Raw genomic sequence first — 144,179 nt, 5'->3', positions numbered from 1 at the left:
GCTGCACCAGATATAGCAGACTGGCCTCATCGTACGCACCAGCACGGGCACACGAGACACACCTTTCGGGGATCACGTTATACACCAGGACGGGCACACCAGACACACCACACATGTACCTCAAAAGCACCGTGGTTTAAGATAAAAAGCACCAGAACCGGTTTGGCGTATATTTCTACTGGGTAGCCAGGCATGTCCGCCCATAGCGGTAACTGAGTTCAGAACAAAACAAGCATGAAGGCCAGCGTACGTGAATCTACAGCTGCGCGATACTAATGAGCTGCAGAGATTCCTGTTGAACGAAATTGCCCTTAAATGTTTAGTGATGTGGCTGGAGCTGGCGTTCTCGGCGCGTGTAACGGAATCCCTATGATCAGTTTTCTTTTTCAACAGCGATTTTCATATTTCATACGAAATAAGTGCAGTTCACTTCACTATCAGTATATCTTTCTTTCATTTTATTTTTAGCACACTTATAATGTTGAGAAACGCAAAAAACTGCCATCATTGCTTGCATTACAATGATTCTGACTGTCGCGGTACTAAAATATGAACATAAAAAGCAATGCCAATGGTCTACGTTCTTGCATTCTTGAATAGGATGTGGCCATTCCAACCGCTCTAATATTCATGGAGCAATTTTTACACCTTACTGCAGCGTGAATTACTAAAAATCAGTGAAGTAAGAATATAAGTTGTGATATACATTTGCCTTAAGACTTAATGAAATCTGAAGAGGTTTTTTCAATATAAATAAAGTGAACGACTACACAAGGAAACGTTAATTAATGAACAGTGAAAAATGTCAAATGCACAAAGAAAGAAATAAACGAAGTAAATATCGACACAGAAGGTAATTCTGACAATGCAGTCACATCAAGAAGCCAATGCAAAAAGCATGTTGCATATATCAAGCAAAACAAATCTGCCTAAATGAAATAAATAAGTAGTCGTTATTCAGTTGTATTACTGTTTGAGAACTTTTTAGAGTCTCCAAACATGAGAATAAATTGATATCCAAAATTTTGCGAAATGTGTTAACAAGGAGCAAACCATTAGTTATAACAGTACATCACAAATATTTATAAAATGCAAGCAGTCCCGTAATCGAGAGTAGATGTAAGTATGAAATGGCTACCCACAAAGCAAATTGGTCGCAGGTGATACCAGCCACAAATACAAATTGGTTGTAGTGCATTTTCCTAAGAGTAGACTCCACCACACCACACCGCAAAACACCATACTGTAAAGGAGTCCTCATGGACGGAATTGTTTCCGGTCAGAGTGACAGGAAACAATTGCGTCCATGTTGCGTCTTTTGCTGCCTGTGGCGCTGCTGCCTTAAGCAGCTTTTTTCATCCAATAGTGCATCGCTTTCAGCGTCTGTCGCTAATTTTTCTTCTTGTCACGTTGAAGTGGGCGGCTGGAAATCTGCGGACTTATGCAGCTAACCATGCTGTTTGGTCATGCAGCATGGCGCCATCTCTCGAGGCAGAGGAAAACCCACACCATGGGACTCACGGGCATTTGGCGTTCAAAAGAACGTGGGCAGCTCCCTGTCTCAAGGGCCAAAAGATGACACTCAAGTGCACGGTGCCCTATTTCTCACTTCTGAACGTCGCTTTTGGAAATTACAAATAAAATTTCAGCGTACCAAAAGTTACAGCTTCAGTTATGTAGTGAAAAAAAAAACGTTAGGAAAGGAATCAGAGGCAATATTTTTCATAACTTGTTTGACGCAGTAATTAGAGCATTTAATGTGGTCCTGTACAAGGGATCGGGGGCCGGAGACCGCATTTTATGTTTTCAATGATTTCGTTTGGTTCTCGCTAAGATGCCAGGATGTTCTAGCTTTGTTCTTGATTTGAGTGCTCGGACAGCGGCCCTAGCCTCTTATTGAAGGTCACTTGAAGGTCACGGACAACCGGAGCTAAACGCATTCCATTTTAAAAACTGCATGAGCCCTTCGTGTGATAGCGAAACAAAAAAGAAACCATTAACGCGTTGCTAAATGTAGCATTAGGATAAAATTCAGTGGAGCCCTCAAACAACATGGTTGCAAAAATAGGGAAAATGAAAATGAACTTTGTCTAAAGTGCAAAGGAAGCGATATGTTCAAACAACGTAGGTTACTTCAACACATAAGGTTTTTATAAAGTATGAACGCCTTCATATTTAGGGAAAAAATTGAAGAAACAAATAAGCAGGAAGCATGGTGACAGTGAATGCATACATACCCTATAAAAAGAGCTCCGTCTCTATAACTTTAGATTAGGACCTAACATATGTTCAGGGGAGGCAATGGCACAAACAACAGTATTTTAAATTGCCCTTGGACGCAAATGCGCGGTCAGTCATGTAACAATGCTCTTTATCCCTTTACAATCATTAAATGCTGCTCAAGAGTGAAGCAAAACACAAAGCCACCAACGACCCGTTTGCCTTTCACAGACGGTTTTCTGTGCACGGTATCTTTCAAATTTTTTTTAAGATGGAGTCACGAAAAAAATTATTTCAATGTTCACAAATTGATTTATGTAGGTCAGTACGTAGTTGTGTAACTTACTGGAACATTTCATTGCCGCGAAGCGCCAAAATACGGCGCTTCTATATAGTTGGGGCAAATGGCTCTTGAGCACGCACATTCGGAAGCAGGCAAATCGGACAGTAGCAAAAGAGCACAGTTGGACAACCACTACTGACCTTGTCAATGGCAATCGAGATTTACAGATGAAATATTATCAAGTGTTCCAGCAACACAATCACGAAAGTTTCTCTTTCATAGGTCTTTGGCCTGCACACGAATGTAGAACCAAAACTTTCCATTATCGCGATAATTACAAAGAAATTGTCTGTCTGCTAATAATAAAATTGGGATTGTTCCTAATATCTGGAACAATCCTAAAGGGAGTGTTCCTAATATAAGGAGTATTGAAAAAATTCAGAGCCATTATACTCTTCGAAGGAATGGTTCTGAAGTCGTCCATCCTAAACTGTGGTTCTTCAGTTTTGCATAGTTTACTAGCAATTAATTCATTAACATTCATGTGGGCAGGAAGAAAAGCAATTGTATCGCGAAAGCTTCTTACCGGTGGATTACAAGGTGTGCATTGAATGCACATAACGTTTTTTTTTTGTGTTTGCAACAGAAAAATAGGCCTTTTAGTGAGTGAGTCCTTCTAATTTTAGTTAATAATTTCTTCATATATGTGAGCATAGGTACGTTTCCGTCAAAGCAGAAAAACTTAAGGACACCTTCCTTGCAATTCAGTCATAAAACATTTCACTTACATGTCGTGATCTGTGAAACTTCGGATGTAAATAGAACAATCAGCATCAGCAGTGCCATATTAATTATCCCTTTGTTTTGTCAATATATTCTGAAGAGACGCAATAACAAAAACGTTCAGTGCATAACCCTGCGGGTGGTGCGAAAAACAAAGCAATTCTTTCATCCTAGTAGAACATTGGAGCGACAACCTTAAAGGGATCTGTTCCATGGTATTCAGTGAAATATTTGTTATAAAAGAAAATGCGATGTCTCGAAAAAACCTAAAACGCAGCTGACCCTTCTTAGTCCTGGAAATGCAAACAGTGAAATGTGCTAGGTATGTTTTAGTTAAAAGCGAAAGCACAGTGGCAATTATTATTCGATTCAATAACGCTGCTTACTGACTTCTTTTATTTCGATGTGAAACTACCATATATGAAAGTAGTTTTTTTCAATAGCGAGCTGTGAGTTGAATGCAGAGCCAAATGTAATTCTTGATTATTATGCTTCTTTTTGTTCGTAGATTGCTTAACCCAACTTGCATCGCATTGACTTTGAAGCACAATTAAGTTAAAACTGGGCGTAACTACCAATTTAGGAAAGAAATATGAACACTCAATGTTTTTGTTTGTATGTTCAATCATGTTTGCGTATTTACTCACACGCAAGAGAACTGATTTTGCAGACTTTTGGCGACAATTACTCTAATATACCGAATCTTTATGTTCAGCCTAATTGCCTATCTATTGCAGGACAAAATTCCCTGCTAGTGACCTCCTCGATTGTGTTTCCCTTCCTTGAGCACATCCTCTGTGAGCAGAGTGGCACACCAGCCATTTGCTCTACAAACTGCATGGCCTGCCCAGCTCCCTTTTTTCCGCAATGTCACATAGAATATCGACTATCCCCATTTGCTGTTTTACCTACGCCCCTCTCTCCTTGTCGCTTAACGCTACACAAAAATTTTTCGGTTCCATCGACATATGCTCGATCATTAACTTGTAACGTTATGATGCGGTTATTGCATATTCATTTTGAACGACCGTGGTAAGGTCTCAGTCAGGATTTGATTACGCCTACCCAATGCACTTAAGCCTAAAGTAATTTTTCTGTCATTTTCCTTCTCAAGGGGAGGGCCGCTTGTGAATAATTGACAATTCACCAAGATAATCACTCCATCAGACACCCTAGAGGCTCACTGGCGAGCACGAATTCCTTCCTTGTCAGTCTACCGAGCACAGCATTTATTTTCTGCATAGTAATTTTCAACTCCACTATTTGTCTTGGCTAACATCCTCAATAATTTGTTGCAATTCATCTTCAGTGGCGCTGAACATGGCAATGTCATTTGCAAAACGACGGGTATATTCGTCGTTGATCCTATCTGCCAAGCCTACCCACTCAGATAGCTCGAATATTTTTTGTAAGCATGCAGTGAATAAGAAAGGGGAGATTGCTCTTCTTGGCTGACCTCTCTCTTGATAATTGTCTACATCTTTTGTGGAGAACCAAGGTAGCTGTCGAGTCGTTGTAGATATTTCCGAAGATATTCACAAGTACATCAATTATCACTTCTTGATACATACAGTTTCTTCTGAATCAAAGACATTTTTTATATTTTAATACAACCATAAAGAGAGTTTTAGTACACTTCGCTGAATTGTAAATTACCTAATTGATAACACGGGCGCCCTCCATTGCAACATATCACTTTCGGAAGCCAGCCTTTTCGCTTAGTTGGACGAAGTTAAGCGTTCTCCTCATTATAATGGTAATTGTTAAATATTTTATACAATACTGAAAGCAACATGATATGCGTATATATTCTTTAATCGTTAACGTCTCCATTCTTATGGATTAGCCTGCTGTATCCTTCCAGCTCTGCGATACACTTGTACTCACAGAAACTGTGTATTAGGGCTATCAAGCTTTTCAAGCTATGGATTCTATCCCTCTTTGAAATAGTGAACTATTATTTTATACTTCCAGCTGCTTTTCACGGGCCATCTCTTGCAATGCCGTTCTGCGTTCTGACTTTACCGTTTCTTGTAGAAGGGATGCCTGTATCCTGTTCATCACTACTTTGCATGAAGTTCACACGAACGCTCTAAGAACTTTACAGGTCAGTATGGTTTTCTTGCTGCTCCTATTTCTTATTTCATAAAAATCGCTGATATTTCTATGCTTACGTTTCACGGAAAAGATTTTACCCTGTCCTAGGTCAAATATTGTGTTCGTTGGTTTCTTGCTGGGGCCATTTATCGTGCTTCTTTATTCCATCCGGCGTTATAATGTCGATTATCGCTTCTTCCTTATAAGCTTTGACATTCTTGCGGATTCCGTCTCATCTGTTGGGTGAGACACCTTCATGCTCTCTCACTTTTTCATGAGGTCATTTCTTACTTGGGAGAACATACCAACTAGGTTGCCCTTGTTCCTTTCGTCCTACTTCAATTTCTGCTTCTGCAATCAGCCTAATTATGCTTTCATTCATGATCTGTAACTTATCGTTGTTTTGATATTCTTACGCTGCGTATTTGTTTGCGAGCCCAAGCCTGGATTTGACTACCCCTTTACTGCGTCTAGTTTAGCCAGCGTGTCCTTCATTAGGTTGTGTTTACGGCGTACGCTGTTATGGGCTCATTGCAATAGCAGTTTCAGTTGGCAATGTTGTCCATAGCCGGTGGCCGGTGAAGCGATCGCCAAGACTAACGCCAGGCCCTATTGGCAATCATCTGTCTACAGAATTTTTCTTCTATGCAACTCGTCAGAATACATTATTACAAACTGGTTTTCTGGCTGAAAGTTAATGCTTTGAACCGCAGCTCTTAGGCGTGCGTTCCTGGGGTTCGCACCGGTGTAACCGAGAGAAAAAGCACAGTGAAGGGTGAAAGAGCGAAGGGAAGTGCGGCGGAAACTGAAAAACGCCGATAGTAAAGCGAGCGGGAGGAGCAAACCGCATCCATGAGAAGGAAAGCGGAGGAGGTGGGTATGGCCAAAGCGTGATTAGGAAAACATGGTGCCAGGCAACATGGGCTCTGCGGCGGCGTCGGTTACGACCTGGCGCCAGAGCAGCACGCCTTTTTCGGTTTTTCTATGGCATGCGGCGAGCGCCTCCACCGATACTACAAATACAAGAAAGCGCTGCATGAGCGGATGTCCGTCTACGGCGCCTACTTTAAATCACGGCCAAATATAACCCACGCGCTGTATCTCCTGATCTCCAGATTAACAAGCCAGCCACGCCACAATCGCCACAATGAAATCAAGTATAAAGCTGCGCTCAACTTTCGAATTTCGGAGTATCGTAATCGTAGGATTGTTTTTACAAATAAACAACCCAGATTTCGTCAACTACAGTTTTGTGAGATGCAGTTGTTGGCCTTTACATATAACTTGATTTCGATTTTAGATGAATCAGCAGAAATTGAAAGGATATTCTGTGATTTCGACAAGGCATACGACACCATATGACACCCAACACAATTATGAAATTAAGTACATTTAGAACTATAAAAACTTACACTAATCTACTGATTCTTCCCTACTGCATAATGGAAAGATCCACTGATTCAAACTCTTTGGTGCAACGACTGGCATCCGTCAGCGGCTCTGTTTCTTCACAAGGACGGTTTGCTAGACGAGTTGCTCAAGTATCTTGTCGCCGGCAGCGCGAAACAACAGAGAAAATACAAAAGAACGTACAGATCCGGCGTAGACTGTGCACTGAGGGCTTCTGCCTCCTGCTTTCCTGGCTATCCCTTGCTGTAATCTGTAAACATTAGGTTTGGCTGCTCTCTGCTACGGAAATTTTGCTCGCATCTGACATTTGTATCCTACAGTGTGACTGTAAAAACGTTTCGCGTCATTCTTCCAACATTCAAAAGCTATCGTGATAAATCAATGTGTAGCATCGGGATAGCAAGGCTAATTAGCAAGGTGTACTCGTTTTCTTTTTAGGATCATCCATCTAGCTGCTGCCATCTCAGTGAAGTTAATACTCAAAACAGTCGGTACCTTAATCTTGACTGCTTTAGCCTAATGAGGTCTCTTATCAGAATCACTTCGAAAGCCGCTACATTTATTTCGCTCATTTGAATTCATTCTCAATGAACGAACAATATATTTAGCAAAGATATGAACTACGGACCTCTATGCTACGCACCGTATTTTCCACATGGCATTCTTCTGTGACGCAGGTACTCAAAAACTGACCTAAGGATTCATTTATATTTTGCGATTTAATGCTTCAGTAAGGACGTAGTGTTGTCGATATTGTACGTAGCACAACACCTCTTGAACTAATCATCTCGTAATTGCCTAATCAAAGCCCCGCACAAGAGTTTCAGATCAAAAGCCAATAGAGTAAATCGTGTTCTGTCAGCACATAATTCTTCTACTCTAAGAGCCAAGGTAATAACTTCGAACCCAGTTGTAACTACTTGATGTATTTAGCTCATGTAAATCACCTTTCCTGATCAAAATTTACTGTTTGGAGAACATCTGTGAAGCACAAAGGGTCCCTCACCAATGTTGTACTGAAACTTTTCGTAATTGCGAACTTAAATAGTATGTGGACGCTGAAAATTATTTTACAAATTTGGTACCATCCATACGTCCGATTATTGTCGATGGCTTCATTGATTTTTAGAAAGAACGCTTTTATATCCTAGAACGTTGAACTATTGATACATTACTACCTTCAAAACCACGGACACAATGATAAACTTGCACCGTAATAATAGCAAATCTTCACCGTTTCAACTTGTCAGACATCGCAGTCTTTTCAAACGCGAGCGTAAAATATTACGTTGCCCTAAAATATTTGAAGTGAATATTATTGTCCCATGAATAATATTTGCGTTTCACCCATTATCCACTAAGTACTAAGGATGTTCGTAGAATTATATATGAAGTGTACTCTCTTGGTACCTCCGTGCACCCTAATGAACCAAGGCTCATATAGTGTCCCACTATATGAGCCTTGGTCCAATAATATTTATTGTTTTAACACTACGTTCATGTAGTGCATTGTTTGAAAAGCTGTGTACATCTGTGTACATGTTTTCCTAAGATATAGATCATATCTAAACTGGTTGCAATAATGTGTAAACTCGTATTGACCAAGCTGTTTTGTCGCCAACTGTTGTAACGTTTGGTGCAATGGGGTACGTTATGTGCGGCCTCTTCATTGACATCAATTCTACCATCTAATAATGTGAGGCATGAAAAGATTGTTTCATTTTATTTTCCTCCACCCAGTGAATTGGAATCCATGACTGGCCAAGGAAACAAAATCTGAGTCGTAGCAATGCAACTTGTAGAACTTCGGATTTAAGAATCAAGCCGAGTGCTGAAATTACCTTCCCGCTTCCATCACCTCCTTCCCTAATAATGGATTCTTCATGGTTCTTATTGAACTTTTGCACGCGAAACGACAGGACGTCAAAGGAAGAAGGGACACACAACATGTAGGCTGTCTCTGACCATTTTCTCGTTACAACATTTATTTATTGACTGTCCTAAATATTGCGGAAGAAAGAAAAATGTAAAGATAGAAAGGAGCTTACACACTCGAAACGCCTATTGGCAAACATTTCTAGCCATTAAACCTTGCGAAACCTTTCGTTCGCTTTTCACATCTGAGGAAGTAGATCTATACGGAAAAAAAAACATGCAGAAAAGGGAAGATGAAAGGTGCACAGAAATCAAGGTGCCGAAACAAGTTTTTAGAGGGGATTCTTCTAGCAGAAGCGCATACGTATACACAAAAAAAAATACACTGAGCCCGTACAGAATAGGTCCCGTTCAATGGTAAAATTTAAGCACGCCAAGCAAACGCCAAACATCCTCCTTCGTAAATCGCTTTGTTGTAATAGTAAAGCCCATTTCTCAGAATATTATGTACCCTACTCAACTAAGACGATGAAAAAAGGCTTCCACTGTACGCACCGACGCTTCTCGTTACTGAAGACGCAGCAGCTTGAGGCACAGTCGAGAGACAGAAGGAATGCCGAGAGAATGTTTACGAGATACGATTGCGCAATCCATCGTCATGTCTGAAACCATGTTGGGGAAAAAACTTGTAGGACGCTTAAGCATCGCGTTTAGGAGTTGAACGCGGTAGCATTAAAAGATCGCTGACTGCTTCGCACGTTTCCCGGCAACCATTGCTTATGTAACCGTAATGTTTCCTGAAAAAAACTGGCGACGACGGCACAAATGCAAACTTTCTGATTCTCTTTTTTCTTTTCTCCCCGCGGCGGGTGCGGCCCGCTCCTGCGGTGCGTGGAGGTGAGCGCCATCTGCATGGTGTTGCAAGGAACCGAGCCGGGCTCGCCGCTCCTATTCGAACATACCTGAAACGGCACTTCGATAAGGGGTTTCGGTTTGATATTGTGTCTAACAGAATGATTTATTTTTCTTATATTAAAATTACAAATAGGCGCTATCTTGTTTGTAGGTTATGTGTATGTTGCTCTTTACGAATTTTCTGGTGTATTTAACTTGGACATATTGTATTGCACCACCTGGAAGACTTGCGTAGTTCTGGATGCGTAGTTTAGGGACGCTATAACGTAAAACTATTCCAAACTTTTCTATTCGAATTCTGCAATCAGCCCTCCGCGATTGGTCCAAAACTTTTTTTGGACCACCCCTACTTCACCTGTATGTCACGCGACGTCACAAAAACCACGATAGCTCCCCATCTGATATGACGTGTACGCACTGATTATGCATTATTTAACCGAGCAAAACAAAAATAGTTATTTGTGATTAGACGCCTCTTTATCATTAGCCCTCGGCTATTGGTCAAAAGTTTTCGTGCTGCACACACTTCACCTGCCGCTCGTGTGACGTCACAAAACCGCAAGAACTTGCCACGTAGAAATGAATCGTACACGCTAAAGATGCATCAATATACCGAACAATATGAATTTTCTTCTGAATAGCCGCAGGTGGCCCCGTTCCGAAAGGAATAAAAGATGGCAGCCATCGATCGCTCCGGCACTGGCTACTCGTCCCTGCCGGTGAGCATGAGCTTATTTGCGTATTATAAAGTTTTTGCGTGGCCGTGTAACGTTTTCTAGAACTTTCGGCACGTTTACGACCTCGGTCTGCCAACTCTTCTATGCTGAGGATCCGTTATAGCGTCATTCTTAAGCTTCCGTTGCATGCCGCCGCAATTGTCGACGAGCCAACACAAGCTAAGTAAGCGAAAGCGGACCAATCGCAGACGCCGGCACCACCCTCTTCCTCCTGTTCTCGATATTCGGTGAAGTGACACGGCTCCATCGAATCCCTTTCCGCTTGAGCATGCTCCTCGCTTCTTGTGAGCCAATTAGAAAAGACAAGCAGCTCAGTGCAGGCAATGTGATTCCTTTTTCAAGCAAACAAAAGTGACCTCCTATGAACGAGGGGAGCATTGATTGGCTTGTTCAGAGAACCCAGCGGGTAAACGCCCGATGATTGCGTCGGTGGTTACGCAAGTTTGACGTCAGGAGATTGGAATACAAACATATTGGAATAGTTTTACGTTATACGGCCCAAGCTTGGTTTTTCTCTAATACACAAATCCGGCATTGCCGACGCTGTATTTTCTGCGACATGGGGCGCTTAACAATATCGCGTCAAAGAAGAGAAAAACAGGCATGTCGTTTTCAGTCCGTTCTAAGAAATGCCCCCACAGCGTACGTGGCCATTCTGGCATCGTGGAGGCGTTGAAATGGTAATGCCCATGCTAAGAGTTGTGAGTCAAGGCTTGTGGTTTCTGTCGGGCTTTCAATCAATCCTGCTTTTCGTGCACTGTTACATATGCAAATAACAAAGCCCTTGCCACAGGAATAGCAGGAGCCGCAAAAGAGTGGGATGGCCCGAAAGCGATGCTACAGGAAAAAATACAGCCGCACATCATGTTGTACGCGTCGTTCTGAATGCATGGCGTCGCTTTGTATGCACCTGGTTTTCGCAGTCTTCACCTCCTCATTGACACGTGTGGACTGCCAACCTGGTTACCCATTTGAATGACTACGCGCGCTCCTTGATTATTTCATTTAATCAATGACACATCCGGCCGATGTCACCACACGTAAAGGTGTCCTCACCGTGCGGCTGACCTTTATAGTTTTTTAACCAGTCATGACCTAAATGAAAGTTCGAGGAGCACGTTTTCTCATTGACAATCTGATGGCCTACAGTAAAAACCTTGACTGTAACCAATGTAGAGCGACTTCCTTCGATACTTGAAATATTTTGTATATGTTTTCTTGAGAACGCTACCAATGCTAGCTTACAATAACCAGTGATAATAATAAAACATGCGAAACCTGAAGACGAGCGCCTTTCAGGTTGATAAAAATTACAGAAGAGATATTGGTTGTAAAGTATTAAATTTCCTTTTCCCTGTATTTAGAAAGCATATTCTACAAATTTCAAATATATGTTCCGTATGATACTACATCTGGTTGTATCGTCGAAATAGGTCCTGGCTAAACTGCTTAGAGATTGCAAAGTTGTACTTATTGTAAGCATATGTGTTAACTACTCCTAATGGTTTATTTGTAAGAATTCAACATTTTCATATTTATTGCTCTCAATTTTCAAGGTAATGCGCCTGAATAGAGCTTTCAGTAGAAACAGGGTAACACAATTTACCTGCACCAGTTATTAAGTGAAGAAGGCAACTAATCGCAGCCGCGTTTGCCGCATTTCGATGGAGGGCCAATTTAAAAACTCTCGCGTATTTCAAGGTGTGCACACGTTATTGAATCACATGTGTTCCAAATAAACTCGCACTGCACTACAACGTTACCCATACGAAAATTTTGGCTTTGACACACGAATGGCTTTTAATTTTTCAATGCGAGCTCTTGTGAATAGTGTCATTCTAAGGCCCGTATTACAAAAATAAATCCCGCAACATAACTTCAAATTTACTAGTTTGAGCATACGAGTATTCCAATCTAAATTATCTTTGAACACGCACCATTTCTTTCTATGTATTCTATATTTACGCGGATAAGGTTCTGGTGTGTTCGTAATGAATAATACTATCTGGTATCGATATTAGGCTGTTTGCCCTCAAGTAACAAACTCTTAGAAATGTTCTTGGTCTTGTATCCAAATGGAGCGCAGAACTACTTATGTTACATTTTTCAGCTACGCAAAAATTTACGAATATTTTCAAAGAGAAAACGTAGGCGTTAGCGAAGGCACTGAAAACCACTCAATTTAGTTATCTTCATATGACGAAAATATTGAACAACAGCGGCTAGCTTCTCACGTACTCGCCGAAGGTCATGCGGACTGGCCACATGGCCAAGGATCCTGAGTTCATGCAAGTCGTAGTTGTTAATTCAACTACGACTGTGTCATGAAAGTCATAGTGCAATTATTAGCTAATTATCACTCCAGGCAGGTGTTCGACTTTTCCTAACGTCCTTGAAGATACCCTTATGTCATAAAAGTAGAGATTGTGCATCTGCCACTTCAGTACAGTCCACATGATGCGGCGATATTGAAGTGGAGATTGCTCAAATGGAAAGATTGAAAATGCACAGTTTAACAAATTGCGATCTTGGGCTAGTTATGTGCGGGCAATTTTTCGAATAAAAGATTATTTTATGTGAACGTTAGGAAAGAAAGAAGGAAACGGACATAGATATCATCAAATAAAATAAATGTACGTGACCAAAGCCGTCATTTAAAGCAACTAAACTCGCTCGTAAAAACAAACGGTCTGTATGCTGATACTTAGGTCCACTCTCCTTAATATACCAAATTAACCCTCGTGCCACCGCATCGTGTCACCTTTGAAGAATGCCCTTTCCTGTCCGTTACTCACGCTCTTTCGTAATTATTACGCAACAAAGACGGTCAAGTGGAAACTCTTTGAATTCACATAACCTAAAGCGCAGTCAAAAACACCCTTTCTTTTCATGGTAACTCTTGCTGTCTTCTACATGCTGGTGCTTCCGTTTCAAACATATGGGAGGTCAGTGTGAGCAGCTGCTTTGGAAAACAATACCAGTGAAATCTGTGCCAGCGTAAGGAAACAAACAGTGCTCAGACGAGACTAGAACATCTGGAGTGTCACTTATGACGCAGAGTCCCTAGAGCGCCTTGTACTTTCGGCGCCAACTGTCTGAGAAGCAGTGAGGGCAGGTGATGTAACTAAGGTTGGTGAAATATGCGTGAGAGTATGTTCTTCTTTTGTTTCGATCTGGTGCTCTTTAAACGGCAAGCTACAAGGCTTAAATCATAGTATTGTTGACTGTGTGACATATTCTACGTTGTACGTATGATACAGTAAAGTAGGCTGAACACGTTTTTTACAATTGTTCCTAAATTGCTGTAGGTTGTATATGGCGCCAGAGTGTTCAAGAAATTGAATGTCATGTGGGAACTCCATGCCTGTATTTTACGACACTGTAGACATTCTAATGCGCAGGATCTCGACTACAGTGGTCTAACTTCCACTTGGAAATTTCCCAGTGAATAAAAGTGTCAGCTGGCCTAACGGTGTTCGTTTCAATAACGAATGACATCCTGAGATGCAGACTACAAACCTCGCTTTTTGAGTCTCCTTTGTGACGCTTGCGGCTGCAAATAGCCCATTCAGAGAAAAATGGTTGACTACTTGTATTGTTTTAGACCTGATTCTTATTTACCTAGTGTTAAAAAGACGCGGAACAAGATGTCCTCCAAATTTCTTCCATTCCTATTGGAATCTAACTATCGTGTTAGCATTCCTCGAGATAAGCAAGCAGACAAATTTGCAGGCTGTGACACAAATGCTCAGGGTGGGTACTACTTTTTAAAGAGTACCCTTCACACCAACGCTTTCATCGCTGGTCCATGGATTTGCTTGGAGTATGCTGTTCTTTAGTGACGATCTTGCCAACGTGGGTTTCCCATTGTGTGCCACTGAGTGTGTGGCAGCCAGGTAGCGATTCTCAGCGGTCGCAGGCACCGTAGCGCCACCCTTCTCGTCTCGGAGGCCCCTTACGTACTTCTAGGTCGGGCAACAAGATGCCACAGGACATTCTGAAAAAAAAATCATGAGGAAGGAGTTCGCTTGCTGCCTCACGCGTTTCTCAGCATTAGCACGCGCGAACGCGTCATTTATTTCAGAGGCCACAGGAAATGATGCAGAGCATTTTTATAGAAACGGAAAAGAGGGGTTCTGCTGCAACACACGCGGTACGCATAATTCGTTTCGGCAGTGGCAATACGTTGTGTACCTATATTCACTTATTGCTGACGCAACATTCTGGACGTTATTTTTTCCAAAACATTTTAGCGCTGCGCAATTATCTCTCAAGTCAGCAGTGGGCAGACATGATGTTTATATAGATTTTTATTGTGCTCAGTGCCACAACGTAAGTTGTTAAATGTGTTCTTTGGAATGTTTTGTCCCAACGAAAATGGGTTGTATTGATGTTGGTAATGCTGTCATTTTTTCTATTGTATATTTTCTGTGTTTTGCTGTACATGCCACCTTATGATGTTGATTATGTACCTTTCGGGACACTCTGCGGTTGCCAAAGTGCATCTTCACGCAGGCCGGAGCTACGCAGTGTGCTTTTCACCTATTTCTCCCTGCCTCCCTCATCTTCAAGATTAAAAAAATAATATTAAGTCATGCAAAAAAGTATTAACTCCAACTCAGGATATATATTATGTGGAATTGTTTCCTTGCATTTTTACCACTTTTACTTACTTTGTTATGAATTTTATATCACAGAAAGCACCCTAAATAGGATACGTTGCACGCCGCCCTGGCCTGTTTTGCCTGTTGCCGTTCGCTTGCAGATGTGGCACAGTACTCTCAGTGTGTCGTTTCCACGAGCAGTGTTTACTTGAAAAAGTCAAAATCATTTGAAATCGTATCGATCAAATAGGTACCTAGAAAGTTAGGCACTAGACGCAGATTGCTAATGCAGTAACTATTTGTTACGCGCCACTATGGTATTTGTAGACATGGTGCCCAAGTTCCGCCTTAATATTGTCTTCTTTAATACTAGCCGTACCGTCTAATTACACCCACACGATTAAGCCTTATTTGACTGTGAAGTAATTTATACTGCTGCTGCCTATATAGACGCCCGTATATTACGCTTAGTATACTGCGTTTGGCGTCTTTATGTATTGCATAAAATGACTGCGCTAGAAATTTATTGAGAAAGATGTGTACGATATTCCATTTTACGTGACCAAATCTTACTTCAAAATGTTGTCTTGGCTACTACATTTAGCAGTGGTTGTCTCATTTTTCAATTATGTTCCCTTCATAGGAAAGCATTACATTAGTGCAAATATATTACTTATATATTTTTACTTATGTTCCCTGCTTTGTCGTTATTAATTCTCATGGATGACGTGTGACATATGTTATTAGAGGTGAGCCTAATTATTTCTGACTCATTGTTCTGAAAGATTTTGAAGTCGACCCGAGGTTTATACGTCAACACATATGACGCAGGGACACGGAAAGACGTCAGAGAGGTTTTCGACTGACATTTCCTGAAAATTTTAATGTCAGAGCTGTTCTTGTTCTTCCATGGAAACGCAGTGCAAACTACCCCTGTAAGATGGCTGAATTATACATGAATCCATGAATATTTTATCAGCCAAAGCCTGGAAGTAAGCTAACGCATTGAAAATGATTTATTTGGCATTTGCCATAGTACTAAATATTAGACGACAGCGGTAACCTTCCCACGGTTTGCCGAACGTGCTGGCGACTGACCACATGAACGAGTATCTAGAGTTAATGCAAGTCATAATTGTATTTTTCGGGATTATTGGCTATTTAACACTCGAGACATGTGTTTGACCTTCGGTCACATTCTCAAAAATACCACTATGTAGTAAAAGTAGACGCCGTTCATCTGGCACATCAGATCTGTTCACATGATGAGGCGAAATCTGATGTGGAGAGCAGCTCAAATGGAAAAATGCAATGTTGTGTGAATTTGGTGGCGGATCTTTCTCTCTAAAAACTTGTTTTTATGTGAATATTAGAAAAGGCAGACGAAAACACTGACAGAAATAATCAAACCAAATAAATGTACGTGAAAAAAGACGCCATTTGAAGCACTAATCTCACTCTCGTAAAGAGCAACGTACTGGGTGCTCATACAAAAGTTCCCCTTCTCAGTAGAACAAACTCATATTAGCTATTTTGCCGCAGCATCATGTCTACTTTCAAGAATGCACTTTTTTGTCGGTCACTTCCATTTTTCCGTATATTTTTGAGCAAAAATCATCGATAAATGAAAACGGTTTGAATTGGCATACTTTCAAGCCCAGTCAAAAACACCGTTTCTTTGAATGGTCACTCTTGGTGTCTTCTATACACCTGCATTTCTGTTTGAAATATATGGGAGGCCAGTGTGAGCAGCTACTTTTCACAACAATGGCAGTGCAACCAGTGACGGCGTTACAAAAATACTGCTAAGACGAGACTAGAACATCTGGAGCTGTACTTCATGACGCGGAGTCCCTAGACAGCCTTGTACTTTCGGTGACAACTCTGGGGGAAAAGTGACGACACGTGAAGTAACTACGGTTGGCAAAACCTGAGAAAGGACTTCTTGTGGTGAAATATGTGCCAGACTGTGTTCTTTCTGGTATCAATCTGGTGGTTCTTAAATGGCAAGCTACAAGACTTCAATTTTAATATCATTCATTTTGTTACGTGGGCATGGTTCTGCATATGGTAAAGTACGCTGGGTAGGTTTCCTATAATTTATCCTAAATTGCTGTTGGTTGTATACGGCGCTCGGGCATTATACAAATTTAATTTCATGTTGGACCTCGAAGCCTGCCATTTACGACACTGTAGACATTCACGTGCACAGGATCGCGAATAAAACCATTGTCGCGAACAGAAATATTGTTTCAAAAGGCCACTAAGCAGCGTCTTAGGGCAAAATGATGCAGGAATGGGGAAAAGGACAACCTCTCTTTTCAGGTCAATTTCAATGGTAGCGCAATCGGGTAGATCGCGATCGCAATTTTCCGTTAGACACGTCTAACCTCTTGCTCACTTGCGTTAAGGCGTAGAACCAAACTGCATTAAGTTGGGCAGTTGTATGGACGCTTGTACCTGCTTGAGAGTATACTGTATCCCATATGGCAAGAACTTCTGCTAGAATGCGGAGCTAAACGTTCGAGATAATAGCAGTGGCACACTACGTCTAATCGTTACTTCCTTGCTTGCATGCACGTTTTTATTGTAGTCACAAAAAAGGTTCTTCGCTCTGGCTGCTCTGCTGTATGTGTCCTTCATGCAACTGCTTGCGGAGCAGCAAGACATTTTGCTTCGGATGATGCCTGGCCAGTCAAGGCATTCGTGTCAGTAAGAAAGCTGAAATTTTAAATCAGCTGCGAACAAAAATTGGACGTACAAGAGAAGTGAATGCAATCATCTTTGACTCTATTTTAGAAAGTGTTCATTCGTATGGCCAAAGCAGGGAGTAGACATGCATGAAAATGAGATTGTATTGATACTCATCAGAAACAACGTAACTTATCAGTAGTAATAATCACTTTCTCTTACTCAGTGACTAGTCGCTGTTGCCGTGCTGGAGCTGAGAAGAGGTTTGCTGCCTGAAATGGGTCCATCTCTCCCAAGTTATCGCAGTATTGTTGCTCTCAAAGTGAGTGTTTCTTTTTCTGAACTTTTTTGCTACCCGAATCATGACTATCTACTTAGCTGTGTCTGTTATCACTTTTGTTACGTTGGATGCTGGTGGATAAGCACCTTTTCATTATTGCAAGATATATGTTAGAGTGCATCCGTGGCAGTATGCGAAGGTCTTTATAGGCGAAATTAGGTTCTATGAGTTAATATGTTATTATATTCATGCCATTTGATTGTGATCTAGCAGGAGAAAATGCTAAACAAGGAGAAGTAATCTTAATTTTCCCTTCGCAAGTTGTGGAAGCAAATCAATTAAGCTTTTACACATGAAATGGGAAAATTGTAAATGTGTTCTACAATTCTGCAGACCTGAATGCTTTAGAGTTATGTGATATACCAGTATAATTTCTGCGTAAAGCATGTAGCAAAGTTCAGTGTTTTAGAAGCCTGGCGTCAACAGAGGTCTATTTACTGTGAAGTTCGAATGGGGTGTTCATTATGTGAAATTTATGCTTTAGTTCTAATCTTGTATGATGGTGGCTTTGATGGGAAAATTTATTTCTTTTTAAACAATGGCAGAAATGCAGGGGTAACACTTGTATACACACCTATTGTTTAACCAAGTGGTGCCCCTGCATACTAAAATATACAAGGCTCTGATTCAAGAATGTCATCTTTTGCTGTAACATTAAGGCAACACCTCTTATAATATGACAAAATATTGCCTGCCATCACAGTGTGATTTCTGCACTAAATTTATTTGACTTTATTTATAAAACCCTGCACACTCGTGCACCATGAAAATTTACCATGTGAAACTTGTCATGCAGCTTACCAATTTGCATAAACGTAATGCCAATATTTATTTTCAATAGTATGTGGCCTCACAATGCATTCCACGTTGTATTGTTGTTCAAGTCAAGAATATAATACAGTTTTCTGTCTTTATATTTTCCGACACTTCAAATTGCGTTGAGATAAACCAATGGGCAGAAATACTCCAGTCGCTACCTTGTGTAGAGCCGTTTTTAAACACACACGAGGAAACATCCATGAAGGGCGCCTGATGCAAGGAATGCGGGTGGGCGTGCCGCCAAAGCTGCAACAGCCAGTCCAGGAGGAGACACACCAGGGACACCCAGGTATTGTGCGAAGCAAGGAACTCTCCCGAAGCTACGTATGGTGGTCATCCGTGGATAAAGATCTCGAGAATCAAGTGAGACATGGCATGCCATGCCTGCAGCAGCGCAACATGCCGCTAAAGACACCATTGCGCCCGTGGTCGTGGCCTACGCAACCATGGTCACGTGCACATATTGACTTTGCGGGCCCATTCGGTAATCATATGCTGTTAGTTGTAGACGCGCACTCAAAATGGCCGGAGGTGTACGTCATGACAAGTGTGTCCGGGCAAGCAACCATTGCAAGTTTACGCGAATTGTTCGCACACTACGGCGCGCCGGAGACAATTGTAAGCGATAACGGTACGCAGTTCACATCGTCCGAGCTGAAAGCGTTTATGAAAGAGCATGCCGTCCGGCAAGTTTTCACTTCTGCTTATCACCCGAGCAGCAACGGATTGGTTGAAATATTCGTGCAGACTTTAAAGAAGGCTCTACGCAAAGGCCCTGCGGCAGAAAATCTTGAAAAAACATTGTCCAAGTCCTTGATGGTGTAGCGGAACACGCCACATGCGACGACACTCGAGACACCGTCTTATCTTTTTCTTGGTCGTCAATTGCGCACTCGTTTGGATGCAATGAAGCACGCTTTATCGCATACTATCAGCACAAGTCAGTTGCAGCAAATGATGCGGCGAAATAGCGATCATACTCTGTCTCAAGTGAACGATGATGTTTTCGTGCGCAATTTGAGGAGTGGACCAAAATGGCTCAACTAAACCATCTTGCAGCGGACGGGGCTAGTGTCGTACCCGGTCAAATTGCAGACACCCCACAGACCCTGTACGTGGAGGTGACACATCGACCACTTGCTACGAGCCTCTGCTGCGGCGACGACATCTCCTTTTTGCGGTGCAGGAGGAGGCTGAAATGTGTTATCCAGCCCTTGCAGTTGGTCCTCGGCCATCAGCCTCTGTCTCTGCAACTAGATGTGCACCCATGGTCAGTGAAAACAGCCCTACTAAGCGGTAACTTCAACGAGTCAGGAAGCCACCTGACCGATACCAGCCATCCTGACTCTACAAATTGCGGTGGAGAAAGTGATACGAGCCGCCGCAGTTTTGTTGCCGGCGTGATAAGTGACGCGCCAAGTGACGTCAACCGGGGGCTTTACAAAAAGCGAGCACCTACATGAGTGCAGTCAGCATTCGAGCTGCAGCCCAATAAAGTACTACGCAGCCTTCTTATCGCTTCTTCCTTTCTTGGACGCGCGAACATGACCGTGCAAGTACAGAAAAGTAAGGTGTGAGCTGTTGCCAAGATTCCGACCACAAGCGAAAGCCAGTATAAAAGAGCTCACACTACTGGTCTCTACTACAGGAGGTGAATCGAGCTCCATCGGCTGAAGCCAACCTTGGCCCGGAAGTTTGCGCTTCACTACTTTGCAGCAGCGCTTCCTTTGCATGGTAGTGTGACATTTCTTCCCATGAAATACTTTTCTCTTGTGCCGCAAACGACCTAAGCAGGCCAGAGGATTGTTTCGAGGAGATGTCTAGAATTTTTCCCATTGCAGAGCCCACAGCGTCGATAAAATAAGGGGCACGCACTGGAAACAATGATAAACTTGAAAAGACGTAAAAAACACTATCATATATGGGCTCAGATTGTCGTAAAAGCGCTTACAGTAGGTGTACAGACAACCTCTCCTAAAATGTGGAAAGCACGAAGAAAAATTTTTACGACAGCAATATCATCTGGTCACTTGCACTACTTAGTGCACCATACGCCCTGCTTACAGGGTAAACTGCTGAATGACACTACATTTCTATTGGATTCACCTGCGTGCAGCACTGCGAGTGGCATGCAGAAAAATATATTAGCGAACAGGAGTGCCCCGTGTTCTGTGTCCCCTTTCTCAATGCAAATTGAACACATGATAAACTGTTTCCAAAGCAGAAAAACAGAGGGCAAGGGTTCTAAACACATTGCAGTGTAAAGTGGCTCGTAATGGACAAAGCAAGTACTGTGGCATAGTAGATTTGCACGAGGCAAGCAAGGAGCCAAAAAGTATGCTGATTGCGTGCAAATGGCCAACGTATTGTTAGCATGTTGAAGCTATTTTTTATTTTCATCGCTTGTTTCTGCAATAGAGACAGCTTTCACAACTGCAGAACAAGCCTCGGAAGCATGAAACCCTTCACAAAACCAGCTTCAATTCATTACGTGTCAGCATCACATAATCTCATGTCTTCATGAGTGAGCCCAATGGTTAACACGTACGAGTGTTCATGATGTTTGCCATGCATTGCACACTTTATCAGCAGGCCAACCCTATCTTGAGACTCAAGCTGATGTTACCTTTAGAGAAATTCTGGCAGCGAGCTTGCTTTCTGAGAACCGGCTTTTGAGAAAACAGAATGAGCTCAAAACATTGAACGACAGAAGAAGTTGTTGAGGATATCAGATCAAGAATCTTCCAAGCCCAAATCATTTAGTGGTGATAATATATTACTGAAATTTACTGACATTATTACTGATATTACTGAAAACCGTTACGTTCATATAGTGCCCAAGCATTGCGATAACTTCTTCACTTGCAGTACGCAGCAAGGGTGAATTCCACATAAGCTGGTAGCTTCTTGCTGGATTTGCAAGAGGTGGTTTCTTGTTCAGTAGAGATTCTCAAATTTTGCATTGTTTATTAGGTGTTGTATTCTCTTTTCGTGTTTCAAAGCTTCTTAGTTAAACATCTGAACAGTAAACACAACTTGACCTTTTGCTTGATTTTCTAGATTGCGCGCCCTTCCTGCAAAACAATCTAACTTCAATACTGCTTCTGCCTTATTGAAGGAATCACTTGAAGCATCCATAGCCAAAATTACGCACCTGACAACATTATGAAAATTTCAATATTTGTTTAATCTACAGGGTGTCCCGGCTGCCTTTGCAGTTTCAGTTTTTGCTGAATAATGCGGAGCCTTGTTATTGCTCAATTAATCTATATTCTGCTTCTCTGTTCATTTATGCCTTGTCTCCTAAAAACTTTTTTCATCGTAAATTGTACTTGTCGCCATTGTTGTTTGTATTATTAATTCCAGTGATCGTGCACAGGAGGTCCCATTTGTGTTTCGAACTACGGGATCCCCTTCTGTATATATCTAACATGTAATTATTCCCAATTTTGTCGTGAATAAAACTGATTCTGATCCGTGCCGTGTAGCTAGATAAGTTACTTTTGTTTCCGGTTGCTTCGAGATGCTCAGGTTATTTTTTGCATTCTGTCGAAATACATAACTATTCCTAATTAATAAAGCTCTTAAATAAAAGGTGAAAAAATGTCAACGAGAAATTTGTAGAGCAACATGAAAGCCTCCTGATACAGCTTTCCGTGGCTCACTGTGTGCTACATAAAGTGTTTTTCCAAGACAGAAGCCCGCGAATACATGTAAACTGCCTTGAGTGGCGAGTCACACGGCAATTTTGTCTCGCAAAGTTACGACTATAAATTAAATGGGTTCTTTTAAGAAAAAAAGACTCAGCTCAGAAAATTATACTTTTTTATTCAGCCAGTGGAGACAAGGTTTCTTGGCCATGGCCAGGCCCTCGAAAATGATGCTGAGGCCACAGCGTTGACTACAGAAACTAATATCACAAGCAGTTGCTCCAGTGATCGTGAAAAGGACGCCTGGCGCACAAGTCTAATTCGGCGCCACCACCTTTCTCCTGCAGCTTTTCTACCTACTTAGCTAACCACGTGAGTCATAGAAGAAAGGGGGGGGGGGGAAATGAACAGCTTGAAAAATAGAAATTTTCAAGCTCAATGCAATTTATGTGTGAAATCGTTCTCTTATCGTTTATCAAAAATGGTAAAATAATTAGATGGTATGGTCTTCATATGGACACCTCTTTCCCACAGAGAATCAGCAGTGAAAACAGCAGCTTATGAAGGCTTGAATATTCGCCAGGATTACCGCAGAAATTTAGTCTAGTTGATCCATATGCTGAGATATAGGTACGAGCTCTAAAAAGACTAAAGGAAAAAAAGTTGTACGGAGAGAGCATTAGAGTTTAACTGGCAGGCTTTATTCAGATAAAAAACATGCAAGAAACCACCGTTTTCTCAATCAAATGCGTAGGCGGACGCATCACCAAATGCGCCACATTGGAGAAAACCACATGCACGAAGAAGGCAATAGGTGCCCACAGCAAACCATTATATAGCATTGATCCTATTCATCTCAAGCTACGACTCTTTATCAGTCAGTGCCAGGAATGGTGCACTTACACATTCAACAGGAGCTTTCGAAATCCAATATTCCTGAAATATTTCGCTCACTGCCTGGCGAACAGTCTGAGCACTTGCGTGTTGTGAAAATACGGGGAGCACTTTCGTGTGCATCTACGGTAGTTGTTAGCCAAGTGGCCTGCGCCTGCCAGAACGTTTACAGCATTCATGTGCACCCTAAGCCGGTGATTTAGGCAAGTGCATGTTTGTCTAATACAGCACTTTCCACTGGGAAGTGTAATTTTGTATACCAGCCCCACGTTACAGACAACAAAGTGGGTGACGTAGTCTTTAATACATGTCCCTTGGCTCCACGCGTTGTTTACCCGCCTGCACATTATTACGAGCTTCACTGGCGCTAAAAAAACAGCGCCGACACCCCATTTGTTGATCACCTATTATGGGCACTTGGACACCCCGTATACGTATGGCACGGGCCAAGGGCGCCTCTACGGAGTGCAATATTGCACAGGGCTGCTACCGGGTCACCTTTTACCGCTTTTATGAGACTCTCAGTGATTGACACGGAGGAGCCATCGGGATACCCGACCCTACGTAAACGGCTGGCTTATTGCTGAACGCCACCGGAAGCCTGGTGCACAGATTTTACCAGAGCAGCTTTCAGGCAATTTAGCAGCCCTAAAATTTTTGCTAGCTTGGAACGGCGTAACGGTAGTCAAACAAGGACTCCTTACTTCTAGGGGAGCACATCCAACAAATTGAACAAACATTTATAGTGATACATATATCTAGGAATTTTAGGCGACCATCTACTGGCAACTCGTCTGTGAAATTGACCTACTCCACACTTTTCAAGAACACCGAGAACATTTTTAACAGCATGTCCACTCCAGTTAAGCTTCACACCTTCCCACCTCAGGTGTGAATCATGAGGGGACGGGCCGCGCTGTTAAAAACGTTCTGGGCATGTTTGAAAAGTGTGGAGTAGGTCTTAAGTTCACACACGTGTTGCCAGCAGATGGTCACCTAAAATTCATAGATATCCGTGTCACTAGAAATATTAGTTCCATTTCATGGATCGACTCCCCTAGGATAGAGAAGTCCTTGGTTGACTACCCTTCGGCCCATTCCAGTCTAATAAAAGAGTTATGGCCGCTAACTATCTGAAAACTGCTCTAGTAAAATGTGTGCACCAGGTTTCTTGCGGCGTTCAGCAACAAGCGATTTCTTTTCATAGGACAGTCACTGAGAGCCTCATAAAAGAGGTAAAAGCTCACCCGGCAGCCACTCGGTGTAATAAAAGCGCCCTAGGAGGCGCCATATGACCGTGCCACACGTACACAGCGTATCCCACCACCTAAGGAAGGTGGCGAACAGGCGCGGTGTGGGTGCTGTTTTTTCAGCGCCACTCAAGCTCACAAGAATGTTCAGACTGTTAAAATACGCGAGGTGTTAAGGTACATGCATTAAAGGCCATGTCATCCGCTTTGTTGACAGCAACGTCGCGATTGTCTACAAAGTTCCACTTCCCTGCGGAATGTGCTATATCGGACAAACAGGCACGTGCCTAAATGATTGGCTTAGTGACCACAGGAATGCTGTAAACTTTGTGGCAGGCGCTGGCCACGTGGCTGACCACCGCCGTAGATGAACAAGAAAATGCTCTTCGTGTTTTCACAACACACAAGGGCTCAGACGGTTCACCAGGGAAATGTTTGATGCACATTGCATTTCAAAAGCTTCTGAAGAATGTGTAAACTCTGCATCACTGGCACTCACTGATACAAAAATTGTATCTTTAAAAGAACCTGATCAATGCTTTGTAATGGCTTGCTGTGGGCACCGATTGGCTTCTTTGCGTATGTGGTTTTCTCCTATGCGTCCGTCTTCGAATTTAATGAGCATAAAATGGTTTCTTGCATTATTTTATCTGAATAAAGCCTGCCAGTTTAAGTCTTGCGGTCGGTCCTGTCCCACCCTTCTTCTATTAGTCTTTTTAGCGCAAGTACCTTTGTCTCAGCAAATCCTCCAGGATGATTTCACGTAGATTGGATAAGGTTAATGAACGTATCGGGTGAAAGGAGTGATAGTAGACTGAATAATCAAAGCGTTTAGATATAGATTAGAGGAGAGATTTCATTCCTTGCCAGAATTTCAAATGATCCCAATAATTCTTGTCTTTGATACTCTATCCCTTTCGAGCGACAATGCTTCCTGATTCATTGCTTTTTGATACTGGCTTCTTGCTGGCATCATTTTTATGCTGCATAATTCACCTGTTAAAATTTTCTGCTTCTCCCATACAAAAAAAATACATTCATAAGAAGCCTTCTAGATGATTTCCGGAGACTTGCTGTTCAGATCAGAGGCCGGCATAGACCCCAGGATTAGATATGCATTAAAGAGCTTGGTATCTTGCAAATTTTAGAGATATACACCTGATACGAAAGTTATTGGTATCATCTACAAGGTTTTTTGCGACTACGAATTAGCCTAAATTGGGAAAGCAGTCAATCTAAGACATGTCAAGCGATATCACTGACGATGCATACACATTCCAACTGAAATAAACAAAAAATAGCACCAAATGCAAGAATCATCGGCATGATGCCACTTTTTTCAGTGGAATAAAATCTGTCTTCTGATTTTAATATGGAATGCTTTATTGTCAGAATACTAGGTACCTCGTGAGGGTTGCGATGTGAAATATACATTAATTCCTCCTTTTTTAATATAAGACCCGATGATGCGTAAACAGCAGTGAAAGCACTGAGATCAGAGTACTTAACATTCTATATCGCTCCGGAAATCAGTTTCTATGTCGTCCTCAGCAGCCCACGCTAACAATTTTTGACAGAACATGTGAGACAGAGTGCACATAACACTTAGGGTGATGCTATTCGCTTTGATTGTTTAGCAATGACGACATAGTCTATATGTAATGGGCCTACGTATCGTTACCGTTAACAACAAAAAGAGGAGTATTGCATTTCACGCTAAATGCACTCACTACAGCATTAGGCTATACAGGCACACTAGTTTACAAAGAACACACTCTTCACCTCGCCACGGCCCAGTTGGCCAGTCATCTCCTTCAATGGCGTTTCATTGTTCGGGTTGGCATATAGCGCGTCACGTAATAGCAGTAAATTGCATTTAAATTGTTTCACATGAGAAAACCTAATTAGATTTTTAACTTTCCCTAAATTTATTTGAGCTGTGTATCGGTAAACCGGAAGCGTCTTGCAGAAACCACAACTTGTAGAAGTACGACTCCAACTGACATATTATGCATAAATGCTAGTACACAGGCATCGGCAACAACGATGGTTAGGATGAACTAATATCTTCTATTCTGGAGTATGCATCCTCCACGAGAAAATAGGTTTTTTCCTCCTCCTGCTCTTGCGGATTGGAATGTCAAGTGGGGTGTAATTTGTAAGGTATGCTATTGCGTTGACTTCATAAGCATTTCTCCTTGTCTGGGCCACAGATAATTGCTGCTACGACTGTAAAAGCAGGGTGCCTGTTTACAGCACTCGTAGGGAACTGTCTGTAAATCCTTAACGATCAGTAGACATAATGAATAATTCAATAATTGTTAGTATCTTTATTAAATTTAGCACTTTTCCTTCCACTGTGGTGTTTTTGAAACTCTAAGGTTGGCACGACTGCACAACGTTTGCCTGCAGGATGTTATTTTCCGTGAAAGACTGCATTTGTGCGCATAACACCTCATCAGCACCGTTCTGCTGCACAGAATGTTATAAGCTTTCGTATGCATCGCTCACCACATCAAAAACTGTCTGCTCTTTGGTTGGAATGTAGCAATAATCTAAAGCACATTTCATGTTCTAACAAACAGAATTGTAGCCTCAGATCCCGTAATTCTCCTCACCTAATGCTTAGAGTTATAATAGCAGGATCGACACCATGAGAATCAGTGTGGCTTATAATGTTTGTGTGTATGGTGGGGGTGTACGGTAATTTTTGCAACTTTTCTGGATGACTTGAACAAGTATTGTGGAATGCTGTTTGTTTCTTTCACGCAGTGTTACCAAACTTCATTGGTTGTGGCAACAAGCATAATGTAGTTAGCTTGCGCTCCTGCCATCATATATAATGTGTAGGCGTCTGCGTAAAAAACAGCTAGTAGTTTGCCAGGACCTCAGGTCCATTGAGGCCAGTAAATGTTGAGCTTGCACCTGTGGATATTACTATTGAATGAAGGGCCACCCACAGCAGGACTACCCATAATATTTTCTTCAACTATACTGACTCTGAAGCACGCAGCAGCATTCGAACATAGACTTGTATAAAAATGAACGATTTTCTTCTTCAAGTAAGACAAAGGTTCCGCAGGAAGACAGAAACTGAAACCATCAACACCACCATGAAAATAAACAGCGCTCAATGTTTCGCGGTCTTGCACCTCGTTGTCATATTGCCCATTCCATTTATATCACAGGCTGTTTTTTACTGTTTTGTGGCCTTGTACAGTTCTATTTTGATGTCCTTATTTTTGAATATTTGGTCAATATATTTTTCTTCACTTGTTGAATATACAAAATATGTATTCATCATCTGGCTTCATTTACCATTTCCACTAATCTCAACAAGATGCATCTTGGTACCAAATGTGTTTTACTTAATTCTTCATTGCCTTTCTTCAAATGGTCAAAGAGTTTATCTTAATTCATATTTTTACTTCCGGGAAGACTAGGCCTACTGTAATAATTGTTGCTTACATGTGTACATAATTTTCTGTTTTGGACCCCCCTACACTTTACAAGAACTGACAGCAGTGCTCCACCCAGCTCCATCACGATCAGCACTTCTAAGCACACCCTTGCTACCTTTATTTTAACACTTCGACTTCTTCCTACGTATTATAACCAGCAGCTTCTCCTCCCCCAATGATGGTAGAGGCCAGTGAACTATGCACAAAAAACGCTATCAAAGAAAACCGTTGCTACAGTGTTGACAAGTACCTCTGTTGAAATGTCGGCTATAACAACATCACTAGTTGCAACAATGTTGATCTACGTACATGTTTTTCTAACAAATAAGTTGCAGCTTTCATGTGTTCTGCAAATACCCTTCTTTGCCGATTTCTTTATATGGAAATTCACGAATACTACTTGTTTCTTCTAACAGCAGCAAGTTTATCCTTGCAAGACATTTGGGGTCAAGAACAAGTTTCACCAGTAAACAGTGGAAAACGAGTGATTGAAAAAAATAATTTTGCTTAAGTGATCTGAAGCACTTGAGGACTGAATTTTGCATCTTTTCGTTTATATGCTATGTAGTGCATTTATTTCACAACGCACAAAGTGTTCTATCAATTCAACTGTGTGAGTCTGTTGGCAAATAATTTTTACAATGGTGACCTGCTGCTTCAGCTATGTGCTGCCTTCATGACACATGCATTAAAGCTTATGTACTATCGCGGACAAAAATACCCTGGAGATGTGAGCGTCGACGCAATTGAGTCTCTGCGTTCAAGACCGCTGGAAATAGTGGGTCGCGTATGCACGTTCCGCACGTTCCGCACGTACATGTTAGCGCGGCTGATCCTTGCAGATAGCGCACCAATAAAATTTGCTCGATGCTCACGCCTCCTGGGCAGTTATGTCCCCCATGGGGAACCAGCGCTGGATAGGCGGCGCGTCGAAAAGAGTGCGTTGCACGCCACCCTGGCGACGAAACGTGGCATATTCCAGCCTCCCGACCAGACGACACACACGTGCGCGGTCGTATTATAGTTCATATGTTTCAGTTTTCCCGCCGCTTCAAGCGGACAGTTTTCGTAAAGAAGCTAGCGCCATCAAGTGAAGAAATGTCGAAAGAAGCTTTCTAAGCTTTATCTATTTTTCACAGCATGTCGCAGCGAGCACGTGTGTTTCTTTAACGGTTGCGCCATAAGGTTGCGCCGTGGTTCGTTGCAATGCTTGCGTGGCAGCCTGCCTCGCAAATCTAGCAGCTACGGCTCCGGTCGTACTGCACTATGCTTTCGGAAGTATTAGTTGGCCTGAAGACATTCCATATTTCTCTGGCTAGACATAGAAATTTCTGATGTTACTTCGCCACAGCAGTCAATGGCGAAGAAAGCTTTATCGCATCAGCTGACTCGCGCAAGCAAAGGTTTGAGTGCTCCGCTGCTGGATCCGTAACAACGCTGGCTGCATTTAGAACTAATTAGATAAATTTACCGGATGCATCTGAGCGCCGAGTCCTCATCCGCATGCGCATATTTAAAAACACATAGGCGGCTTCGTCGCACGTGCGCCGGCAGTATGCGCGCACAACTCGTATTACAAGGCAGCTTCCCTACCACATAATTCTTGGCAATGAATGGATAATATTTCCCTTTCGTATCGTTCGTTTTGTGCGGTGGCGTTGGAAGGGTCTTGGCGGTGGTATTGCGAAGGAAAAATGGTTGGTACATATGCCGGATGGTGCATGCTATTTCTCATTTTGTTTCCGACGAAATGCCCACTGCAGATTCTGCTGTTTGGTATTATCTGCCATGGCTGACCGTCTTCACTATCGAATAAACCAAGCACACACGCGAAATTCTATTTAGAAGCCAGCCCGACACCGCTTGACAGGGCGACAAGACGGGAACTTACTCCGCTCGCCTGACTGCTTGGATCCAACGCCGCCTCCGTTCTTGTTCTTAGCGTTCAGATGGAAAGACGCAGAAGGATATATCCTCCCTCATCCCGACGTAGTTGTGGCACCTGTATACGCAACAGTATCGTCGGCGTGCTTTTGTTTTCCTTCGATTTTCGGGGCACGCAACGCCACTATCGCTAGCAATTTTCTTCCGCGGGTGCGGCTGCGTTGTGCACGTTCTGACCGCCAGGGCGGCGCTGCAGGTGTCGACAAAACTCCAGCGCTGGTTCCCCATAGTACATTTCCCAAAAAATAAATATGCTCTAAGGGGCGAAATACGCGAAGCACCTTTATTTCAATGTATATAGTACCGATTTACCATCTAAAGTCTTTCGTTTTCTGGATACGGGAAGAACCTGTACATACTTTACCGGTCATAGTACGTATTCAGTACACGGTGTGTCCGTCTTCTGAATATGAGAAGCATCTGTACTTTAACGGTTATAAAACTCATTCAGCATACGGAGCCTTCCGTTTTGTAGATACGAAAGCGCTCGTATATTGTAATACGGTCTCATTGCAACGGCTGTCCGTTCGACGCAAATGTCCGTTCTTTATTTACGGAAAAGCTTTCGGCCACACATTACCAGCAGACTTACCATAAAATTAGGAATTTTTTTTTGGTCTACGATAACCTCCCTAGCCTAGAAACAACTTGGCCAAGCCTACTAGCCATTTAACAAAACCTAGAATTTCCTCGCAAAACCTACAAACCACTATGTGAAGCTAAGTAAAAGCTAGGTGATCACAAGCTGCGCTGTTGACTCTAGCGTTGCACCACTACTGCAAGCTGCAAACGTATTTTTTCTCATTGTGGCAGATTGATTACTTAATATTTCCATGCCCTTTTTCGTATATTTTTTACGGCAGGTACCAAATTATAACTCAGTACCAGAAAATAAATTTCCTGTTCGACAAAGTGTTTCGTAATACAACAATATTTCTGCTATAGTAAATTTCCTTGTCTCTGGTGTAAATACTGGTTGAAGATTATGTTCTTAGCATCTGCGGTTGCTGATGTGAAGGAAAGAATGCATTAAAAGATTACATTTAGAGATATTTACGTTTAAAGTGAAAAATATGCTTTATTAAAAATGTACAATGAAAGAATAGCAAATTGAACCGTTTCAATAGGCAGCAGTCAGATACTCCTCGCCACAATCACTTTTTCTCTTTGTGGTTACGTATCTTGCCTTCCGAGCCTCTTTTGTCGCCTACTAGACCGTCCTTCCGAGAAGTACTGTTGAAGCAGATCAATTTCGCGTAGCCCCTGCTTCGTAGAGTGCCCTGGTGAAATTCCAAATGAGTTCAGCACCATGGCTTAGACCCTACTGTCATCATTAAATGTGAGCAAAGCATCAAGCGTGGACCTTTTCTGTTCTTGATGTTCAATAAAAACATTTTTGAGCGAATTCGCACACGATACTATTGAAAGACTCTTTGGGGATTGCGTTTTCCCATGGAGGCATTGAGCATGCAGCTTTGACTTACCTAACTACTGATAAATAGGCTTCACTACCTCAGGAATTGCTACTGAAAAGTGTTCCTTATGAACACATGGTTCATGATTGAACTGAGCTTCGTGGAATTTGCCCCAGCTGCCGGCGTCTTTGGAGCAAAGGCAGTGGGATGGGTTGGTATCCCCTGATGCTTCGTGGAAATATGTCGCCCGGACAGCCTTTCCGGCACGTCCGCTAAACTGCCACTATTTATTCTGTGGTCATACCATAGAACTTCTCGAGCTTGTCAATGAAGTCATCGCTCAGACGTCCCCAGCGAGATATCCATTTCCCGTCAGAAAGCTTGATGCCCTTGCTGCCTTTCTTCAGTTTTCGCAGTCTTGTGTCCATTCTTTTCTGAACGTGCCGAATGCACTCCAGCTTGAAAATTCTGACTGTTCCATACGGCTTTGATGCTTGCATTACAGACACATTCCGCAAAGAAGGCTGGGAACGGGGGCGCGGTAGACCACTGTTTAGGTTTGGAAATAAGTCATTTTTTTGGCGAAAGGAAGTAGCACTGAGATAAAGGATTCATTCTTGTTCAGAAAAGGCAGCGGATTTCAGGTTGTGCCAAAAACATAAAATAATATTTGTTTCAATATTTTGCCTACCTTCTTTCCTTAATGTAGAGCACTATTTCGCAAATAGTACTACGCTATCTGCTTGCACTTGCTAAGGTGTTTGCGCCTTGTTGCAGTGTTGCTCAATAAAGGAATTTGATCTCAACAGCACCACACAGGGCGTTCTCATTGGCCCTAGTGTAATTTCAATATAATATTCAACCAACAATCCCTAATTCCACAGGCATTAAGAATTACTTTTAATGTATTTGGGTCGCTTTCTTCGTGTTCTGTTTCATCGTATGTATTTATTCAGTATAGTGGGCTGTCTTCTATTCATTCTGGTTGGTGCGGTTCAGGTCGGAATATGTTCGACAAGCAAGTCGAAATCATAATGCTATCAGTAGGAGTTTGATCATTGGGCAGGTGAATTGAAATCGTTTTACCTAATCCTAGAAGTACTACTGACAAACATATAAGTGTCTAGAATAAGCACCATATGCACTGGAACGCTTCAAAGAAACGCAGGCAAGTATTTATAGCCAAGTATACCTGTGCGTATACCTTCAGCGTATTAGGTAGTCTTTACGCTAAACGAAACAGCCTATGTTGTATCTGCAGAAGTAAAATTTATTGTTGATGCGCCTGCTTGTTTTTATTGTTTTACACTTATACTTCTGTGGTCTCTTAAGCACTATAGTCGTGTGAGAGCTTAATTATTCGAGCAATGAGTTATTTATTTATTTAGAGAATATTGCAGGCCAAGGAGGCCCTTGCAAAATGGGCTACAGTGCAAAAAAATGAAATCCTGCGTTACAGTAATCACACGTATAAACACAAATGTACACGTACAACAATGTCGCTTCAATAATACAAGGACCAAGAATGGAAAAGACAATGGTCTAGTTCCTCGGCGTAATGCGGGTACAAAAGAATGCTTTGGGGAAGAGAATTCCATTCTGATACTGTTCGTCGAACGTGTATCTTCAAAAAATACCATTAATCATCTTCTCAGTTGAGGCAAAAATGCACTTCTTGACTAGACTGCTGTGTTGACATGTTGACAGCAAACAGCCTATTTGCGCAAACTTTCATGAAACATGTCTTTGTCGATATCTTCTGTATATTTTGGGAAATGATTCAGTAAAGTGTATGATGCCATGGGGCCGTGTTCGTTTTCGCGCTATATAATTTCACATAACTTGTGCAGGTCTACAGTGTAACACCACGATGACTGTTATACCCACTTCACTGTAAAACAGTGGCGGCCGATCCATGATCTTGCGATGATTTCCGACTTTACGCCGACTAGAATTTCTTTTTAACATGGATTTGTAACTGGTGATAACAGGTATGTTGTGATATTATGTCATATAGAACATTGTGATTATTGTAGGTCCCTTTCAGTGGCACGCGTTGGTTACTTCTCGTGCGTATTTGCTGTAGGAGAGCGCTGGCGAACGGCTAAGGCGAGGTGGCGAATATTTTTCTTCCAACTCCTGAGTGGTGGTCATGCAGACAGAAGGTTCACCGGACGAGACACTGACATCATGTATGAGGCGTGTGCTGTACAAGGGGCACCTCTTTCGTGCTGTCTTAGTGCACGCCACGTAATCTAGCGGCAACGTGGTAATAGCTGCGCACTGAGGTCGGGCTTTCGTGAAAAGAAACACTAGCTAGGACAATTATTGTGCACTGGTGTGAGATGGACGTAGCAAGTAAGCCAATTTGATTAGACGTGCTACTGCAGGGGCTAATGTTACTATTACTCTGTAGCCTGTTGATCATTGGCCCTAGTGTAATTTCAATATAATATTCAACCAACAATCCCTAATTCCACAGGCTTTAAGAATTACTTTTAATGGTTTTGGGTCGCTTCCTTCGTTTTCTGTTTCATTCTATGTATTTTGTCAGTATAGTGGGCTGTCTTCTATTCATTCTGGTTGGTGCGGTTCAGGTCGGAATATGTTTGACAAGCAAGTCGAAATCATAATGCTATCAGTAGGAGTTTGACCATTGGGCAAACTTTGCACAGTCAGACCGGCCACGGTAAAACAAACTGTCCATAATAAGTACGCCTGAGGCAATAATTTGACCGGCATTGTCGAAGCGCGTTCTACATTGCTGAGATTTTCGTTATTTTCTAATCTTTATACCGGTTCACTCACAGTGTGGCAGGCCGAATGCTTAGTTCAAATGTTGAGTGAACAGCTTTGGGAATATGGGGCGCTATAAGGTAAAACTATGCCAAAATTTTCTATTTCAATTTAGCAATAAGCCCTCCGCGATTGGTGAAAAACTTTTTGGACCACCCCCGCATCACCTGTCTGTACGTGACGTCACAAAAACCGCGATAGCTCCCCATCTGATATGAGGTGTACACACTGATTATTTATGATTTGACCGAACAAAGAAAAAAATAATTATTTCTGATTCGACGCCTTTTCGCCATTAGCCCTCGGCTATTGTACAAATGTTTTCGGGCTGCACCCACTTCACCTGCGTGTCACGCGACGTCTCAAATCCCCAAAAACTCACCGCGTCCAAGGGACGTGTGCACGTTAAATGCGCATTATTATGCCAAAAACTTAATTTTCTTCTGAATAGCCGTAGGCTCCCCCGTTCCGAAAAGAATAAAACGTGGCGGCCGCCCATCGTTCAGGCACTGGCTACTCGCACTCGCCGGAGAGGATCAGTTTATATGCATAAAATAATGCTTTTTGCGTGGCCTTGTAACGTTTTCGCGCACTTTCAGCACGTTTACCACCTCCCTCTTTGCTGAGGATCCGTTTGAGCAGCATCCTTAACCTTCCGTTGCATGCTACCGTGATTTTGGACCAGCCGCCGCAAGCTAAGTAAGGAAAAGCGGACCAATCAAAGACGCCGGCACCAACCTTTTCATCTAGTTAATTATTTTCTGTGCAGTGGCTCGGCCCCATCGAATCCCTCTCCACTTGAGCGAACTCCTCACCTCTTGGGAGCCAATTAGATAAGACAAGCCGCTCCGTGCAGCAAATGTTATTCGTTCTTCAAGCAAACAAAAGTGACCTCCTATGAACGAGGAGAGCATTTGATTGGTGTGTTGAGGCAACCCTGCAGATGACCACCCGATGAGTGTGTTGGCGGCTGCACAAATTTGACGTGGAAATTGAAATAAAAACATTCTGGAATAACTTTACGTTATAGGGCCGATTGTGTCCGTCTTTCCAAACACCTTACTATTAAACGGTATTTTTGAGTTGGTTCTAACGAATTAACGCAGCTGCAATATACGCGCAGATATTTTACCGTTATAAAGAGCTGGGTAGATGTATTTAGAAACACGTTTAGCCATAGTCATACATAAAACAAATCATTCCCGCAACCTATTTTATCATGTTCGCAGTTACATCCTGGGCTGCTTTTGAAACCAAGATATCTATGTACGCAGAGAAAGCAACCGCCTCTTGAAATATTCATCGCGAAAGCACCGTTCATGCTGTAAATCTGATAAAGACTATGCATTATTTTGTGATAAGTTTGCGCATTAATGTACTATTCTGCTTTTTCATGGCGTCCGGCGCTACTCAACTGCCACTCACGGATGCTTTTTGTGTTTGACAAGAGTAAACAATCTCCATTAAATTATTGAAGATATAAACGGAAGCTCTCTTTCGAAAATGAGCTGCCTAATATATGCGTCCATAAAGCTCTGCCGACATCGGAAAGTGTATCTGGGATTAGAGATTTAGGCACTTCTTTAAAAAGCATTTAAAATGGTGCAACTTATTATGAGTCATATAGCAGAAAAAAATATATGTATGAATGTCGAAGAAAATGTCTGGAGAATTCAATCATAAAGCGATGATTATTCTTGTTTTGCACAAAGGCATTTGTCAATAGTTTTCCGTTAAAATCTAACTTATCCTTAGCAAGTTATCAATGAACCAATTACGATGATTGCCACACTGATCGAAAAATATTTGCACTGGCCCTTGCCATACAACAATGAACCAATGTGGCGCTGGTAGCTGGCATTCACCCTACTAAGGCGTTGGATTCTGCCCAAACACAGACCTATTATTTCCGGAGGTGTTTCATCATGCGGAGGTCATACATATACCTGTACCCATAAGCACAGTGACAAAAGAAGAACTAAAAGAACGATGCCGAGAGAAAGGGACTTGCCCGCTATCAATGTCGACCCCAACATTTGAATTTCCGAACTCTACCACGCTGCGATTCTCAAAAATGAAAAGAGAATTCCCTCTTTTTCTTGTCTCAACTTTTTTATATTCACCTTCTTGTCTTTTCGTTCTTTGGCAGCAGGGATCGGAGCTTTCCAGTGCATGCGACACGAAAATCAAAACTCTTTCATCTGTTTCCAATGTGCCACAAAAATCAAAACATCCTTCTGGTGAGTGTTACTGCTGATATATATGCAATAATATTAATAAAGGAACCATGGGAACAATGCGTAATTACAAGGTTAGGTCCAACTCGCGAAGCTTTTATTAACTTCAATGTAAATAACTGTATGTAAACATTTATGGTGACTTGAAGACGGATGCTCGGTAATCAAAACATTTCCTACTAATGCACTGCACGGGCCCTATCCAAACTCGGGCCCGCTCATTAAATTGCCTAAGTCCAGCCTTTGAGCACATGCGAAGGTTATGCCCTGCATGGTCCAAGGCATTCTGTGCCAAGTAGAAATGACTCGTCGTCGTCTTGCATTCGGTGTTGCGATGGCCTCGTCGCCACCGTCGCAGTTGTTGTACTCGTTATGACCGTCCTTGTCTTTCTAGTGTCGTCATTACAGCCTCGTCAGGTAATTGTAGCCATGCTGTCATCACCACACCTTCGTCTTCGTACAGACGTCGTCACGCAATTGTTCTCATTTTAGAGCTGCGTAATACCAATCGTGGGACGTTGCCGTCGTCATGCTGTAGTGGTCATACTTTTATCGCCCCACCATCGTCTTCATAGTTGACGTCACGACAATGGATACATGCTGGCACCGTTTTATCGATGTAACAGCTTCTTCAATTTACGGTGATGAATCTGTGGTCCATTAATCGTGATTGTGTCATCATCCTCTTGCGTTTTCTTCATACAGTCGTCCTCATGAATTCATTTTCACGTCGAGTCCTCGGAGTCGCACCATCGTCCTTTCACTTTCATTGCCCCGTTCTTGTCGTATTGTCATCGCCACGCCATCCTAGCAACCTCATCATCGTGACGGTATAGTCCTCACACAGTCGTCGTCATATATATCATCGCCAAGCCATCTTCGTCATAATCACCCGGCCATCCCATTATCCTCAAGCTAACGACGCCACGCTCTCGTTGTGATACTACCGTCATCAACCTAGAAATGTCCTTTCATTGTCTTCATGTAATCATCGTCATACTGTATTCCTCTGCGAAATTGATTGCTAAGGAATCCTGACAGCGGTCGAGCATCAGAGAGGAACCCAGTATTTGAAGCGAGATCACGTTATAACAGCCTGTACATTGAAATGTCAAGGCAAGAGCGGTACCTTCAGACCGCGTAAAGCGATTCAGCATGCTCAAGATGGGGAGGCAAAACACCTAGCCTTGTAATTCTGGTAACCACTTGTGATCGTTCTGCTATTATTAGCTTAACTGTAATTGAATCAGTATAAGGTAGGGGCCCATCGAACCAGAGCGGGAACCTGAACTGTTTTTCTTTCCGGTTCGCCAGACGTACTTTGACAGCAATCAGAGTTTCTTGATTATTATTCTCCATGCACATAAACACAATGTGTGGCACATCTATGCTCAGCATTATGTCAAGCCGTGATAGCTGCGGAAGCTGCCCATGTAGGGAAGGCATTGAGCTCTTGTGCCACATAAAATTGTTTTCAATCTTGAACACATTTTACAGAATGGCTACTTCATATAGTAAACTTCTGCATATTACCGTCAGGTTATATCCATAACTTAGGTTCGCATACTTGTGCTTCTAGTGTGCGACGTAGTATTCCTTGAAACGTTAGTTCTGTTAATGCGCTGTGGTGGTTGGTTGGTGCAACGGGTCACTCAGCTTCTTTGGGGCTAAAGAAGTTCGGACTTCTGGCACCTTTTATGAAAGTATTTCATGAATATTTTCAACATGAAAGTGCGAGTATCGAAAAGAATTGATAAAATCTGTGCAATATACAACTCATAACCATATCATTCTTTGATCAGTGATGGAGTATTTCTTCTCCAGAATGCAAGCAGTGAGAGAAGTGTACTTACCATTGGCTGCGATACGTTATTTTTAAACGGTATTACAGCTTTAATGTATCATACAACGCCGTGAAGTATTATTCTGCTTGATTGGCCTTTCAATTTTTTTTATAACACCATTTCTTCGAAGAAAAACCAGCTTAGCAGGTTCAACCTTCCATTCATTCCCGCTTTCGCTTAGCGTTGCCCTTCATTTTGGCTGCTTACGCGGCTTCTCTCCCTAGCCAATTTCGCCTGCAATTAAACAGAGTCTTACGTGTTCAGCATTCGTTGTGCAAGCTGATGGTTGAAATACCAGAAGTTACGTGATGACAGGACAAATCGCGTCATATCCGTAGCAGTGAGAGTAGTACTGTGATTGTGCTATACGCAGGCTAGGGGCACACTGACAAGGTTGCTTTATTTTCAAAAATTCGTTGCACATGCGGCTAAAGAGTTGCTGTCTCCTCCTCTGCTTTCTTGTTCAGTCTGTCATCGTCAACATCGAATTGCTGGCACGGACCGTCAGTTTCCGTCATATCGTACATGTCTGCAGGGCAAAACGAGTTCAGGGCCTTATAGCACTCAGTATCTTCGCTAACATTGTTTCTGGATAATCCCCAAAGAAGACACTTTTGGCATCCTGAAAGCAGCAGTAAACGATAGTCAAAAGGATAAGAAACTTCAATGGCCGCTGAGATAGAGAATCAGGCGGAGGACATGAACTGCTGACAAATTTTATCGGGGTTTATATGAAAAGCAATTACAACTTCATTTAATATACAGTGCTTACATCAACGAAGAAATCCGGGACATATAGAAAATTAATTTATGCAACCAAGCCATGTAACGGTGCCTAGTACAATAGTCTCTAATAAAGATTGTGTGTGGCGTAAAATGACAATAGCTTATTAAGAACAGTTCTTTGTTTTTAAAGAAATTTTGCCGTATCCAAGAAAGGGAAATGAAGAACAAATCATGCAATGCGTGAAGCCAAATTACCAAAAACCATTTTGTTTTTGATACGTTGCTACACGGACATTCGGAACATAACAAAAGCTGCTTCAGGTGACAAGCTATTCATGTCGTTACACGGCACATTTTACAAGCGATAACACCATTCTACACTAAAAATCATACGCCCAAGCAACTTCAACGTTGTGATATGGAGCCTAACTCCTGTATTCTGAACTGCATATGAACTTTAATCTCATGTTTGCTACATATAAATGGCGCCAACCTTAAACGCCTTCAAGGAGGTCATTGCGCTTCTTTCGGCGTGTTCTCGACAACCGACATTTAAATCATGTCCGTAGTGGGCTTTACCTTCTGTTGCATTTCAGAATACGAGGCTAAGACTCCATAAACCAGCAATTAGCAGTCTTTGGTAAATACCAAAACGCGGAAAAACCAGCAGCTATACTATACCAACATGGGGCGGCATTGCAGCGTAACACAGTTTTACTGTAGCCATTGCTAGCGGGCAAGGAGCGATATTCTAGTGTCATACCTGATTTTGACGCTAACTGCGCTCCTATTCAATTGTAGTTCAATCTGTAACGTACTCCAGAAGGGACACGATTGTTCAGTGATTGTTTTTTATAGTGGAGGCAATTTAACCAAGTGTCTAGCGATGGAAGCACAGTGATCGCAAAGATAACAGGCATTCCAGTAACTGAGTGTTTATGTGAACGACTTTAATCCCACTGGTATGCTGCGTCTTTGTGCAATTGCTTGGCAATTACTTGTGGTCCTGACTCTGAGAACCATGGGAAGTTGATGCGAATTGAATTTAGGGCAGTACAGATATTCACATCCAGCCCGGAAACGGATCAATTGTTTATTTCTACTAAATTCTGCTTTCTTTCTATTCTCGAATAACGCATTTCTAACACCGCCTAAGATATTGAACGAATGCTGCAGTATTATGTACATTGTCTTCAGTGCATATTAAGTCATGGCAGGAAGTTTGCTCAGCTAGTAGAGATAAGTTGAAAATTATACCTCATATTTGGCACTCGTTTAAGAAATGGGGACTTGCCATTCGACAAAAAACATCGTTACTAGCACTCGACATATACATAAACATCGAGCATTTTATTAAATGTAGACAATGTCAGCGTTGTGCGGATTACAGAATAAGCTTTTATTTTTACGTTTGTCTTACCACTTTAACGTTCTATACATTATATGCTGTTCTGGGCAGCACTTGTCCCACAGGGTGTATAACATATATGAAAATATTACTCCATGACTTGTACACTTTAGACGTAGTTAGAAAGCACATTATATTAGACTTTCTAACCGTACAATGAATATTTTTGTATCCATAAAATATGTCAACGAGATCAATATTATTGTGACTTTAAAAAAGAGCAATTTCTTTCTAGAGAGGGTCATCATTAGAAGCTTCCGCAGAATTTTTCACAAAAACATTCTTTCATTCTTTGTTACAGTCTTGTCATTAGGGTGAATTGTTATTGCAGGGGCGTTGATAATTTTTTTTCAAATTATATTCATGCTCATGGAGTGTGATTTTGCTTATTAGCAATCTTAGAGCACTCCAGATGTGTCAAAATAGCATTTCGCTCATATTTTCGCAGCTAAGATTGCTTTGTGTTCGCGTTACAAAGAACTAGTCAAAGCCTGCGAAGTGTGTCGAGGATTTTGCTGATGATAACAAATGCTTGAAACCAGAGTTGTGACTTACATTGTCAGAATATGGGGGCTAGAGATGGACACGTCGTGAACAAAGTTCTCTTGCAGCGGTCATTTTCAATGCATAACAAGCACTCTCCAACTAGGTACAAGCTACCTTGAAGAAAATTTGTATTATTCTTGCCGTGTAAAATTTTTGATCGCATTAGAAACAGTTTTTATTTTTTTAGTCATCGCGCATCGTTCTTTCTGCGCCTGAAACTGCACTTTCTTGAGTACATGTTTGCATCACAATATCTAGATATCATTAGAGGTATCTACACAGGCAACAATGAAATTCGTTAATGGCGTGAACTGCATCCTCAAAGCAGTGAGGTTTGAGATAACAATAGTGGCGAAAATGATAAACATTGATGCATCCTGGTGCGGCGCATACCCTACAGCATCAGGAGAAAGCGTAGACTGCGCTGCTTACAGAGACAGGCTGGTACATGTGCGTTTAATGCTTGTGCAAAGCTTTCTTTTGTTCGTAACAAATCTTGTGCCAGACGGGGTAAGCCTACCCATCAAACAACCTTAGAAGCACAAAAGCGCACCAGCTGTGATCGTTTTAACTTTGGAGCATGTGTACAACGTACGACGTCGATTACTTGCACGTTGCACACCGTAGATGCATAAGAACTTCCATGACACCCTAATTAAGGACATGAAAGGCTAGTTTAATTTATTGGAACGCTGTAGCGCTTGCAGTCAATGAGGAAATGCGGTGAAGTAATGTATGTTTACCTCAACTCGCGAGATGGCATGCGTGAGTGCTATGTGAACGGTGAAGGGGGGGGGGGTGTCGTTTTAAGACAGCTTCTACTTCCTACATCATTTTGGGTACTGGCTTGCCGCTTTTAGAAATTTGATATTCAGCCCAAGGACTGACTGGAATTTGCCATTACGAACAATTTTAGAGAAAACCCCTTTTTTTGCGAATGCTGCCCCTGACACTGAGAATAGTTTCGATCTGGTGTCATAACAAGTATAACAGTCGTCATCGCTGAAAACAAGCCCGTATGCAGATTCTAGCCGAGTGCTTTGCATATATGTCGAGGGTGAACCATTCTGAAATGCCGGAAATAAACCAAAGCGCAGTAATTCATTCGCGAAACGGAAGAAAAACGCCCGTATTCACGAGAAGTTCTTACATTATAACTGTTCGGGACAACAAATTTCTGCCAAACGTAATGCTGCACGTAATATTAGAAAAGGCGTCCCGCTAATGGCGACGACCACTTGAAAGCTATGAGACTTGAACACCTTGTGTTCTATGGTCTCGTACGCAGTCACCCACAAAAGGTCAGCAGAGTTTCTTACCGACGCTGTCACCACTGTAAATATTATTGAGCAAAGACCAAGTGTATATGATCGTCGCGAAGCGAATACTGTGTTTAATACAAACTTCTATACCACTCAAGAACCACGAAGACGTATTTCCACACGTAATGTTATCTGAACTCCCGAAAGATAGCAGAAGCTGCCTGGCCTGTCAAAGCCTATGGCCAACTCTTTATTCAGCGCAGTCGAGCACGATGCAACATTGTCATGAGAAAATCATCCCAGTGCAAAGACCAAGCGTCCCGAGATAAGATACAGTTTATGAATAATTAATCTGCTCTGCGAAGTTATGTTACTCTGTTATGTTGCCTCTGGCAAAAAGCCAGTCTATGCGAGTCTACATTTTGGCTAGAGGTTAACTGCCTCGCGAGAACAAACCTCCCTGCTCCTCTAACACACCGCAGGAATGAGGAGGTGTAGTCGAAGCTGTGTTTTCACTAAATGAGTATATCAGAATAGCAAGCACTTCCTCCACTTCCTCCCTAAATGCAAATGATGTTCCCGCCTAGATCATAGTTCTGTTCCACGCGAAAAAGACGTCTGGGTAAAGGAAGGAAGGAAATAAGGGTCACGTCTTCCAATAAACACAACGATGGCACTCGTTCCACTAGATGATACACATTTGGGGGGACTTGTGGTCTATTAAAGATTGACTACGACTGTGATTATGCGATGAGCGAGACCCTTGCGAACATTTGATTCGCTTTAAGTGTCAAGTAGACAATCCTGAGCAGCCTTCAACACAACGTAAGTGCGAGAAAACTCTTCTGGTACACTGTCAGCTGGCACAACTAGCAATAAAATGCAAGAAATCTTTGTAAGTGTCCAGAAGTTCTTTCAATTTATTCACCATAAACTATCTGTGTAAACTGTACAGTTGCCGCGCGTATCAATTTACCCGGTTCGCTAATGCGACAGGTCCCTTGTAAGTTGTGAGCTGTAATATACACCCTATTTTAAACCTATGTACCCCGCATTATATGGTAACCTGTCATATTCTATCATTCTTCCATGAGAAGCAATGTTCTGCACAATTTTGGTACCTTATTCGAAAGATGTGTGCAAAAATTTGTTATAATAATAATATAGGGACTGTTAAAATAGAATTACTGTGATTTGGGCAAGCTTGTATGCATTTATTTCAACTAATGTCTGTTATTTTTCTGCTCTTCTCATCGTCCTCTAAGTGCATGAGTTATAATGGCGTAATGGATCGCAAGAACGTCTAATTAGTCTTGCAACACCGTACTTGTACTTCTACTAACTCCGTACTTTTATTGCTGTGAGTTCGTTATGAAGTGGCATATTGCAGAATTAGCGCGCGGCTCGCTAATCTAAAATAGCCGTAAACACTCTGAAGGAACGTTCTAACCACGACAAGACAGAAACATTACGAACTTTCAACATTTTTCAAGTGGTGTGCATACCTTCTATAAAAATAATGCATTTTGGCGAAACTAACAATTGCCTAACACTGCAATTCAGAGTAGTCACGTGTATCGAAGTAAATTTTGCTGGTGGGAAACAATATTTACTTTGCGCCACATGCGATCTCAGATAGGCATTATGTCGATGCCGAATTCTGCGTAGTACGCTTAGTAAATTCTATGACAAACTTTCTCACACCAATAAGGTCAGCATAAATATTTTCCCTATTAGACACATTCCGTAGGTTCCGTTTCGTGTTGCATTGCTGAAAACGTCCGCGGAAGTTCTATTTTCTGAAGCGCTTCAGCAGTGATGTCGTTTCCATTTAAATTTTAGGCACATCAGCAATGTGACGAACCGAAAGCACCAGTTTACAGTAGGGAAAGAAAGAAAATGTTTTTTTACGTAATCATGCTAACAGTGAAGGTAGCGTGCTGCAGAACCGTCTTGAATGTGCGTGCGAAAAAAGTTACGCACAATCAAGTAAAATGCGCCGCATCATTAGAATGGTGAAAAATCCAGCAGCCCTCATTTAATAAATTCGGTCCCTCACGGCGCACACAATCTTCCAGTTGCTTCCGGGCCTGAATGCTGAAACGCTGATTAAAAGCTTGACTTCAAAGTATCATTTAGAGGATCACGGTTCCAAAGAAGGGTCAACCTCACTTAGATTTTTGCCTCGTTCTCCAGCAATATTTTTTACATTCGCTCTACTTCATTTTGACACGCCTTGCATTGCGACTTCAGCTCGATAGCGTATTCTTAAATCTAAGAGTCGTCGCTGGCTACCACCCTCCGCAAAAATTAATAGCTGCCACCTCGAGTTTTCCTCTCAATGCAACATTCTATTTGTGCAAATGTTTGCTTGGAGTCAAGAGTTCTGATACCATCCCTGCGAACCACGAACGTCTCTTCAACATATATAACCGATCCAAACGCCAACGACTTGAAGTCACGTACATGATACGTCTAGCGTACGTTAGAAAAAGCGTGGCTGTTTATAGGACGTACTATCTACAGGATTGTTAGGCTACCAGATAACGTATTGTCGATGTACATAGGATGTCATTCAGGCACTAATTGGTAGGAATAATATATTCGTACCCACCGTTTGAACAGTCTCGTTTAAACTTCGTACACACACACACACACACACACACACACACACATATATATATATATATATATATATATATATATATATATATATATATATATATATATATATATATATATATATATATATATATATATCATCGAAAAATAAGTGTTTTTTGCAACTGGCCAAATATTAGAAGAATTTACTTATGGTATAGGCTGGTCATCGGCCTTCCACAACGTGGAAACACAAATCATATTTAGCTATTATTGATTAGTTATAGTAATAAGTACACATATATAGCAATATTTCTTATCTAAGCCTAAATGACAGCGATATAGCTTATGTGAGTTACGGTAGCCCGTCTGTTTGGATTAACGACGCTCTTCACGCAGAGCTTTCGCCTTATGCATGTTTTCCAACGGAAATGAAAGGCAGGAGGGTAACACGCCTTCCTGAAATGAAACATTCAGAATAACTCTTTGTTTGACGGTTGGACGTATGTCAAGGGCCCCGATACGAACCGCCCGCGAGTCGGTATCAGCTTGCAAAGGGGAACTCAGATGAAACGTTGTCAAGGGGATAGGCTTTTAATTATTATAAGGATATCTTTCTTGAAATTCCTTACCGTGAGCTAAAAGCCGACTAATAAACATATAAATTTCCTGTATTATTAAGACCTCGTATTAACATAAGGTTGTGGTCTTTTACAGCCTCCTGAATTAAAAAGTAAGTTATGAAAAATAAATTGTTGCGGCAATTGTATAACCACATAGGCAAAAATGTCTAAGTCCGTTTCCCAGTATTCACTCAATGAAGATGGAGAACATCCATACTCTCACCCGTTGTAGTGATGTGAAGAACAAAACACTTCCAAAAGAGTGAGTCACGAATATAACTCATTATAAAAGGTGAGCTTGCTCTGGAAAACAAACAAAGCAAAACGATGGCTGCGGGCTTAGTAGTGGTTCCTCTAGATCTGATCTGCGGATCAAGACATCGGTTCATCAGATTTGGATGCCCGCACTTTCAAGAGCAATCTTGGGTCCTCAAATGTGATGGAAAATGTTCGCCAGTATTCGCCTCACGCGCGCAATCTAAGATAACGCTCTTTCGACATTGAATCCGTGACAACATAATGGATATTAGAAAACACGTCCAGGCGCGTCTCGAGCTAACGTATAAATTTGGAACCGTGATTAGACGTTAAAAAAGCTCCCCCCCCCCAAAAAAAAAGAAAGAAGAATACGGAATACAGCTGCTTTCAATATTAGCTCATACATAGTGCTCCTGGTAAATAGGGCCCCCAAGACTGCACAGCGGCGCCGACGGGCACAAAATTGAAGAGCTCTACCCTTTCCAATTACTGACATTTATCAAACCAGCATTTCGTGCTTCAATGTAGCGCTTTCGTCCAGGAGCCAGTTCCACCGCGGGTACTGTGTCGGATTTCATGTTTCATGTCAGCATTATTTGTTCCAAAATTACAGTATTGTTTTTCTTTAGATCTCAACATTAGACAGCCGAAACACATGCGGCGAAACCGTCATCCTAATAATTCAGTACTTTTGGTTCTAACGTACATGTCTGCACTGATCCATATGTTACAAACTACAGAAGGTATTTCGAATGCTTTCCCCCAGGTAGCTGTTTTTATTTCTGATGATGGCACGAAACCGAGCCTGATGTCACCAACGCTCAGAAAGCTAAACTGGAGCGCGCACAATGTTCTCGCATACCCCGTGTGAAGCACCGTAGCGCTGAGAGTAGTCCATTGTAAAGGCAGAAGTTCGTGGTTGGGCACGTGTGCTTAAGAGGAAGCTTTGGCTCGGGTGTTCCCATCTAAATACAGGCAAAAGCACAATTCGTTTTTCTCGGTAACCACTGCGCCAAACATGATGAGGTCTGTTGCATTTAAAAGAAAGAAAAAGTCTAGTGACTGTTGGTTTGAAATTTTTACTGAGGTCTTCAATATATTATTATAAATTGGCAGAAATCGAGAATTTTCAGAAAACGAAGCTATCAAATTTGCAACTCCGTAACGCAGCAATCAAATGTGATATCACAATGTGAATTGTATCATGATCATGTATCATGTGAATTGTATCTAATAGTACATCTAAAATGAACAAAATTGACATGTTACACATAAATCTAAAAAAATTCAGTAGCATGGAAATACAGTTTCTGCAGAACCTTTATACACAACGCAACAAATTAACGTAAGATATAAATTGACATATAGAATGTGTCCGCTTGAATGATGTAATGGATGCTGTTTAGAGAACCTCGATGTCTTTTCTTGATGCAGAGCTATTAATTTATAAACTTCCTGGGTCTCGAAATTTTGAATTTTTAAAAATTGTTTTCAAAATATTCAGACCCTAAATCGAGTTTCCGCTTTCAACAGTCACTAGAATTTAACCTACTCTCTCAAAAGCAATACATTTCATTAAAATGGGTCCAGGGGTTATCTCAGAAAAGCGTTTTTTGCGTTTTACATGTATGTGAATAGGCCGCGCCGAAGTTGGGCCCGAGCTGTAGCTTCCTCTTAAGCTCATGAAGTTAATATGCGCCAAAATAACCTGCCTAAGTTTGCATACTTACTTTATAAGAAGCCTACAGCACCACCAATATGACGGCTGCTTTTAACTGCACCAAACAAAACTAATAAACCAATGCAAGCACTGGTGACATCATTTATCATTCGAGTGTTCAAATTGGTAACCTTTGGATGCGGAGTGAGTTGAGAAATTGTGTTCGAAATTAACAAAGCTTTGTTAATATTCTTTTCAGTAATTGATCTTACATGGCTAAAGAAAATGAGCAGCTTGGAGCCCGTCCTCGAGATTATGCACCCGAGCGAATAAATTTCGACTAAACATGCTTGTGTAAGAGGCATGCGAACAAAAATTTTCCAACGCTCTGGGAAGGCGTAACTGACGCATAAAAAGAACAATGTAAAGCCACAGAACAGCACTTCAAGACGGGACACAAAGGAGGAACCACAGACAAACTGCGCTAGCAACTTAAAACGCTGTTCTTTCTGTGATGATGAACCAACTAGCCCGCCAGTAATTCCTTGCAAGCCTTTAATGTCAACCTGAGTGCACCTAGCTTTTTGTAAAGCTGTCATCAATAGTATGGCCCCGTGAGCATGTTCTTCGTGGCCGGCCAGTCCACTTTTGATATTTATTCAGGCTGTTTTTTCGAAGGCGAGCAGTTTAAATTCTTATTGTCAATATAAGAGCGAACGTGTGCCGCCGAAAACTCGCTTGGTCGCAGAAGCGATGCATGACGCCATGATCGTCCAGATTTTGTGCGTCGCTGGCATCAAAACAATGCGGTGCCGCCGAGGCAAGGAAGATAACAAAAGTTAACAGTTTGGTAGCTGCTCACGGAGACGGTGACGGTGACATCGTGACGAAATCTGGGGTGGCGGTATTGTCGGCTGAGGCGGTTCTTTTTTTCTTTTTCTTCTTTTTTTTATTGCGAAGCCGTTAAGAGGAAGCTTTAACTCGGGCCCAACTCGCACGCGGCACATTCAAATAGATGTAAAACGCCCAAACCCTTTTCTGAGATAACCCCTGAACCAATTTTAGCGAAATTTGCTGGATTCTAGAGGGAAAGGTATATTCTAGTCACTTTTCGAAGGGGAATTTCTATTTAGGGCCTGAATGTTCTAACAAGAATTAAAAAAATTGTAAGTGCGAAAAAGAAACAAGCGTTAAATTTACAAATTAATAGCGCAGCATCAAGAATAGAAATCGCGCTTCTGTAAACAGCATTCATTCGATCGTTCAAAGTGGACAAATTCGTAGCACGTAGGATAAATTTATGTCCCACGTGAATTTTTTACGTTGTGTACAAGGGTCCTGCAAGAACTGTATTTCCGTATTACTAAATTTTCTGAGATTCATGTGTATTATATCAGTTTTGTCCCATTTAGATGTGCTGTCAGATGCAGTGCACAGAATAGGGATATTTTCAATTGCCGAATAACGGAGTTATAAACTTGACGGTTCCGTTTCCTGAAAATTTGCGATTTTTGCAATTTTCTATAAAAATATTATCAACCAAATAAAAGATTAGAAACCAACAGCCACTAGATTTTACATTTATTTTTTAAGTGCTGCAATCATTGTAAAATTTGGTGCAGGGGTTGTCGAGAAAAACGAATTCTATTTTTACATATATTTAGATAAAATCACCTGAGCTAAAACTGCCTCTTAAGGGCTACTTTCTCCACTATCGTGTCCGCGTGTAAAACAAAATGCCGAAGATAGTACAATGCCGGACCGACCCGCGGCGGCGTTGAAGGAGGTGTTAAGCACTCCCCATATGTGGGCCGATCCCAAAGATATTTCAATACCAACCCGACCCGCAGCGGCGGTGAAGCAGGCGTTAAGCACTCCCCATATGTGGGCCAATCCCGAAAATAGTGAAATACCGATCCATGCCGCGACGGCTGTGAAACGGCGTTAAGTACTCCCCATACGTGTTCCGATCGCAAAGATAGTGCAATACCGACTCGACCCGCAACGGCGGTGAAGCAGGCTTTAAGCACTCGGCATACGTGGTCTTATCCCAAATTTAGTGCAATACCGACCCGACCCGCAGAGGAGGTGCAGTTTGCCGTTAATGGGCCCACGTACGCAGCTTCGCTGGTCATCCTTCTTCACAGAGTGGAACGGCACTGAGCTTTTTGCAGTGATTTCGCTTTATAAAGAGATAACACTATAAATGCGATGTAATTCATTGTTGTCTCGTAGATTTAAATATGCGTTCAAATAAACTCTGTATTGCATTCATCCGCAAGGGTAGGTGTAAGCGGGTAAATGCTCGCTAGCTCGCTTGCTTCCTCGCACGCTCGCAAACAGAAATACATACACGAACACTCACACGCGTGCGCCCATGCACGTTCTCGGACTCACACAAACGCACACGCATGTACACACGCACGCACGTTCACACACACTCAGAGAAACGCAGGCACACACAGAAATACGACACGTGCTCGCCCGCATTCAAATTTACAGGCGCCCAGGCATGCACAAACGCACAAAAACGTGCGCACGCGCATGCACATGCACGCACGCGCGTTCGCACACACTTCTACAAACGCACACGCGTTTGTAGAAACGACCGGGCGCACGCGTGTGGGTGTGCATGTGTGTTTGTGAGCGTGCGAGCAAGCAAGCGAGCTAGAGAGCATTTACCCGCTTACACCAACTCTTGCGGATAATTGGAATATAGAGGTGCGGTGCAGGCTCGCCCGTATTAATATTTACACGCACCCACGCACACACACACGCACACACCCACGCACATAGGACTCACACGCACAGAGAAATATGTCTATGCTCGCACACGCATAAACGCACTTGTGCGCACGCATATTCACATACTGAGACATAAACACCCACGCTCACACAAATACAAGTACACACGCACGCACGTTCAAAGTGTGCACACCCATATACACTCCCTCTCCTCCCCTGTTGCTGCACAAGAACGTTTTGCGCTTCTTCTAGTCAATGTGGCTTCTGCTGAGAGGGTGCAAGACCATTTGCTCCTGCCGTGTGACATAACCGGCCATCCCCGACCAAAACACTGCTTTAATGCATCGCCTATGTTCCGACTAAATGCCTTAAATGCATGTGTTGTTAGGAAAGACTACCCTCTTGGTGCAGACAGTTGAAACTTCTTGATACACGACTGTTATATAAAAATAAAATTGTTTAAAGGTTTCCCTATTCAGTTACGCATGTGTATTGCCGTGAAGTTCCACAGGATGGTGAAGGTGCAATGTCCAGAATTCCTTAGTATATGCATGCTCAGGGTGTCTACCAAGTCGACATTTCCGAATTCCCTGAGTTTCCAGGTTTTCCCTGAGTGCCTTCGCAAAATTCCCTTAGTGATGCAGAACTATGTTGTATGTCAAGACGAGCTGAAACCATTAGTTCCCGATACTGTCACTCTCTAGTAAGCATATGAAAAAATTTTTAAAAAAGAACGACTTAATCCAATTTGAATACTAAGGAGTAGTGTTTATGTTCTTCAAAAACAGAATAAAGGGAGGGGTTAGTAAAATGCGCAGCAAGTGAAATGTCTTTAAAAATATGCAAATCGAGTCGGACATTCTCAAATACGAATAAAAAGTAGATACATATAGAAGCAAATATTTTCAATTATGAGCTATTTCTATCAACTGATAGCAAGCTCAGTGGTATGAGGCCCGAACTTTGTCACAATTGGGACTCTCTCTCAACAGCTGGTAAGTCAACCTCAACTGTCCTGACATACTCTCAGCCCGCCCACAACACCTCATTGTTGTGTTTCACTGTTTTAAAGTTTATATCGGTTTAGATAAGGGACACCTGCATCTCGGCATCAGCCAACACTGTTTTTTGAGCTCAAGCTCTTTCAAAACGGCGGCAGCACGCTTCCTTTTCCGTTCATTCCTCAATGCGTAGGTACTTTATGTTCTTGTCTTCCTACCGCCAGTCGTTCGTCCCTCGGACCATGTGAACCTTCTTCCTGGTCAGTTGCACAGTTCACGTCCGATTTTTTGAACTTCTAGGGGCTGCGAATACATCCGAAAAATCGGCCAGTTGGAAAAAATAAATGGTTGTCATTTACTGTCCTAAGGGCTCAAACCGCCACAGGCACATTCGAAAACGCTCTGAAGGCCTGTCGGTACACGCATTAGGCCTATAGGTGCCCGTACTGTGACAGGAAATACCGGGTGCATGCGTGCATAATTAAGGAATACATACTGTGCCCCGTGGCAATAGCCCCTTTCCACGCTTATGCTTCACTGCAATACTTTTGCGTATGCTTCACCAAGTGACATTTCTGTACGGAGGCGAAGGTGACTTTCGGAAACCGGCATTATGCAACGCACCGTGCTTTCCAAGCTTCTGAGCCAATCGCGAGGACCACAACGGCGGAATCCGTGCCATTGCTGACAGTAGCGAATTCTTTCAATAAAGAAAGACGGCACCCAACGGTAAGAAGCTTCATAGCGAACGCCGAAGCAGCTAGGTCTAGCGTTGCCGCAGCGGTGGCTACGGCTGCCAGCGGATCTGCGTGCGAGAGCGCCGGATCGAGGAGGCGAGGTAATCAAAATGGCAGTAGTGATGGCTTTGATTAATGCCGTTTCGCACCTGCTGTCACGGCAAAACTTCCGGAAAATAGTACGGTAAAGAGTTCTTGCGTCCGAAATTTCAGACGTTCTGATACATTGACTCTAAGGGGTACGTGGTGGTGCCGCATGGCCGTCCAAATTATCGGGAATCTGGAAAGTCGGTCGTTGACAGCACACTGTCAAGTCCTCCAGCCGACGACAGGGCGTCAAAGACGATTCATTAGGATTCCTGTCTGTTACTCACGCCAGCATTACCGCGACTTTCGACCATTTCAATAAAATTACAGCTAATTTTCCCTGATAGAGGCACAAATTCCCTGAGTTTTCCCTGAATTTTTCCAGACTACTCAAAATCCCTTAGAATTCCCGGTTTTCCCGATTGGTAGACACCCTGATGTTACGAGGCACAACAGTATTTTTTTAACGCAACACAAAGATATGCGCATGTTTGTTCTAATGTTGTCCAAGGAGTAAAATCTGATAATAAAAGCATTGACTTAACAAATAAGCAACCGATGCCTACGGTTTATGAAGTAAACTTTAAAAATATAATATATGAACAGACCTCCTCAAGAAACCAAAACTGAATCCAAATCCTGAGTTTTGTGTTTCTGCCATCTCGTGGAAGATTGTCGAACTCAGATCTACGCAGCGATAAAATAAAACATCACGGCATTGATTTCGCTGCCGACATGACCGGGAATGATACGTGCGAGCGATTAAACGACTCGGCCACGGCTTCCGACGTTGCCGCCCGTGATACGCTCGGGTTTTTATAGACAACCTCCCCACTGTGTGTCAAAAATTACGATAGATTCCATAGTTTTACCACAGTTTCCTTTTTTGTCTCGAAAATCTAGTACAAATTTTCGTCGCTTTCTTAGGCTTCCATTGTAAAATTTTTAACCGCTCTGGGAACAGAATTCTTGCTTGCCACAACATAATCACGGATAGCTTCCTTTTTTGTATCGAAAATCTAGTACAATTTTCGTCGCTTTCTTAGGCTTCCTTTGCTAAATTTTTAACCGCTCTGGGAACAGAATTCTTGCTTGCCACAACATAATCACGGCATTTGGTTCGTGTAGATTGTCTTCCAGAACATGTCTGTCAGCTGCCTTTTTCAATATTTGACCTGCAGCTTTTGTTATTCGCTATAAACCCGCCCGTTCCATTGCAAACACGATAGCTTTGTGCCCGGGCCGCTTGGAGCGCTAGGTGGTACGTGTTCAGAAAAGCTGGATATGGTTGACAATCCGTGGCGCACCCATGGCAACCAGCTGATCTGATACGCGTATCTGCTTCGCGGTTGGAGTTGACCTTTATGGGCCCCTTCTGAGTGCATGAGTTGGCAACCGCTCGGTGCTAGTGGCGATAGACCATGTCACGTGTTACACGAAAACATCGCCTCTGCCCAAAGCATCTGCGCGGGATGTTGCCTGGTCCCTTTTGCGTAAAGCCATACTTCGCCATGGAGCCCCCAGAGAATGGCTGAGTGAATGAAACCACATTTATTTTCCATTAAAATGCACCGAAGATGCTGCGGTGGAAAGGGACGGGTATAATTGCAAAAGGGGAAGGGTGAGGCTTCCTCCGTTTTAATAACGAACGTCCTCGAGGCAGCTAAGTGGGGGCCGCATCGCGCTTGTTGCTCTCGCGGAGCCGATTACCGACCGGTGGTGCCACCGGGTCCTGGAGGAACAGCAGCAGTGCTCGCCAGAGCTCGGTAACATGGTCTGCAGACGTGGTATCGGGTCTGCTATCTCAGGTGTGGTAACTAGGAGAGGACGAGGAGTAACGGGGGCTCTGGCTAGCGCGGTAGAGAGATGAGCGCGCGCAGTCTATGAGCCCTCTCGTTTCCGCCGATATTGCAGTGCGCAGGGACCCAGCGGATGATAACATCGTGACCGCATTCGCGGAGCAGGCGTGCCTAGTGCCGGATCATCTGCAGTACGGGATCTGCATAATGAACAGTATAGCATGCCCGATGGGCAGCCTGGGAGTCTGTGTACACATGATGGGGAACAGGGTAAGTTTGACACATAGCTGCGAGGGCCCACTCCAAATAATCTAGGATGGTCATTAACTCTGCGCGGGTGCTGTACATTGCTTCTGCTGATAAATGATGGCATTGGTTCTGATTTTCATTTGTCCGTTTGACCATGCAGTGGCATGACAGGTGTTACTACCGCCATCTGCAGGCAGTGCAGCGTCCGTGTATACGATGTGTTCAGTCAAGCCGAGTGAACTCGTAGCTTTAGCATGCCTCTTGGCATATGCAAGGCGCCGCATTCGCTGACTAGGGTCCATATTGAGAAGTGGTCTGCCACCGGTGAGAGCCGTGATTTCTCAAGGCGGCGTTTTGTTGGGAAAAATGGGCATTGTGTGGACGTCATAGCCGAGGCGAATAAGCGTGTGTCGCCCGGCATTTGTGGCGCGTAATATCGTCTCCTGTGTATAGATGTGCAGGTCGACGAGCTCGGACAGGTTGGTGAGTTAGCTACAACTTTAAGGGCTCCGAGGCTTCTGTACCTTGGGAGTCCAGTAGCAATGCGTTTGGCTTCGTTAAGTAACCGGTCGAGCGCGCGTATCTGTGTGCGATTGACTGGAAGTTGCCGAGCGAAAGAGGCCTTGTATTTCTCTCTCATGTTACAGAAGCCCTACTCAAGGAATGCCACGTAATTGGCCGTTCCACTACTGCATACCACCCGCAAACTAATGGGATGACTGAACGCTTTAACCGCAATCTTGGCTACATGTTAGCCATGTACGTCGCATCTGACCAAACTAATTGGGACCGCATTGTACCCTTCCTTGCGTACGTTTATAATCATCATCATCATCATCATCATCAGCCTGGTTACGCCCACTGCAGGGCAAAGGCCTCTCCCATACTTCTCCAACAACCCCGGTCATGTACTAATTGTGGCCATGCCGTCCCTGCAAACTTCTTAATCTCATCCGCCCACCTAACTTTCTGCCGCCCCCTGCTATGCTTCCCTTCCCTTGGGATCCAGTCCGTAACCCTTAATGACCATCGGTTATCTTCCCTCCTCATTACATGTCCTGCCCGTGCCCATTTCTTTTTCTTGATTTCAACTAAGATGTCATTAACTCGCGTTTGTTCCCTCACCCAATCTGCTCTTTTCTTATCCCTTAACGTTACACCTATCATTCTTCTTTCCATAGCTCGTTGTGTCGTCCTCAATTTGAGTAGAACCCTTTTCGTAAGCCTCCAGGTTTCTGCCCCGTAGGTGAGTACTGGTAAGACACAGCTATTACATACTTTTCTCTTCAGGGATAACGGCAACCTGCTGTTCATGATTTGGGAATGCCTGCCAAACGCACTCCAGCCCATTCTTATTGTTCTGATTATTTCCGTCTCATGATCCGAATCCGCCGTCACTACCTGCCCTAAGTAGATGTATTCCCTTACGACTTCCAGTGCCTCGCTGCCTATTGTAAATTGCTGTTCTCTCCCGAGACTGTTAAGCATTACTTTAGTTTTCTGCATATTAATTTTTAGACCCACTCTTCTGCTTTGCCTCTCCAGGTCAGTGAGCATGCATTGCAATTGGTCCCCTGAGTTACTAAGCAAGGCAATATCATCAGCGAATCGCAACTTTCTAAGGTATTCTCCATTAATTTTTATCCCCAATTCTTCCCAATCCAGGTCTCTGAATACTTCCTGTAAACACGCTGTGAATAGCATTGGAGATATCGTATCTCCCTGCCTGACGCCTTTCTTTATTGGGATTTTGTTGCTTGCTTCATGGAGGACTACGGTGGCTGTGGAGCCGCTATAGATATCTTCCAGTATTTTTACATATGGCTCATCTACACCCTGATTCCGTAATGCCTCCATGACTGCTGAGGTTTCGACTGAATCAAACGCTTTCTCGTAATCAATGAAAGCTATATATAAGGGTTGGTTATATTCTGCACATTTCTCTATCACTTGATTGATAGTGTGAATATGGTCTATTGTTGAGTAGCCTTTACGGAATCCTGCCTGGTCCTTTGGTTGACAGAAGTCTAAGGTGTTCCTGATTCTATTTGCAATTACCTTAGTAAATACTTTGTAGGCAACGGACAGTAACCTGATCGGTCTATAATTTTTCAAGTCTTTATAATACGTTTATAATACCGCCACACAGACCACTACATGATTTCCCCCGTTCTTTCTTCGTTACGGATGCGAGCCTGCCTGCGAAATGGATACTATCCTTCCGTATCGCCCTGACTGAACGGAGGCTACTACCCTGCCGAAGCTGCTACACACGCGGAAGAGTTCCGAAAGCTCGCCCGCACATTTACTTCTGAAGAGCAGCGACAGAAGCACCCTCTGGATATTCGCTCCTCTCCGGCACCCTATGCCCCTCACTCACTTGTCTGGCTTTGTGTTCCCGCTACCAGCTTTGGACATTCACCTAAACATCCTAAAGCCGTTCGGCAAGCTGAAAATACGGAGCAAAAATGCCTAGTCTGCTCCGAAAATAACGCCTAATTATCCGTGTTAAACTCTTGTAACCACCCTTTGACCATATTGTTATTAGCTGAAGCGCAGTTAAATCAGTACAATACAGGAACACATCGATCCTGAGCACGACTCAACAGTTTTCTCTCCGGTGCGGCACACTTACTATACTAGTAATCAGAGTTAATTGTTGATTGTGCTGAGCGCAAATAAGCGCTACACACACATATATATATATATATATATATATATATATATGTAGGGGGTTTTCTTCTGGGTTCAGCTCGCAGGACCCGACGTAATATACACAGGTGAGAGACGACGAACTTTTTGGAAGACTTCTTTTACTTCAGGTTTTCGGCTGGTGCACCAGCCTTCGTCAGACTAGAGTGACGAAGGCCTGTATTCTGACGGAGGCTGGTCCACTAGCCGAGAACATTAGGTAAAAAAGTCTTCCACAATGTAAGTCAACTCTTTCCTGCGTATATATATATATATATATATATATATATATATATATATATATCTATATATATATATTTATATATATATATATATATATTTAATATGTATATGTATATACTTAGAATACATTATTATCCTTCTTTTTTCTTTTATTCCCGTTGCACATTTCCCCAGCAAAGGGTAGCGCAGCAGGTACTTACGCTGGCTAACTTTCCTCTTTTTCCTCCCCTTTTGTCTCTCTCTCTTCATACCCTTGACGCTTTCTATGAAACAATTGCATGAACATTTTCACTATAGAAGTGCGAGCATCAAAAAAAAAAACATTGATAGAACCATTGCAATACGCAAGTCATAACCATATATTATTTCATCAGTGACGCAGTATTTCATGTCGGGAATGCAAACAATGAGAGGCGTCTACGCAGAATTAGCTGCGTTACGTGCTATTGAAATCTGATTACAACTTTACCCTCTCTAACACTAACTTACAAAATCATTCCGCCTAACTAATTTTTCAACATTTTTCTTACAGCTTCTCTTCGTAGAATATCGAACGAACTAAGCTTAGTAGGTGTAAGTTTCAGTTCTTTACTGCTTTTGTTTAGCGTGGTCATTCATTCGGTGATTCTTACGCGGCTTGTGTTCAGGATTCGTTCAGGATTCTTTGTGCAAGGTATCGGTTGAAATATCAGAAGTTATACATGACAGGACGAACCGTATCATGTCCGTACCGGCGAAAGCAGTATTGAGATCATGCTATATAGTAAGGCCACGGACACAATGATAGGGTTTTATTTTCAACAATTTGTTCTCCATGGTGCTACTGTGTTCCTTCCTCCTGCTCTGCTTTCTTGTTAAGTCTTTCTTCATCGCGATCGACTTGCAGGCATGGACTGTCAGTTTCCGTGATATCGTATAGGTTTCCAGGGCAATACAACAGGCTGCCCTTATAGCACTCAGTATCTTCGCTAACATTGGTTCCGGATAAACCCCAAAGCAAGCATTTTTGCTGTCCTGAAAGGAGCAATAACCGATACTCAAAAGAATATGAAACGGCAAACTGCAATAACTGCTGAGAGATGGAAACAGACCCATGAAGTAACTGCTGACAAGTTTTTATGAGTTACCTAGATGAAAACCAATTTAGGGCGCTGATTTACTGATACATATGTGGTCTTGTATATCCGCACTTTATTTAAACTGCTTACATTAGCGGATAAATCCGAAACATAGAAAAAGTAAATCTGTGCAGCCAAGAAAAGTAACGATACATCGTACTACATTCTTTTATAAAAGCTGGCACGAAGCGTAAAATGCCGGTGCCTTATACATTGGTGTTTCTTTTTAATTAAGGTTCCTGCTATCGCAGCGGCAAAGGAAAATGAGGAATAAGTCATGCAGTGCATGTAGCCATATATGACAAACCATTCTTGTTTCCGATACATTGCTACACAGAGATTCTGAACGTAGGAGAAGCCGCTGCGGTGAGAAACTATCCAACTCGTTGCACGGTGTATTTTGGCAGCGCTAACACTCTTCTACATTGAAAATAATACGCCGAACCTGCTTGGACTGTTTCGATATGGAGCCTATCTTCCGTATTCTGAAATTCATCTTAACATTAAAGAGGCCCTTGAACACCCCTCAGGCTTGGTGAAATAACATAGACCGCGGGTAGCACACGCTGCGGTTAACATGTCAGCCAAGCTTTGCCGTCGTACGCGGTGCGTGGAGTTCTCAAGCGGATAGCGAAGTCAGATTTCTCCGAAACGTTCTCTTTGAAAAAGAAGGTTGGTCCTGACGCTCCTCTAGATGCACTATTTCGTCATCGGAGGCACTATTTCGACATTCCCTTAGACGGCTGCTATTGGTGGATAGGCGGCATCAAGCTGAGGTGGGCTACATGGCGTGGATACCGCGGCCACCTCGGGGTGCCGCATGAAGTCCACTGTGTAAGCGCGCTGCGACTCGCTGAGGCCAGCTCTGTTTGGATTATGTTTAGAGCAACGTACAGGGATTCACGACGTCTACGTTAAAATACAAATTAAATTTCAACAGTGCGCCACGGTTACATTTAGAAGGAGGAGCGTTGTGGGGGCCCGCCCCACTGCGCCATATAGCTTTCGTAGTGCAAGGCACTGAAGAAGCAACGGGAGCGCAACGCAGGCCGTGCTTGATTGCCAATAACTCCGCTTCTGCTGAAAGCATTCAAATACTTTTTGCGGCCGAGTATTCCTGAAGGAGCCTATGTTCAGTTTCAATGCATTCTTTTACTTAAAAAGTAGTTCAGAGCCCCTTTAAGCTGCTTGCTGGACATTTACCTGGCTCATTCTATGAACCTACCCAAGGAGCTTATTTCGTTTCCTTCGGCGTATTCACGACAAGCGTCAAATAAATAAAGTCAAGCATGGTATTCAATATGAGATGCATTTCAGAATACGACGCTAAATCTCCACAAGCCAGTAATTACCAGTTCGTTCTAAACACAAAAAAGAAGCAGGTATAGTATAACAACATGAGGCAGCATTGCAGGGTCAAATCATTTTACTATAACCACTGTGCATGGGCAAGGTGCAAATTAATAGTGTCACAACTGATTTCAAAGCTACCGAAACTCCTATTTCCCAGGTAGCACACAAAGTCTTGAAAACGTCGTATTAAGGGATTCAACGTCTGAAACGGATTTTTGACCAAAATCGACGCATCAAAGACGTTCCAAACAAGATAGCTTAAAAACGAGGGGTGAATACGTTTTGCAAACGACTCAAAACGCCACCGCCACGCCACGGCGCGTCAGCCTCTTTAGCGGCTTCTACAATATTCAACAACCCATCAACGCGATCCAACCTTGCGCAAGGTGGCGATACCGTCGTCAAATCATGTGGCCAAGGTGGCCACGTGATTCGTGATGCCGGGCAGCCGGGCGAGCCGGGGCATAGTCGCGTCGTCATGGCGTCGTCGCGTCACCGCACTCGCATTGCGCTGTGGTGTGTTTGCGGCTGTTCTGAACGTGCTGCCGCTGCCCTTTGCTATGTAAGTGTTGCAGTGTTTTGCTGTCAAGAAAACGATATTCTGTGATCAGTTTGGGTTATGCGATATGTTTGTGTGGTTTTAATTTGGAAATCAGTAGTGTTTTCAATTGTTATGTGACCAAGGCGGCCACGTTATTCGTGAAGCCGGGCATAGTTACGTTATCGCACTCGCATGACACTATGGTCTGTTTGCGACTGTTCTGAATGTGCTGCCGCGGCCCTTTGTCATGTAAGTGTTGCAGTGCTTTGCGGTCAAGAAAACGACATTCTGTGATTAGTTTGGGTTGTGCGATCTGTTTGAGCCGGGCATAATAACGTTATCGCACTTGCATTGCGCTGTGGTATGATAGCGGCTGTTCTGAATGTGCTGCCGCTGCCCTTTGTCATGTAAGTGTTGCAGGGTTTTGCCGTCAAGAAAACGACGTTCTGTGATTAGTTTGGGTTGTGAGATCTGTTTGTGTAGTTTAATTTGGAAATCAGTAGTGTTTTCAATTGGAGGGCGCGGAGTGGAGGGCACTAATCAGCTCTTCAAGTTCATTGTCATGTTATGTGAGGCGCCTTTTCACTGACGCTGTAATTAAGGCGTTAAGGGCAGTATAAGGACGAAAGTTAGAGGGACGAAATCGTGCCTGTGTGTCCCTAGCGTCGGGGTCGGCCGCTATGCGTGATCCTAACAAGAAAGCATTTTGCAGAATGCGAAGAAAGGCGGCAAAATTTCTGTCTGTGCGCACCTTGCCGATCTCCGCAATAGAGCCATCATCGTGGTATTTTAGTCTCCGGCTTAGCAAGAGTGTTGCAGACAAGGGAACTGGTTCAAACCGGCTTTTTTTTAATGATTCACTACTAGTGCGGTATCCCAAAAGGTGAGGTCAAATGCTCGCCCTATTTTCTTCCCTCGCGCTACAGCGCACTGACAGAATTTTGCGTGCACCATACCGTGCTTTTATCGTTTGCGCTTCAGGTTCTCGATTGTGTTTTCGCCCCCTTTACCCACGTGATGGGTATTTCATGGTATTACCGGGTACCACATGTGTCCATATATTCTGTCCAATATATGAAACGGCCAAATTCGATTTTATTTGACGCCTCAAATGGTAGTAATGTATTGAGTCCCTTGTAGCTTTGTCCTTGTTATCAATTTTACTATTTGGCGAATGGATACAGCATGTACGCTGCATAACTCGCTTGTGCATACTGCATACGTGAGTCGAGTATGCCCTTGGTATAAAATAACTTGTATGCTTTAGGTAGTACGATTCTTTGCAGTTTGGGACATGGGTCGAAATGTACGCTGTGTGCCCTTCGCGCTTTACGGCGGCCTGCCGAGTTCGTGCGGGTGCCATGTGTGCGCATGGAGTTCGCGAAGCGCTCTCGCGGTTTTTTTTAATATATATATACATGCGTTCTGTTCGCGCGCTTCGCACAACAGGGCATGTCGCAGTTCTTTGTCCTTGTGCAACACATTTTCCTAGCGTACGTCTGTGCATTATTTGGTACCGGTTTCACACGGGGCTCTTTTAGCCGCTATCCAGTCCGTTACAAATCGAATTTCTCGGTTGTGATGGCTCCTCTGCGCAAGCTACGAGAGTGAGCCAGTCGCATCGATAATTTCGATCCGGATCGGGCTTGATCGCGATCGAGAGTAGTCGTGTGACACCGGTTTTACACATGGCTCGCACATAGGGAACACTTTAAGTTCAATGCTACTGAGTGAAGAGCAAGTGCATATATATGCCAGTGGTGGTATGTGGGCAAGTCTCTCTGGTGAAGCCAATACTTGTGCATTCAAAACATTTCAATTACCAGCGTAGTGCATCAATGTGCCTACTTCGACAAAATGGAGCACCAGTGCAGATATCTGAACATACCTGTCCAGGGCAGCAAGTGTGTCTATATTGAAACCACTACCAGCATGTGCGGCAGTTGTATTTCCAGCAGCGGGACTGCACAATAATCAGTAGGGTGCTCTCAAGGTGTTTATCTATGAAGCTCTGCCTGGACTGTGTGCCAAATATTTTTGGACGTGAAAGTGGGGGTGAATTGGTAAACATCAGTGGAACTGTGCCTGGACTTTGTGGCAAATGTTTTTGGATGTGAAAGTGTGAGTGAACTGGCAAAGAATTTGCTCTGGGCTACATGTGTTAAACGTTTTTCTCATTCAGAGTGCTTTTTTTTTACTTTAGGAGACTGGAGATGTGCGCAAAGTGTGACATGTCAGTGTGCTAATTAATGTATTTGCTGGTTTGCAAATTATTCGTTGCAACTTTATTTTTGCCAGAGAGGTACAACTTTGCCTCTTGTAAAGGGCTTTTTAGATAAAACACTTACTATTTATTATGACCATTGCTTCCTTTGTTACACAAATGCAGCTTCCAGTGCATTCCATTTTATTTCCATGTTTATGTAAGTTTCTAATATGAGGCTTGCATATTCATTTCTCACGTTCTGGAGTGGCAAGATGCAGCATTACTGTCTCATCGTTCGCTGTACTACAGTAGTGTTCCCTTGTTACACTGAATCTCCCGTTTAAGTATACTGTACTAATTTCACTTTATTACTTTTTTGTTGTATGGTTATTTTTCTCGCCATTACCTTCTTTGATATATCCTAAAGGCAATATTTCTAATTTTGCATTGTTCCCATTTTTTTTATTTCTGTCACAGGATTGTTTTATGATGGTATGCGGTGGTATTTCTTTTTGTGCTCTTTTCAAGCTTCTAGATGATTGGTAACATTGCTTGGAGGCAGTTACCATCCAATTCATACTCTTGCATTTTTCAGTCTACTTCTTCCATTCGCTCCGATGTCACTTCTGCGTAACTCTAGTCCATCTAATAGCACGCGCACTTTAGTATGATAAATTAGACACTTTAGTACACTCCAGGTTTTTCTGTTCATTTTTGTATGTGTACTTGGAAGTTTGTTTATGTGCTAGTGAATGTTCACTTTCGAGTTCATTACGAATCCTTTCTGCGACTTTTGTCATTGTTGATGTACTTTTATTTCTATTTGCATTTCTCACACAGTTTGTTCGAACCTTGCATAAGCATTACATTTTAATAAAGTGTTCTTGCTTTGTCACAATGTTCTCATTTCATGCACTCTTGGCATGAAGGGCTTGGTCTGGCCACCTGCCAAGACGTGGCCATTTGTTCTTTGCAGGAGGTCATTCCCATTGTGGTTGTAAGCATCGTAGCTTACTAAAGGCGGTATTAAGGATTTACTGTTCCTAACAGGCTCATTTTCGTGCGACTTGGTAGACGATGCGCCGGCCATGCGGGGAACAGTGCTTGGCACTGCGCCATGGCTCTTACAGTCAACACCGACGCTTCTACTCATCTGGGGCGCGATTGGAGATCGTTGTTCGAAACGCCCGATCAGTTTCACCTCACGCGATTGGCCTAGGCCGTGCCAACGGGTGCGGCTGACGACGTCTGCGCGGCATAGGCCAGTCGCGTGAGGCGAAACTAAACGCGTGTTTTGAACAAGGATGTCTGATCGCGCCCGTCACCCGCGAAAATTAGCTTCAGATGATCGTAAACCTTTCAAGACCGCTTCTAGACCAGCTTTTTGATAACGTCCTAAAAACTTTTAGAAATTGGTTACGAATAGTTTTGGCAAAGGGATTACTTGTGTCTTTCCCGATCCTATTTCTAGACCAGCTTTTCGAATACGTCTTGCAGACCTGTTCTAGATCGTCTCAAGAAAGTGATTAAGCCGGACATTAGCAGAGATATCCGACGTTTTCCCGCCGAAGTTCTCTCATTCGTGTCTTCTTTAACCCATTTTTATCGTCTTGGATAAACGCTACGAAAACGTTACGTATCTCTTTTGTGCTACCTGGGTTATGTGCCGTCCAACTTTTAACGCATTCTGGAAGGGATAGGTTTCCTCAGTGATTGTTTGTTTTTCTTGTGGAGGCAACTTAACCAAATGCCTAGCGATGTGCACGCAGTGATCGTAAAGATGACAGGCTATCCGGTACCTGAGTTGTAACAATGTTAGGCCGTGTCTTTGAGTAATTACTTGGGTGCTACTGGCGACGCTGACTCTGAGTGTGATGGGAAGTTGATGGGAAGTTGATGAGATTGGAATTCAGGGCAGTGCAGATACTGAAATGTAGCCCAGAAGCAAGAATTGTTTCTTTCGACTCATTTTTTTCTATTCACGAATACCGTACTTCTAAGACGGACTATGACATCGAAAGTACACTATTGTGCACGTTATTGTCAGTGCATCTTATATAAGCATTTTGCTCAGCTAGTAGAGATAAATGTGAAAGTCTACCTAATATGTTGCACTCGAGACGGAAATTGGCAGTTTATATTTGACATGGAACATCTTTAGTAGCATTGAATGTAAACATCAACCTTGCAAGCTTTATAGATTGAAGGGAATGGTCGTATTTTGCGGAGAACAAAATAGACATTTATTTTTTTTTAATTTTTCTTCTACCACTGTGGCATTGTATACATTAAATGTTCTTCTGAGCAATATTTATTCCATGGTAATTATAACACAACTCGCAGTTCAACACAGTGACTTGTGCATTTTAAATTTCTTTAGGAAGTGCAATACTTCTAACAATGTAATGGATCTTAGTCAAGCCATCAACATGTATAAAAATCAATATTAGTCTGTTCTTATAGAAGAGACATTTTTTACAAGGTAGGGTCATCGCTAAAAACTTCCGCAGAGCTTCGTACAAAATCCTTCTGTCGTTCTTTGCGACAGCCTCTTCAGTTAGCGCGAATTCCTCTCGCAGATGTAGCTGATATTGTCACGGGGATGTTGGGAGTACAGGGTATTGTATACAATATATATATACAAAATTATTTAGAATAGTTAAGATGGCTAACCACAAACAACACGCAGCAGCCAGCGTCTCGCGATCTTCTTCTTCCTCACTTCTCCCATCCTTCCGTAACAGGAACAACGGATGGTGAAGCGCCGTCTCGGCGCATGGTAGGCGAAGAATTGCCAGAGAAGTATGGTTTTAGCCGCAAAACGTGCACGACGTCAACAGGCGGCGGACAGGACGATGAATGAAACTGTAACAGCGCGATATCATAATTGACGTTGTTAACTTGACGTAGTATTTCACAAGGGCCCTACGAAGCGAGAGAGAAGCTTCTGGGACAGGCCGACTCGACGACTTGGTGACAAAAGCAGCACCCAAGCACTTGAAGCGAACTGAACATCGTGATAGCACTGGTTGTACCGCTCTTTCTGCAGATGCTGCGAGGCGAATACGCGAGATCAAGCGACTTGACGTGTAATGTGAGTGTGATCGATTTCACGAGTGCACTCAGTAGCAACACGTGGCACAGGAGGGAGGATGGTGCCAAACGGCAATGTGGTGTCGCGACCATACGAAACATAACAGAGTGAATATCCTGCGGTGTCATGTTGGGACGAATTATACGGGACGTCACGAAGGCCAGCGTGGCGTCCCAGTCATGGTGATCGTCGGAGACGTACATCAACTCCATCTCTGTGATTGTTCGGTTGAGACGTTCCGTAAGAGCGTTCGTTTGTGGGTAGTAGGCGGTGGACAGCTTGTGCTCAGTGGCACAAGAGTGGAGGAGATCCTCGATAACTCAAGACAAGAACGAGCGGCCGAGGTCTGTAACTGTCGAGGTGCACCATGGTGCAGAATGTGTTGTGTAAGAGAAAATCCGCGACGTCTTTTGCAGAACTAGTCGACAACGCCTTTGTTATCGTGTAGCGTGTCACGTAATCGGCAGCTACGGCGACACACTTATTCGCTCTAGTAGTCGTCGGGAAAGGGCCAAGCAGGTCAAGACCTATGAAAAAGAATGGTACAGAGGAAACTTCAATTGGATGCAGTCGTCCGACAGGTGGCAGGGGAGATTTGTTCCGGTGCTCACAAAATTCGCAAGTTGGAGCATAACGACGCACTGGGCGGTACAGATCCGGCCAGAAGAACCGCTGTCGTACGCGGTCGTATGTACGCAAAAGTCCTAGATGCCCCACCGTCAGTGCATCGTGAAGTCAACGAGTGCAAGTCAGTGCAACGAGGAAGGACAAGGAGCAACCCAGGGCCATCAGGGTTGCTATTGCAGCGCTAGAGGATGTCGTTGTGGAGCACGAACATGCGGCACGTGGTGTCAGGGCTGGTAGATTGCACTGCGGCGATGATGGACGGTAAGGATTCGTCATGTTGTTGTTGAGCGCGCATGTCGGTCATGTCAGTAAAAGTCAGTCAGTAAAAGATCCTGTGACGCAGGTCACAGGATCATGAGCAGCAGGATCAGGAGGATCCATGGGGTAACAAGAGAGGCAGTAAGCGTCCAGTCTTTTGAGTGACAATAAATAAAAACTTCTGGAGCCGCAAAGCCCATCGACCAAGCCGTCCTGTCGGGTGCCGGAGGGAAGGCAGAGCGTGGTGGTCTGTAACAACCGCAAACGTGCGGCCGCAAAATATGGTGAGAACTTGGCGACAACCGAAACTAGAGCCAAGCACTCCCGCTCGGTGATGGAGTAATTTCTCTTGGCAGGTGACAGTAGGCGGCTGGTGTAAGCTATCACGCTCTCGGGGCTATTTTCTTATTGGGCGAGAACAGCACCGATGCCATGGCCGCTTGCGTCAGTGTGGACTTCGGTCGATGCAGATGGATCAAAGTTGGCAAGTGTGGGAGGGGTGGTCAGAAATCAAGTGAGTGGCGAACGCCTGAGCCTGCTCCGGGCCCCATGAGAATGGCATGTTGATTTTGAGATCTGTCAAAGGCCGAGCAATGGCGGCGAAATTTTTGACGAAACGGCGCAAGTAAGAATACAGACCGACGAAGCAGCCCACGTCAGAAGCAGAATGTGGCACTGGGAAATTGCATAGGGCGCGAACTTTTTTTGGATCTGGTTGGACACCGGATGCGTCATCGAGGCGTCCCATCACGGTAATCTAACGGCACCCGAATCGACACTTCGTGGAGTTGAGTTGGAGGCCGGTTTTTCGGAAGGCCGCAACAATCGCAGTGAGTCGGGTAAGTTGGCTTCCGAGCATGGGAGAAAAACAATAACGTCATCAAGGTAACACAGACAGGTGGTCCACTTGTAGCACCGAATAAGAGAGTCAACATACCTTCATATGTCGCAGTACCATTGCATAGGACAAACGGCACGACTTTGAACTGATATAAGCCATCAGGTGTGATGAAGGCCGTTTTCTCGTGCTCCATTTCATCAACTAAATTCTGCGAGTAGCGGGATCGAAGATTAATTGACGATAAGTATTTAGCTCCATGCCAACAGTCCAAGGCGTTATCGATGCGTTGTAGTGGGTAGACCTTTTTTCGCATGATCTCGTTTAAGTGGCGATGATCGACGCAAAAAACGTCAGGTACTATTTTTCTTCTTCATAAGGACGACAGGCGAAGTCCAAGGGTTGGCTGTATATTCGATGACCCGTTTGCGGAGCATTTTGTTCACTTCTGATAGAATGACTCGACGTTCAGCATGCGATACAAGATAGGGACGCCGATGAATAGGATTCGTGTCTCCCGTGTTTATATGGTGCAGAACAAGAGTTATTTGGCCTAATGGCCTGTCACCGAAATCAAAGATGTCACTGTATGATTCAAACAGGAGACGTACGTCCGTGGCACGTGCAGAAGTGAGGTCAAGTTCAAGCATTTCCCCGAAGTCATCCGTTAAGGAAACAGAGCGGTGAGCTGCAATTGGCGCAATTTTTTTATTTATTTACAATACTGCTACTCTCATATGAGAGCATGGCAGTTGGGCGATACAGTATACATGTATATTAGTACTCATATGTATATCATACGTACGTCAGTGCTAATAAACCGCTCTGGGCATTGATACTCTCAATGTAAAATTTAGAACCACTAGAAACTCTGGCCGCCCAGAATCTTGTCACCCGGAATCACTTGAGGGCACAGGCTGAAATTCAGAAGGAGTAGAACGACGCCGTTATTAGTAAGCGTGACCAGCGTGTGCGTTACAGCAACATCCTGGTTCAAAAGAACGTCAATGATGGAGCGAAGCGCATATTTACCTTCAGGAACCTGTGATTGGTCGGTCAAAGGGACGTAAGCAACTGGCTAGGGTGATAGATACACATCGTAAAGCGAGTACACTTACGGTGGGGCAGTGCATGGAGCATTGTCGAGCTGAGGCAGTTCTAACTAAAGAACGCCGGTCACGCAGTCGATGAGAGCAGAATGAATGGATAAAAATCCAATCCAAGTATAAGGTCGTGAGGGCAGTTGTCGATCACAGCAACGAGAACATTAGTAGGGTGGCCGGCTATGCGTCAACGCGCATTACACTTTCCAAGAACAACCAGCACGCCACCGTGGGCCACACGAAGCCCTCGAGCCGCTGCTGGGCTAAGTATCTTTCTCAAGCGACTGCGTGGGATAGCACTCATTATATATACGTGGGCTCCAGTATCGACAAGTGCTTGGACAGGTACGCTATCTATTTTAACGTCAGTTACACTTCCCCTTCTGGGCACAGACAGAGAATTTGCTGAAGTAGTAGGCTACGCAGCAGCACTTCTGAGGGCTCCATTTCATAATTTTCCGAAAGGGGGTGGCCAAAAGCCACAGGGGTTGCGTCGAACGGGATGATGGGCGATGTGCTTGTGGCGAACGAGCCTGGTGATCGCGCGGCCATGGAGAGCGGCTGCAGCACACGTTCCTAGTGGAGTTATCAGCGCTGTTAGATTCGGCGGTGGGAGAAACATTGTGGGCTTTTGCACAAAACGGCTCAGGTTGGCGTGAGAGGTTGGAAAGGGCCACGAGTTGCGACAGTATCGGGCGACTTAGTCAATGCGGCGACAAGTGAAACATATCGGCTGGTCCTCCGCAGTTCTCCACTCAGTCGGGTTGCGATAACGCGGAGAGAAGCGACGGGGCGGAGCGAAAATTCTATAAGGGTGTTCGTTAGCTCTGGTATTGGCGACAGCCCACACAGAATGTAAACCAATGTTTTCAAGTTCCTGGCGAACGATGGCTTGTACGAGGGGAATTGCAAATGTGGTAGCATGAGGGCTACGTCAACAGAATGGTGCGGGCGCCATTCCGTCTAGTTCAAGTCGAACGATTCACACTACGTACTCTGATGGCGACGCATGCGGTTGTGCGGGTTGATCTTCACACGTCGGCGTTGCGGCAGTATGGGGAAACCTGGCGAATGGTTACAAGACGCGTCGGCTTTTGGCCTGCTCGGATTGTCGGCACTTTTTAATGATTACATCAACTGTAGAGCAGCTTTTGCACATTAGCAGATTAAACGCGTGGTCTGCAATGCCCGTGAGCACGTGCCCGACCTTCTCAGCTTCTGTCATGTCGTGATCGGCTTTACGAGAAAGTGCCAGCACGTCCTGGGTATACGAGACATAGTGCTGCTTGGGGGATTGGGGACGGGAGGTCAGTTCCTGCTTTGCGGGAATTTTACGGCCCGTTGGTTTGCCAAACAAATCTGTAAATTTGTTTTTGCATCCGTCCCAGCAAGTTAGCTCCTCTTCGTGGTTTTCACACCAAAACTTTTCCGTGCCTCTTAGGTCGAACAGCAGCTTAACTAGCATAATCGTAGGGTCCCGTCTGTTCATTCCACTCACGCGTTCGTACATGGCCACCCACTCTTCAACGTCGGCGCCGTCGGTCCCGCAGAAAGTTCAGGGATCCTTGGGTTTCACAACCACAACCAAAGGGGACAGCGACGTAGCGGGCGATTGTGACGTTGGAGGCGGCAACGACGTTGATCCTAAGCGCTCACGGTAGTTCATGATGTGGACGGTGATGCGACGTCCACTGCGGAGCTCCGTTTCCAGGCGTGGTGCCCCGCACCTCTCCTCAATATGTTACTGGGATGTGGGGAGTATAGAAGGTTGTATTTACAATATTGTCACGTGCTAACACAAGAGTAAGTGACAGTACGATCAGCCAGAGACGGAAAATGCCAAGCACTGAGGGACGGTTCTCCAGCTGGCGCGGTGTCTTCGACTTCGTCGTCTTCGCCGTTTTGCTGGGCACGCAATGCTGAATGTTCGCTGGCTCAAAACACCAGGTGGCATTATCCCCCCTCCCTATGAAGCATAGACTCGATGCTCAAACACAAGACGTACACGGAAAGTACGCACATCAGGTAAGACATAAAAAAAGGGGGGGGGGTGGAACGCGCTAGCACACAGACGGGCATGCACACGAGGCAAAAAAATGGGTTCTGTCGTCGGGAACATAAAAAGAAAAAACACTCCACAGTTCTTTGGAGGACGACGCGACGACAGCAAAAAACAAAAGTTTGTTTCACCAGTAGACTCAACATCACCGTGCAAAATACGGCTTGAGGTGGACGACATTTACAGTCTCTGCGCATGGTAAACGGCGCTTGGGCGATGGTAGGTCTCCGTCTGGAACCACTTCATTGTTCACGTCGTTTACACGCCTCAGTACTGTGTATGGTCCGAAGTACTTGCTCAGGAGTTTCTCGCTGAGGCCTCGCCGTCTAATGGGGGTCCAAACCCATACTTGGTCCCCAGGCTCATAGGTAACTTGTCGATGGTGAAGATTGTACCTTATGGCATCTGTACACTGCTGCTGTCGTATGTGGACACGGGCCAGCTGACGTGCTTCCTCGGCACGCTGAATGTACTCCTCGACGTCAGGAGCTAACTGGTCGAGCTGATCGATGTCTTCATATGGAATCATGGCGTCTAGCATAGTTTGAACATCTCTAACATAAACGAGGAGAAACGGCGTAAATCGTGTAGTTTCCTGGGTGGCAGTGTTGTACGCAAACGTTACGTACGGCATGATTTCGTCCCACGTTTTGTGCTGCACATCGACGTACATAGAGAGCATGTCTGCCAGTGTTTTGTTTAGTCTTTCTGCCAAGCCGTTAGTCTGAGGGTGGTATGCAGTGGTCTTTCGATGACTCGTGTAACTCAACTTCAAGATGTCGTCCAGAAGCTTCGCCATAAATGCCGTCCTTCGGTCAGTGATGATTAATGATGGTGCGCCATGCCGAAGCACAATGTGATGCATAAAAAACTGGGCAACTTCAGATGCTGTCCCGCGTGGTAGTGCCTTCGTCTCAGCGTAACGCGTCAAGTAATCAGTTGCGACAATTATCCACTTATTGCCGGAGGAAGACAAGAGAAATGGTCCAAGAAGGTCCATTTCAACTTGATCAAACAGCGTACGCGGAGGGTCGATGGGTCGTAGAAGGCCTGCAGGCTTGAAGGGTGGTGACTTTCGGCGCTGGCATTCACGGCATCCTTTCACGTAGTGTTTGACGCAAGCAGTTAGTCTAGGCCAGTAGTACTGCTGCCGTACCCTGCCCAGAGACCTTGAGTAACCCACGTGAGCAGATGTCGGCTCGTCGTGGCCGGCTAATATGATGTCGTCGCAAAGGGCTTGAGGCACTACTAGAAGATGTGGCTTGTCGCCGGCACCTGTGTTTCTTTTGTATGAGATGCCCTCTCGAAGGTAAAATGGCGACGACCGTCGCGAAAGAGGGCGAGGAATGGGCGCGATGTCGCCTTCTAAGTGATCAATGATGGGCCTTAACTCAGCGTCCGATCGTTGTTTAGCGAGCAGGTCCGGTCGACTGAGGGCTCCCAGGAAGGTGCAATCGTCTTCCTCGTCAGGATTCTGAGATTCAACAGGTGCTCTTGATAACGTGTCAGCATCTTCATGTTTCCTACCGGACTTGTATACGATGGTGATGTCAAATTCCTGGAGTCGCAGACTCCAACGTGCCAATCGTCCAGAAGGGTCTCGGAGGTTGGTCAACCAGCACAAAGCGTGATGATCGGTCAGAACTTTAAATGGCCGCCCGTAGAGATACTGCCTAAACTTTGTAGTAGCCCAAATAACCGCGAGGCACTGCTTCTCTGTGGTGGAATAATTGGACTCTGCCCGTGACAGAGTGCGGCTCGCGTAGGCGATAACTCGTTCAGTTCCGTCTTGCCGTTGTACCAGGATAGCTCCGAGACCGATATTGCTGGCGTCAGTGCGTACTTCTGTGTCAGCATCCTTATCAAAATGACCGAGCACGGGAGGAGAAGACAATCGACGTTGTAGCTCCGCAAAGGCAGTCTGTTGTTCATCAGTCCAGAGGAATGGCGTGTCGTCGCGCGTAAGGCGAAATAGCGGCTCTGAAATCTTCGAAAAATTTTCAATGAAGCGTGGATAATAGGCACACAAGCCCAAAAACCATCGGACACTTTTCTTGTCGGTTGGAGTGGGAAAAGCAGCTACGGCACCCGTCTTCTCAGGATCGGGCCGAACACCTGCCGCGCTCACGACGTGATCAAGGAACTTCAGTTCCTCGTAACCAAAATGGCATTTCTCTGGCTTGAGTGTAAGGTCAGCCGATCGAATGGCTTCGAGTACATTCCGAAGGCGTCGAAGGCGCTCGTCAAAAGTCTCCGAAAAGATAACGACATCGTCGAGATAGACGAGGTAGCTTTTTCATTTGAGGTCAGCGAGAACTGTATCCATCATTCGCTGGAATGTGGCTGGCGCGGAGCAGAGGCCGAAAGGGAGTACTCTAACTTCGTAAAGGCCGTCCGGAGTCACAAACGCAGTTTTCTTGTGGTCCCGGTCATCTACTTCAATTTTCCAGTAGCCACTTTTGAGATCGATAGAGCAGAAATACTTCGCGCGCCTCAGTCTATCCAGAGAATCGTCGACACGAGGCAACGGGTACACGTCTTTCTTTGTGACGTTGTTTAGCTTCTGGTAGTCAACACAAAACCGAAGCGTGCCATCTTTCTTTTTAATGAGAACGACTAGTGAGGACCAGGGACTGCATGAAGGCTGTATTACGCCGTCTTGAAGCATTTCCTTCACCTGCGTTTGAATCGCATGTCGTTCTGTCGGCGAAACACGATAAGGCTGTTGCCGTATGAGGGACAAGTCGTCATAGGCGATGATACGGTGTTTTGTAATCGACGTTTGACGTATTTTCGACGACCGTGCAAAACAAGAGTGGAACTCGAGCAAGAGCTCGCGTAGGTGTTGTTTGTTCTCTTCAGCAAGCGTTGGACTAATGTCGACGTTGCGTACAGATTGTTCAGCATTGTCGATTGCCTCGAAAACAAAACACTCAGTGACATCGGCGATCGGGTCGGCGTAGGCGGTGACAGTACAGGGGAAACGGTGCGGGTGTTCCTAGCTCAAGTTCGTGACAAGTACCTCACAGTGGCCATCATGGAGATCAATAAGGCTTCTTGCTACGCAAACACCTTGACAATGCAGGAGAGAGCGATTGCTTCCTGCGACCGCTTCACCGTGTAAGAGTCTGTCACATGCCACCTGAACCACGACACTTGCACGTGGTGGTAACGTGACAGCGTCGTCGATGACACGAAGAGGTGCTCGAGGGTGGATGGTGCTGGCCGTCGCTGCGGCGCTCTTGGTCGAGAAAGTGACGAGGCGTTGTCGAATGTTGATGATAGCTCCGTGCTCCCTGAGAAAGTCCATGCCGATGATTAGGTTTCGAGAACACTGAGGGAGAATGCGCAAGCTGGCAGCAAACGTAGAGCCGCGAATCTGTATTCTTGCCGTGCACATGCCGATGGGGTGACGATGTGCCCGCCAGCTCTACGAACTGGCGTTTGATTCCAAGGCGTCGTCACTTTCTTTAGAAGGGTGGACAGCTTTTCGCTGATTATAGAATAATCCGCTCCAGTGTCCACTAAAGCAGTCAATTCACGACCATCGAGCAGTACAGGAATGTCCAAGGAAATTCTTTTTCTGTAATCAGCAGGTACTGTCCTCGTCGATGAATCGTCGGTCCGCGCACGCGTCAGTGAGGGTCCTTGAGCACGTCCAGACTGAGCGGCCTCACCCCCGAAGGCCGCTGTGGTTAGTTTTCCCGGCGCGGCCTGGGCGACCGACGCCACACCACGCTCGAATACGTACGGCGAGTCGGAGAAAACTGCCGCGGCGAAGGGGAGCGTGACTGGTGTCGAGTTGATGGGGATCCGCACTGCAGGGCAACGTATTGTTCAATTTCGGGAGGACGCTCGCCGAACCAAGGCCGCGGCGAGTTTGCTGAAAATCCGCGTAGTCCGAGCTCTGGATAGGAGCACTGTCGGTAGACGTGCCCAGCTTCGCCACAGTGAAAGCAAAGGAGACGGCGATCAGATGCCCGCCACACGTCTGATTTCCTTGGGCCTGTCGGTGGTCCTGGTAATACGAGGCCACTTGGACGGGCTGTAGCATGGCCGGGCACACGATGCGAAGCGGGGAGGGAGGTGGGGCAGGTTGCCTCAAAGCTTGCGCATACGACATACGGGAGCTGTCAGTTCTTAGCGGTCGAGCTTCTGTGTTGAAGGGTGGTTCTCTTAGCGCTTGCTGGACTTCATCACGGAGAACGCTGGACAAAGAGTTGAGCGCCGGCTTTGAGGGTACCGACAGCTTCTGGAGTTCTTCGTGGATTACGGAACCAATGATCTCTCGAAAGAAAGCGACGTGGCCCTCGAGAGCTCCGAAGAAGTCCGTAGGTGAGGCAGCGTTCACTTGGCGTTCGTACGATGGTGCCCGCTGCCGAAGCGTCTGTTCCATGGTGACGGCCTCGGAAACTCAGGCGCTTGTCCACGGATCCTACTGCTGGCGCGGTGTACAGGCGTAACCACCGGCATAGGGCTGGAGCTCCTGCTGCTCGGAGGGGTGTGGTGCATAGATTAGATTACCCAGCACCTCCACCTGTTTGTCACGCGCTAACACAAGAGTAAGTGACAGTACGATCAGCCAGACACGAAAAATGCCAAGCAAAGAGCGACGGTGCTCCAGCTGGCGCGGGATCTTCGACTTCGTCGTCTTCTTCGCCGTTTTCCTGGGCACGCAATGCTGAATGTTCGCTGGCTCAAAACACCAGGTGGCAATATATATATATATATATATATATATATATATATATATATATATATATATAATGAGTCGGAGTAGTTAAGATGTGTGAGGACCAACAACACGAAGCAGCCAGCGTCCCGCGACCTTCTTCCTCTCTTCTTTCATCCTTGCGCAACAATGTTTTTTTTTTGCAAATAATACTCATTTTCATGGAGTGTCATTTTGCTGATTATCTCTCTCAAAACACTTGCGCTGTGTCCAAATAGCAGCTAAAGTGCCCGAAAAGAGGACAATTACCTTCCATGCAGAAAAGACCTTAGCGTAAAAGAAGTAGCGAAATATGGGCCACGCCGTCCAATAAACAGTAAGATGGCACTCGATCCGCGAGAAAATGCATTTTCTCGCTCATTTGTGGGCTACAAAACATTCACCTCGGCCGTGCTTGTAGAATGGGCAAAACTCTTACCATTATTTGTCATACCATATGAAACAAGTAGACAATCGTTATCAGCCGTCAACACAAGATAAGTGTAAGGAAACTCCTTAGGTGTATCTTCTGTTGGCTCAACTAGCAATAAAATGCAAAAAAAAAATACTTGTTAGAGTCAAGAGGTGTTTTCAATTTACACAGAATATAACCATCTGTACAGAATGTACAGTTGCGGCACTTTAAAACTTCATTAAGTAGTAGTTCAACAAGTCTCTTGTAAGCTGTATTCGTATTGTGTGATCTAACCGAAACAATATTCAAAAACAACGGATCCATAGCATTATGGGAAACATGTAAAGTTGTTTAACCCTCCTACAAAAAATATTCTGCACATGTTAAGGTGCCATTTGCGAAGGAGGTGCGCAGAAGATTGTTCTGCTTTGAGCCATTGTCTCCTGGTGGAACATGCAGCATAATTGAGCTTTCGCCAAAATACAATGGGTAAAATATAGGACGCACCGTTTTCACTCAGGCTTGAATGGCTGTCTGACTTCCACAAAGGGTGATTCAGGTTTTCGACGACTCTCTCACAAAAGCTTTTTGCTGCTGCATCTGAATTGTGTTTATCGCGGCATGTATCAAATGTATTCAGTGATGAGAAATATTGACCTCTGCTCCCAAAGAGCCGGAACATAATAGCGTAGCGGATGTCTTTATAGAATTACTGAGAGCTGTGAAAGTTTGTACGTATTGACTGTGACTAATCTCGGTTATCTTTGTGCTCGTCTCATCGTCCTCTTCGCGCATTAATTACAATGGCCTAACGAGGTTCGCAGGCAAATGCGTAAGAACGTCTAATTATTCTGGAACTCCATACTTCAGTGTGTTTTGCTGCTCTGAGCTCACCATGAAGTGATAAACTTTACGACCAGCACGTGGTTCGGCAAACAAATAAATAGCAGCGAACACTGAATGCACGTTATAACCACGTCAAATATAAACGATATGAACTTTCACAAATTCCCAAGTGGCATACCTTTGCTATATATAATTCTATGTTTGGCAGAACAAACGATTGCATAACACTGTAATTTGATGAAGTGATCTGCATCAAAGCAAGTGTTGCAGAAGGAAACACTACGCAATTTTTTTGCGGTACATGTCGTCTCAAAAATGTATTACGTTATCCCGAATTCCGCGTATTACGCATAGAAAATTATATTACAAACCTTCTTACACCAATGTCGTCAATATATTGACGACAATGTCAATAATAATGTCAATATATTGCCTGTTAGACAAATTCCCCATGGTCCATTTCGTTTTCCGTTGTTGAAAACATCATTGAAATTTTTTTAACCGCTTTAGCAGTACTGTCGTTTCCTTTTCAATTTTAGGCACATCACCAATGCGACGACCCGAGAGCACCAGTTGACAATTGGGAAAGAAGAAAATGTTTTCGTGATAAAATCAACCTAGTAGCGAAGGTAGCGCGCTGCAGAACAGTGATGAATCAAGTAGAGTGCGCAGAGCCATTCTATTGGCTATATTGGCGTAGAATCCAGCAGCGCTCATTCAATAAATGTGGTCCCACGCTACTCACTGAGTATTTCAGACCCTTGCGGGCCTCAATGTGTAAAACCTGATTAAAAGTTTGATCTAGAGGTTTGATTTTGTTATGCACGATTCTAAAGAACGATTGATTTGCTCTCCCGCAAATTTCTTTACATTTGATCAACTTCATTCTTACAATTCTTCCGTTGCGAATTCAGCTCGATAGCATATTCGTAAATCAGAGCGTCGTCGCTTACTACGACTGTCTGCAGAAATTCGTATCTATACCTTCAAGTTTTCTTCTAAATATAACATTCTCGCAGTTGAAATGTTTGCACAGGAGTCAAGAGTTCACACACCATCACGGCGCAAGCCTTTTGCATTTCAAAAATTTCCGTCACACGGTGTGAGCAGTGGACCTTTTTGAATTAGGCTCTCCTGGAACCATTCTAACACTCATTTGATGGTTTTTGAGAGCAGTACACTGCGCGTGATTGATGTTTTGGCCTACGCATAACAAGGAGAGGGGGTAGGCGCATCCTGATCTTGCACCCACTTTCAGTCTCCTTTTGTGCGTTAGGCTTGCTGCGAGATAGTGAAGCAGACATCGCCCTATTAAATGACTGCCGCAAGCAATATCGCTGATTCAAGTATTGTCAATTGAAATCTTGTTATACTTGGTGGAGATTGTTGAGCTGACGAAAAATTTTGTTGACCAAATTAATAGAACGTGATCACTACAAGAATTTAACTGCATTGAGCGGTACTATTATTATGTATCGCGTTCTGGAATATTGATTTTACAGTTCAGTAAATGATGGATAGTTGTTTATTTGTAAAAGTTAACCTGTTAACGAAAATTTCATGCATATTCTGCGCTAGCCAAGACAACTGCAAATGTCATGCAATTGGCTTCACTGATAAACAAACTCAGAATATTTTTTTTTTAATTTTGCGAAAGCCCACGTAACATATATATTGATGTGATATAAACACTCCGCGGTGCGTTTTAAATCGCATACATGTTTCAACATCATTCTTATTTGGTATTCTTGAAGGAATAAAGTAAAAAGATATTGATATCTTACTGCCGTCTATGGTCTTGATAATAACACTCTTCAGCCCCTTTATGTCACTCACTTGGAAGTCAACCAACTCTTCCCTAAGAAAGAAATCAATGCTTTGAATGATAAACTGCAGCTGCATGAACTTAACTAGGCGCCCCGAAAATAACGCTTCATTCATGGCAATGCATGATTTGCAAATATACCAATCACAAGTAAAGGATAAGATAATGAAGCTTTTTATTTCTGTATTTATTTCAAATACCCGCGGTTACCGAATCTTTAAAGAGGATAATGGGGTTTCTTTCAGAAAATAGTTCTAAATTTCAAAAGAAGAGGCGTCAATATACAGCTCTTTAAAACCAAGAACACATAAGAACACCAATAAGCACAGCAAACAGTAAAACATTACTTCAAATTAAACATCAATAGTGCATATTAAAATACCATAAGTTAATGCAAAAAATTTAAAAACATAGAGCTGCATGAAAGATCCGTGCATACGCCGTTCACGCAGCAAATTTGCACTGTGAGAACAGATGTACATGTATAATAAAAAAGGAAACATATTCAAGGGGCATTGCCATCACGAAAGAAAAAGAAATAAACATTTGTTCAGGAGTACGCCGCTCACGACAGAATTGACGGAAGGCTTCAGGTAGTTTCAGTCGTAATTTGTACGAATCTGAAGGTAAAACAGGACGGTCTTATTGCAACGCGCACGATTCCATGATAATTTCGTTGTTTTGCGGCACATAAACGACACTCCACACATATACGGCAATCAACGTTTTCATAGCTTTGCCCACACGCGCAAAAAAAGAAACAAGGAAATTCAACTGCAGTCTAGAAACGCACAACGCTGCTCACATGCGTGAGCCTACGTGAGCCTATGGTCCTCCAAACCGAGCGGCTACTGCTCCAGTGTGAGCTTGACGGGCAATGCCTCTGTTCTACGTACGGGAAAGGTGCGACTGCATTCCTCGCATTGCCTCGCGCTGACAGTGCATTTGCTTTCGTCTTTTGGGGACAATTGCCAGTCGCATAAAATGGTGGGCTGCCTGTGGGTATACGTGGGGCCAATGACCTATGGAGTCTTTCTGCAATACCAAATCTTGTGTCGGAATCAATTTTCGGGATTGGCCTTTATGTCAACTGTAACCGACTGCTGCCTAGGACTGTCTGTAATTTTGGGCCTAAGTAAAAATTTCTAGGGCGCTGGTCCTGACGTCTCTTGGTGCTCCCAGCATTAAGAACTCTGCTCAAGTTGTTAAGGGTTTCTGATTTGTATTGCTTACTTTGAAAGTTGTGGGGTGCAGCTTCACCGTATTGTGTGAATTTATTGGACTTTATTTTTTTTCCTCCTTGCACCGTTTATTCCCTTGACACTGTTCCCTAGCACAAGGTAGCCAGCAGGTACTTACACTGGCTAAGTTTACTGTATTTTCTTCCGTTTTGTCTCTCTTCGGTCTCGACTCTACAGACAGCTTCGATAAGGTTCCCTTTACTGGACGCCAGTAATAAAGCTCCCGTCAAGTATTTGCTAAAATCGGGATGACTGCGTGAGGGTGCATATTTGTCAGAGCGGAGACTATCAGCGCGGATGTATTCTGTATCATATGCGGACAGCAGCAGAAACAGGTTTGCCATCACCGCTGCGCACAGCTGAAGCTAGACACAGCTTCCTCATCTCGCTCTACATTCTCCCGCAGCACCATGGCACCCGCGCTTGTACTGTCAATCACGTCAACCACAGGGTTACCGCGAATGCTACAGCTCCCGCCAAGTATTTGCGGAAATGGGGCTGACAGTGCAGGCGAGTATATTTTTCATAGCATAGACTATCTTAGCGGCGTGTTCTGCATCGCACGCAGACAACACCGGAAACGCAAGGTTTACCATCACCGCTGTCAAGCGCTGAAGCTAGGCACAGCCTGCCCAGTTGGCACCACGTTTTCTCAGAGATCCATGATACACACCCTTGTACTGTCGACCGCGTCAACCACAGGGACGATGTGACCACACGCTGATCCCTAGCTTTGTAACTTTGGGTGATTAAAAAAAGCCTTCTAGGGAGACGAGTCCAATCAGGCAATCTTGTCGCTCTAATTTTTTAGCTGTCGCCGCTTTGTTTCAATGCTAATAGCGCCATCCAGCAAGGGAGGTTCTTCATCCTTCTACACCGCAAACAATGAATGGTCCGGGTGTGCTGCCAGCCCCTGGTCGACGGCCTACGCTCCTTCTTCCGCACGTCACGTTACCCTGACTAGGTATGTTGTGGTTTTGTGGGGCTTTGCATGCCGAAACCACGATGCCACTAGGTGGCATGGAACAACTTCTCACTTTCGCAAAGCTTTAGACACTTGTCATCTCTTTCCAATAGGCGTCCCTTCAGATGTCCTGCCACTAGTGCCTTACTTAGAACGCTCCTCCACTCAAAATTGCACCTAAACGAACGAACTATGGTGGCAGTGCCAGCCGTCGAATGAAATAGGCAATGCAATTGGTTCACATTGCCGAGATATAGTTGAGAAATGTAGTGTCTTGCTCGGTGAGGGGGCAGAGCTATGCTCTGTTAAGTCAGGTGCAGAAACAGCTTCGAGTAGAGGAGCGTTTGTGAATAAGTTGGTACCATTTCCAGAAGCTCCTTAAAAGTGAACGCCTCTCATGGTTCTCCATATCATTTGAGATAGCTATATAGGTGAATGGCAAATACATTCCCAAGTTAAAGAATTCAGGAGCCATTTCACTCTGTGGGGGTGGCTGACCTGCGAAGCTGCAGTGCCTCACAAATGGTTACACAAGGGCACGTTTGCTTATTTTCATCGGGTAATGCTATTGATGATAGATTTCCATTATTGTGCTGTACATTTATACTCCGGTTACAACCTTAGGCACAATGTTGGCCAAAGTTAAACCGATAAACGACTGTTTTCGAGAAGTTACTTTCCTTGATGCGGCACTTCAAACGAAACTCCTCTAGCTCACATTGAGTGTGCTATTTCTTCTCTGTTCTTGAAATGTGCACATCAAAATTTGCAACATTGATCACAAGGGTAGTGGCATCACCTCTAACCCATGCAAAGTGCGTGGCCATGAGCTTCCCCATATCCCAATAGCGTGGGTCTGTAGATATATATTCAGTGGATCTCGCAACTCCGTCTTTCTTCTGTACGACATAAAAATTCCCAATGTAAGTGGCACTGCCCTCTTGCATGTCAATGGTGTATATTTGTACATACATTTTGACCATTGCGAACATGACAATGCCTGCTGCTCGTCAGTCCATGTGCTATTCACAAACACTTCCAGTATATCCATCGGCTTGAAAGAATGCATCTTGATTTATTAATTTATGCCAGTCATTTTTATTATTTGTCGTTATTAAAAAAGGCACAGGGCTTGCAGGCTACTTCAGCTCCGCCGAGGGCTGGCCCGTTATCTGCGGGATCGACCCACGCTACCCTTTCTAATTGTGGACGCACAAATACGCGAAATACATGGACATTTTATTTAGTTATTGTATTTATTGTATTTACTATTAATAATAAGCATATCTTATCACTGCTTGAACACTGCACCCCCTCCACCGTGGGAAGGCCCAGTATTTCACTACCTCTGGGACCACTCTACATTTTACCAATGGACGTGGCAAATGCATTGGGGGTAGATGTATATAGGCTGGCCGTAAATCGAGCTTTGGTATTCCGATTAGAAAAGTCTTAGCTCCTCGAGGGCGGCTGTTTTTGTCGCCGGATAGTCCCAATGTTGCTCGCACGTGAGAAAGCTTCGATAGATGTGCCACCCATTCGGCAACTACCGCAAGCACAACGGCCTTTAGTATTAGTTTGAAGCCTCTTAAGGAACGAGCGAACAAACAGCTGGCTCGATCCGTAGTGTTGCTTTACCGTCTCATGAAAATTTCATGAATGCTTCACCAAAAACTTTTGTATATTTCCTAACCCTCATGTGACCGCTCTCATGTGTCATTACGCCAATATCAGTTCGCGCACGCGTGGCAGTGCCGTGATTTACGATGGCGATTTCCAGCTGAATCTTCAATGCGTAATAACTCCCTATGGCTAACTGAAGTTCAGTGTATTTGTCCAGCCGGAAAGTTCTTTCAATGCCTCTTTGGCCTTATGCTTTCCTCTATGTCAATATCGGCGAGGTGGTTGTCTGATGAAGAATAGTTATCGCCGCGGCTGTTTCTCCCGCTCCATTCTGGGGGTATCTGTGCTTAGGTGCGCAGATATAGTTCTCATTTAACGAGGTCTACTCAATCGACATTGCGGGCAACTGTACGTGAGAACCGCAGATTTTGCTCGAAGCTTCTTTGATGATCGGATGGTGGCGTCGGAAACGGTACCACACGCTTTCCAGCTTTGTTCATGAAGCATTAAAGTCAGGCTGGAGGACTGATTCCCCGTCTCTGCGTTCCTATTCTCGGAGCCCCAAATAGTCGCGCAACTCTCGGGGGTTCTTCGTGATTTGCTAGGTACCACTGTACCACTCTACCGACCATAGAGCTTTGTCATCCTGCAGCGCAGCACATTGCGATTTCTATGTTGTTTTTGCTGTGGTGATCCTCGCCACTCTGTGCTTCTCTATGAGCAATGCCTTTGCTAGTCATTGTGGCGGATGGACGAATTATGCGTCACTGCACCAGTATATAGCCACACAGGTTTGTTCCGCCGGCTGCTGCTCAGATCAAGTTGTAAATCTTAGTAGCTGTAAGAGCTCACGAGAATGTTCGTTCGGGAAATCAACATTGTTACAAGATTGTCTAGAGCCATAAACCAAACAAACACTTCTTGTGAAAAAGTTACCTTGCTTCGGCGACGTTTCGCCAGGCGTCTGCGGCCACCGCCGGTGCAAAAGTTTTCACCACGTTCAACCCTACGTGACAATTTCTGCGCGGTCGGCTCCACATGCTCCCGTTCCTCTCTTAGTCAATACAAACCTCAAATCGGCAAACGAGTATGGCTGTGGCTCCTATCGGTCAACGCTCTTAGCCAGGGCAAGCCAAGGATGCTGGCTTTTCGAGGTGCATTTCCGCATCGGTTATATTAAGATGTGTGCCCAATCTGTGCAGGTATGCCGCTGATATTTAGTATTTCTACGCAGTCGTCGTTAGTAAAATTTGTCAAGAAAAAATAGGCCAACCTAGACGCAGTTAGGGTAAAAGCAGACCAATTCGGGCTTTCATTACGGAATTTTACAGAAATCGGCCCATGAAGATGTATTTTCGATGCGAATAGCAGTTTGCAGGAAGCTCAGGAGGACTCTCGATAGCTATCAGTCATTGTGTGGGATATTATTCGCTTTAGTGAGGGTAGCACTGGTGAGGCTTACAAACTGCTGAATAATGGTCCCATCCTCTCCAATAGAGGACTTCCAAATAAGAAGCAATCCGGGGTAGATATCCTAATCCATAGGGACATAGCGGGCAACATTTACAAATTCAACACAATTAATTAGAGGGTAGCAGTAGAAGTATTAAATCTATATAGGATATCTACAATAAAGCTAGAAAAAGCCTAGGCCTAAAGCGCTAGTCATGATAATGATGAAATAAAGTAGTTTTATGAAGATATTGAATTAGTGACGAGAGAAGTGCGGACTTAGTATACTGCAGTCATGGTCGACTTCAATGCAAAAATAGGCAAGAAGTGCGTTTATGAACAAGTAGTTGACAAATATGGCATCAATTCTAGGAATACTTGAGGAGAGATGTTGGTAGAAATTGCGGAAAAGAATATGCTCTGAATAACGAACACCCTATTCAGGAAGTAGAGAAAGAGAAAGTGGACCTTGAAAAGCTCTACTGGAGAAGCAAGAAATATATTTCTTACCTCCAGTCGATCACAGCATAGTGCAAGATGTATAAGTGTTAGCGTAACGTGCGGTATCCATGCAACGGTGAAGTCTAGGACTCACCTCAATTCGAAGAGCGAAAGAATAAAATTGGTCAAAAAGAAACACGCCAACCTAGATGCAGTGAGGGTAAAAACAGTACAATCTAGGCTGGTACTTGCAAACAAATATGCTGCCTTGGAACACAGACATGAAGATGACGCATATGTAACGAACGAAACCGTATCTAGGGTGGCTTCAGAGGCAGCAATTGATGGGGGAGGTAAAGAACCAAGGCAGGGAGGAGGTAAGCTCTCCCAAGTAACAAATGGCCTAATAAAGAAACGACAAAGGTTGAAAGTGTCCAACTCAAAAAATGAGACAGAACTCACGTAACTGTCAAAACTGATCAACAAAGAGAAAATGCGGGATGTTAGAATATATAACGTGCAAAAGACTGAGGAAGCAGTAAAATATAGGCGCAGTATGAAATCAGGCAATCGAGAATTCCGCGGAGTACAATCAGCCTCTTTATATGGCTTTTATGGATTACGAAAAGGCATTTGATTCAGTAGAGATACCAGCAGTCATAGAGGCATTACGTAATCAAGGAGTGCAGGTCGCTTATGTATATGTTAGAAAATATCTACAGAGATTCCACAGCTACCTTAATTCTCCACAAGGAAAGTAGCAAGATACCTATAAAGAAGGCGATCAGACATGGAGACCGAATCTCTCCAATGCTATTGACTGCGTGCTTGGAAGTATTCAAGGTATTAAAGTGGAAAGACTTAGGAGTGAGGATCAACGGTTAATACCTCAGTAACTACTGATTTCTACATGAAATTGTACTGTTTAGGAACACTGGGGATGAGTTAGAACAAATGGTTGAGGGCCTTAACAGAGAGAGTGTAAGAGCGGGGTTGAAGATTATTGTGCACAAGACAAAGGTAATCATAATTTGTCAGGCAAGGGAACGACATTTCAGGATCATCAGTCAGCCTCTATAGTCTGTGTAGAAGTACTTTACTTATGTAAATTACTCACAGAGGACCCTGATCATGTGAATAAAATTTACAGAAAAGAAATGTGTTGGAGCGCATATGACAGACAAGGTGAAACTATGATTGGAAGCTTGCAATTATCTTTGAAAAAAGGAGCTGTACAATCAGTGTATTCTACCTGACGTTACATATGGGGCAGAAACTTGCCGACTCAAAAAGAAGCTCAAAAATAAGTTAAGGACCGCGCAAAGAGCTATGGAACGACGAATGTTAGGCGTAACGTTAACACACATAAAGAAAGCGATGTGGAGAAAAACAGCAGGATAAAAAAAATCGGAGCTCTCTAAGTCATGTAATGGGTAGTTTAGATAATTGGTGGACCATAAGGGTTACAGAATGGCTGCCAAGAGAAGGCAAGTGTAGTCGAGTACGCGAAAAGTCCAGGTGAGGTGATGAAATTAGGAAATTCGCGGGCGCTAGTTGGAATGGGTTGGCGCAGGACCGGTAATGGTAGATTTGCAGGGAGAGGCCTTCGTCTTTCAGCGGACATAAAGTAGGGTGACGATGTTGATAGTTATATATAGCAGTTTTGGGTCTCGTCAATAAAAGATTTATTAGATTTTCTCAGCCTTTTTACTTCATGGTTAGCACGGCCACATTCTTCAGTTATATTGTTGAAATTATAGCGTCAACTTTTATATGTACCGCCTATTTTAAAAGGCAATTTCATTGGAGTGAATTACCCGTGCTTTTACGTATCATGCACCTGTGTTTCTAGCGTCTTTCAAGCGCTTTGCCTGAGATAGTGCAGATAAAAATGTGGCACAATGGCAAAGCTCGTGCTCTTTCAACTCCAATGCTCCTACCAATGTCGCCACGCAACGAGTGACGTCAGAGATGGTCATACGCAGAGACGCCGCCTTCATGCCATCGAGGAGCTGTGGACCGCCCTCACGCCGGGGAAACGTCATTACATTGGGAAGCACATTGGAATGTGACTAGCGCCGACAATCACTCGTTCCGCTTCAGGCTGTAATGCAGCGCCTGAAGAAATTGCGAACCGAAGTGATAAATGCCGCATAAAAATCTTGAATGGTGTCTCAACCTCCAGTCGACGTCGATCAGACGTTGAGGGTCCGCCGCGTCTCAGGCAATAATTTATATGCGTCATGCCTCACGTTTTCCCCTCAACTCAATCAGGAAGACGTTTTCATCGATGTAACGTACACGTTGCTTTGCGTTCCAACTGTTTATCTTTCAAGTGGAGAGAGGAAGAATCTTGAAAAAGTAAATACGTTACGTACCCTCTTATCATCCTTTCTTTTTCGATCCTGAAAGATGCAAAATGTGGCCTTTTAATAATTTGTTTTTATGAGCACACCATCAAAAGTTAGGAAGGCAAGAATCCATGCTCTCGTATTTCTGTTCAGAGGGGAATTGTAAGAAATCGAAACAAACATACCGAAACTATATAACAGTCAGCTTTGTGACACAAAGAAGGTGTCAGAAAAATGATAAGTGACATATACGTAGGTGCTATCAAACATGATATCTCAGTGACGGAGCATAGATTGTAGCTCCATTAAAAGCTGGAAAAAGTAGCCCAATATTGCCTCTATTATTCGGAGGAAGATTAGGAAAAAATCGGAGTTAAGAAACGTCTCCACGCCTAAAGGGATTCTCTAAAAGACTTACGCCGATTTCATCTACGCAGTTTAGAGTGTATAGGCTGTCAATTTTTAATCAATCTTGAATCTATACACACGTGGAGGTTTCTGTCCGTTGGAGGTATTTTCCTATTCAGTCCTAGTTCAGCTGTCGGGGATACTAAACAAGGTAACCTAATCACTCCTCAGGTGACACACCATCCGTGCAAGTGCTTCCTAAGAATAAATAGGCGTCATCTGGGAGGTCATATTTGTGCCATTGGACGTAGGATTAATCTTCCGTAGTATGCCAAATAAGGTAACCGGGAATGTCTGCAAGCGTATACTGGAGTTGGATGCAGCTCTAGTTAAGAAATTTCAGGAAGACGAACCAGACCTTGCCAGCCTGTTGTATTCTACTGTGAAATCAATTTCATGAACACCTCAGGGAAATTATCGCCATCTGCGTCAGTGCAACGATGATGGTTTGGATATATCTCAGTAGATACAAATTTCAATAAGTAAACATAATCAAGATTGTTGAACAACGGGATTCGAACAAAGAACGTCTACAACCGAGGTCCGGTACTCGTATTATTAGGAAACGCACTCGCGATTCTTTATTGCATGGTATTTGCATCAGTAATGGGGAGAACTTCTTTAAAATACATTTAGAGAGACACGCGAAAAGCAAATAGAGACTATTCGATGTGGTTCAAAGAAAGTTCAAGATTGAGCCGTAGAACGACGCCTGAATTGTTGTTTTAGTGAGCGATAGGTTTGTAAGCGTCCCTTTTCATGATACCTCTTCAATCTGACTTTGTTGATATTGATTCATGCATATTGCGTGCTTCTTGTGGAGGATGCAAGCGGGAGTGGTGACGAAGACGACGAACGCCCTCTGGCTCTCGAGCTGTCGGCTGAACTGGCCTTAGCTGCAGTTATCCTTTGTAAATATACTCTGCAGTCTCCAGTTCTTAATGCTTCATTCGCGTAACATTTTCGTGGAGTCATTAAAACTTATTTCTTGGGGAGTTGGTGCATACTTCACATAAAAATTCTAACAGCGCCATGCACACATGCATGGACAAAGTGTGTATGTGTTGGCGCTATTTCAATTTTTATGTCAATAATTTTGGTGGAGGGCCCAACGATGGAGCTGCGCAGCGTCCGCACCGTCCTGCTTTCCGCCATGGCTCCCGGTCACGTCACCTTGTCTGCTTCTACTCCTGCAACCCCGCCAACAACCTTCTTCATGCTTACCACTCCCCGCGATTCTGGCATGTTCACCGGCCAAGATAATGTCGACGTTGAGGACTGGCTCAGCCTGTACGAGCGTTTTAGCCGAAACAACCACTGGAGTCCTACCATTAAGCTAGTGAATGTCCTAGTCTTCTTGGGCGGAACACCTCGTGTCTGGTTCCAAACACACGAGGACGAGATCACTAGTTGCGATGCTTTCAAGGAGAAGCTCAGTGACCTCTTTGGAAATCCCACCGGTCGACAGCTGGCTGCTAGAAGAAAGCTTTCTACCCAAGTTCAGTCGTCTACGGAATCGTATGTCTCGTACATACAAGACGCGCTCCCTCCTTGCTGGAAAGTCGGCGAGAAAATGGCTCAGGTTGACAAAGTCCACCATGTACTCAAAGGGATCGCGGAGGACGCGTTAAACTTGTTCGTCTTCAAGAATGTGTCCACCAACAACGTCACTGTCAAGGAATGCCGCCGCTTTGAGCTCGCCAAAAGCCGCTACGTCAAATCACAGTTCTCCCGGCTCCATAACGCGGCTACAACGTCGTCTTGCGCCTACCATACCGTTTACCTGCCCTAAATGACCAGGTCACATGTATTATTTTCCGCGAATTCGAGGCTACAGGTCTTGCGCCGTTCAATCCACGCCCACTTTACCCCACTACTGACCAACCAGACCCTGCGACCTCTCTTTCAGCAGTTGCGCGGCAAGAATTTGGCAACCTAGTTTTTCCTGCTGCCTGCTCCATCTCCCTACTTGACGCCCGACGGTTGCCGAGGGCGACACCTCACAGCGATCTGTATTACCCTCCCAGATACCGCAACCCTACCGAGTGGAGAATTCCGGACGGCAAGCCCATTTGCTTCCGTTGCCTGCACATTGGCCATGTCGCTCGCCACTGCCCCACCTCCTGGACGTTACCGTACTCGAGCTACGTTTCTCCGTCTTCTCACCCATATGTCGACGCGGGCCATTACTCGCATCGCCGTATGCCTCTTACCTATGATGTATGCGTCGATGAGAGTCGTCCTGCTCGCTCGCCGTCACCTCAGCGCCGTCGGTCCCCTTGGCCCCAGCCACGCCGCTATTTGTCGCCGACCATGTAGGGACCTTACCGGACGGAAAACTAGACCATGCAGCTCCTGAGGGTAGTGCTGCATTATCTTCGTCGTATCGGAACCCTCCATTGACCCTCCCAACGAACCACAACTTGCTTGATGTTCACATCGACGGTGTTCTTTTGACGGCATTAATAGATACTGGAGCCCAGGTATCCATAATGAGGCGCAACCTCTGTCGTCGACTGAGGAAGGTTCTCATGCCTCCTTCTACTAGAGCCGTACACGTGGCCGATGGCAGCACTGTTAACGTCAATGGAATGTGTACTTCCCGTATATGTATCGCCGACCGCCACCGTCCGGTTCTTTCTACAGTGCTGACCAATTGTCCCCATGACCTAATGCTCGGACTCGACTTTCTTACGGCGCATTCAGCTTCGATCGGGCGTTCTGCCGGGACCCTATGCCTCGAACTTCCTCTACTCGCGCTTGTCCGTGCCGAACTGCCGAACAACTTTAGTAAGACTGCCTTTGTCCGCTTGCCGCCTAAAGCCTTGACTTTCGTCGATTTCTTGAATTTTTCCTGTGCACGATGGTGATTAAGTTGGTAAATCTGTTCCTCATGTCGTTTTGATGTGCAATATCACTGTGCCCCACTCCGTCGTGACCGTCGGCGATAAGCGCTCATGCCTCCCCGTCGTAATTTTCGGCCTCTCTACCCCAAGGCATGCCACCGCCAAAAAACACCATCGACGCTCCCGGCCGCGTGCTTTCAACTGATCGACATTCCTTCGGAGCCGTTCTTTCGCGTTGGCTTGGACTTACTTGGCCATTTGCCTCTATCCACGTCTGAAAACAAGTAGGTTGCTGTGGCGACAGATTACACCACACGCTGAGTAGCAGTCCCTCATCTGCCCCGTATTCCACTGACGTTGGGCATGCCACGCGCATCAAACTGTATTACTCCCCTGTTATCTGCAATATTTAGACCTACCGGGATGGTGCTTCTGCCGGGGATTATAATCCTCGCATAATCCGTATTTCTTGCGGATGATGCAAGCGGGCGCACCAACGAAGACGACGAACGCTTTCTGGCTCCCGACCTGTCGGCTACGCCATCACCAGAGCACTTCCAACAAGCTGTGCCACAGATATCGCAGATTTTCTTTTACGCAACGTCATTCTGCAGCATGGTGCTACATAGAAACTGCTTTCTTTCTAAATTCATCGCCGACATCCTGCAGTCCTGCTCAACAAACACAAGCGGACTACATCTTACAATCCACAGACCAATGGTCTCACGGAGCACTGAATCGTAGCCTAACAGACATGATTGCAAAGTATGTGTCGTCCGACCATATAGATTGGGAACTTGCCCTACCCTAATTCAGTTTTGCGAATAATTTGCGTCACGTCACTGCCGATTATTCCCCGTTATTTTTGTTGTTCGGCCGAGAACCCACATTGCCACTCGACGCATCCCTCCCATTAGCCGCAGCAGAGACCAGCGAGCATGCACTTGACGCCATCACCAGGGCAGCCCAAGCATGCGTAATTGTCCGCGCTCACCTCTTCACCTACCAAGAGAAGCGTCGGCGTTTGTACGATCGCCAACACATAGGCGTGCACTTTTCGCCTAGATCGTCGGTACTCCTGTGGTCCCCGACTCGTCCCTTTGGCTGGTTAGAAAAACTTCTGTCCCGGTAGACAGGCCCATACCGTGCGCTGCGTGCTGTGACTTCAATTACGTAGGACGTCTACCCAGTGAGTAGCAGTCCTTCATCTGCCCCGTATTCCACTGACGTTTTGCATGTCGCGCGCCTCAAAGCGTATTACTCCCCTGTTATTGGCAATAGTTAGACCTACCGGGATGGTGCTTCTGCTGGCGGGGATAATGACACACGCATATACAGTATTTCTTGTGGACGATGCAAGCGGGCGCCCCGACGAAGACGACGAATGCCTTCTGGCTCCCGAGCTGTCGGCTGAACTGGCCAGCGCTCAATTATTCTTTGCAAATGTATTTTGTAAATGGTCTGGAGTTCTTAATTTTTCGTTCGCGTAACAATATGGCCGTTCTTCTTGCAACTGGCGGGCCCTATTATACCTCCTAAAACGCGCATCTATCTTGTTGGTAGAAGTGTTTGGGACGTGTACCATGATGCATTGGATAGGCGACTCATGACTTTTTTGATTCATCGTTAGCCATAAGATGTGCGCGATTCATTTTTTAAAACTAGATTGTTGCTAGGTTAAGCACGCAAACCTCTTTCTAGTAGTAGCAGTGCCGTGTAGTTAAACTGTCACCTAGCAATATTATTTTGCTTTCCGAGATGTTTCGCATCAAAAGAACAAGCTTCCAAAGCACCTCCCGTGTTCTTAACCTGTAGAAACTTTTTTAACGGCTGTACCGTCACCAATTTCGTACATGACACCTAATGTTCGTTATATTGCGCTCTTGTCTTGTCCTTTTAACTCACTTCCCTCTGACATAGTTCTGCGTATTTTTTATGCACCACCTGATTTTGCATTATCATGTTTTCCTGTCTTTTATTTTTGCATTTCGCAACTGCCGTAGATGAATGCATGTTGCGGCAAAGCCAAATGCAATCATTTTGTTGTCTCAATTCTTTGTAATATTTGTATTTGTTTGCTGGTGGCCAAATGATTGTTTCCTTGAAATAGTTATAAAGTTTGTTTTGCTTGTGGGCGATGTTAGTTGTGTTTATTGCCCAATATCCTGCATTCACATTGATGTTTCATGCGCATTGTGACTTCTTTAATCCAGATTCATTTTCGGAAGTAACTTCTTCTGTTGAGACCAATCCCTGTCTTAGGTGCCAAAAGGCCGGCTTACGCGTTATGTATATAAATAAATAATTCCACTGAGACAGCAAGCGACGCAATGGCGGAGCAGCAAAACCAAAGCAGCAAACGAAACCAATGCAGCAAAAAGGTGAATAAATGGTTAATTTGAAGCATACTAGGGACAATATATATTTTTCATTTCATTACCACCATTTCTTGTCGCAATACAAATATTGTACTGATACATATCGGGGAGGGCTCACAGGTTTGCTTACTAATCAACTCTTTAGTAAACGTTGAATGGCAAAGGCCTCATATTTTTAGAATTTCCAGTCGAACTCATGACAACTCGAGGAAGAATATTATGCTTTATGTGTGAATGACTAACATAAGGACAAGCAAGGTAACATCAAATCTGTGAATAAAACAAGTGTCCTCTTTACAGCTGGATATAGACATCTTGTCGTTCATAGTAAAATAGAATAGCACGGCATTAAGGGTGAGGTAGTATCAAATTTACTTACGGCTCTTTCACTGCATTTGCAGCCTTCCTGAAAAGTAAATAGGAGAGTTTTAGGATTGGTTTCGTTTGACTATAGTAAAACTGTAACGCAAACAACCATGGAATATAGGGTTGAAATAGGGATAGCGATTTACTTTTGACCACTCATAGCATATCATTTGTAACAATCACCCTGCAGCCATTTGTCGAATTTTGCTACAATATAGCAGCCTAAGTTATTGGGCAGTATTTTTAAAAATACCATTCCACAAGGTCTCAAAATTTTCAACAGCCTTTGTTTGTTAACCTTAAATGAGTGTACCCTTGTAATAACTTATGCGCAACTTCCCTTCTAGGGTATAGCAGTGTTTGTATCCGGACCGAAATTCTGCTGCAGTGCTCGAAAGACTTCACAACTAAGTGCCGTAAACACGCCTAGTATAAAAGGGTGCCTTCCCTCAACGTTGGTAGTTAAAAGTTCTTGAAACTTGGGCTGGCTTTTTCATCAGCATGTTGTAAAAACGTAGCCCACTGACCTACTCTGTACCGCTACCATGGTGTTTGGCAGTTAGCCGAAGTTGAAATGCCCAAATTTCTGGGACGTGCAAAAATTTCAGGGCATTCATTTGGTGTGCAATTTCAAAGAGTGAAGAAGAATTAGAATGCAGGTGCCGCAAAGTGATCAAGCTTGCAGGCAAATGACAGTGAAAATATGCCGTATGTATACAATCTTACTTGCACGAAAGAAAGCCGGCGCCTGCAATTTAGTGAAACTAATGTCCCAATGTATTAAATCAAGATAAAACAACGTACGGACATAAACCGGGAAGACATGTACGGATTTGTGTGTGTTCGTGTTCACATTATGTATTCCTGTCGTAAGCATATGGCAAACTTATCAATGTATGAAATTGGCTAAGTACAGGAGGGGTGGGGGAGAAATAAGCATGAGGAACCGGACGTGAAGACGGTGACGAGGTGCAAATAATCCCAGTGGTCCCGAACGTGCCAGAAACAGTGGTTCCGCGTGGTCGGGCAACAGTGGCAGCTTAAGGGAGTGGTGCAGCGATAGGCAGCTATAAAAGGGTAGGTCTTAGTGCGTGGGTGACTGGGATCACCATGTTTGCCACCGGTTAAGTTGCGCGATGGAAAAGAGACTTGACGCGGAACATCTTCGTGGAGAAATTTTTGTATTTGTAGGAATAAAACCGTATGGTCAGTGGCGTCTTCACAAAAGTCCAAGGAGGGAAGGTGTGTGTTATCATGAGCTGCAAGGGATGTTCATGCATCCTCTTTGCACAGCTAACACTTATTCTGGCAAAGTTGAATAAAGCAGACGGTCATCTGGGCGTTGCTAACAGCAACCGCGTAGAACGTATGGTCTGACGTTTCTCTAATTGTGTGCTTTATTTCGCCCGCTTCGACAATTTCTTTTAGTTGACGCGTTGACAAAGACAGAGCAGATTTAGGATATAGTTTGTAAACCTCTCGGAAATGCGTAAAGATTGACTACCCAAATACTATTCCGCGCAAAGCCGGTGTATGGCGTGTCGGCTCAGTACCTGTCATAGTTGAGAGAAAGCCGACCAGTAAATGCGGTCGGCTTCTAGATTCCTGAACGAGAGGTTAGACAGGTCAGTCAGGTGAAATAGGATATCCGTGTGCTTGACGTGGTCGTCCGGCTTGTTATAAGAACTTACTCGGCCATACCCGACCATCCAATCCTTCGCGTACTTGTAGCATGCACTGCTAAATATAAAGGTGTCGCGCTGCCGCGGTACGCCAGTGCAGGTGGTGGTTCGGGGTATGGGAGCGACATGGAGTGAGCTGGTATCTATGATGGGGAGAGCGGACAGTAGCTTTCGAATCTGGAGTTCCAAGATAATGAAAGCCAATCCATCACGTTCACTATGTACAATGGTGTGCTCTAACTCTACAATGCAGAATTGCAGCAGATTACCTTAACGGCGCCAATAGCTACGGAGGAGCGAATGCGCGCTTCCAAGGACCATGTATCGTCGTATCGATCCTTTAGCGGCCAGATGTCGATTGTCTTCAGCACACTGCTCAATAATTAACGCTTTCGTACCGGAGTTTCTTGTCTAAGTTTACCCGTTCTTTGCGGGAGTTTTTAATTGTGGCATAATCGTGGAACTACATTCAAACGAACGCGGCTTTGTTTGTGCCTTCTGTAGACTAATGCCATAAGAATATGCGTAGTTCGCGCCTTCCGTTTTTTACCAAAACAGTGCCTAATTCTTCGGCTGATGTATGTCGTTTATTGGCGGAAGGGACAGCCATGGCCAAAGAGTGCCATAACATATTGAAACGTGTACTTATACTTATCGGGCGACCAGGTTTCGCCGCCAAACAAATCTGATCGCACAGCGCGGGACGCGCCTGCATGTATCCGAAGTTTCTGGAAAGTTATCGATGTTTCTATCCGCTGTCTGTTGTGGCCGAACCTTGTGTTATCTGATTTCATCGCGTGACGCGAATGGTGTAGAATTTTGTGGAAGGCACGCGGGTCCTAACGATTAGTCTGGAACATTCGATGACTGCAGTATAAAAGCCGACGCGCTGGACCCGCTGATCAGATTTTCGACGATCGCCAACCGTGTTCGCCGCTATCGTTGTGCTATAAGTGTAGCCTGCTTTTGTGGGCACAGGTTCGCCCAGTAAAATTTAGTTTTGTCCTTCAGAGTATTGCTACTGTGTTCTTCAACGTCACCACCACGTGATATCTGATGAAGGTGCTTTTTGTTCATGTACCGGATGCCACCGACAAGGCGTGATACAAGCCCGGGCCCCAAAGAGAACACCAACGTAGTCCCGGACCATCGAGCAAGCAGCCGTGTTCAACGGCTAACCCCGGAGCATGGACTTCTACCGGAGAAGACCAAGAAGATTGTGACCAAGGCAACCCCAATGGCATCCCCAGTGTCCCCCATCGTGGTGCAGGAGCCCAGAGAACCTCCGACGTTCCGCGGTTCCACATTTGAGGACACGGAAAGCTGGCAGGGAACGTATGAGAGGGTCGCTACATTTAATAGCTGGGCAACTGACGACAAGCTACGACATGTCTCTTTCGCATTGGAGGACGCCGCCAGGACGTGGTTCGAGAATCGAGAAGCCACCTTGACTGCGTGGGACCTCTTCCGAAGCGGCTTGCTGCAAACATTTGCAAGCGTCGTGCAAAAACAGGGAGCCCAAGCTCTACTGGAGGCCAGAGCGCAGCTGCCGAATGAGGCGATCGCTATGTTCACTGAGGAAATGAGCCATCTGTTCCGCCACGCCGACCCAAAAATGTCCGAGGAGAAGAAAGTCCGCCTACTGATGCGTCGTGTAAAGGAGGAACTTTTCGCCGGAATGGTAAGAAGCCCACCGAAGACCGTCGACGAGTTTCTTCGTGAGGCGACGAGCATCGAGAAGACACTGGAATTGCGGAACCGGCAATTTGACCGATGCATCAAGCCAACAAGCTACGCCGGAATTCAATCACTGGCCAAGCGCGATCTGTGAGAGACCATCAATGCCATTGTGCGCGAAGAACTGCGCAAGGACTTGCCATCGTCGCAGCTTCAAGTGGCTTCGATCGCCGACATCGCGAAAGAAGAGGTGCACCGATCGCTTGTAGTTCCTCAGGTGCAACCACAATTACCGTAGCCCCAGCCTGAAGCGATGATTTACGCCGCCGTCACACGCCGTCCAGGTCCCCCTCCGCGACCGCGCCAAGGCCCTGTAATACCGCAATTCCGTCATCCACCGCTGCCAGCACGACCAGCCCGACCACCGCCCGAACTGATACCACTGCGGCGAAGCCGGCCATGCATACCGCCGATGCCCATACCGCGACCTGAAATTGCGAGGCTTCGCCGTGAACGGACAGCACCCGAGGGAAGGTGAACGCACTCGTGACATCGCCGAATACCTCGCCGCTTCTCAGTGGAGCCCTCGCGACCAGGCTGCTACCTGTCGCCGCAGCGCCGACCATACACTGGCCCAGCCCGGGGCCGGTCCGTCAGCCCATATCCGGAACACTAAAAGCAGCAACCAATGGAGGTGCGGTTGCTGTTCGTCGAACTGACGAAGATCCTCCGCCGACGACGAAGACACCGAAGAGACTATCGCGACGACATAACAACGACGACACACCGCCGTCCCGATGAAATCTGGCAGGAAAGAACACGCTGACGAAAGACCACCTGACGACGCCACATACCAACCACAAGTCAATGCGACGCCGCCGTGATCTGACGCCAAGGCCTAACTGTAACGCAAGACAAGGAACCACCGACATCGACGTGCTTCTCGACGGCCACGCAGTCACCGCCTTAGTAGACACAGGAGTCGATTACTCCGTCATGAGTGGATCCATCGCACCCCAATTGAAGAAAGTTAAGAGTGCATGGGAAAGCCCGTTAATTCCGACCTCTGGAGGACACCTCATCGAGCCGAGTGGAGTCTTCACGGCAAAAATTACCATTCATGACCGGACTTACCCTGCCACCTTCGTTATCCTGCAACAGTGTTCACGAGACGTTATTATCGGCATGGACTTCCTGAACCAACACGGTGCAATAATCGACCTGAAGTCGAAGTCTATGACGCTGTCGGAAGATCAAGCGATACCGCCGCAGAGCCCTCGTAGTCACCACGCCTTGGGTGCGCTCGAAGGTCAATCAGCATTGTTATTTCGGTCGTCAGCGAAGCACCCGCTCACGTAGAAGGAGTCATCGAAGGCGACCATCGTCTACTGCTCGACCTTGAAATTTGCGTCGCAAGAGGGATCGCTCGACTGCACGGAGGAAACACGAAAGTGCTGCTGACAAACTTCAGCCAGGATTTCAAGTACATCAACAAGGGCAGGACGATCGCATACATCGAGGAAATTCAGGAAACCAGCGATGCGCTTGTCATCTCGGAATCTGTCGCATCTGCCCCGACGACCGTGGTTCGCGAACTAGACTTCTACATAAATCGAAATCTCCCCATGATTAAGCAACAACAGCTCAGAAGTTTACTTCGACGATACAAAGACTGCTTTTCGACGTCGTCGAGGATTCGACAAACACCAGTCGCAAAGCATCGCATAATAACCGAAGAGTGCGCTCGACCACTCCGCCAGAGCTTTTACCAAGTTTCGACGCGAGAACGCGAAGCTATAAGACAACAAGTCGACGAAATGCTGCGCGACGACATCATCCAGCCGTCGAAAAGCCCATGGGCGTCTCCAGTTGTTTTAGTGAAAAAAAAAATAACGGAGCCCTACGTTTCTGTGCGGATTATCGTTGACTGGAGAAAATCACCGAAGAAAGACGTATACCCCCTCCCACGGATAGACGACGCATTGTATCGGCTCTGCAATGCTAAATACTTCTCATCGATGGACCTTAAGTCTGGCTACTGGCGAATAGAAGTCGACAAAATGGATCGCGTACAGACCGCTTTCATCACGCCAGACGGCCTCTATGAGTTCAAGGTTATGCCATTGGGACTGCGCTAGGCACCTGCAACGTTCCAGCACGTGATGAACACGGTTTTAGTAGGATTGAAGTGGCAGACCTGTCTTCTTTACTTGGATGATATCGTCGTCTTCCCCAGAAATTGCGACGATCACCTTAAGTGGCTTGCGGCCGTATTAGAAGGCATCAAGTTATCAGGGCTTACTCTGAAGCCGCAAAAGTGTCACTTCGCTTACGATGAGCTTCTATTCCTAGGCCACTTTATCAGCAAATCGTGAGTACGCCCGGACCCGCAGAAGACAGCTGCCATCGTAAAGTTCCCGCAGCCAATCGACAAGAAGGCAGTGTGCATATTCCTTGGCACGTGTGAAGGCGCTTTGTGAAGGACTTTCATGCATCGCGGAGTCGCTAACACATCTAACGAAATGAGATGTCGAGTTCAAGTGGGAAACGCCGCAGGCCGACGCATTTCAAGAACTCAAACGACGCATGCAGTCGCCGCCAATACTTGCACACTTCGACGAGGACGCCGATACTGAAATCCGCACTGACGCCAGTAGCCTAGGCCTCGGTGCCGTCCTAGTCCAGAGGAAAGACGGACTTGAACGGGTGATATCTTATGCTAGCCGGCCGCTGTCAAAAGCGGAAGGCAATCATTCTACGACTGAAAAAGAATGCCTCGCCATCATTGGGGCTACAGCAAAATTCCGCCCTTACCTCTATGGCAGGCCATTCAAAGTCGTCAGCGACCATCACGCGTTGTGTTGGTTAGCTAACTTAAAGGACCCTTCCGGACGGCTGGCGTGGTAGAGCCTCAGACTGCAAGAATATGACGTCACCGTAATATACAAGTACGGAAGAAAACACTCTGACGCCGACTGCTTATCACGTGCCCTCATCGATCCCCCGACGTCGCCTTCCTTGGAATAATAAGCGCGGACGACTTCATTAAACAGCAGCGAGCAGACCGGGAGCTAAAAGGCCTCGTCGAGTACTTGGAAGGCAACACCGATGTTGTCCTAGGGCATTTGAGTGCCGGTTGTCTTCGTTCACGCTACAAAACAACCTGCTCGTGAATAACTTCTCACCAGTCCGTACCCACTACCTTCTTGTTGTACCGTCAGCGCTGCGTCGAGAAGTACTGCACGCCCTACACGACGATCCAACCGCTGGGCACCTCGGATTTTCCCGGGCGCTGTTGAGGATGCAGGAAAGGTATTACTGGCCGCGTCTGACCACCGACGTCGCCCGTTAGGTCAAGACATGCCGAGGTTGTCAGCGACGCAAGACACCACCGACAAGGCAAGCAGGATTACTACAGGCGATACAACCTCCTCGTCGGCCATTCCAGCAGATTGGGATGGATTTGTTAGGACCGTTTCCGACGTCAACATCCGGGAATATGTGGATCGTCGTGGCGATGGACTACCTCACCCACTTCACGGAAACTACCAAAGGCAATACCAAAAGGAAATGCCAAAAGGCAGCGCAGCCGAAGTGGCGAAATGTTTCGACGTGCACATCCTGCTGCGACATGGTTCCCCAGAAGTCCTCATCACCGACAGAGGAACCGCTTTCACAGCAGAGCTCACCCAAGCCATTCTGCAATACAGCCAGACAAGCCACAGGTGGACAACTGCCTACCACCCGCAGACTAATGGTCTCACGGAGCGCCTGAACAAGACCCCTACCGACATGCTAGCAATGTACGTCGACGTCGAACACAAGACCTGGGATGCCGTCCTGCTGTACGTAACATTCGCTTACAACACGGCGGTGCAAGAAACGACACACTCTGTTTCAGCTGGTTTACGGCAGGAACCCGACGACGACGCTCCACGCCATGCTGCCGCACGTTACTGACGAGGAGAATCTTGACGTCGCTACCTATTTCCAGCGCGTCGAAGAAGCCTGACAGTTCGCCCGCCTACGGATCAAGACCCAGCAGCGTACTAACAGCCGACACTACAACCTCCGACGAAGCTTCGTCGAGTACCATCCTGGCGACCTTGTTTGGGTACGGACCCTGATGCGCCATTGAGGACTGATTGAGAAACTATTGCGACGCTATTTCGGACCCTACAAGGTCCTCCGACGTATTGGAGCACTAGACTATGAGTTCGTGCCAGACGGCATTTCGCATTCACAGCGGCGCCGCGCGCGATCTGAATAGGTCCACGTGGTGTGCCTTAAACCCTTTTACGGACGCTGACGAACTTCCTTATTTTTTTTGTTTTCTTTGCTACGAGTGCTTTTCTTTATTACTTTCGTTTGTTTGCAGCATCGGGTCGATGCTTTTTAAAAGGGGGTATTGACAAGTGTACTTATATTTATCGGGCGACCACGTTTCGCCGCCTAACCAATCTTATCGCACAGCGCGGGACGCGCCTGCATGTATCCAAAGTTTCTGGAAAGTTATCGGTGCTTCTATCCGCTGTCTGTTGTCGCCGAACCTTGTGTTATGTGATTTCATCGCGTGACGCGAATGGTGTAGAATTTTGTGGAAGGCACGCGGGTCCTAACGATTAGTCTGGAACATTCGATGACTGCAGTATAAAAGCCGACGCGCTGGACCCGCTGATCAGATTTTCGACGATCGCCGACCGTGTTCGCCGCTATCGTTGTGCTATAAGTGTAGCCTGTTTTGTGTGCACAGGTTGGCCCAATAAAAATTAGTTTTGTCCTTCACAGTAGTGCTACTGTGTTCTGCAACGTCACCACCACGTGACAAGATGGTAATGTATTGTGTAATAGATATGAAGTGGTCAAATTGAGTTGAAAATGTAGTTGGGATGTGGATATTAAGTATTCCTAAAAGCGGTTTGTTGTAAACTGCGGAATATATATAAGGATCAAAATAATTACAACAAATCACGATAAAAAAGGCATAAATGTTTTGCTGTGAAGAAGTGATATGAAAGGATGCATACATGCACTACTGCCTACATAGGGCTCTTTATCTACCGCAAGAGTTAAGACGCGCGGACTGTAAGAACTCATGGCAGTGTCGCTGAAGCCTCAAGGCACGTATATGCTACACATGACCCGGGCAAATAATTTCCAAGAAGCTAAATTCATCTGCACAGCAAAACAAAATGTTTCCATGTTAAAAAGCAGTTCTTTACATAGAAGAAAAAATGCTGGGTGAAGTAGAATACTTTCACGAAACGTAGAATGAAAACACTTTTTACGCTGAATTTTTATTTCCCTGCAGTAGACGAGGACATGGAAAACTCTGAAGCTGTCGCCGCACCTTGGACATGAGGGAGGGTTACTTCCAGTTAGTAGGTAGGTATTTCCTTTTTTTCACGAGTACCTGTTTCTGCTGCTCCTTCTATTATCTCTGTCAGTGACACGACAGCTCACGACGACCAGCGAAACAGCTAATAAAGGGCGCCTGTGCACGCCGTTGACACGCCGCCTGAAACACGGCCGTTGACACATAGCTGACAGACGGCCGTGTCAGTGGCGTTGTGCCCAGCACTCCTTTATCCTCAATTCTACACCCTCGCTTCGTGCCACTCCCACCCATCACAGCCCCTCTCTCTTTTAGAAGAACCCTACCTATATAAGCTGTGTTATGGAAAGCATGTCGCCTTGAAAAAGAAAAGTCCACTTGTCGAAACGTTCCATCCCGCTACCACCTTGTTCTCGGTTTTCTCATCGTCATGGATTCACATCTCCCGCCTTCCCCCATTTTCCAAGAATGGCTATGTCACACACGGTTTATCACATGTCAAACAAGGCAAATTGGAAGTAAAAGGGAATAAGGAAAGGAAGGGTAAGTTCAAAGTGAGAGAGAAAAACTAAGATTTGAAAGGAGGTCAGCAAAGGCAACTACCAAGTTCAATAAAAATAAACAGCAATGAAGCCTTAATGAAAAGTAGAAAGTGTCTCTCATCCCAGAGCTTTAACACTTTAATGAATGTGAACACATTTCGTAGTATGGCTAAAGTATATCATCGCAAATCATAAGCTGATGATGAAGTGCTGATTGTGTGTTATTATTAGTATTAGGGTATATTGGGTATATTAGGGTATATTGTGCGTCCGGATCGCGCACTAAGCAGGGATCCATTATAGAGCAGAAAGTGTCAACGCAATCTGCAGGCGTCGGCTGAATGTGTAAGGGGACAGCGCTGGCCCCTCTGCAATTAAGGGACGTTCAACACACATCTGCAGCAGTGGTATATTTCTGTGGCTCGCAATACAGTTGTATGATTGCATCATTGAAAAAAGAGCCTTTCAAAATTAGTGGTAACTATGCAGCGGTGGCTTAGAGGTAGAACATTTGCCTCGCGTGCAAGACGACCATGGTTCGAATCCCGGTACTGCGCAATTTTCCTACAGATTAAAAAAAATCTGCGCGTTGATAAAATTGCTTAAACCGTCCTGCAATGTGGCCTGATCCCGGTGACCAGAACCGGTAATACACTTCTTAACCAGAGCAGGATTGACCACACTGTTGCAATACTTGGCCATAACCTCCTATAGGAACACAACAACCAAACCCCGGCCCTCAGTCCCCAGCAGCTGTGAAGCAACTGACCATGTTGGCGGTCAGATCTGCGACGCAGCAGAGGGTGCTTAGAATACCTGGGGACCGGACAGGCCGCCATTGGAGGCAAGCCTAGCAGTGCTATTGGATGAACTAGAGGGCAGTTAATGGGATATGATAGGGCTCAGTGAAGTCAGGAGGACAAAAGAAGAAAATAAAGTGCTAAAATCGGGAAGGTCCTGTGCTACCGGGGCTTAGCGGAGAGACGAGAACGAGGAGTCGTATTCCTGATTAATAAGGATATAGCTGGTAACCTACAGGAATCCTATAGCATTACCGAGAGGTTGACAGGTCTTGTTGTGAAACTTAATAGGAGGGCCAAATTGAAGGTCGAACAGGTCTAAGCCCTTACATCCAGTCATGATGACCAGGAAGTCGAAAGCTTCTACGAAGACGTGTAATGGGCGATGGGTAAAGTCAAAACAAAATACACTGTACTGATGGGCGACTTCAATGCCAGGGTAGGCAAGAAGCAGGCTGGAGACAAGTCAGGGCGGGAATATGGCATAGGCTCTAGGAATTACACGGGAAAATTATTAGTAGAGTTTGCAGAACAGAATAATACGCGGATAATGAATATCTTCTTCCGCAAGCGGGATAGCCGAAAATGGACGTGGAGGAGCCCGAATGGCGAGACTAGAGATGAAATAGACCTTATGCTCTGCGCTAACCCTGACACTTATACGGGAAGTACACATTCAGGTGACGGCAACAGTGCTGCCTTCGGCTACGCGTATAGCTCGAGTATTAGGAGGCGTGAAATCCTTCCTCAGTCGACGACAGAGATTACAACTCATTGTGGACACCTGGGCTCCAGTATGTATTAATGCCGTCAAAGGTACACCGTCGACGTGAACCAAGCAAGTTGTGGTTCATTGGGAGGGTCAATGGAGGGTTCCGACACTACGAAGATTATGCAGCACTATCTCCAGGCGCTGCATGGTGTAGTTTTCCGTCCGGGAGGGTTCATATTTGATCGGGAAAGAATAGCGGCGTGGCTGGGGCGACTGGGACTAGCGGCGCTGCGCTGACAGCAAGCGGGCGGGATTACTGACAACGACGGATACGTCAGAGGTAGGAGGCATACGGCGAGGCGAGTAACGGCGCGTCGGCATATGGGCGAGGAGATGGGGAAAAGGAGTTTGAATACGGCGACGTCCGGGAGGGGCGGCAGTGGCGAGCGACGTGACCAATGCAGAGGCAACGGAAGAAAATGTGCTTGTCGTCAGGAGCTCTCCACTCGGTAACGTTACCGTATCTAGGAGCATATTACAGATTGCCGTAAGGCATAGCAGTCGGCATCAGCCGCACGTCAGGTCGGGAGACGGAGCAGGCAGCAGGAAAACCTAGCTTTGCAAATTCTTGCAGCCCAATTCCCCGGAATGAGAGAGATTGCTGGGGCAGGTTGGTCAATGGTGTGGTCAAGGGGGCATTGATGGAATGGCAAAGGACTTGTGGCCTCGAGCTCGCAGCGAGCAACAAGTTTGACGTGTTCATTTAAAGGTGGTGAAGCGGTAAGGTCGACGCAAGACGACGTCGCAGCAGTGTTAGGGAGCCGGGAAAACTGTGGAATGACGCAGTGCCTTTTGGCGAGCTCAACGTGGCGGCATTCCTTGAAAATGACGTCGATGGTGGACAGATTGTTGAAGACCAGCAAGTTTAACTCGGTGTCCGCGATGCCTTCGAGTACGTGGCCAACTTTGTCAACCTCGGCCATTTTCGCGTCGGCCTTTCGGCAAAGTGCGAGCACGGCCTTGGGTGTACGAGAAATACTATTCAGTAGAAGATTGATATCGGGTAGCAAGCTCTTTTAGAGCAGCCAGCTGCCGACCGGTGGCATTTCCAAAGAGGTCGCTGAGCTTCTCCTTCAAACCATCCCTACTAGAGATCTCGTCGTTGTCCGCCCGGAACCAGACACGAGAAGCATAATGATAAGGTCCCCGCGGATGTTTTGCCTAACAGGCTCATACAGGCTGAGCCAATCCTGAACGTCGACATTATCTTCTTGGTCGGAGAATATGCCAGGATCGCGGCGATTGGTAACTGTAATGCAAGTTGTTGTCGGGCACGGAGGAGTTGGAGACGAGGTTGACGATGAGCAGCTGGGTGACTATACGGTCGATAAACTGCATTATGAGGACGAACGGGTTAAGGGGTCAATGTAGTCGCACAGCGGCGCAGCCCATAGTGCGGTCTAAAAGGGGGTTGCTTCTTTATAGAGGTTGTTGTCAACGACGATTTCGCGATAGGGATAGGATAGAGGGGAGGCGCTTATGGACGTGATGGGCGACAGGGTGCGGGCAAACATAAAGTTCGCCTTCATTGGTAGCCGGCAGGTAGCTTCCCAGAGTTGCAGGGGAGACTGCCCGAGGGCAGACATGAGCAACTGGTCGATGATACTGGCGAAAAACTGCATGATCAAGATGAACGGGTTAGCAATCTGTGTAGTCGCCCAGCTGCGCAACCCACAGGGCGCCCTGAAAGGTGGTTGCTTTCTTGTAGGCGGCGAAGATGTTGACAGCCGCGAAAGCACCATAGGGGTAGATTAGAGGGGAGGCGCTGCTGGACGTCATGGGACACAGGGAGGGGGAAAACACAAAGATCGCCTGCATTGCAAAGAGGCAGGTAGCTTCCTGGATTGGCAGGGAAGACTTCCAGAGGGCAGATATGAGCAGTCGGGCGGCAATACGGGCGAAAAATTGCATGATTCGGATGAAAGGGTTGGCGGTCTGTGTAGTGGCACATCCGCGCAGCCCACCGTGCGCGCTGAAAGCTGGTTGTTTCTTTGTAGGCCCCGTAGAGGATGTTAACGGCGACAGGGCACTTGGATATTCCACGACAATCCACATCAGGAGTGGAGGCGCGGCCGGACGTCCTGAGGCATGGCTGACAGGGAGGAGTAAAACACAAAGTTCCCCTTCATTGGTAGTACGCAGGTAGCTTCCTTGTGCTGCAAGCGAGATGCCGGTAGGGCGTACATGAGCCACTAGGGGATGACACGGGCGGAAAACGGCATGATGAAGATCAACGGGTCAGCGATCTGTGTAGCGGCACAGCCGCGCAGCCCACCGTGCGCGCTGAAAGGTGGTTGCTTCTTTATGGTAGGCGTAGAGAATGTAGCCGACGGCTAAAAGGCGGCAGGAATGGGATATAGGCGAGGCGCTGCTGGACGTCATGGGTGACAGGGAGTGGGCAAACATAAACTTCGCCTTCATTTGTAGCGGGCAGGTAGATTCCCGGATTGGCAGGCGAGAGTTTCAGTAGGGCAGACATGAGCAGCTGGGAGATAATACGGGCAAAAAACTACATGATCTGGATGAACCGGTTAGCGGTCTCAGTAGTGGCACAGCCGCGCATCCCAGAGTGCGCGCTGAAAGGTGGTTGCTTCTTTATGGGCAGCGTAGAGTATGTTGTCAACGGCGATAGGGCGATAGTGATAGGCTAGAGGGGAGGCGCTGCAGGATGTCATGGGCGACAGGGTGTGGGCAAACAAAGTTCGCCTTCATTGGTAACCGGCAGGTAGCTTCCCAGAGTGGTAGGCGAAAGTGCCAGTACGGCAGACATGAGCAGCTGGGCAATGATACGGGCGAAAAGCTGCATGATAAGGATGAACGGTTTAGCGATCTGTGCAGGGGCTCAGCCGCGCTGCGTACAGTGTGCGCTGAAAGGTGGTTGCTTCTTAGGCGGCGTAGAGGATGTTGTCAACGGCGATAATGAGATGGGGATAGGATAGAGTGGAGGCGCTTCTGGAAGTCATGGGAAAGAGGGAGCGGGCAAAATAAAGTTCGCCTTCATTGGTAGCAGGCAGATAGCTTGTAGGAGTGACAGGCCAGACTGCCAGTAAGGCAGGCATTAGCACCTGGGTCATGATACGGGCGAAAAACTGCATGATCAGGATGGACGGGTTAGCGGTCTGTGAAGTGGCACAGCCGCGCAGCCCACCTTCCGTCAGTCCTCTTAAACTAATGAGTTCTCTTACACTACCAGGACACACTGTGTGTAGATATGCGGTTAATTAAATATGAGTAATTTAATAGGCTCCAATTTTCTGAGTTCACGCACCACATGCAAGGGGAATATCATATGGATACTGAAATCCTCTGTTCCTTTGTAGTTATCAGTATTTCTCCCCTATTCTCCCCATGGCGATTGAAATGACTAAAGTTATCCATGTGTGACAGATAGGCCCTATTATGGCACAAATTTTATATTTACGGGAAAGGCAGCCATCTTAGAGCGACCCCTATTGAAGAATTACACTGGGGGGCTGAATTGGGGGGGTTCAAAATAATTTTCGAATACCTGTTTTTTTTTATTTACAAGCGGTATACAGGGCTTGTAGTTACTTTTCCTGGTCTGCCCGGAAACTATGCGAGGCACATAGCTAATATTTGCTGAAGTGGGAAGCAAGCTGTGATTGATCAGTTTAGCTTAATCCGAAATTAGCAACACTACCTTTCACAATTAAGTACTTACATACACTTACATACTACACCGCCACTGCGTGGGAATACACTGCTTTTCAAGCTCTGCCCAGAGAGTTTGGGGCCGAAAAATGAGGTGACAATGTACTTACAAGACTGGCACATATTTGTAACAGTATAACTTCCTCTCACATCCACTGGTATGACTCGCTTGGAACGTAGACTTCACACAGTGGCATGGACTGACACTCCAATCATCTTCGTCCATCTTTTGTAAATGAATTTCTTCTTGAATTTGAAGAAACTTTATAAAGAGAAATGGACATTGAAGCGAAATGTAGCTATACATAATAAACCTGGAACAAACTATTCACGCCCACATGTAATTATTCGTGCTTAGATATTTGTGATAATGAAAATCGGAGCCGAAGTGGCGAAAATTATATGCGTACGACGTGTTTAAGATGACAAAACGGGGGGACGAGGTTGAACTCCAAAAAGAAAGTATTGTCCGCGCGTACCGTGAGAATGCCTAAAGATTCCTCTAATATGGGCCGATAAAATGGCCATATACTTTCATCTTCACTATCGCTAACAACACGACCGTCCAAAGCATTACTGGGGACTCGTCCTTTTTCCTTGTCTATGGTCGTCAATCGATAACTATCCTCGACCTTTCTTTCTTCGTTGTCACCGTGCCCTCGTTCACATCAATCTTTGAGCAGTTCGATTCACGCGTTGCCCGGTGTCACCAACGTGCTGGCCTCAACACCGAGGCACTTAACAAGACCGCGAAACTCGCTATGATGAATCCCAACGTGTCGTTTTATTCCACCCTGGAGACGAAGTGTTACTGTGGACTCCAGTTCGGGCTCCTGGCTTATGCGATAAATTTCAGTCCCGTTTTATCGGGCCCTATATATTTAGGGAACAGAATTCGCCAGTTAACTGTCGTGTCACTCCAGCTGTACCGCCTTTGGATGGCCGCTGCCGTGCCGCAGAGTTTGTGCATGTTTAGCGTTGAAAGCCTTTCATACAGCGTTTGCCGCCATAACCAGCGGCCAGGTAGGCCGCTTCGACGCGCGGGGGAAATTGCGTGAGCATTATATAACCCCTTCATCTTCTTCATCTGTATATATTCACTATCATGGCCAGCGTCGTGGTCTTCAGCGCGCAACCTGTTAAATAAGCTGTCGAGCTTCAACAGCTGTCTCGCACTGTATATATATAAATTCTAATGAATAAGAAGAGCACAAGGAGAAGGCCAGCCAGATCGTCTGTTCCGTGCCTGCAGTGCAAACAGTTGGCCAGCTGGATCACCAGTGCTTAGCACGAGGGCGAGCCGTTCAGGCAACCAGCTGTTCCTGCTCTGCGTGACCTGCCTTCTTGACTACGAACAGACGCTACCAACTGAACTGTTCAATACACCCCATTACAATTGGTGGAGGTGCTGGGTATTCAAGAACATCTGCACCCTGGAACTCCAGTCTCGGACTCTGCCTCCCGTAATGCCTGACTCTCCCCAGCCGACGTCGCCGCCATCTTCGTTGCTTGCTCTGGCGCTGTCCCGCAACGCCCTCCAGCGGTTTTCACCGGTACGGATGAGCAGGACGTCAATGACTGGTTGTCTACATACGAACGGGTGAGCTTGCACAATCGATGGGATGTTACCATCAAGGTAAATGCCGTCATCTTCTACCTTGCGGGAGTGGCTCACCTGTGGTTTAAAAATCACGAAGCCGACTTTCAGTCCTGGTCCGCGTTCAAGGCCAGTTTCACTGGTTTTCGGTCGCCCCGCCGTCCACAAGTTGCGCGCCGAGCAGCGGTTACGAAAGCGAGCGCAAAACCCCGAAGAAACATTCACCTGTTATATCGAAGGGGTTCTCGACCTATGCAAACGTGTGGAGGCTTCTATGCCCGAAAATGACAAATTGAAGCAGATTTTGAAGGGCATCGCCGATGACTTTTTCCAAATGCTGATCGCGATGAGTCCGTGCACCGTAGCAGAGCTCATAAACTTGTGTTAAAGGTACGACGAGTTGAGCAGGCAGCGCGATTTGACTAGGCACCCCTCAGCGGCTGACGAGGCCCACTTTTCCATGACAGACTTCTCCGATCGCTCCCCCCAGCTCATCGAAATCCAAGCTTTCGTGCGGGAGGAAGTCGCACGTCAGCTTTTTTGACTACCCTTCGCTGAGCTACCCGAACAGCAGCCGCTGCCGCGACAGCCTCCTACACAGTTCGCCCCTACGCTCCGGCGGGTTATTGAAGACCAAGTAGCTGAGGCTCTACCAATGCAGCATCAGCAGTACCCTGTCGCCGCACCACTTACGCATCCGTCGCCGCGCAGCCTCCTCGTCAAGCACTCGTTGCGCATCATTCATGACCGCTACCACCCTTCTATCATCGCGTTCATCCACATGCTCCTGCGTTTGCTAATCCTTAGCGCACACAAGACAACAGGCCCATATGTTATGCCTGCGGTATTCCCGGCCATGTTTCACGACTATGCCGCCTCCGCATGCTGCACTATGATGGTTTGGTACAGACGCCTCCCTACGCCAACGTGCAACCTTTTCACGACACTTATTTTAGTCGGCAGTCGAACAAGCCACCAGCCGAGCGCCCGGTCCTTACACGTCGTGCACCTTCCCCGCGTCGCCGCTCGTTATCCCCCATGCGTCGGCGCCCTTCACCTATGCAAGAGGAAAACTAAGCGCCGCAGTTCAGGAGGCTGGAACTGCATCGCCATCGATCTGTACAAGTCCTCCATTGTCGCCTTCGAACGTTGTCGACCTTGCTGTTGACGGCGTCCCTACCCTCGCGCTGATGTATACTGGAGCAGCCGTGTCTGTCCTAAACGAACGCCTCTCTAGCAATATTGCCGCGTTCAGACTGCAATCGCATCCGATAAGTTGCGTATTTATTGCAATTTGCGCAACTGCTGGAACGACTGTTTACGAAGCTAGCAACTGCCTTATGTTCACATTGAGCCTATCGATAAGATACGCTTTTACGACTGGCCAATCACCATTCTGGGACAGCCGCGTTTCTAAATTATTCAACATGGCGCGATCAGCAAGCAGCTGTTAGCGCAGGTCGAGGCTCTTCAAGCCCACAGTTTTCAGGCACTGGTCATAGAGTATTGGTCACTGTCGCACTTCTTTAATTAGTAATTCATCGCTGCACAGCGAAGAAGCTTACCCACTTAGCATCATCACTAGGCATGGGCAGTGTGTACAATACAATGAGACCGGAAAACCGCACTGCACTCAAGGACACCGCGCGCGTTCGGCGCGAACCCAGGAAAGCGCAGATGGCGTCGGCAGCAGCAGCAAGGAACAGCGTTGCAACGCCGGATGGCTGGGATGGCGATCAAGCAGAGGTTTCCGAAGCTAGGAGCATCACCAGCCACGAGCATGCACAGCACAATAAGACCGTCAAACAGCATAGAAACGCAAAGAACAACAGTGCTACGTCGGATTGCTGGGATGGCGAGCACCGGATGAAAACGCAGAATCTGGGGAGGCCGGAAGCTCTGTGGGCCGGAAGATGCAAACCGAATCTGCTTCGTGCATTGGTGGCGTCGTAACAGTCGTATCTGTGCCTGTCGTAAAAGTAGCTATGGGTCGTCCAACATCTACGCCCAGGCTGGTTGCGATTGTTGCGTACTTTCCGCTCAATGCAACAGTAGTGTGAACAAACTAGTTGCGCTTTTTGCGTTTACGCTTGCGATCCGTGCGAACAATCCGTACGTAGCGCACGTAGTCCGGACGCGGTATTATGAAAAGTTACGAAGCCAATTTTTGGGTTTCTCCTTCGCACACGAAGCGCCCAGCCAGTTCAGCCTTCAGCAACATGCACAGCTACAGTTGTCATTCAGGGCGTTTTCTATATTGTTGAGTTTGTGGCTCTGCAGTCCTGCTCTCACGACGTGATACTGTGGTGGGACTTTCTTTCACGAAATAACGCCGTCATCAATTGTGCACGTGCTGAAGTCGAATTATCGCCTCTGTGTGACGTTCCTCTCGTCGGCACCCCTTCTCTTCCCTCTAAGCTAGTCCTTCGGGAAGACATCGCCATACCACCGTACTTGTCTGCTGTTGTTCCCGTCTTCTGTGGCGCTGTCTCTGAAGGCACAGTCCTCTTCACTCCTACGGAACTCTTCATAACCTCAAATATGTTCCCCTCCCTCTTGCCACGCTTGACATTTCAGCCGGTATCCGCGCCATCGTTGTCTGCAATCCGCTTCCTACATCTATGACGGCTCTCTGCGGCGAAACACTTGGCCATGTTCAGCCTCTTAATGGCATGTTTATAACCGACCTGCCGAATGCTTCGTATGCAGAGCTCACTGACTTCTGTGCACTTTCCACTTCTGTTCCACCATCACCTGACTTATTCACACGTTTCATTGCCGATGACCTTACTTCCGAGCAGCGCTCCCAGCTTCACCTGCTTGCCCAGTTCTGTTTTTCTTTTGATGTCGCTCAGTCGACTGTGTTTCACGTCAACCATCCGCGACCACATCGACACTGGCTCCGACGCGCCATTGCGGCAGTGCCCGTACTGCGTACCTGCCAAGGAGCGTCAAGTGGTCAGTGAGCACGTGGACGACATACTTCAGTGCGGCGTCATTCGACCTTCCAATAGCCCGTGGACATCACCGATGGTTCTCGTCACAAAAAAGACGGTCCTATTCGGTTTTGCGTCGATTATCGCCGTGTTAATAAGATAACGCGAAAAGACGTTTACCTTCTACCGCGCATTGATGACGCTCTGGACAGCTTGCAGGGCTCTGATTTTTTTTTTCTTCGTTGGATTTGCGCTCAGGCTAGTAACAGGCTCTGATGTCAGCAGTTGATCGCCGTAGAACTGCATTCATCACTGAAGATGGTCTATACGAATTTATTGTGATTTCATTTGGCCTATGCAATGCGCCTGCTACGTTTGAACGAATGATGGACAATATCTTGCGCAGTCTATAATGGAGCACGTGTTTATGCTACATCCACGACATCGTTGTGTTCGCCCCTGATTTCAGCACGCATCTTCTTCGCCTTAGGCAAGTGTTGAAGTGCTTGACCAACGCAGGCCTGCAACTGAATCTGAAAAAGTGCCAGTTCGCCACGCGCAAGCTCATGATTCTAGGTCACGTCGTATCACAACGTGGCATTTGCCCCGATCCCTCAATATCTCGCGCTGCGGCCGAGTTTCCTAAACCTAAGACATTCAAAGAACCCTGCGCCTTCATCGCCCTCTGGTATTACTTCAGACGCTTTGTTCGCAATTTTGCCTGAATTATATAACCTCTGACACAACTCTTAAGTGACGGCAACGACCTATCCTCCTGGTCTCCTGCATGCGACACCGCGTTCGTGACCTTACGCCGTCTGCGGACGTGTCCACCTATACTTCGACACTATGACCCCACCGCCCCAACTGAAGTGCATACCGATGCCAGTGGTATTACCCTTGGCGCAGTCCTTGCGCAGCGCAAGCCTGGCTACTCCGAGTACCTCGTTGCTTACGCCAGTCATGCGCTGACGAAAGCGGAATGAAATTACAGCGTCACAGAAAAAGAATGCTTGGCCATCGTTTGGGCACTAGGGAAGTGTCGTTCTTATTTATATGGCAGGCCTTTCCATGTCGTTACGGACTATCACGCCCTTTGTTGGTTATCCTCTTTAAAAGACACGTCTGGACGCCTTGCCCGCTGGGCTCTGTGCATTGAAGAATACGACATGAACGTCATCTACCGCTCAGGTCGCAAGCACACTGACGCTGATGCTCTGTCCCGCTCTCCGCTGCCAGCCGACACGGCCTCCCTCTCCAACATTGCACTGTTCTGATGCGCAGGTATCGATGTCGACCGAGGATACCGCCTCAAAGAACCTTGGGTGGCCTCTCTTCTGGATCTCCTTTCTGGCTCGCCTGCATCTCCCATCTCCCGCTCCCGGCATCGCCAGGCTGCCCATTTTGCTGTCCGGGATAACCTCTTGTATCGACGCAACTACCAACCCGATGGTCGCAAGTGGCTCTTGGTTATCCCTAAGACTTTGCGTTCCGACATCTAAGCGTATTTCCATACTGACCACTGACTACTGACCCATGTGCACACGCAGGCGTTTTGAAGACGTATGAGCGCCTGCGGCAACGTTACTACTGGAGGAGAATGTTTAGTTTTGTCCAGAAGTTTGTCCGCTCGTACCCGCAATGCAATCGCCGCAAATCTGCGCCTCATCCTGCCCATGATTTATTACAGGCACTTCCGTGCCCTGCTCGTGCCTTCGACCGTGTGGGAATTGATCTCTATCGACCACTACCACAAACACCCGCTGCCAAACGATGGATTATTGTCGCAGTTGATCACCTTACACGCTGTGCTTCAACCGCTGATCTACCTGCAGCAACCGCCAGTGACGTTGCATCCTTTCTGCTTTATACTTTGTCGTGACGCTTTTCAATTTTGGGACATTTTACAAAGAACTATCAAAAAGACTTTCCTCTCACATATCATAGTATCCGGTTCCTTCCTTTCAAAAAGACAGCCAGTAATGCACCATACGATTTGTATATGTTATTAGGACTTTATTCAATATGGAGAAGTCGAATGATCGACAGACATGCCGAGCCACCTCGCTCGACAAGGTCTATCTTCCGAGAAGAGACTGCTCAAGTCCGTAGTGTGGTGGCTACATGTGATCCCGTACCTGAATGAATTTCGCGTCTGGACGCTTGCGTTTGTTTGCGGTAATTTTGACTGTTATTGGTCTGCATACTGCGCGTGATTTGTTTCTCATGTATGTTCATATGTAATGTAACTGCATTGGTTTGACACGACCGATAATTCCATGCAATAAAGAAAAAATAAAGTTCGGCGTGATGCAGTGGTGAGATGCTGAACTCTGAATCCTTAGGTCCTCAGTTCAAATCACCAGCCGGGAAGTGTTTTCATTTTTTTACTATAAAATTTTCTTTTTTGTAGTAACAAATTTACATAGCCTAAAAGAGGTACCTGTCAATTTTTAATTCAATATAGATCAAGAAGTACAGAACTTTCAACTACAGGACGTCACACTCCGAACAACGAAACGACTGAAGCAACGTCCAAAAGCATGACAGGCTGAAATTTCCTGTTGTTTTTCTCAAGTGGGAACTGTCGGCAAGTGACAATTCCAGGCGGTCAATTATGTAACGCAACGATGGGTCATGGCGCTGCTCGTCGGCGACATGGAGCAGTGGAAAAACAGAGAGAACACAGGCGACGGTGTTAGCATGAGACATAGAGCTCGCGTCTTCCAATGGGTAGCGAGAGAGGCAGTCTGCGTCCTGGTGTCGGTGTCCCGACTTGTAAGTCAGTGTGTAGGGATATTCTTGTATTTAGAGGGCCAAATGACCGAGCTAGCCAGTAAGATCCTTGAGCGACGAAAGCCAACAGAGCACATGATTGTGGTTGCAATGAGAAGGGCTAGCCATATGAATATGGGGGAACTTTGAAACCGTCCAGACGAGAGCAAGACATTCGCGTTCGATAATCGAATAGTTGCGCTCTGCAGTTGTCAGAAGCCGGCTAGCGTAGGCTATAACGCAGTCGTGTCCGCGTTGGCGTTGCGATCAGACGACACCAATCCCATATCCACTGGCATCGTTTCCGACCTCTGTAGGTGCGGATGGATCAAACTGGCCCAAGACCAATGAATTAGTGAAAATCGTGATAAGGCGTGAAAATGCGGCGGCCTGAGGGGGACCCCACGTAAACGGCACGCTTTCCTTCAGAAGTTCCGTGAGTTCTGGAGCGATTGCTGCGAAATCTTTCATGAACCGTCTGAAATAATAACAGAGCCCCAGAAAACTCCGGACGTCTTTAACAGACAGAGGTAAAGGAAAAACCTTACTGCTCGAACCTTCTCCGTGTCAGGTTGTACGCCGGAAGCATCGACGAGATGGCCTAGCGCTGTAATCTGTCGGCGCCCGAAGCAGCACTTCGATGAGTTTAATTAGAGTCCAGCCTTGCGGAATACGTCAAGGATAGGTGCGGCGCGCTCAAGGTGCGTCTCAAATGTAGGAGAAAACGCACGGACGTCGTCGAGGTAAGGAAGGCAAGTTGAACGTGTGAAACCTTGAAGCAGAGATTCCATGATCCCTTCGAACGTGGTGGGGGCATTGTATAAACAGAACGGCATAACGTTGGATTGGTATAGGCCATCTGGAGTGACGAAAACAGTCTTTTCTTGGCCTTGCTAATCGATTGAAATCTGACAATAACCAGATCGAAGGTCGATGGACGAAAAGTATTTGACACCGTGAAGACAGTCAATGGTGTCGTCTATTCGTGGCAAAGGGTAAACATCCTTTTTCGTGATTCGGTTTAGGTGGCGGTAATCAACGCAGAAACAGCACGTGCCATCTTCCTTTCGACGAGCCCGACCGGCTACGCCCAATGATTCGACGAAGGCTCAACAATGTCTCTAGTGAACCCCTTGTTTACTTCCTGCTGAATAACTTGTCGGTCTGCTATGGACATGCTTTACGTTCGGTGGTGAATGGGACCAGCATCCCCAGTGTTTACCGATGCTTAACAGTGGACGTCTGACCAAGTGGTCGAATATGAGTGTCAAATACGTCGCGTTAGGAAAGCGAAAGACGATATAGGGTGGCTGCTTGGTCAGGTGCGAGGTCTGCAGCGACCATCGGACGTAATGCGTCGTCGAGGTTCAAGGTATCCTGCGGGTAATCAGGAGAATCTGGAGATGCGTGGGCTGCAAAAGCAGTGACGTGGTCGTCTGTCACTGACCTGAGCGTGGCCACCGCTATGCCTTCAGGTAACACTTGCTTCGCCAAGCCAAAATTGATAACAGGAAGGCATATCCGATTAGTGGCAAGGGTCACGACGGAGTGTGGCACATAGTTGTCGCGCGCCAGGAGGACATCACGCATAGGTGCGACGACATAGTTGCCATCAGGCACTGCTGCCGGTGAGGCCAATTCGACGAAGTTTAGGGCTTTTGGAGGTAAGCGAACAAATGCTGTAGTGCAGAGGGAGTTCGGTTGTTCGGGGCGAACGTCTGAAGGAAGAAGCTCGACACACAGCGTCCCGGTGGAACAGTCGATGAGGGCAGAATGCGTCGTCAGAAAGTCGAGACCGAAGATTAGGTAATGGGGGCAACTGGTCAGCACGGTGAACAGGACTGGAACTTGGCGGCCAGAAATTTCTATGCGAGCAGTGCACATACCACTGACGGCAACGCTGGCATCATTGACAACGCGTACGGCTCGAGTGATGGCAGGAATAAGAACTTTCTTGAGGCGACGACATTGGTTAGCGCTCATTATGGAAAGTTGGGCTCCAGTATCAATTAATGCCGGTAACGGAACACCATCTACGTCTATTTCAATTAGGTTCGTGTGGGTGAGGAGCGTCAGCGGAGGATTTGGACAGGACGAACGTGATGCAGCACTACCTCAAAGAGCTGCGTGGCCTAGTTTTCCCTCCGTCGGTGTGGCGGGGGAAAGCGGCGAGGTTGGGGCGACGAGGAGCGATGGCGTTGAGGCGACGGCGAGGTGAATAACGGCGAGCGTCGGCGTATGGACGAGGAGCAGGGAATTAGCTCCAGTACGACGGCATCCAGGTGGTGCGACAGTGACAGCTACATGACCAACGCGGTGGCAGCGGACGCAGATCGCTTTGTCGTCTGTGTTTCGCCATTCAGCCGGATTGCGTGGTCTGGGAGCGAAATAATGGTCATTGCAGGTTGTGGACATGGGAATGTGTGCCGAATCAGGTCGCGAGACCGAGCAGGCGGTAGGAATGCCAAGGATTGCAATTTCTTGCCACAGAACTGCTTTAATAGGGGAAATAGTGGGGGCCGCTTGGTCGAAGGTACCGTCAAGGGGTCGTGGATGAAGAGGGGCCGGATTCGCCACTTCAATCTCTCGGCGAACGATACACGTGACCTTTTCTTGAAATGGTGGTGAAATGGTAAGAGCGGAACAAGGGGACGTGGCTTGGGTGTTTGGGAGCAGGGAAAATTGTGGGACGACACGGCGGCTTTTGGCTACCTCGAAGCGGCGGCATTCTTTGACGAAGACGTCGACGGTGGAAGCGTCGTTATAGACAAGCAAATTGAAGGCGTCGTCCGCAATGCCTTTTAGGATATGGCCCATCTTGTAAACCTCGGTCATGTGCTCGTCGACTTTCCGGCAAAGCGCGAGCACTTCCTGTACGTAGGAGACATACGATTCGGACGACGACTGGACACGGGTGGTAAGATCTTTTCGCGCAGCCTGTTGGTGACCTAACGGGTTGCAAAATACATCGCGAAGCCTCTCTTTCAAAGTGTCCCAGCTGGAGAGCTCAATCTCATGGGTGTGAAACCAGACACGTGGTCCGCCCAGACGAAAAATCACATTGGCAAGTATGATGGTAGGGTCCCAGTGGTGGATTTGGCTAACGCGCTCATACATGCTGATGCCGTCGTCGACGTCAACGCCATTTTGCGCGAATTTACCAGCATCACGGAGACTAGGAACCGTAAGGTACGTTGTGGTTGGTGCCGCCGGTGTAGGTGTAGACGGGATGGTTCCATCAGAAGCCCTGGCTGAGAAGACGACGGTGCGGCAGCTTCGCAGCTCCTTGGCGAGGACGGGGAACGTTCCACCTGCACCACTACGTTACGCGAAGGACGAGTCAGTAAGACGAGCAACTAATTACAGGTTATATTTACAAAAGCAGTTGCATCGCTGACCGGTTAGATTCACAGTGCGAGCCCAGTTCGTTCTTTCTTCTCTTTTCTCGAGTGATGGCGCCAATGCACCTCGTTCAAACTATCGAATGTCACACGCGTGTAGCAATATTAAATCCTTTCTCTCCAAACCATGTGTTCTTTGTATTGATAAAAATAAACTAATTTAGCGTTGAGAGGTACGGGTAATAGCAGGTGGTGCCATTTGATGAGTACATGTATGAAGTATGCGGCTTACTCCTGAAGACAAACAAGTCATATTGTGAGGTTTATTATACCAGGCAACTTAGTTTTTCTTTTTGTATTTCTCGTGCTTGCAAATGCGGGTATATTCTGAAGAATTCGTCAGAACAGAATAATATTTAAGAATACGTACCCCTAAAACTTTTTCTAAGGATACCGCTGGAATTACTTGATTTCCGTCAGGTTCTGGCGCCGCAGGAGGGTTTCCCTGTACCTGGTCACCAGCTGCAGCCCATTATACCATGCATGAAAGTCATCAGTTCACAGTTAGCTAAGATACACTTTACATAAATTAATAGTTTGAAGCAGCTGGGTTTCATTAGCCAAAGTATTTGTTATAAGCAGAACGATCAGAAGCTCTCGCTCACAATTTAAAGTAGGGTTCTTCTCTAGAATTTAGTTATTATCTTTATCTGGTGGAGTGTTCCGTCAAGAGGGGAAAAATGTGTTACGCAAGCATTTCATCAACGCTTAGGTGCGTAAAATCCCATGAGCCAATGGTACGAATCGGCGGACGTCATCACTCTATATAGGCATTTTCCGGAAGAGACAGCCTTAGGTAGGAAACGGTCGCACTTCCTAAGGGAACGTCAATTTCTTTTTCTGATGTTCCAATAGACCGTGGACATAGTATGCTCGTTCACAGTATACCGCTGTTAAATGAGCTATGATTAGGAGGGGAGCGCTTGATGTTTCATTGCATACAATTGCATCACCTAAAGTAGATGGGCAGTTCTTTTCTTTCTTTCTTTTTCTTTATTTGTTTCCATTGCTAAAATACAATGACGGGGGCTAAGATAAAAGCTGCAATGAGGCAGCTTGAGGTGCCCTTAGCCCCCGTGTTACATGGTGGCAGTGACTAGCGCAATCAGCCGTACGCAAAGAGCATTACATATAAATAATAATTACAATCATCAATCAATTCAAGAGAATTTTCTGTAACGGAACAAACAAAAAAGGAACAAAGAAATGGGATAAGGACAAATAAAAGTAATGCAGATATTATGCACCACCCCATAACATACACTTCGCAATACGTAAATAAAAGTGAAAATCGCGTACACTTGACGATGCATAATTAAAAGTGAAAAGATACGATGGTCGATTAATATTGGAATAATTAAGAGGAAGAAAAGGACGAGCAAAAATTATGTCATTAGAAACATTTAACAAGACACACATGTGAATACAGGTGAAAAAGAAATTACGCTTGATTCATTATTTAGGAGAAGGTTCTGATAAGTAACGACAGTTCTGACCGTGTTATGTTAATGATGTCAATGCCAGCGTCATGTAATGTATTAGGCAGTCTGGGTAATTTATTTTTCGTCATTTGCAAACCGTAGTTGGTTCTTGAAGAAGGTATAGACCAATATTCTCCGTGACGGGTAATATAGGTAGCTGTATTTCTTTGCAGACAAGCAATTTCATTAAATACGCTGTTTTCAGAGTTGGAGTTTGAGTGCCATATACGAAGAAGAGAGCGGTTGTATAGAGAGTAGATTGTAGGTATGTTGTATTGTTTAAAGAGGTGTTCACTGTGACTGTGATATGGCACATTTGCAATGATAAGTAAGATCTTTTTCTGTAGTAAGTGTATTTTCCTGAGGTTAGTTTCAGTTGTTGTGCCCCACACAAGGTGTGTATAATTAATGTGTGATGCAAATAGTGAGTGGTAAATTAATATTTTTACGGATGTTGGTAGGCGATATCTACTCTTGTTCAGCATTCCTGTTATACGGCTAAGCTTTTGTACTACAAAATCTACTCAGTTTAGCGTACTAGAGAAGTATGTACCTAATACTTTAATTTCATTTACTATTTCTATGCTCCCTTTGTTCATCTCTAAAGTGTGGCTTTGTGGAATCTTTGTGCCTTTCGCATGAAAGATTACGGCTTTTGTCTTATTTGAATTTAATTTTAGATAATTTTCTATAGACCATGAGGATATGTTATGGAGAAACCCGTTTGCGCTGTTTATTAAACTAGTATAAGATGCCGATGAAATAAACACACTAGTGTCATCTGCATATATGATAAATTTTGCCTTGGGATAGATCAGAACGATATCGTTTATATATAAGTTAAAGAGTAGCGGTCCAAGAATGCTTCCTTGTGGGACTCCTCTTTTTATTTCTCCAGAAAACAATTTAAAGATATTTATGTGCACATATTGCCGTCTTTTTTCTAAATATGACTTAATTAACTGCAGTGGGAGGCCCCTGATACCATACGTATCAAGCTTTGTTAAAAATAGGTTATAGTTAATATGATCGAATGCCTGAGTAAAGTCTATAAATATACCTATTGTCAGTTGCTTCCTTTCAAAATTTTGCAGTATATGGTCTTTCTGGTGTAGTAGTGCTAACTGTGTTGATTTGTTTTTTTGAAAGCCGTACTGAGCTTTCGTGACAACGCGATATTTTTCACGAAAGGATGTTAACTGGATCAATATTATTTTTTCAAGTCCCTTAGAAAAGTGCGGTAAAATTGATATGGCGCGATAATTTTGAATATTGAGCCTGTCAGCCTTCTTATATATTGGAATGACTTTAGCAACCTTCATTTTTGATGGGAAGATTCCTTCAGCGATAGAGGTATTATAGATATGAACTAGAATGGGGGCTATATCGTGTATGACGTATTTTATGGGTTTTATCTGAAGGTCGTCTGAATCACAACTTTTAAAGTTTTTCATTGCCATAAATACACAGCAGAACTCGTCAACATTAGTTGGATGGAAAAAGATTGTGTTTGACTTTCCGGGTAGGGAGAGAGTGGTTTTCGGGCGTGTATGCGCTTGTGTTTCTCTGTTCAGGAAGTATTCGTTAAAGGCATTCGCCATGTCTGTTTCGGACAGTAAACGACCTTCTAGGCTAATTTTTTCAATAGGTCCTGCGCGTTGTTTCCGCTCCAATATATTATCAAGGTTCCTCCACAGTTTTTCTGAGTTTCCATCACACAATAAAAAGGATTGTATATAATAGTTATCTCTGGTTTTCCTTATTTTCTTGTTTAGACTGATCCTGTAAACTTTAAATTCTTTAAGATCAGCAATTTCACGAGTTTTAATGAATCTGGCGTACAACTTATCGCGTTTTTTATTTTCTTTAGTAGCTCTCTTGTTATCCATGGTTTACGGCACGACTTGGGCTTATATTGTTTAACGGTGAAGTGTTTCTTATAGACAACTAAGAATTTTTCAATGAAGATATTGTAGGCTCTTTCAACATTATATTCCTCAAGTACGTCCTCCCAACTTACTCGTCGTAATTCTGTTTGAAACGCTGCCATTGTACGCTCATTCATGTTCTGAAATATCCTAGTTATATTTTTGTTAACCTTTTTTAACTGGCGCTCGACAAAAATGCATATTGGATTATGATCACCAATTGGGCAGCTTAAAACAGCGCTTTTCACATATGAAGGCTCATAATTTGTAATATATAGATCTAACGTGGTCTCCGAGGACATTGTGATTCTAGTACTCGATTCTATAACATTTATACAACCGTTCGACAAGATTAAATTTAATAAGTCATGCTGTCTAGCACTACATGCACTCATGTCAATGCTATAATAACCGCCAAGGACCACCTTTTGCTTGTTTTCGCATGCATACGCCAACAGATTATCTACAAAAGTGAGGAAGTCCTGCATGATACCGTCTGGTGGACGATAGCACACACCAAATATAACACCATCAGCTTGAATGCACAATGACTCGACATTATGCGTTATTGTTGTAAAGTCTTCCAATATGTCACAGGATATGGAATTTTTCACCAGCAGAGAGACACCACCGCCACGTCGAGTTGTTCTGTTCAAGCAAAATGTTTTCTTTTGCGGTAGTCGAAGAATATTAACATCATTTGAGTACCAGGGTTCACGTAACATAATGACATCACAGAGGTCATTTATGTCATCGAAAAAGGTTTCTAGTTCACCAAGTTTGTTACAAGCAGATTGTACATTCATACGTAAACAGCTCACGCCTTTAACTGCAACACAGGAAGAAAACCATTTTTGTTTATCGATAAGACCGAGCTGCTCCATTGGAATGAGATCAGTAACACCAAAGTAACACCAAAGACGAAGACTCAGGTGCTGATGGCCCGGAGTTCATTCACGTCTTTCACTACCGTCGCTGCACTCGATTTGCGCATCAGCACCTTGTCATTTGAATGCCAAACAAACTGATAGTCTGCATTCTTCGCCCATTCTTTAGTGGCAGGAAGAAGCTTTCTGGTTCTTAAGGTTAGATTTTTATTAATAAAGACCCTGTTTCTCTTTTCTCTCAAAAGCTTTCGCTTGGCAATTCAACCGTCTCTAGTCTCCTGGTGCACGAAGCGCAAGATGATCCCACGCGCTTTCCCTGTCTTAGCCGGCAATCTGTGAATAGCGATTATAGGTTGGGCTGTGATGGGTTGCATTTACAGTTGTGCACCTAGGTTATTAACCTTCTCAAGTAGATTCTCCCCCTCGGTTTCCGCAATCCCATGTATTTCAATGTTTAGTCTTCTACTGCGCCACTCAAGTGCTTCAAGGTCAGACTCAAGTCGACAGAGTTGTTCTGAAGCGCCACTACGCTCAATCTTTTCTACCTGACGTTTCATTTCCTTGATTTCCTTCTCTTGGATATCTTGACGATTTTGAATTTTGTCAAATTGATCAGATAGCATTTGCATCGACTTCTCGATTTCTGTCATTTTGTTTGCAATCACAAGGAGGGAACTGAGCTTACGTCCATTTCTGCGAGTTTTGTAAGAATGTCCGAGTGTGCCCTTGGCGCCGGCGTCCTGCATGCCGCCCGCCCTGCATGCCTCACATTTCCAACTTTTCCTGTACTGCGCCCGTTTACCCTTCAGCGTGTTTTCGCTTACTCCTGAGCATTCACCGCAATGAAAAGAAAACTCGCATTGACCACAAGTTAGAACAGAGTCAATATCGTGCAGTACCTTGCGGCAAGAATAACAACGAGACATCGCCAATACACGGACACTTCGCGACAAACACTGTTCAACCGTTACACAATGCTATACCCGTTGATGGCAGCGGCAGAACGCAGGAAGAAACGGCAGATACATAGTCACCAACCTGAGAAAACAGAAGAGCAAGGTAAGAGCGTTGCGTCCAGCCCGTTCCGCCGCTGCCGCCGAATGTAGGGACACGCCCCCGCCGAACGATATGCCGCGGCTTTTCCCCGTTGTGGCAGCACACTCGTTCTCAGATAACCGGTGGCGCGCGATTCAAAGGATCCGGTCTGCAGTGGAGTGGTCGATTCCGGTCTGCAGTGAACGATGAGAGTTTCCCCTTTAGCACCTCTGTAATGAACAGCGACAGAGTCCAGCGGCAAAAGGAGTCGGGCACCCAATCCGGTGGAGGGAGTACCTGAGAAAACAGAAGAGCAAGGTAAGAGCGTTGCGTCCAGCGCGTTCCGCCGCTGCCACCGAATGTAGGGACACGCCCCCGCCGAACGATATGCCGCGGCTTTTCCCCGTTGTGGCAGCACACTCGTTCTCAGATAACCGGTGGCGCGCGATTCAAAGGATCCAGTCTGCAGTGAAGTGGTCGATTCCGGTCTGAGAAAACAGAATAGCAAGGTAAGAGCGTTGCGTCCAGCGCGTTCCGCCGCTGCCACCGAATTGTGGCAGCGCGTTCCGCCGCTGCCACGATTCTATTCGAGCGAAAGTGGGACCACATTGCGGGCGACGAACATCAGATTTAGAACAGAGGAATCTCGTATAACTAACTGAGCGGCGCTATGCCATAAATACCGCAGACTAAGTTATAACTACAAACAATATTCACCAGCAAATATGTGGTGCATTTATTTGTAGCCCTAGAAATCAGAATTTTTCTCGAGAGATCCTGTCTTTCCGATGCGCACTGCAGATTTATACCAAGAAAGTGCTTGATTATCTTTCGTGCGAAACGCACTGTTCTCACATGGCCGACTAGGATATATCATTTTTGTGAAGGCCTTGTATAAGTGCAATGCGGCACAGCATCCCATTACCTCTTCTACATACGTTATTTCTTCGTTATCGGCTGTCGTAGCATTAGCGACAGTCCTAGAACAAAACTGACTAGAACAAAACACGCAAGGAAGCATAGGCAGAATTAGATTATTTTTCCGACCATGCAAATGGTGGTGAATGAAACTGATACCAGGAGCAACAATATGTAGATTGATTCAGGCATATCGTAATAGTTGGACGAACATATCTAAGGCCATTTTCCCACAGCCTATCCTGTGGAACTGTGAATGGTGAACATTTACACGGTGTGAAAATAACCTCTAGCAAAGCCACAATTGGTTTTCAGCACAACATACTCATATGGACAGGAAGGAACGTCGAGACACACTGGAATAAAACTGAATGTTGCTTATAGATTTCCAACACTTTTTTGTTATTCTGTTTTTCTTTTGTCTTGCCGTTTATCCATCCCCTAGGGTGAAGTGTCGAGTTTACCCAAGTAGTCCTTTTTCCGGTTATTAGTATAGACGGTGTACTGATGCACGATTGCCATTTCTGGTAATGTCCATGGCTTCTCAAACTTTGCGCCTGGCTGATTAGCATGTATGTATTTTTCTAAAACCTTTATGTGAAATTGATGATGCTATGGTGTTGGCGATGATGAAAAGCGAGATGCCCCGCGGAGATTGCTTCAAAAGCTGCTGCATGCTCTCTTGTCCTGTTTTAGGAATGTTTTAGGAAAAGTAAACGCTTACGTAAGCTGACGCGCGAAATTGTAGAAGCTAAGGACTTTGACAGAAGCGGGTAAATCATGCATCACTACACCATCAATACTACTAACTGATAAAAGAATGCGTCACTTGCGCAAAGAAGATAATTTACCTTCAGAGGCGGATAATACACATGACAAAAGAAAAACGCGAATGAAGCATTTCCAGTGTTGTGCTATAATAAGTGTGCAAAATAAAAAAAATCTTAATGCCCTTCCACTCTGTGAAAAAGGATGAGCAGTAAAGCTGTGTATATGGGCCCCTTAATGGCAAATTGCAACTCCCACGCGGGTCGGCCCGGCATTGCACTTTCTTCGGGATCGGCCGACGTATGGGGGGTGCTTAACGCCTGCTTCCCCTGCACCACGGGTCCACCCAGAATCGCACTATCTTCGGGATTGGCTCACATATGGGGTGTGGTTAATGCTTGCTTCACGTCCTCCGCGGGTCGGCCCGGCATTGCGGAAATTTCGGGGTAGGCCCACGTATGGGGAGCTTTTGGCTTCGTACTGCGACAGGATAATTTCCCAAGACGGTAGGCTGTGGTATAAAGTTTGTAAACTGGGATAAGGTGCCTCAGAAAGCCTGGCCAACGTTTCGATAGGAGGACCTATCTGCGACAAATGTCGCCTCGTCATCATCGGCATGTTAGTTTTAAAGGGTTAGTGCAGTGAAGTCACGTGCAGTTTTTGTCGGTGGCGGTTGGTTATAAAGGGGAGACTTGAGAGGTAATGAGCGCTGTCAACTGACGTCTGTGAGCGTGGTTCCCAAGATGAATGAACAAGAGCGGGAGAGTGGGAAGGCGGGGAGAAAATAAAATAAAGAAAAGCAGATAAAACGGGGGGAGGAAACAAAGAGAAAGAGGGAACAAAGAGAAAGAACAAGAAAAAAAGAAGTGGGCAGAGGGCGTTGGGGAAGCGAGTGGTTGGGGAGCATTCAGGGGTGTCGTTGGTGGCATGTTTTGGTGGCGTTAGAAGAGCCGGTCGGGCGGTCAGTGCGCGAGTAAGACAAAAGACCCAAGAAAAACAACATGAGTTGAAAGAGTGACTTTAGTAGCATAGCAGCAATGCGTCGAGTACTCTTGAAGTAGTTAAGATTGCGACAAGGAATCTGGGGTTCAATATATGGGGTAACTGGAAGGCAGCGGCATGGTTTTTCAAGGGACGGTAGCCCCTGTAACTCAACGTAGGTGTCGTTACGGCGGTATACAGAAATGGCAATACTCTGTGTGGCTGAGGCGCCGAAGAAGGTTTACTGACGTCTAGGAATTTGAAATGTGTTGGTGACATCTTGCAAAAAACATACAATAAAAAACAGACAAAGAAAGAAAAGAGAGGGGGAAAAAGAAACCGGAATGACAAATAGGGGGTAACGTGCGAAGAAGCGGGCGGGGGCATGTGTACATGGGAATAGGGGTTCGTACAGTCGATATAAACGTAAAAAACATGAAAGAGCATATTAAATTGAGTAAATTGAGTAGCTGTGAGGAAAAAAAATTTCGAAATGGAGGAATAGGTGAGGTTAAGAATTAAGGTTAGCTGGTGGCATTGTGTGTTTTGTGCCTTGGTTGACGATATGAGAATTTCAGATTTAGGTTATCACTTTTAAAGATTCTAAGTTGCCTCTTGCCAAATTATTTCCCGTCTTGTTTAGGCAAATAAACTTGTGTATTAGGTAGAATTTCGTATATTTCCTTTCACGAGGTGAACGGAAATTTGTAGTGTATAGAGACTTGCTTTGTCGAATATATGACCATCTTCATTAAAGTGGCTGGCTACTGCTTTAGGTAAATTGTCTTTCCTGTCCGCGTGGTGACCGTTGAGTCTTGTATGAATTTGTTGCCCAGTCTCACCTATGTATTGTTTGTTACAAGCGGCACATTCTAGGCAGTAGACTACGTTGCTTGATATGTAGGTGAAAGCCGAAGCTACCTTGTGTGCGTAATTCGATGCTGTATTTCTACTGTAGTAGTAGATTCAATATGTTCGCATGTAGAGCACCTGGGATGGTCACGTTAGAGGTATACAACTTCGCTGTGAAATAAACATTCATTTGCTAGTGAAGTGCACCTTGTTGTTTCTTTCTATTTCTATGAATATGTCCTGCTGGAAGACAATTATGCTATGTTGAACCAACTAGCACAGGCAAGCACTATTCCAAAGCAGCAGAGGCGTCAGTATTAGTATTACCATTAATATCATCTCACTTTCATGAAGCCTTCTCTACGCGTAATTGGCAATGGTGAAATGTGACGAGGGTACCCACAGCGCTTCCCCTACTGCAATATACTGCTTCAGACAAAACTGACGTACGAATGAATAAACGGAATGTCTTGCACAAAACCAACAGTGACTTCGACAAATGACAGGACATGCCGCACAGACAGCGTTCTGGGTTGTTTGCGTTCCACCACATTGTGAAGTTCCCCTAGGTTTATTGCAAAACTGAGCGCTATAGAATTCAATGAATAATCAACAGGTCCCATTTGCCGCTTTGAAATGAAGTCACAGACTCAGCAGACGTGAGCCCATATTTGCGGTAAGCAGCGCTGCTAAATATTTACCACTTCACATGGCCTACGAATATACACAACCAAGCGAATCTACAAACAATAATTATCAAAGAATGCGGGTTGCTTTAACGCCTGCGCGAAACGCTAAGTAATAGTTTTTACACTGAAATCCCGCTAACGGGAAAACTCAATGTGCAAGAAGCAGCTACGGCTCCTTTTTTAAGTTGCACTACATGAGTCATAAGCAACGCTTACAAATATGCACAATTTACCAACGGGACATAATAGATAGTTCGACGGCTGCAGATTCTTCCATGTAGCTAACGACAGAACTGTGGTACACTGTTTATGCCCGGTTAAAATGCCCAGATATTGAAGGCAAGCGTTGAGGCACTATGGAGGGCAGCGTCGTGAATCTCAGGAATCATAGAATTAAATATAATGTCCCGGCACACCCCGCTTATTGACGTAGCATATCTAGTAATTTCACAAAGTGATTTATTATTTTCTGATGCCATTTTATGTGTGACTGGCTAACTGAATTAGGCGGCCTACAGAAGTAAGATAACAGCTTGTATTTGTTTCGGCAATGCGAAGCGGTGTTAGTGCCCCAGTTATGTGTTCATTAATAAAAACATACCCAATGTGAACGTTTAACTGCGCTAACCAGTCTTGAGAGAGGAATGCCAATATCAACGCATTACCACGTTCAAAAGCTCCAAAGTGCAAAGAAAAAATTCACGTGATTTGGCGAGACAAAACTGACTGCTCCAATCTGCCTTCGTATAGGTATTATACCAATTTCCCTCTACGGCATGGGCACAGGATTCCATGGCGATTTCTCCACGTGCATTAGCCGTTCCGCGTTTCAATCAATATTCACCAGGACTCATCTCACAATGAATCTCCATGGTAATCCGTTTAGCATTGAATCAACATAGCGACACATTCAATTTCCATCGTCGAACCGTGTTATGCAACAGGCGCGTACTGCAACGGAAGTAGCACTGCCGCCACGATGCCTGCGCGCGGCCTCGTACATTCATGGCGCGCCGGTGCGTCCGAACACTGAGAAACACCTTATGCGGCAAACGGGCTCCCCTCTCGTGCATTCTTCTGTGACATCGCGTGGTGCTGCTGAAAAGCCCACGCTTGGCCTTCGAGATTAGACAAGTGCCGGATCGGTGCCAAATAAGCGTGCCTTCCCGCGGACAGTGCACTGTATGTTGCCAATGATATTGTGATGGGGTCGCGAAGTAAATTATTTTAATGTTCCCAAATCGATTTGTGTAGGTGAGTACGTAGTGGCATAAACCTACTGAAAACGCTGCATTGCCATGAAAACACGAAAATACGGCACTTTTACATATTTGGTACAAATGGAACTTGATTTTGTGCGTTCAGAAGCAGGGAGGTCGAATAGCCGCAATGTGGCGTAGTTGGACCACCACTGCCTTCCTTGTCAGCTGTGATCGAGATTTGCAGATGTAATAATATCAACGACTCCAGCAGCACTATTATGTCAGCTTCTCTTGCATAGAGCTTTGGCACGCACACAATTGTAGAACTACAACTTTTCATTCTATCGATAATTAAAATTAAATTGAGTGTCTCCTCTTACCTTCTAAATCGACAAATCATTGGGAATGGTCCCAGTACCCGCAATACTAAAAACAATCAGCGACATTCTACTTTGTGAAGCAATGGCTCGGAATTCGTCCATCCTAATATATGGTTCTGTAGTTTTGTACAATTTATTAGCATACTACGTTTTGTTGAAGAATATGTTAACATTTATGTGTGCAGAATTAAAACAATTGTATCGAGAGACGTTCTTGCCGATGCATTACAAGGTGTGCATTGAATGGACATATTTTTTCCACAGATAAATAGCTTCTTTTAGCCGGTAAATCCTTATAATATTAGTTGGTCCATCCTTCCTATATATGAGCATAAGTACAACAGTTTGGTTGAAGAAAAAAAGAACTTAAGGACACCTCCATAAGAATTCAGTCAAAAAACATTTCACTTACATGCCGTGATCTGTGAAACTTCCGATGTTAATAGCACAATCGTCAGCAGCAGTACCATGTCAGTTCTCCTTTGTTTGACCAAAATTTTCTGAGGAGAAACAATAAGGAAGGCGTTCAGTGTATGCCTCTGTTGGGTGTTTGAAAAATAATGCAATTTTTTTGTTTTGGTAGTATAACATTGGAGCGACAATATTAACATTGACTACTCCATGGCAACATTGAAAGATTCGTATGGAAGAAAATGCGATGACTCGGAAATTGCCTAGAACGCAGCTGAAGCTTTTTGTTGCTGAAACAGAAAAAATATACTACGTATTTGTCAATTAAAAGCGAGAACACAGTGCTAATTATTATTTATCCAAATACCCCTGGTTATTGACTTTTCTTCATGTAGGTGTGCAGCTACCATTAAATGCATCATTGCGCTTTTTATATTGTGAGTTGGTAATTGGACGCAGAGCCAAATGCATTCTTTGATTCATATGGTTCTTTCTGTTAACAGATACTATAACCCAAGCTTGCACTGCATTGCTTCTTGAAGGACATTTTAGTTAAAACTTAGTGCACTGCCAATTTAGGGAAGTAATATCAACCCACAATGCTTTTATTTGTACGGTGAAGCATGCTTAGATAGTTGTCCACAAGCAAGTAAAAAAAAATTTTATATTTTTGCGCGCAATTTACTCGAACAGTCGGAGTCTTTACCATCAACCTGGTTTCACATCTATTGCAGAACAAAGACATCTGCATGTGGCCTTATATTGCTCCGGTCTTGGCTAGCTGATTTCGAATTGTGGTGGGAAATTTCCTAATTTCATCACCCCACTTTACTTTATACTATCACCGACTGGATTTCCCTTACTTTGGCACCCCAGCTATAACTCGAATGGCACACCGGTTACCTGCCTTAAAAATTACATGGCCTGCTCATCTCCATTCTTCTCGCCTAATTTCGAATGGAATATTGGCTATTCCCGTTTGCTGATCCACGCCAGCCTACTCTTGTTGCATAACATTCTGCCTAAAACTTTCCGTTCCATCGTTGTATGCGCGGTCCTTAACTTGTAACGGTACGATGCGATGATTGTATTTTTATTTTTAACCACAGCAGTAAGCTCTCAGTCAGGATTTTTGTATGCCTACCCCAGGGAGTCAAGTCTAAATTTATTATTCTGTCAATTTCGTTCTCATGATAAGGATCCGCTGGAGGTAACTGACAATTGACCGAGGTACGCGAACTCCAGCAGAGACACTAGAGGCTCATTAGCATGCATGAATTAATGTTTTTTTAACTACGCTATCGAACACAGCGTTTATTTTCTGGATAGTAATCTTTACCTCCACTATTCGTCCTGGCTAACATCCTCAATTGTTTGTTGCAATTCATCTCCAGTTGCACTGAACATAACAATGTCATTTGCAAAACGATGTTTATATTCGCCCTTGTACCTACTGCAAAGCCTACCCAGTAAAATAGCTGGAATATATTTTTCTAAGCATGCTGTCAATACCTTTGGAAAGATTGTGTCTTCTTGGCTGACCTTTTTCTTGATAGCTAATTTTCTACTTTTCTTACGCAGAATCAAGGTAGCTGAGGGGTCTTCGTTGATATTTCCCAAGGTATTCAACTATGCATCAAGTACTCCTTGATTAGGCAATGGCTCAATGACTGCCGGTGTTTATACTGAATGAAAGGCATTTTCATATTTTGATATAGCCATATAGAGAGGTTCAGTACACTCTGCCGATTTCTAAGTTACCCGATTGATAACATGGACGCCATCCATTTCAAGATATCCCTTCCTGCATGCAGCCTGTTCGCTCGGTTGAATGAAGTTCAGCGTTGCCCTGATTATATTAGAAATTGGTGAATATTTTATAAGTTATTGAATGCTAGCTAATGTGCGTATATTTTCTTCGATCGTTAACGTCTCCTTTCTTATAGATTAGCTTGCTGTATTGTTCCAGCTCTCTGGTCATCACTTCTTCCTGTGAAGTTCAGATGACTGCTCCAGTACCTTTAGGGGTCATTATAGAATTCTTCAGCTGATTTTATTATTCCATCAAAATTGCTGACGAAATTACCGTGGTCACGTGTCATGTAAAACATCTTGCCATGTACTAGGTCAACAATTATGCTTCCTGATTTCATACTGGGGCCATTTTTCTTGCTTCTTCAATATTTTCTATGTTACAGTAATGATTATCGTTTTTTTGTTTATCAGCTTTGACAGTTTAGTGGATTATAGCTCACCCATTGAGTTAGACACTTTCATCACTTGTCGTTTTTTATGAGGTCATTTCTGACTTGACAGAAGATACTCAAGTCCGAAATGACCACACTAGATACCCAGTCGTTGCCCTTGTTCCTTACCTCCTAGTTCTATTTTTGCTTCTGCAATCAGCCTAACTATGGTTCATTCATTATCTATATGTTATCGTTATCTTAGTGTTTTAAATCTGGGTATTTGTGAGCACAAGCCTCAATTTCATTTCCCCTCCTAATACGTCAAGGTTGGCCTGTATCTTCGTTAAATTTGTTTTAACGGCGGACACTGTTATGGGCTCATTCCAATAACCGTTTCTGTTGGCGACGTTGTCCGTAGCCATTGTCAGGCGAAGCTATCGCCAGGAATGAGGGAAAAAATGCCGAGTTCCTGCCGGTGTCGAACCGGGGTCCCTGTGCGGTATTCAACTATTTTGCTACTGAGCCACCTCGCGCTTTCCAGGCGCTGCGAACATATGCCCTATACACACGTCATAGCGTGCCAGGATTCAGGTGATGTCAGATGCGCACCCTGTAGTGTCGATTTGTGCACATTTTGCATTGCAGTTGGATGTTATTTTACGAGGTGGCGGGCCATGCAGCAGTTGCAGTCGCTATAACGTTAAGGTATTCCAATTTTTTTCTATTGCATTTCTGCAATCACCTTCCGCGATTGGTCAAAAACTGTTAGGGCTACTCCACCTTCACTTGTCAGTGACGCGAAGACACGCAAAGCACGATAGCTCGCCATCTGATATGACGTGTACATACTTAATATGCATGATTCGATTGAACGAAAAAAAAAGTTATTTCTGATTCGACGCCTTTTTGCCATTATCCCTCGGCTATTGGTCAAAAGGTTCTGAGCTGCACCCACTTCACCTCCCTGTCACGCAATGTCACGAACCGCGAAAACTCACCGCGTCCAAGTGACCTGTATGCGTTGAAGATGCATTAATATGCCGAGAAAAATTGAATTTCTCTCTGAATAGCCGGAGGCTGCCCGCCGATCGCTCAGGCACTGGCTACTCGTACCTGCTGGAGAGGATGGTTTATTTGCGTCTAATTAAACTTTGTGTGCGTCTGCATGATGTTTTGGAGCACTTTCGGCACATTTACGACCTTGTTCAGCCAACTTTCGTTTGCTGAGGATCTTTTTCAGCGGCATTGTGAACGCGTTGTCATGCCGCCGCGATTATGTTCCATACCAATCGCAAACGCTGGCTCCACCCTCTTGGTTCAGTTATCGATTTCAGTGCACTGACTTCACTCGATTTAATCCCTCTCCACTTGAGCGCGCTGCTCGCTTCTTACCACACAATTAGTTAAAACAAGCCGCTTAGTGTAGGCAATGTTATTTGTTTTTAGAACAAACAAAAGTGACCACCTATTTACGAGGAGAGCATTTGATTGGTCTCTTTAGAAAACCCCACCGGTCAGCACCCAATGATTGCGTCGACAGCTACGCGAATTTGACGCGAGGAGATTCGAATAAAACGATATTGTAATAGTTTTACATTATAGGGCCCTACCAATGAAGGTGATACCAATGAATCATCATCATCGTGTTCATCATCAGCAGCAGGAGCAACTGCATCGTACGGTCCCATTAGTAAACCAGTTGAGATGTGCGCAGTAGCATCGATACGTGCAAACATTGCATTGAGTTAACATTGTAATTCAACATGTGTCATGACATATAGCACTTATGTTGTGTCGAACCGTGTGTGAAGGGATGTGAAATGTGCACCGAGTAGCCTCTACCGCTATGTTTACTTTGCTGTACACGTTTCTGTACCTGCTCGTAAAGTCCTAAGCACTGCTGAAGTGCCGGGTTGCACAGCTACGCTCGCGGCTGCAACAAGACTACGTCGGTCTTGGCAGACCGCTGTGCAGAGCGAAGCACAAGCCGCAGCTCGCCACCGACTGTGGCTGGGGAGTTCAGTTCTTTCGCGTGAAAATGATGCAAAGGGGCTTCGCCGCAAAGATGCTCTACTATGTGCAGCCGAAAACGGAGCTCCTATGAAGCCGTTCCTCCAGCTCACGCTGTGACTGTGCTGTGGGAGCCACCCAGGCCCCTGACTTCTCTATACTTTCAAATTGAGAGTAATTATTGACCTCAATATCCTACCATCACTTCCATTCACCCTAACACTTCTGCATCCTTTAGTATACCGTGAAAGGCAGAGAGTGTGAAATCTATTCCATTTTTTATTTCTCAATTAGGACTTTTTCGGATCCACTTCCTGTTACTGGGCTTTCTGAAATTGATTATTTGTAGCCTACGCCTTTCCTCGAATTTTACAAAGATCTCTTCTTGCAACACGTAGAATCAATGCTGTAGTTCTCAGTTAATTCTTCTCCAGCATCTCTTTTCACCACTTTTTTATCTAACTCGCCAATGAAGATAATATATTTAGTTTCCACCTTTCTCAGTGCTAATTCGACATCTTAAAAAACAGCTTTATTTATTAATAATCACTTGAGGCTGGTGCTTAGGCTTGGTCTATGTTTAATTTATCTCTTCTGATTAGCACTGCCAGTACTCACGTACGGGACAGAAACCTGGTGGCTTATGAAAAGGGTTCTACTCAAATTGAGGACCACGCAACGAGCTATGGAAAGAATAATGATGCGTGTAATGTTAAGGAATAAGAAAAGAGCAGATTGGGTGAGGGAACGAACGCGAGTCAATGATATCTTAGTTGAAATCAAGAGAAAGAAATGGGGGCATGGGCAGGACATGTAAAGAGAAAGGAAGATAGTCGATGGTCTTTAAGGGCTACGGACTGGATTGCAAGAGAAGGCAAGCGTAGCAGGGGGCGGCAGAAAGTTAGGTGGGTGGATGAGATTAAGGAGTTTGCTCGGACGACATGGCCACAATTAGTACATGACCGGGGTAGTTGGAGAAGTATGGGAGAGGCCTCTGGCCGGCAGTGGGCGTAACCAGGCTGATGATGATGATGATGATGATGATGATGATGATGATGATGATGATGATGAATTAGCATTATCACAAGTGCTGCCTTATCATTCTTACTCTAGAGTTCATCAAGGTCCGGATGAAATATAAATCTTTCCCGAAGTTAATTTTATAACGAGGACGTCTACACTGGTGGAGGTGGCCATTCGTCAGGACTGCCTAAGCCTCACCAGTTCTGATATCACTTAAGCCCAAAATATTTGAGGCAATGCCTGATTATTCCAGAATGAAGCATACCAAGCTAGCGTTATACGAGAAGGCTTTTGCGTTAAAACTTGCCACGTTTCCTTTGCAGTGACGGCCTGTCCAGATGTAAAGATCCTTAGCACCCTCTACCGCGTTTCAGGTCAAACACCGGCTTGGCCAGATGCACCGTTTGGGATGGAGACCCAGTGCCAAGGGTTAAGTGCAGTAGTCGGGAGGGAAGCCGTGAGCGAGTACTCCACCAGGGAGGTAAAGTCCCGTTAATGTGAGGCAGTGCCATTGTTGAAACTTACAGGCCCACCCTTATTTGGTTACACTTGAACTAGTCTAGTGCTACTGGCGTTTACCAGGTTTTTTACGGTGTCAGACGCCACTTCAAGCCTGAAGAGTGTAGTGTACCAATTGAAGATTCCAACTTACGATCTTGAAATTAGAAGCGCAGTGTTCCACCGGTGCTCCATTCTATCATTTTGTTATATAAGTAAGTCGCCCTATATATATAAGTCGCCCTCCTGCCCATCACTTCCGTGATGGGCAGGAGGGCGAGTAAGTGTCGTGCTCACCATCAGAATTCACACAGTGTGGCGCAGTCTCACTAGATTCGGCCGCATGTTCACGGGCGCATTTGCTACAGGTTAGCCAGTCTAGGCAGTTCAGAGCACTGTGGCCAAACCTCAGGCATTTGAAACAGTGGAGGGGATTCGGGATATGAGGCCTGACTGGCACATTTACATAGCTTGTCACGATAACTTCGGGAAGCACACTTAGGCCGAATGCTATAATTATATGTTTAGTTTTGATATCTTTTACATCACGCCTCGTCTTAATTCGCTTCCCGTTTAACGCATTCTGGTCACTCCGTCCCTCCAAAAGTTCATTCTTGGAGAGCTCCATCACATCATCGTGGTAATGGACGCTAAGAATGGTATTCGTAGTACGGTGAGTGGTAACACGCACTGGAATGTCCTCGAAAGACAAAAATAGGCAGCTTTTCACGGTACTGCTTATCGCGGACTTACAGGACGACATCACCATTCGCCAACTTGGAGGCATTAGAACGGGGACCAAAAATTCCCTCTGTCGTTTCGCAACCTGAGATGAGATCATTTTCGCTCCATTTTGTATTGTCTCAGAAAAAAGTGCATAAATTTGTGGGAAGTTGTCAATATTTTGGCCAAAAATGCTGGAAAACTGCGGTGTACCCTCATTTATGAGGGTGATTAGACAGTGCGAGAAGCGAGCATGACATAGGTATAAAATAAGTTTTCGGCAGCAGCGCCAGCCACTCAACGTGGAGTCCAACCAATGGACACTACGAAACCTGGAGAAGACAGGTCCCACATGCACTATATGTACGCCAGTGCTCTAACCAAATTTTCATAACCAAGGGTGGCTATGTCAAACACGGTTAACCTTTGCTGCCCAGAAAATCGGAAGTACAAGGAAATAGGGAGAGAACAGGAAAGATTGAAAGTGAGAGGGAAAGAACAACATTACAGAAAAGGACAGGAAAAGGCAACTACCGATTGCCTTAGGGTGGGTAACTCCGGGTGTGCCGTCTACGTGAAGCAGAGGCCAGAGGGCTGTGTTGCCTCGGCCGAGGGGCCTTAAAGGTCCAAACACTCAGCATCAGCTCGGCCTCCAGGATGCCCTTTTCCAAGGACACGTCTACGTCACGCACGGTTAAACGCGGGAGGGTGCAAGCCTCGTGTGCTCGGGTACGTAGCATCTCAACACACATAATGCCTGCTTCCGAGACGCCCCTGCGGAGAAGATTGCACAGTTGGCAATAATAGGGTCATTCCATGGGTCATTGACGGTATGGGTGGAGTAAGCGTTGAGAGCATCAGGTCGTCTTAATTTTTCGTCGTTTGCGATCTTTCTGTACTCCTCAGATGTAGAACATCATTGTTCTGATTAGGTTTTTGTACCGCTGCTTACTTTGTGCCTAAATAGTGCTACAATGACTTGCTGCGGCTCCTATGGCTTCTTAACACAACTTACTCTATAATTTTATTGTGTCATACACTTACACCATATAAAGACAGTATAAGAATATCACTGTCCAGTAATAACTGAATTTGACATATAGTCCACATTTTGAGCAAATTGGATTATTACATTGTGATGCCGCTCAAACTTTAAAACATCGTTCTCAACACACGATTTGACAATAAATATGAATGTTCGATTGAACAATTTCATATGTTGCGCATGCGTAAAAGCACTAGCTGAAACCAATACAGTGAATTGCTCTGGATCTATGATTTGAAGCTGAAACTGCGTTGTGCAACACATTCAGTCTACAAAAGTTAAGATGAAGTTGCACTGGCGACCTGATTGCATGTGATATATCTACAGATGTAAAAAGTTTCGGTCATTTCAGGCAAATTCAATCTCTTCAGAAACTTGGACGGTGTCAGGCATGAAAACAATGCTCATACTTAATGTTGATACCCCACTGTCCCTTGTGGATAAGTTCGTGTTAGCGATATTACGAATTATGTGAACGTTGGCGGCTCAACGCACCTAGTATTGATTCCTGTCAGGTCACCACTACGCATACGGTGGTACATAGGTTGGCAAATTATTCGCCACTGCCAGGCGCTACTCTGTGAGGATTGTGAGCTGTTTGGAAATCCTGCAGCAAAATATGTAGTGACGTATGCCAGTATACTGCGTCATCGCGCAACATCACGTCATGATGTTTCACAAGACTACGTCATGGACTTTGCAGAAGTTCTCTATGCAACAGGTGGCCTTCCACGTGCTTTTGTGTACGAAGAGAAGGCTGCTAATCAGGCATAAGACAGTGAATTTGTCATCGTGGAAAGGTATCTGGATAGCAAAACAAAACAGGGACAGACGAAGAAACAAAGACGGAGACAAGCGCTTGTGTCCGTCTTTGTTTCTTCTTGTATCCTTGTTTTGTGCGCTATCCAGACAACTTTCCATGATGACCGACCAACAACCCCATATCGCCACCTTTGTAAATGCGCCACCACGCTGACTTCGGACGGCACGGCAGGAAGCGCGCATTTCAGGTGGCTTTGCGAGAAGCTAATCTCCACTTCACCAGAGCCAACGGCGAGCAGGTAAGAGAGCCTCATCTGGGCTGCTCTGCAGAAACGCGGTGGCTCAGCAGCTATGGTGTTCAGCTACTAGGTCGTGGGATCAGTTTGTTTTACGATATAGTGTGCACATGTTGTATGCGAACGTAATTCGCTGAGGGAGTATTCTTATACTACAAAATGCGAAATCGAAATACCATGGTTGGAAGAAATGCAAAATGCAGTCAAAGAAACATTGATATGCACAAAATTAACTGCTCCCTGGCTTAATTCCCTTGCCTACATTGGTGCCTAAATAATTGTTTGGAATGTTGATGATAGCGTAAACGTATATTTCCATGCGATAGATTCATTTATCGCTCGCATGGGTAGACCATTAACACAGAACATTTACAGCAAACTACACCTTTAAATGAACCGCGGCAATGCACCACAGCGCTTACAATGCATTTTATGGCGTAGAGTAATGTGTTTTTGGCTTTTGGAGTACGCTCATGAGCCATGTTTTACCTATTATCAAGGAAATGCAAGCAAGGAAATAATTTTTAATGGTGCTGTTCGTAAAATAAAGCGTGTGCTGCTCATGACCGACCAGTCATGAAGGCTTCAGCTATAGAAAGAAAGAAAAATCTGGCAACGCAGTGCGTTTTCTAGTGAACTTAGGTCACTGCTACAACAGTTCTCAACACGAAGTACTTCCAGATCAGCACTGATGCTAAATTTGGTACTGACATCATCACCCAACTTTGTGATTATTGCGTAGCTAACCATGAACACATTCATGATGGTGATGTGTGGCGTTTTAGGTGCAAGGACCAGGTATGGCTAGGGAGCGCAATCACGAATGGTAATGATTTTCTCATGGCATAGGTGACATGGGTGCACAGTTTCGTGATAGCTGTCACTGTAAATGGCGTAAAGCTATTGGTAATAAAATAATGGCACTGCATAATTATTAATTTGGGATATGGATGTTTGGTTTTTTTAAAAACATATGACGCAACAGAATAATAGTGTTACACTTGAGCTTGAAGAGCGCCCTTCAGTTCAAGGGCTGTTAACATGCTAAACTTCATGTGGCGAAATAACTTTCTTGATGACTGCCTCACCTAAGAACTCTATAACTTTTTTCAGAATAAAAGGCGGTGCATTGCAAAGTAAGAATTCCCTGTGGAATGGTATATTTTCATGCTATGTAGAAGGGAAAAACTTTTTTCTTTCTGCTTATACTGCAGGACATTGAATAAGAACATTGAGAACTGTGAGATTACTTCCTCACCACATGTCGGAGGATCACTTCCAGTCTAGAGGTAAGCGTAAATATCTTAAGTGTGTCATATTCTTAATCAACACGCAAGTACTTTCTTGTATTATACTGTTTTATCAGTTATCCTATTTTCTAGTTTTTGTTTTATCATGTGTAGCTTATTGAATACTTCTGCATTCCACTATCCTTGGCAAGACCTCTTCATCTTACAGCGCAGAAAATATTAGGTTGCGGAATAGATGGATGTATTTCCATCTCTGTCAGTAAATGTTACTGAAGTAGCGTGTGCATCAGCTGCTGCATTTCGTTCTACATTTGGGGCCAGGTACCCAGCATAGTACCACCACTTGGTTTAATATGCGTGAGGTGCACATTGAGCTGTACAATTCATTAAAAACGGAGTTCTTGTGTGTTCTTGAACAACTCAGGGCTCACCTAATGAAACTGTGGAGCAATAGCCGTGGCGAGATTTGTGAGCCTTATATCTTGGATAGCTGAAAGTATAGCGTATGTTTTCACTGCTTGAATACTTGTGTTTGGGTTTAGTGACCCAGATGTTGATATTGAGGAAGCAACAGGAGGAGACTTCGAGGCATCTGTGTAAAAGTGACCACAGGAATACTTCTCCAGAAGTACAAGGAAATATGAGCATATTACTATCTCAAATGTTCCTTACGATACTTATACGAAGGAGCAGTCGCACTGGATAGTCAGCCACTCCCAAGGCGGTGGAAGCAGAGTAGGAGCCAAAATGGCATGCACCCGAAGTAGGACACCCGTTCCTACTGAGAGTTCTTTCAACTGGAGAGACAGACGAGGCCTAACGGCTTCGCGGTTACGGAAAAGTCTGACACTGGATGTGTCGCGAATAGTGGAATGACGAATGCTCCCTATCTGATTTAGCACTTTGGGATTAGGAGAAAATGAAATGCGTCCTTTGCAGATGATTTAGTTCGGGTGGATTCAGCGTGCACGCATTCTGCTGGACTACTCCTGAAAACACCTGTGGCAAACGGACTCCCAAGGGATGAACGGAATCTAGTGGTTCCAAAGCACTCGGTGTATCAGAGTTATAGACGAAGGCTTCATACTCAAGGCCTGATCGTATATTATTGAACAAGCTCATGAGGTACCTCCTGTCACATCCCCAATATGTGCGGGGCTAAATCTTCAACGGATTCATAGTCTTGAAGAACTCCACATTAAGATACTTCATTTTGAGGATAAAGGTTAGTTCATAGTGAAGGATGATACCTAAAAATTAACGTTCAGAGCTTACAGATAGTCGTTCTCCATTTAGTAGAAAATCTGGGTTTGCTAGTGTACCTCTCTTATTACAGAAAAGAACAAACATTCTTTTCCGTGGATCTGGCTTGAATCTATGTCTGCCTATTTTGACAATTTATCCAGGCCACGCTGTACTTCGAGTTCGCAGCTAGCGAGAATGTAATATCTGTAAACAATTTTCACATCATTCACATAATTACAACAAAACACTGTACGCACTATGACAGTATGCCGAGAGTTCGTCTTGACAATAACTAAACTAGAGCTCAGCACACCACTTTGTGGTAAAGCCAGCCTGCTTAAATTCTTAAAACGGAGCGTCACAAACGCTAACACGGAACGTATGGTTACGCAAGTAACTTTTGATGATAATTATGAAATTGCCTCATATTTCCATTGCTTCCACATCAAGGAGGATTCCGAAATGCTACGTTTTGTCGTGTGCCTTCTCCGTATCAATTAGTACTGACACAAAAGAACTGGTTGGGCACAAAGGCATCACGAATATTCGACTCAATGCAGAAAAAGCGATCAGTTGTCGATATATCTTCCGTGAAACTACACTGTATGTGGTCTAAAATTTCGTTACATTCAAGAAAAATGAAGGAGGTGCCGGTTAACCATTTCCTCTATGAGTTGGTGCAGGCAGCATGCAAGGGCTATAGGTCTACAACTGCTGGCCGAATTCGGGTCCTTGTCGTGTTTTAGTATTGCAATGATCATAGCTTCTTTCCATGTGGACCATGTGTGGCCAGCAGATAACATGTTGATAAAGAGAGCCTGTAGTGTTTTGTGCATTTCAGAGTGAAAGGGTTTCATCATCTCATGCAGCAATTTCTTACTTGCTGACTTGTTACAACAATTCAGTGAAGCGTGAAACACCACCATGCTAGGTGGAAGATTTATTGCTTCACTGACTGTTATTTTGCGACGCAGAGACTGTCGCTCTTCTTGGCGCTGCTACCCTAGAAATGTATTTGTGTAATGAAATCTCTGGAAATGAGCTTCAAATGGGCTCCGAGACAATAAGGCTGGTACCCAAGCGTGTATCCTTGTGTATTTACTAATGGTGGAGGATAAGCTTAATTACATTTTAGTTTGTTTACCTTGCTCCCAGCTTATCATTCGCCTTCATAAGAATTTGTTGTAGTGATGTATTTTTGCCAGGTTATCGTTTTGGCATGACGAGGCGTTCTTCTACCCTCCTACTTTACCTTTCTAAAGTCGACCAAGCTCTTGGTAGTTGAAGAGTCAAGAAGGCTGTTGCAAGCCTTAATTTCATTTTTGCGACTTTCCTTAAACTCGTTATTCCAGCAGATCACATATCCGTTGTTTCGAGGGCGATCCATTCGTTTCGCGTATACATATCGATGTAGTAACAACTACGAACGCCATCAAATATGCCTATCCAACTTGGATAGACAGTGTATAAATTTCATCATAGAACAAGTGTGTGAGCTCCCTGTATCGTTTCCACTCGGGATAGTCGACTTTCCAAAGAGGCGATTGGGGACAGCCCTCATCCCCTCTTGTTAATTTTATCGCAATGGGAAAATGGCAATTCATGTACAGATTGCGGATCCCCTTCCGCTTCAGGTACGGCGCACGAGTTTATTAGACGCAATAGCTAGATCTTCTACTAGAAGAAATTCTTTTATAAGCACTTGTATTAAGGGCGTTCGTTGGTATGTCAAGACTTGGAAGAGCTCCGTCTTATTGTTGCTCACAAGTTTGCGCTTTGAGCCTTTAAAAGTGCCATTACATCTTATTAAATTACAATGTGAAGGATTTTCTTACTATTTTGCACGTTTTCAACGTTTCTGGACGCAATAGAACTCTGCAAGAAAGTTGTTCATTAGCCTGCTGTCGCCCTCTCGTGCGCTCCTTTCTCTTTCCTTCTTCGTTGAGACGGAATTGGCAATCATTTTTGGCAGATTTTTTCTTCTGTGGAATCGTTACAGTACTCTTTTGCAAAGTGGTTGGGTTGGTGGAAAATACCGTTTTAAAGCGCAGTTCTTAAGCGCCCGTGTCTGCGTTTCGGGTCGGCGTCATCTCCCGGCGTAATCAAAAGAACAAGCAGAGCGCAGGATGAAACATTGAACAGGGACCGTCGTGGGGACATAAAAACGGCGGTAGTGAAGTAACAGAGGGGAAGATACGTGTGTGGCAGCTGCAGTGCAGCCATGAACCGGATAGCGGAAGAGGTGAGTATGGCGAAAGCATGGGTAGTGCGCGTAGTGCTACGCAAGACGGGCGTAGTACTACGAAAGCGTAGTGCTACGCAAGACGGGCTCTGCGGTGGCGGCAGCTACGAGCAGATGGCGCCTCAGTAGCTACGAGATGGCGCCTCAGTAGCTAGCCGTCGTCTGTTCTCGGATGTCATGCGCTGAGGCCGTTCACCAATAACATATATGGAAATAAAGCACTTTATGAGCTGATGTCTCTCTGCGGCGGCTGCTGTAAATCAGAGCAGGGCATCACCCACGCGCTGTCTCTCCCGATATCCCGACTAGCAGGGTAGTCGCGCCAAGCTTCGCTCTATTTGCCATGTGTGACATGAAGTAGACTGCCCGAGTATTCCAATCTATTACGAAATACAAACAAGCGTAGAGCTGCGCTCAAATTTCGCATTTTGGAGTATCGTAATCGTCGGTTATTTTTTCACTGGGTAGCAGCACAGATTTCATCAATAAATATTTTTTTGATGTGCAGTTATTGGCCTTTGCAAATAATTGGGCTTCAAGCTTAGACAAATTCCAATAGTTGCTAGCATCTCCTGTGATTTCGCTAAGGCATTTCACATCGTGTCCAGCTCTCATAAGTATTAAAGTAAAGCTAAAAACCACTTACCTAAGACTACTGATTCTCCTTTTGTACTGAAAAGTAAGCGGAACAGATTCGAATCCTCTGGTGCAACGACTGGCGTCCGTCAGTGGCTCTGTTTCTTCACAAAGGCAATTCCGGGGCCAGTCGCGTATTTATGATCACGGCGTTAGCGCGAGACAATAGAGAAAAGCAGCCGTACAGATCAAGCTTACGTTTTCTGCCGAGGGCCTCTGCTTCCTGCTTTAATGCCTACTTCCGCAACTGTAATTGCTAAAATTTAAGGTCGTCTTCAAGCAGCTGCGCTCCGCTTTGGAAATTTGATCGCATCTGACATTTGCATCGTACATTGTTAAATGTAAAAACATATTTTGCTTCATTTAAATAGTGGCCTTGTAATAACGGCTGAAAAAATTGACGCAGGTAACAGATTTAGGATACCTGGAGTAATATTTTCTGAGGCAATGTCTTGGGTCCGCCGCTTTAGTCATATTCCAGAAAAAGTTATCCAGTATCCTAGAATAACTAACCTTAGCAAAAGAATCTCCCAAAAAAGTTAAACTCCTTATTTATAACTTTTCGTTATTCCCTTATGGCGGAAACAAGATCATCAATTTCTTCTACGAGCGAATTGTGCAAATCATGTCTGACTCATCGCAGACGACATTGCTGTAGCTTAAGTGAGACACAGCCTCCCTGACTTCATAGCGCACAGGTCTGAAGCGCTCGCAGTAAGCTAAGAGGCCCATTCGATGTTAGGACCACTGAGAATGGACACTATATTGAGCAACGTTGTTGATGGCGGATAAATCAAGGAGTCTCTTAGGCATGTAAGGCCCTTTGCGCAAGATTTTTCTGCGATAAGGTAGCCTCGCCGCCCAAGAGATTAGCTCACTGGGATATGTTGGACGCTTGGTTGCCATAGTCGGAAGTTGAAATCCTTGTATGAATCCTTTTTCAGGATGGCGAGCTTGACTTTCACTTCTTTCATTGCGCTACACCTCTGGGCTTGAAGTGGCGCCTGACACCGTAAATATGCCGAGAGTGAGTGGGGCTATACTAATCCAGGTACTACCGAATTACGAAGGCCCACTTACCTTCAACAAAGACACTCCCTCATTAGAAGAGGAATTGGCCTCCCTGGTGCTGTATTCGGCCACTACCTCCCTCATGATTTCTGCAAAGTAACTCATGACCATCAGTCCCCAGAAGCTGCGCAGCATCTGACCAAGGTGGCGTTCTGATCAATAACGCAGCACAGAGTGCTATGAAAATCTGAGTCCTGATATCCCGAATGGAAACCGATCCTGTCCACTTTAAACGCTCGAACTCTGTCGAAATAGGATAGCTTAGCAGGATTTTCAAGGAACAATCAGACATAATTTAGGATACCGTCGGCCTTAGTGAGATTAAAAGAACTTGAGAGGCTTTTAAGTGTTGACTAGTGGCCGCGTCCTCTGCGATAGAGGCTCGCAGATATGAAAAAATACGAGGTAGGCTTCTTAATCCATAAGGACATTGCGAGTAACATTGCCGAATTCTACAAAGTAAGTGAGAGGATATTAGTAGTCGCAATCAAGCTTAATAATGG

General features: G+C 45.0%; 2 protein-coding genes across 10 annotated transcripts in view; both read right to left on the bottom strand.

Moving 5' to 3' along the window:
- The window catches only part of LOC142569023 (uncharacterized), a 61,601-nt gene extending 54,521 nt beyond the window's left edge, over positions 1 to 7,080 (bottom strand). For 3 of the 8 annotated variants that reach the window (XM_075678550.1, XM_075678553.1, XM_075678557.1), the window contains exons 1-2: positions 6,796 to 7,080; positions 3,292 to 3,380 (exon numbers count right to left, since the gene is read on the bottom strand). In XM_075678550.1, coding sequence (XP_075534665.1) covers positions 3,292 to 3,349 — 58 coding nt within the window. In that variant the 5' untranslated portion in view covers positions 3,350 to 3,380; positions 6,796 to 7,080. Of the gene's footprint in view, positions 1 to 2,703; positions 2,795 to 3,291; positions 3,420 to 6,795 lie in introns of all 8 variants that reach the window. The other 5 variants (XM_075678552.1, XM_075678558.1, XM_075678555.1 and 2 more) reach the window with 4 other exon arrangements.
- Positions 7,081 to 38,633: 31,553 nt separating this feature from the next.
- LOC142569018 (uncharacterized) lies at positions 38,634 to 142,860 on the bottom strand. 2 transcript variants are annotated; one of them, XM_075678543.1, is made up of 9 exons: positions 142,616 to 142,859; positions 128,688 to 128,775; positions 117,525 to 117,616; positions 106,556 to 106,707; positions 91,979 to 92,005; positions 85,995 to 86,021; positions 77,855 to 77,928; positions 75,249 to 75,350; positions 38,634 to 38,887 (listed from the first exon to the last, which is right to left on the bottom strand). In XM_075678543.1, the coding sequence occupies exons 2-9, from the start codon at positions 128,743 to 128,745 to the stop codon at positions 38,694 to 38,696; spliced, it is 726 nt and encodes a 241-aa protein (XP_075534658.1). In that variant the 5' UTR covers positions 128,746 to 128,775; positions 142,616 to 142,859; the 3' UTR covers positions 38,634 to 38,693. The 2 variants fall into 2 exon arrangements, with proteins under 2 accessions (XP_075534658.1, XP_075534657.1); XM_075678542.1 differs by lacking the exon at positions 38,634 to 38,887 and adding an exon at positions 57,683 to 57,915 and having other exon boundaries at positions 142,616 to 142,860.
- Between the last annotated feature and the right edge of the window lie 1,319 nt (positions 142,861 to 144,179).

This window comes from Dermacentor variabilis, unplaced genomic scaffold (assembly GCF_050947875.1).
Source record: "Dermacentor variabilis isolate Ectoservices unplaced genomic scaffold, ASM5094787v1 scaffold_33, whole genome shotgun sequence".
NCBI classification, from domain to species: Eukaryota; Metazoa; Arthropoda; class Arachnida; order Ixodida; family Ixodidae; genus Dermacentor; species Dermacentor variabilis.
The sequence above is the reverse complement of the archived record's forward strand: the minus strand, read 5'-3'. Positions and strand labels throughout refer to the sequence as shown.

Excerpts from the sequence above, each read along its gene's own strand:
- LOC142569018 (XM_075678542.1), bottom strand. The coding sequence starts at position 128,745 with ATGGTACTGCTGCTGACGATTGTGCTATTAACATCGGAAGTTTCACAG. Across the intron at positions 77,929-85,994 it reads AAAGAAAGGATGATAAGAGG|GGAAGAGTTGGTTGACTTCC; the intron begins GTACGTAACGTA and ends TTTCTTTCTTAG. Across the intron at positions 75,351-77,854 it reads TATCAAGACCATAGACGGCA|TTGAGCCAACAGAAGATACA; the intron begins GTAAGATATCAA and ends TTTTATTGCTAG.